This window comes from Hypomesus transpacificus, chromosome 10 (assembly GCF_021917145.1).
Source record: "Hypomesus transpacificus isolate Combined female chromosome 10, fHypTra1, whole genome shotgun sequence".
NCBI lineage: Eukaryota > Metazoa > Chordata > Actinopteri > Osmeriformes > Osmeridae > Hypomesus > Hypomesus transpacificus.
The window spans coordinates 8,009,533-8,110,903 of record NC_061069.1 but is presented as its reverse complement, the minus strand read 5'-3'; the positions used below and the strand labels follow the sequence as shown (position 1 = coordinate 8,110,903).

General features: G+C 47.8%; 5 protein-coding genes across 6 annotated transcripts; 2 read left to right on the top strand and 3 right to left on the bottom strand.

Moving 5' to 3' along the window:
• Window positions 1-21,314: 21,314 nt before the first annotated feature.
• Window positions 21,315-51,502, top strand: dnah9l (dynein, axonemal, heavy polypeptide 9 like). Its single transcript, XM_047027104.1, has 92 exons — window positions 21,315-21,593; window positions 21,967-22,110; window positions 22,200-22,390; window positions 24,892-25,087; window positions 25,205-25,304; window positions 25,439-25,650; window positions 25,758-25,991; window positions 26,159-26,326; window positions 26,483-26,599; window positions 26,831-26,968; window positions 27,148-27,272; window positions 27,362-27,557; window positions 27,737-27,841; window positions 27,969-28,160; window positions 28,259-28,459; window positions 28,584-28,919; window positions 29,014-29,091; window positions 29,182-29,237; window positions 29,331-29,451; window positions 29,655-29,824; window positions 30,016-30,238; window positions 30,327-30,443; window positions 30,713-30,799; window positions 30,976-31,134; window positions 31,288-31,371; window positions 31,466-31,624; window positions 31,709-31,831; window positions 31,927-32,049; window positions 32,260-32,484; window positions 32,701-32,792; window positions 33,107-33,233; window positions 33,326-33,505; window positions 33,612-33,737; window positions 33,841-33,948; window positions 34,072-34,203; window positions 34,293-34,453; window positions 34,590-34,746; window positions 34,897-35,042; window positions 35,187-35,303; window positions 35,404-35,542; window positions 35,638-35,730; window positions 35,879-36,073; window positions 36,158-36,235; window positions 36,317-36,449; window positions 36,573-36,700; window positions 36,958-37,106; window positions 37,243-37,393; window positions 37,511-37,642; window positions 37,814-37,987; window positions 38,106-38,310; window positions 38,471-38,636; window positions 38,749-38,851; window positions 39,016-39,153; window positions 39,717-39,818; window positions 39,975-40,136; window positions 40,239-40,322; window positions 40,439-40,548; window positions 40,640-40,802; window positions 40,920-41,043; window positions 41,287-41,429; window positions 41,539-41,700; window positions 41,902-41,961; window positions 42,056-42,229; window positions 42,743-42,889; window positions 43,230-43,343; window positions 43,486-43,629; window positions 43,786-43,968; window positions 44,286-44,387; window positions 44,477-44,611; window positions 44,731-44,904; window positions 45,047-45,179; window positions 45,299-45,401; window positions 45,538-45,660; window positions 45,799-46,003; window positions 46,102-46,266; window positions 46,623-46,763; window positions 46,861-47,031; window positions 47,117-47,239; window positions 47,389-47,582; window positions 47,833-47,981; window positions 48,098-48,225; window positions 48,379-48,516; window positions 48,670-48,759; window positions 48,880-49,071; window positions 49,166-49,285; window positions 49,516-49,575; window positions 49,651-49,833; window positions 49,914-50,096; window positions 50,271-50,386; window positions 50,521-50,633; window positions 50,803-50,943; window positions 51,231-51,502. Exons 1-92 carry the CDS (start codon window positions 21,315-21,317, stop codon window positions 51,476-51,478), a joined length of 13,491 nt encoding a protein of 4,496 aa, XP_046883060.1. The 3' UTR covers window positions 51,479-51,502.
• Window positions 51,503-51,553: 51 nt separating this feature from the next.
• Window positions 51,554-59,425, bottom strand: LOC124472823 (mitogen-activated protein kinase kinase kinase 20-like). Its single transcript, XM_047027913.1, has 11 exons — window positions 59,037-59,425; window positions 57,330-57,417; window positions 56,683-56,784; window positions 56,493-56,558; window positions 56,357-56,385; window positions 56,127-56,264; window positions 55,862-55,948; window positions 54,847-54,921; window positions 54,531-54,637; window positions 53,153-53,291; window positions 51,554-52,926 (listed from the first exon to the last, which is right to left on the bottom strand). Exons 1-11 carry the CDS (start codon window positions 59,193-59,195, stop codon window positions 52,018-52,020), a joined length of 1,899 nt encoding a protein of 632 aa, XP_046883869.1. The 5' UTR covers window positions 59,196-59,425; the 3' UTR covers window positions 51,554-52,017.
• Window positions 59,426-60,113: 688 nt separating this feature from the next.
• On the bottom strand, window positions 60,114-75,054 carry LOC124472827 (rap guanine nucleotide exchange factor 4-like). Its single transcript, XM_047027919.1, has 30 exons — window positions 74,987-75,054; window positions 71,889-72,031; window positions 71,616-71,704; window positions 70,328-70,474; window positions 67,873-67,945; window positions 67,613-67,674; window positions 66,800-66,906; window positions 66,562-66,683; window positions 66,263-66,446; window positions 66,067-66,151; window positions 65,872-65,932; window positions 65,713-65,789; window positions 65,215-65,361; window positions 64,988-65,082; window positions 64,757-64,842; window positions 64,326-64,404; window positions 63,939-64,089; window positions 63,669-63,757; window positions 63,544-63,574; window positions 63,351-63,429; window positions 63,085-63,231; window positions 62,882-62,979; window positions 62,650-62,775; window positions 62,346-62,524; window positions 62,155-62,245; window positions 61,969-62,019; window positions 61,790-61,877; window positions 61,611-61,675; window positions 61,455-61,509; window positions 60,114-61,296 (listed from the first exon to the last, which is right to left on the bottom strand). The coding sequence occupies exons 1-30, from the start codon at window positions 75,052-75,054 to the stop codon at window positions 61,169-61,171; spliced, it is 3,003 nt and encodes a 1,000-aa protein (XP_046883875.1). The 3' UTR covers window positions 60,114-61,168.
• A 2,904-nt stretch (window positions 75,055-77,958) lies between these two features.
• On the top strand, window positions 77,959-88,023 carry LOC124472855. The gene is made up of 19 exons (XM_047027980.1): window positions 77,959-78,021; window positions 79,226-81,623; window positions 82,333-82,465; window positions 82,569-82,689; window positions 82,780-82,884; window positions 82,999-83,089; window positions 83,170-83,346; window positions 83,453-83,506; window positions 84,022-84,122; window positions 84,251-84,379; window positions 84,563-84,659; window positions 84,746-84,815; window positions 84,903-85,033; window positions 85,115-85,353; window positions 85,442-85,513; window positions 85,634-85,844; window positions 85,927-86,031; window positions 86,181-86,369; window positions 86,690-88,023. Exons 2-19 carry the CDS (start codon window positions 79,638-79,640, stop codon window positions 86,900-86,902), a joined length of 4,224 nt encoding a protein of 1,407 aa, XP_046883936.1. The 5' UTR covers window positions 77,959-78,021; window positions 79,226-79,637; the 3' UTR covers window positions 86,903-88,023.
• Window positions 87,360-101,044, bottom strand: itga6b (integrin, alpha 6b). Of its 2 annotated transcripts, XM_047027896.1 has the most exons (26): window positions 100,739-101,044; window positions 97,105-97,229; window positions 96,894-96,973; window positions 96,550-96,805; window positions 95,962-96,093; window positions 94,696-94,909; window positions 94,374-94,567; window positions 94,153-94,247; window positions 93,889-94,013; window positions 93,712-93,801; window positions 93,195-93,256; window positions 92,863-93,032; window positions 92,632-92,769; window positions 92,314-92,429; window positions 92,073-92,226; window positions 91,834-91,917; window positions 91,628-91,707; window positions 91,448-91,525; window positions 91,099-91,201; window positions 90,778-90,963; window positions 90,513-90,611; window positions 90,262-90,372; window positions 89,951-90,049; window positions 89,434-89,559; window positions 89,202-89,301; window positions 87,360-88,506 (listed from the first exon to the last, which is right to left on the bottom strand). In XM_047027896.1, the coding sequence occupies exons 1-25, from the start codon at window positions 100,918-100,920 to the stop codon at window positions 89,227-89,229; spliced, it is 3,174 nt and encodes a 1,057-aa protein (XP_046883852.1). In that variant the 5' UTR covers window positions 100,921-101,044; the 3' UTR covers window positions 87,360-88,506; window positions 89,202-89,226. The 2 variants fall into 2 exon arrangements, with proteins under 2 accessions (XP_046883852.1, XP_046883853.1); XM_047027897.1 differs by lacking the exon at window positions 89,202-89,301.
• Between the last annotated feature and the right edge of the window lie 327 nt (window positions 101,045-101,371).

The window sequence follows — 101,371 nt, the reverse complement described above, 5'->3', positions numbered from 1 at the left end:
CAGAAAGTGGACGGATGCCATTTGACAGACCTTAACAGAATAAAGAATAATCTTGAAGGCATTAACTGCTAGAACGTCAACAGTGTCTTCAAAATCCAGAACCTGTTTAGATTTGAATCCCAGTTTGCAGTGGAAAGGTTTTCTCCCTGCATACCCAAGTCTCTCTCCAAGGCTCTGTGGCAGAGAGAGACCAGCCAGTAGGGCACAGCAGTCTTCCTCTGGCTTCACAGCGACGAACTCGCTGTCCACCCAGTCTCTTTATTCGGCGCTAATGGCCTCTCTCACTATTAGGGTTGACTCAGTATTCCCTGCTACATTACCTATCGTTCTACTGCCGTCCCTCACCACACTCATGAATAGACTCTTAATTACTGCTGCTGAAAGACTATTTCCCTTTAGGGGTCTATGTGTGCGTGTGTGTGTTATGCCTTTGACACCATGACATAAAACAGTGGGTCAAACAGCTGCCTGAGTTTAGATTACCATGCAGGTCATGTGTGCCCCCCCCCCTCCCTCCAGAGAGGGAGAGAGGAAAGGAAGGAGGGAGGGAGAATGGGAAGGAGGGAGGCGAAGAAAGGGTCTGTAGCAGGGTTCAGCCTACACCTTCATTATCACATCACCTCCGGCAGGAAAAGACAGGAAAGAAAAACAGGAAAATTGAAGAAAAGACAGACTGCGAGACTGAAATTCAACTTGCATCGAAAAGGTGACAACCAAGTTCAGGGTCGGTTATTAACCCTGAACCAGAGTCAGAGAGGACGGGAAGAGGAGGAGTAGAGTGGACCATAGAGAGATGAAGAGGAGGGAACACAGCTGGATGAGGGGAAGGAGAAAGACCAAAGGTCTAAACTAGACGAGTGATTAGCAAGCTAAACACAAGCTTCGGAACACACATACACCCACACACACTCAGCTACTCAGTAGGCAAGACACACAACCTCGATATCACATCTTAATTTATATTTCATAGATTGTCTGCTGCAGGTAAAGAGAGTACACAGAGTAGAAAAGGAAAGTGTGTTTGTGTTCATGTGTGTGTATGTGCCCATGGTGTGTGTGTGTCTGAAAAAGAACATTTATTTCCTTACAATATACTAGGTACATGTTAAGGACATGGATCAATGAACTGATATCGTGCCTGAGTTGTAGCAAATGATGTCTGAGACCTATAGACTTGACCTTCACAGTATACTGGTGGAGCAAGCACCTTTCTATGCATCATTGTCTTGAAATGTCTGATAGGTTTTGGACCATTTCTCTGCAAATCCAATTTCCCAGCTGGAGTCCATAGTTCTTTTTTTCCACACATAGGTGCATTTGAACACACGCACATGCACAGGCCTACACTGACGATGGTTGTGCCATTAGGCCCCGGGCATTCTGTTCCACAGAAAGTGCTGTGTAAGAACTGTAAATCAGACCACTAACCAGCAACACAGCGATTATCATGTTGAGGCTAAACTGTTAGCGCAGTCCCACAGCCCTCACCGGGCCTTTGTAGAGGAGGCCGTCTCCTGTGGCTCCCCAGCAGCCAGTTTCCTCCTGCTGCTTTCACTGGAGATTGACACGGTGTAAACTGGCAGACTAGCGCGGGGTCTCAAGAGCACCGACTTCAATGGGAACCCTTGAAGCAATCCTCCATTTTGGTGCAGGGTGGGATTGTATGGGAGGGAAACGGTTATTACCATAACGTTAACAAAACAAATGGTAATCTCAAACATGGTGGAGACAAAAGGCAGAATTGGTGTTTCCCCCCTGGAAAAGCAGCACGTTCACGAATGCACACATACACCAACACACGCAAACACATGCAATGGTAGTCAGCCAGCCATGTAATGGTATTGTTCTTTAGAAAGGTTAATTCATCCCACTCTGCATGAAGAGGGAGAAGAGAGGAAGGAGAAAGGAGGGAGGATGGAAAGAGCAAAGACAGGGAAGGAGGGTGGAGGAGAGGAAGTGAGAGGTGGAGAGGAGAAGGGAGGTAGAGGAGAGGAGGTAGAGAGGAGGGATGAGAAGGAAAGGAGGGTGGGAGGGAGAAGTGGAGAGGAGGAGGGAGGAGAAGAGGGAGAGAGGAGGGAGGTGGAGGACAGCAGGAAGGGAGGGTGGAGGAGAGGAGGGAGGGAGGGTGGATGAGAGGAGGGTGGTGGGTGCCGCAAGGCCCATAGGTGTCAGGGGAAAGGAGACTGGCATCTGAAAATGAGAGGAGCCTGACGGGATGAATAGAAATACAGACAGATGGGGAATGAGTGCAGAAATGATTGGGGGAAGTGAGGAAAAAAGTGATAAAAGAGATGAGGAGAAGGACGACACCTCGAGTGAAATGTCATTCAGCATTAACAGAAAGAGAAGTTAAGAAAGGATGGAGGGGAGAACGCAAAGTAAGAGTGAAAAGAGAAGAAAGAGGACAGGAGAAATACAGAGATTCTGGGGTTGAAGGAAAAAAAGAAATGGAACGGTGTAAGAACAGAGAGAGAGAGAGAGAGAGAGAGAGAGAGAGAGAGAGAGAGAGAGAGAGAGAGAGAGAGAGAGAGAGAGAGAGAGAGAGAGAGAGAACTAGGGAGTGCAGCCCATCGATTGCACTGTGACGAGAAATCAAATGAGCGTTCCTTAATTAGAATTCAGCTCTGTTGTCATGTTTTGGTGCTTTCCCCCCCACTCTCCAGCGACTGCAGCATATGGCCACGCTTAATCAAGCTAACGATCTCACCCGCCCTCCTCCAAATATACCCTCATTCATTTAGTTCTCCAGGAGAGTCTCCACAAGGTTGCCAGAAAACACCAACAAACAAACCTTGATCCAAACCAACAGAGCACATCATGACGGAAAATTCTCTGACATTTAATGAGCTAACTCAGCTGGAAGATAATCCACCCTGCACAAGGAATAAGACTTCAGAGAGAACAGATGGTCTGTCTCTACACTGCGAGCCCCCTTAACCTTAAACCACTCTCCGTTCCAGTCACATCTGTTCCCGTCTCCTGGTGTATTGGACTGATTCTGCTCGGGTCTGAGGTCTGTAGCAGAAGTCTCTTCTGAAGAACATGGTCAAGACTGAGAACCAGGAGAAACTGGCTCCCGTCCATGCATGGTTTACCTCATAGAAGATCCCCGTCTTCCGATTGTGTTGCCACACTCTCTCAGGATTAGGTATGTCCTAACAAGGCGAGACCAGGCTCTCCTGTCAGCTGTTTCACGCAGACACAACGCAGCATGCCAGGAACCTTTCAGGAGAAATGAGTCATGGAGGGAAAAAGGAGGAGAAAACTGGCTTTTTCCTCGCACCGTCAGACACAGAGGAAGAGGGGGAAGCGGGGGGAACGAGGCAGAGATTAGATAGAAATGCGTTGGTCAGGGTGGAGAGGGGAGGCTGGCGCATACTTAAGAGAGAGGAAATTAATTTAGCCAGAGTGGGCTGTCAGAAGTAGCGATTATAGCAGGAGGTGAGATGATGATAGCCTTGATGTTGAAATTCTCGCTGTGCCTGCTTGCTCATGCACTTAGACACACAGGTTCACACACACATACACGCACACACAAACAATTTTCCTTGTATGTCTGTTGGAAAATAGGATTTGCCTCCCTTTGCCAGTTTCCCTGATGCGTTGTCCAGAGACAGATAGACACCGTAAACAATTGTATTTGTACTTCTGCACTGTGTCAGTAACACAGTCTTGGAGTCCCCAGTGAGGAAGACAATATTATCATGTAGGCGTCAAACCAAGATATGGATTTAAAGCTGAAACACTGGTCTATGAGGACTATACTTGGCAGTTATGCTCAACACACACAGAGACACCTGTGTGACTGAAGAGTCCATCCAGACTGTTCTCTCCTCACATCCCTCAAGGTCATGTGAGCGCCCCAAACATCTCCCACCCTCAAACCACACAAACCGCTTCATTTCCTTTCCCTCCATTTTTCTTGAAATTCTCTCGTTTTTTTCTCTCCTTTTCCATGGTATGAACGAGTGAGTGATGGTGAGGAGATGGTGTCTAGTTTTCCAGCCCATTAGTAGACAGCATGGTGTGGTGTAATGTGGCGTCTCTAATGCCCATACCCAGTCATGTTCACTAATGATGTTGAATTACCTCCAGACTGCTGCTGCTGCCAACCACAATGATGATGTTTGCTCTGGGCACCGTTAAAGACAGACACTTACTACATAATTACTGCCCCGCCGGGGTAACTAGTCTGGGTGGAGAGCCTCGAGCTGCCCCTGCTACTCACCCTGCAACTTCTCCTCTCTCCTACCGTCATCCTACACCATGTCCTACACCCTCTCCTCTCTCCTACACCCTCTCCGCTCTCCTACCTTCACCCTACACCCTCTCCTACATTCGATCCCTTATCTCGTTTACCTTCTCTCTCTATTCTCGCCTACCTTCCCCATATCTTCTCTTGCCTTCTCCTCTCCTACCTTTTCTCCCTCCTCTCTCCTACCTTCTCTCCTACCTTCTCTCCCTCCTCTCTCCTACCTTCCTCTACTGCCCCCATTTCCTTTCCCTCGCTGACCAATCGTCCGCAGATCTTTTTTTAATTGTTTCATAACTGTCTCTTTTCTCACGTTCATACTATTTGTCCCATTTCTTTTCTTCCAGCTCCGTCCATATCCTTGATTCATTTTCTCTTCTAGCTTCAAGAGCTTCCAGCTCTTCTCAGCTCCAGCCTTATATCAATCCTGTCCTCCTCCTTCCCTCCTATCCCTGCGTAGGCTTGTACCCTCTCTTCCTCTCATCTTCCCCTCCATCCAGCCCATTACCATCCCTCCATCCAGCCCCCTCTCAGCTCCAGCCTCCTATCATTTCACTTTCGTTCTTCTCTTTTACGAGCCAGCCATTTCAGAGCCAAAGAGAACTCTGGCGGCTTTGAAGTGACAATGGTCTGGGTTCTGGGAGGAATTCCTATTCCAAAATATTGCTGTTCAAAGTCTGACTTTCATGCTAGTTGAATAAAAGTGGCTTTTATGTTTCAGCCAGAAAAATCTTAATAAACTTTTGGTCAAATCTCCCAGTCCCATGTCTTTTTTTTTACCAGGGAACGAAATAGATTTTAGGATTCATTTTTTCAACACGTTATAGGCTCTGAATGGGTTAACGCTGCTGACACAGCAACCCCAAAACCTGTTAATATGAGTGTATACTTATTACTGCACATAGAGCCATATCTTTATATGATTGAAATATTTTAAGAGGTACAGCAGAAAGGACAAAACAAAAAAATGTACAGTGTATTTCCACTTTGATACATTTTAAGAGCCGTTTCCAATAACTTGGCCTCACTTTTTATAGAGAAACATATTTTTATTGTTTGGGTTATTGTTTCCAGTAAAATGACTTTGGCTTTCTTTCAGCCTCTCCCAGTTTTTATCCCTTTTTAAAAGTGCCAATTACCCTTTAAAGGTCAAACAGCCAATCACAAAGCTTCCTCTCGTTTGCACTATTTAATGACCTGGCAGTAGTGCGTGTTAATGACACGGCAACTGTGAAATGACTGGAAGAAATCCTGAGATCCAATTCAAACTCTCCCTTCCAATCCTGCACATTTGTTCTTCCCCAGAGACATATCCAGCCCCGTACCAAAACATTAACATTTTCTAGCTGCATAACATTTGCCGAATTTATTAAACCACCATGAGACTAGTTAAAACTAGGTAAACTTAGATGTTTTTTTGTCCAATCTATATTGGACGAAATACTCATCCATAAGTTATTAGTATTTAAAGAGCAACAGAGGGGGAAACTGATGTTGTTTTCTTTGATTGGAATTCCAAACTCCCAACATTTTTCTTGAGATTGTTGTATATCAAAAACCAGGATATGTTTGCTACCCTGGAGTATGACACCGTAATTGTCTCCTGTCTGTGCTCAGGGCCTACAGATGGAGGAGAAGCTGACAGCCACACTCACACTGCAATCACAATCAGAGTCTGCACTAACACACACACACACACACATACATACACACAGACACACACACATACATACGGACACACACACACACCCATGCACGCACACACACACACACCCTCTCCAATCACGCAGCTTGTCAAACGGAGGGAAAGACAGCTCTCTAATCAGCGAGCGATAGCAGGACCCCCGGAGGAGAGAGGAACGAGGGGGCAGGAGGAGGAGGGCAGGACTTGGTGTCACATGACCCTTCAGAACCCCAGGGGGCGCCAGATCCTGATTGCAGCGTGGGCACTGCTTGTCTGCACCCAGGTCATGGTGGCACATAGACGTAGATGGCAATGCCAGGTGCACACTTGACTGTGTCACCACTAAGATGTGTGAAAACACCCACTCTGAAGCACACACACACACAGATGGACGCACGCACACACATACTGATGTGCACACACACACATATGGATGAACACACAAACCCACACACTTTACTTCCTTTCAGTGAACCCTGTATCATCTCCAACATTTCTAGCAGCCATGCCTTCCCATAGCCCCCTCCCGGGGTAACACCTCTCTCATTAGCCTCTCTTTCACTCACACACAATTAGCCCCAGTCAGATTGGGCAGCTTCCTGAAATGCAACACGAATGAGACGAGGGTACACACACATGACCGTGATGGATTGGCAAGGGCAGTGGTATCAGATGGGGGGCTGTGGTGTAAGACTGCAGGAAATCAGCGTGATAACGAGAGTTATTAACCAGATACTGCAGCTGCCTTTTACTATGCTTTCCACACTCTCTCCCACACACACACACACACACACACACACACACACACACACACACACACAGGGGTTGCGCAGTGTAGACAGAAAAGTAACTAGTTGATGTTTATCAGTATTGACAAGTGAATCTCTGATCAGCTTCTCTTTTCTGCACACTTCAACCTGACCAGAGCTAGAACTATGCCTGGAGATCCACACATATATACACACACACATCTCATCTCTCACACACACACTGCAGCGTGACACTGAAGATTGTGGGTAATTTCAAAGTACTCACTGTGTATGTGTGTGTGTGTGTGTGCATGAGGGGCTATGTAATTGATTGTGGCTGGACAGGAGGCAGGCTGGCAGGCGTGTGGTTGAGCCCATGGGGGAGGACAGTGCTGAGAGAGCAATACTTCACTTGACCCTCCCCACACACACTCTCACTCTCTCTCACACACACACACACACAGACAGCCATTAACAATTACTGTACGTCACACAGGTCATTGATCTTGAATAGAGGAACAAAGAGAAAGAGTGAGCAATGGAAAGAGAGAGACAGAGACAGAGAGAGGTGAAGTGGAACACACACACACAGATGAAGGATAGAGAGAAAGAGAGAGAGAAAGAGGGAGGGAGAGAGAGATAAAGAGAGAGGAGAGGACGTGGGAGAGAAAGAGAGAGAGAACAAATGACAGGGAGAGAGAAGGAGAGAGGGAGAGAAGAGAGAGAAGAGAGAGTAGAGCGGGAGAGAACTCTGGTATATGAGGGGCTGAAGGCTTGTGTACACACAGCACTCAAACAATCACATTAAATTAAATTTGCCCAAAAGATAATGTCATGCAAATTTAAAGCCTACCTCAGTTTAATTAGAACTGATATGAACAAATAGACTTTAGCTGACATTGAAAGTGTGTAGATATTAGTTTGACATTGAGAGAGCACAGTGCCCCTACAAATCATATAAATGCTCTAAAACCATTTATAAGCTGCATCTATAAAGTACATCTCACATGACTTATAGGCAGTGACTGTCGCAATACCGAGAAAGTGTGAGCTAGAGAGAAAGAGATCGAGGAACCAGAGAGAGAGTACATGCTCTGGAAAGAGCCAGAGGGAGAGAGAGAGAGACAGAGAGAGAGAGAGAGAGAGAGAGAGAGAGAGAGAGGAGAGAGAGAGAGAGAGAGAGAGAGATGCGGGTACATCTCATATCGCATACCACACTCTGTGTAGGATTGATTAAGGTGAGTCTAAAGCAGTGTGTCGTCCTTTGGAGATGAAAACATTCATTTTCTGGAGATATTATCCCATGCAAAATACATCTCTTATGGCAAAGAGGAGAAGGCTGTGTGTGTGTGTGTGTGCGTGTGTGTGTGTGTGTGTGTGTGTGTGTGTGTGTGTGTGTGTGTGTGTGTGTGTGTGTGTGTGTGTGTGTGTGTGTGTGTGTCAGTGGCGATAGGCAGACATGGAAAGTGAAAATATGTACTGGCTACTGTGGTACCACTGAACAGTATTTTGATTGTGATCAAAAATATGATCTTCAATATAATTATGATTAACATTAGGAAGTATGTTACTTTCAGAACCTAAAGGGACAGCTCTTCCAGTTTTAGGACAGTTACACATTAGCTAAGGTTATTTGAACCATAACTGTATTTAAATGGAGCAAGTGTCATTTGCCTTTCCTTATAAGTGTGGATAAAGAGAAAATATACTATCATTGATAATGATTCTACTGCTTCAGAGACAGATAGAAAGAGAGAGAGAGAGAGAGATGGGAAGCAAGACAGAGAGATAGATCCGGTAGAGGTGAGGATAGAGAATCTATTAAGCTAAGTTGCTTGTGAAGACATAGAGGCTCTGTGTAAATGTCACCTTCATCCTGCCTTAATGAACAGCGGGGTTAAAACAGTCCCTCCACACACACACAGAGACACACACACACACTCACACATACAACCACTGGGCATAACTGGGGTGAGCCACACACAACTTATAAATTGATGACACGGACAAGAGGCAGATTTAAGCCAGAGCGTTTCTCGAAAAATAGAACTAAACAAAAGCGCCGAAACTTGAAATAAGATTAGTCTTTAGCGGAGGCGATTTCTTGCGAGGCTTTCACCTGTCCTTCCACCAGCTGTTTCTGCCGGGATGTTCCACAACAACACTGCACTTTGGCTGTTGGCACACGGCACTTCTCCCCTGCCTGAGTCTGTCTCTCACCCATCACACTTCCTGCTCCCCTTCCTGGGGTCTCTGGTGCCCTTCATCCCTCACTTCCTCCCTGTCAGCTGCTGGGCTGCAGCTGGGTCTCCTGTCAGCTGACTGGGAGGCAGGAAAGGGAAACATCGACCTCCAGTATGACCCTCCTCAGTGGCTGTCTGGGCCGCTGTCCGTGGTGCTGGAGACTTTTTCCAGCAAACACAGGATCTGGGGTCGCCACAACACACATGCACACACATCGGATAAGACAGTTGTACAGTTGCTCTTCTGACTGGTGCAGTGCTGTAGTCATCTACTGTTGCTGTTTTTAATAAGCAACCCTTCATCTGAAGTGGTTACACTGGCACAATACACAACCTTCCACTTTCACAGCCACTTCCTTTCACAGCCACTTACGTACAAACACGCCCACACAAACCCCTACACACATCTACACTAACCTCAGTACTTGACGCCTGACAGAGTCTTAAAGGCAGTTTGATGCACATTAGAATGAGCCATAAACAAGCACAGCAGAGTGCTGCATAGATCTGAGAAAGAATCACTATGCAAAGTGAATATGGTGTTCCCAGCCGAGCCTGGGGAGGGGGTTTTAATGTGACGCATGTCTGACCCCAGTTTATGAAAACATCCGTTTCTCAAACACACAGCGCAGACCAGATGTACACACATGCACACAGACTAAACAACACACACACACAAACACCACACGCATAGTGCGGCATTAAAACAATAAACACATTGATTTATCGGAGGTTGAGATGGGAGGTAGAAAAAGAGGGGGAGATGGTGGGAAGGAGGGAAGAGGGGGATTCAGACTGAATGCTTTTAACAGGGAAAAACACAAGACTAAGTTAGAGTGAGAGAGAGAGAGAGACAGAGGGAGAGGGAAGAGAGAGAGAGAGAGAGAGAGAGAGAGAGAGAGAGAGAGAGAGAGAGAGAGAGAGAGAGAGAGAGAGAGAGAGAGAGAGAGAGAGAGAGAGAGAGAGAGAGAGAGGAAAAGAGGGATGGAGGTATGGAGGTGACTGCAAGCACAGGGAGCTACATTCTCAATTTAACACCAATTCCTTTCACCTCCATCAAGTCATTCTGTCTTCGTTTTCCCCCAGTTTTAAAGAAAGCTTCCCCCTCCATCTCTAATCCCCCCCATCCTTCTTCCTATCTTGCCAAAGTGCAAACATCTTTTCATCAATGTGTTATCAAGGATAAGAGCCCGCCTAACCCACACTCTCTCCCTCTCCTCTCCATTCTCCAGCCAGAAAGCCTGCAGGTCAATCACTCCAGGTTTAGCATAAGCTATTTGTGAGACACGTAGCTCTCTCTGAGGCCTGAGTCTTACACTGTTCTCTCTGGACAGCAGAAGAACAATGGCAGAACCTGAAGGACAAGGGAATCCCACAGTAGCATGCCGTTTCAACACACACACTCTCCTGCCAGTTCAGTATATGAGAGGTCAATGCATTCATAATGCCAGTGTGTCTGCCAGTGTGGGTGTGTGGGCTGATATATGGGATGTTTATTCCATGGCCTAGCCTCTTCAAGCAGCCTGCGCTGCGTCTAGGACCACAGTGAGGATGCGGAGGAAGATGAGGAGGATTCTCCTGTGTGGCCGGAGATGTAAAAGGCTCCCACAGTGTTGAACGGGGTCAATTAAATCTCACCTCTCATCCTGTCGTGTTCAGACCGCCAAGCCAGAGGGGGGTAAAATTGCGAGAGACGATCATAGAGAGGGAGAATCAGGAAGAGGAAATGAGAGAGCGATGGAGAGGACAGGGCGAAGGAGGCTCTCTTGGCGTAAATCAAGGCTGACAGAGTGACCTTTGATAGCCTGACAGAAAAGGTTACATGAGAAGAGAGAAAATGGGTCTATCAGTCACTTACAGATGAGCATTAAAGTCCTTGTGCATGTGCGTGTGTGTGTGTGAGTGTGTAAGATTGGAATTGTGAACACGTTCGGTTGTGTGTGCGCACCGTACGTGAGCGCATGTGCGTAAATGTGCGCGTACATGTGTGTCTGAGGTGAAACAAACAAAGCAAATATCTGTATCTATCACTCCCAGGTAGAGTATAGAGAGCAGGCCCATACCCAGAGCTCTATATTACTCGGGAGCCTCCATCTATCAAGGCTGACGTGATATTGAAACTGCCCTCCACTGCTCTCCAGCTCCCCAGAAGCTGGGCTGTGCACATGTGTTCCTTTTGACCATGATGTTTCACTGGGGCTTCACACCCACACATCCCTCAAGCTGTCCCCTTTTTCTCTCCCTCCTCTTTTCATTTTTTTTCCTGTATTCTCTCTCTCTCTCTCTCTCTCTCTCTCTTTCTCTCTCTCGCGACTGGAAGCTTCCAGCCTCATTGACCCCCAGCGTGTAATAAAGAGATAATGAAGGAAACACAACCTCCTCATTAGAAGCGGAGAAGAGAGGAGAGGACAGGAAAGCTGAGCAGAGCAGAGGAGAGGAGAGGAAAGGAGAAAGCAAAAAGCACACACACACACACACACACACACACACACACACTTTCTAAGTAAACACAGAAGAATGGAGATTCAAATGAGCGGCTGGTCACAAAGCAGCGTGATTGACAGGAGGGGTAGGGGGTTGATGGAAGGCTCTGGAAGGGACTGATAACAGCTGTCTGCTTCACTCACTGGGCCTCCACACACACACACAATTTCAAACATTGATTGAATGGTGAAATATAGATAGACAAATGAACTCAGGACCCCCAAAAAGTTTGTTGAACTTGAACACTGTTTTGCTTGCCCAGTTATTGTATACACACACAGACCTTCTACTCAAGTTGTTTCATAAAAAATGTTCAGTTCTCAAACAAATCACTGGAGCCTGACAACCCTCAATGCACCTAATCACACACACCCACCCCAAGAGATACATACACACACACACACACCCCAAGAGATACATACACATACTTATTAAACATTCATCAGTGTGAATCTTCCGTAATGAACGAGAGTCAACAATGAATTATGGATCATATTCTAATGGTTGACTTTCCTCTCTCATTACTGCAATGTAAATGTGATTGGGAAACAAATGATTATCTTTAATTAGACTGAGAGTTAACTGTGGCGAGGCCATGCCTGGAGCTGGCAGACCCGGCACTCCACGGCTCCACATGCACCCCTGCTTCATCAAACCTACTGTGTCACTGCACCATCAACACTACCGTGGTCTGTATATGGGCACCATGTAAGGTCATCACATGCGCACACACACATACACTTGAACGGTACTGATGTGTGCAATCACACGCCCACCGATCAAAACAGTGGGCAAGGGGAGGAGACCTCCTTCCACCCTTCTCTGAGCTTGTGTGCTCTGGTGAGAGATTTATGCGTGTGTGTGTGTGCGTGCGTGCGTGTGTGTGCGTACAGTATTGTGTGTGGGTGTGTCAGCTAAGTGGCTGTCTAGTCTAGCAGTGTTGATTGTCTTTATTTATCTCCCTTCCCCCTCTCTCCCAACCCCACACACCCCTCCTGCTAAAAAGCTTATCTTTTTCTTTTTTTTACTAATGAAGGTATTGGGTTTCTGCAGGCTTTTAAAGGAGAGTGATGGATGGAGGGAAGGATGGATGGATGGACGGAGAGGGGGAAGAAGGACGAGTGCAAGGAGGAAGAGGTGTCAATAAGCACATCAACCTGATCCCTTTTAGACAAGAGCGTGAGCTCCTACTAATGTATACACACGCCACTACACACAACACATACACACACACCTGGAGGAACACTTGGATTTGTCAGTAAGGAGAGCAAAAGGCAAAGAAAATAAAAACGTTGATGTTTGGCTGCATGAGTAAGAAAGAGAGATGCTCATAGGCCGAAGGGCCGAAATAGAACCAGGTTCCAGATTACTTCTCTGGAAAACCACTTGCTTTTCCCATTCTTACTGGGGGAAATGCATCACGTTCAGACACACACACACAAACACTGGCTAAGCACAGAGTGATTTGAAAGACCAGCCATCAACTGTGACAAAAAAAAAGAAATTCCCCCTGGGACTGGAGAATAGGACCATTCACTTATCAGGCACAGACACCCTCACACACCCACACCCCACTGATTACAATTATTCCCCAAGAGAATGGGTCTTTAACAGTGACAAAGCAACCACCCAATCACTTATCTTCTTTTCTCAATCCCCTTTCTGTTTACAAACCAATTCTGCACGACGAGATTATTGGTGGGATACCTACACACACACACACACACGCACACTGACATACACACATAATATCCATCAACTTTTGGGACTGGTGAAAATCCATATTTCATCTGTGATGTCAAGGTGTTTGTGAGCATGCTGACTGTTTGTCATTAGGCCTAACCCCTGTGGTTCACCTAATCAGGTTGATGTGAGTGTGTGCCTGTATGTGTGGACGTGTGTGTGGATGTGTGTGTGTATGTGTAGACGTGTGTGTGAGTGTGTGTGTGTGTGTGTGTGTGTGTGTGTGTGTGTGTGTGTGTGTGTGTGTGGACGTGTTTGGGGTGTGTGTTTTTGTGGATGGTGGAGGTACAGGGGCACGGAGAGGGCAACAGTCTCTGGCGAGGAGCGTGCAAACACACACTTGGGGATGAATTACAGGTATCGATCCGAAGGCTCCCACACAAAAGTGACAGATCGCAGTGTGTATGTCTGCGTGTGTGTCTCTGTATGTGTGTGTGTGTGTCTGCATGTGTGTATGTTTGTGTGTGGTTGTGTCATATTTCTTGCTTCCTTAATAAATATCATGGCACTGAGTCAGTTTAAAAACCTTTGCTTGTCTCTAACTGGCTGACACCAGTATCAGGAGATCATCATCAGCCTCCCAGCCCCAGCAACCAATGACGTCACAGATGTGATGTCCCAGCTATTACCAGCGAGCCATCTAAAGGCAAGGTCACCTGCCTCTAGTTGAACTCCACCACAGATGAATGATCCCCTGTATGTATCCAGGGGTGTTACCTTCCACCAATGGGAGAAGAGACTGAACCAATCACTATAGAATTCAACTCATACCTCTTGGATGTAACAGACTCTGATTGGCTGTGGCGACAACCTCAATCAAGGAGCTGAAGAAGGCGGGAATGGAGAGATCTGAGATATGGAAAGAGGGAGGAAAGGAAGGAAAGGGGAAGAAGGAAAGAGAGAGATAATTGCAACACAATTTGTAACTGTCACAATCTAAGGGACAAAATAGTATATAACAGTGATATGCTTGCATTCACATATGCATATACATGGCATGCCACATAAAACATTCATGCTAAATGTACAGTATGTTGTCCTATTAATAATTGATCTCTAATCTCTATAGCATACTTAACAGTGAACACTATCTACAGTATGTATGTATTGTTGACTGATTGTCTGATTATTATAAATTATTAATTTATAAATTATTTATTTAATAGGAATATTATGTATTATGTATTATATCATTACATTTTATTGTGTCATTGTTTACACCTGATTCATTCGGCAGTTTAGACTGTTTACTTATATATATTTAATGCAATTCAAAGGTTTGTCCATGCCAGTAGTAACACTGTGACATTGTGAAACTGTGACAGATGGAGAAAGAGAACTGGAAAGAGAGAGAAAGTGTGAGAAGGAGAACTTCTGACATAATTTTCTGTCTCAGGCAGTTAGAACAGTCATAAGAGCACTACTCTATTCTTTCTATGCATTCTCCACACCTCATTTAGTTAAAACCCTCCAAGTGCAGAAGATTACAGATTACAGACAAATTAGCCCAATCTGTAGGAACGCTGCTAGCGGAGCATGGGGGGTATAGAGGATAAATGAGCCAGAGAATCTTGCGGTGCAGAAACAGAATTACAGGAACAGTTGCTAAAAGCAAAACCAAAACCACATCTTCAGTGAGAAGGGACAAAAAGAAGTTGAAAGCAGCTCTATCAGAACCATGTGTCTCTGCCTGCCATGCTCTCTCTCAGCACAAACATGGCTCCTGGTAGGCAGCTATCTTTAACAAGGCGCGTGGGTGTGTGTGTGTGTCTGTGTGTGTGTGTGTGTGTCTGTGTGTGTGTGTGTTCAGTGAGCCAGCGGGAGCTAATACCATACTATACACTGCCAATACCAGTCAGAATCCCACAAGATCTCTGATAAGTGTTTATGAGGAAGGAGATATGGGGTGGGGTGGTTAGTTTAGTATAAAAGACAGTGTAGCCTCTGGCCTGATAGAGAAACAGCATCTCCTACTGGAGGTACAGTGTAACTGCAGCTCTCCTAAAGAAGAGTTCTCAGTAGGTCGCTCTCCTCCACCTCGTGACTAATCTCTAGAGGCTGTCCGTCTGGCTGAGACAGCTCTGAAACAGCAAGGCCAGGTGAACGCGCTGTAAGAGGAAGCTGTCCATGCTTTCACAGCACAGTACAAGGCTGCAGGCTTTCGTTTGAGTAGAAAGACCCAACTTGCAAATGTGAATACACCTCTGCCAGTGAAATAAAGGTGTTCTCTTACAAACCTACATCCAGGAAGCGGTCAGCAGGAACTCAGCGATTTCGGGGCGCACATGCACAGAAACACACACACACACACTGGTGAGTGGCCCTGCTCTTTTACCCCTTCCTGTGCTCTCAAATATCCCTGACTCCAGACTGAGCAGAAACCTTTCCCAGAACAAAAGGACTGGTTTGATAAGGAACAGCTTACAGTGACTTTTCTGCCATTGTTTCCCTCTGCAAAGATAGACACTCCTCTGTGTCTAACGTGTCCCATCTCTCGACCCCCCGGAGGACAGAAAGACCGACACAAAAGATACAGTAGAGGGGTAAAGGGGAAGTGAGGGAACATTTCAGAAAGGACATATCATTTAGATTGACAATACATGAAAAGAGATAGTGACAGAGAGAAATAGAAAGAGACAGCTAGGCAGAGAGAGGAAGAAGAGACTGGGCTTTGTGTATGTGTGTGAGTGAGAGAGAGAGAGAGAGAGAGAGAGAGAGAGAGAGAGAGAGAGAGAGAGAGAGAGAGAGAGAGAGAGAGAGAGAGAGAGAGAGAGAGAGAGAGAGAGAGAGAGAGAGAGAGAGAGAGAGAGGGGAAGAGTGGAGGTATGGAGAGGCATGGTGAGAAAGGCAGGCAGGAGGACAGATGTGTGTGTCGGTCATTACTGTAATCGCCTCATTTACTCTGCTCACTAAGGGAAGGACGGCTGGTCAGCACCATCTGGACACACACACACACACACACAGACACGCACACAGTTACAGCCACCATTCATGCCAGGGTTACTCAGCCAGCAACAGGAGGGAACGTGATTGCTCTGTGCGTCAGTATCCATCAAGTGCCTGCTCTCCTTCTCCAACCTCAATAATGCCTTGTGTCCATTTCCTTCTTTCTCTCTCTCTCCCCATCTCTCCCTCTGGCGTTGTATCCTCTCCTTCCCTGTCCATCCCTCCCCAGAGTGCTTTCTTTCCCTCTTCTCTCTGGGGTCTGAGAGAGCTGCCATGAAAACGGAGAGAAGAAGAGATAGAGTGAGATTGTGTGTCTGGGCGAGCGAAACAGCAGTGTGGTGTGGAAGGAAGAACAGGAGACGGAGAGAAATAGGAAGATGAGGGAAGAGCGGAAAGTAGGGAATATGAGGCAGCGTCAAACTCATCTACATGTTCATTCCTTTCAAGAAGGAAAGAAGGAGAGTAGGAAAGGACAGGGAAGAGGAGAGGAAGAGAAGCAATGAAGGGAGAGGAGAAAAGGAGGAGTGAGATTCCTTTTTCGACAAAGAAGAGGAGAAGAGGGGTAGAGGAGATGAAGCAAGGAGGGGAAAAGGAGAAGGAGGAAGGTCTGGTGGAGGACATGGAGTGAGCAGAGGAGCGGGAGAGGGAGAGGAGGAGTGTGCCTAAGACTGTTGCGCAGGACCGAAAAGGAGCAGTGCATACACGAAGCACCATGTAGCCATGGAAACGGAAAGAGAGATAGCGCATGAATGGGAAAGGAGAGACTGAAAAAGAAAGGGATACACAAACTGCCACAGGATAGGATAAAAGATGGAACCTCCATCGTCTTTGTAGCGGATACATCCGTCCTTTACTGTTACCTTGTCCTTTTACGTCTCCAACAGTCAACGAAGCCTTCCAACCACACGCTGAATGTTCTTTCCTCTTTCCTCAAGGCCCCCCCCCACCCCACCCCCACAGTCCTCGTCTCTCATCTGTATGCTGAGAGATAGCTTGCTCTCTTTCTGTCCGTCCACCCCCCGCCCCTCGGGTCCTGGTGGAGCAGCAGTGACATTGGGCGAGAGGTCAGAGAGATGGGCAGCCCTGCTCCTGCTGTCAGCACACTCAAATGGGTTTAGCCACAGTATGTAGGCCCAGGGGACACACACACACACACTGCTGTGCTTCGCTTTCTCCGGCCAGAGAGAGAGAAGGGCATGGAATGATAATTCAGTGAAAGGACACACACCATGGATGATCTGATGGTATATCCAATAACAAACGATAGCGCTTGTGGGTTTTGTTAGCGTGTGACTGTGAGCATGGGCCGTGCTATAGGAAGCCTCAGGAACAGGTGGCTCGTAGATGGCATGACCTTTCTTGTTTTGTTTTGAATTCAGCCTCTCAGAGCTGACAGACCAAGCTGGTTCCAAAATGGAGGTGTTGGAGCACTCTCTGATGAGGAGAGTCTGAGGGGATTTTACACACACAGGGCCACGCTGGTAGACAAGAAGGAGAAGCTAAATATAGACATAGTTAAGAATAAAAAGGACAAATTCAGACTCAAATGCCAACAATCCCTGATGGCCTAATCTCTATCTGGCCCCACATCCTATTAGAACATTATTACATCTATACTTGATACTTGAGAGTTAGAAGGCCAGTGCTGAGATTCTCAGAAAGGGCAATTGTAGCTGTGGTATTCTAAGTAACACAGTTACAAAAATGACCCATTTTTCCACGTTTTTACATGAATGCCGTATCACATGTAATAGGATGACATGGATAGGGTCACTTTGGATTAGAGTTGAAGTATCAGCTTGCAACCACTGTGCCACACTGCCCTCGAGTGGATGAAATATGAACTGCAGTGTGTGGCCAAAACAGACAATATGGATTCAAAACTAATCTGCACCAACCATTAATGTCTGTTTGACCATCTAATTTTATGTTAACTAGGGGTGGGCGGATCGATCAAATCAAATCAAATTTATTTGTATAGCCCTTTTTACACGCAAGCATGTCACAGAGGGCTTCACATGCGCCCATAGAACTGCCCCTCAACCAACCTAAACCCTCAAGGAAGACAAGGAAAAACTCCCAGAAAAACTCCAACCGGGAGATACAATGGAAGAAACCTTGGGAGGAGCAATTCAGAGAGGGATCCCCTCCTCCAGAGACGGTTGGTAAGAGAGAGGAGCAGAACACAAGCTAAACATAGTCATACAGTGTCAATGGGTTTTGAAACACCAAAATCCATTGTTCGGCTTTATAGACGTTGGATGGGACCGGGAAACTCGCTGTTGGCCGTCATGGAGACTGGATTCCGGGTGACGACCTGGTTCAGCGTTGGCAGACCGACGACCAAGCAGGTCCTGACAGCTCAAACCCCCCACACCACAGGGAATGTGTGGGGGGGGGACAGAGAGGAGAGCAGGGATTAGAGAATGCCAGGAGCAGCTAACAGTTACAGTCAAAATAGAATGAGATCCCCACCGGTCAAGTGTGGACTAGTGCAGCAATTTAACAGAGCAAAAAGGGTATTTGATGCAGCCCCACACACCAAAACAACGACAGCCCCCCTCAGTTGGAACATGAAATCTGTTCCAGGGGAAAGAACTCTAAAGTAGGTTATACTTATACGAATAAGGATGAAAACAGCCAGTCCCCCGTTGTCTCCAACTAGTAATAAAAACTATAACAGTAACAATATACAGCAACGGAACTATAATAATAATAATACTAACAATATACAGTAATCGATCTAAAGTATTGATAGTATCGATGCCAACGTTAGTTCCGTGTAGATCGATACTCGCGTGAGGAGATCGATACTTAAGTTTCAATTTCTCTTCTAAAATAGAGACGTGGAAGACTCAACAGGGATTTCCATAGTAACACAGGACTCATTTATTTCCATAAATACATTTATTTGTGGAGATGTCTGCTCTTTTTTAGGAAAAGTAACAGAGTTTTTCACCTGATATAACGTGTAACCCTCCCCTAACAGGGAAAAGATCTGTCCTGCCATAATGTGTGTTATCTTCTGTGTTATTTTGGTCAACCTGAGATAATGTAGAGATGTATGCTCTTTTCTAGCAAAAGTTACAAAGGGGATACACATTCAATCAGGTGAAAAGGTCGTCTCTGTTACTCATATTGTAGCAATCGGAAATCGTGACCTCTGTGCAACTGGCTCACGGACGACTCCAAATCAGAAAAAAACGCTCCATATTAGTGTGAATGGATAACATAACTACCCCAAACCATTATTTGAAGTTTTGGGAAGCATTTACATTGGGTTCACACAATTTGAATCTATAATTTAACAGCCGTTAGAAATGGTGACCTTTGTTGTATTGGCTCTGAGATGGCTCCAAATCAGAAAATATGGTTCCAGATTGGATGATATAACTACCCCAAACCATTGTTTGAAGTTTTGGGAAGCATTTACCTTGAGTTCACACAATTTGAATCTATTATGTTTTTTTTTTTTTTTTTTTTTAGGGTCACACATTCTGACGGCCGTCAGAAATGGTGACCTTTGTTGTATTGGCTCTGTGATGGCTCCAAATCAGAAAATATGGTTCCAGATTAGTGTGAAGGGATGATATGACTACTCCAAACCATTGTTTGAAGGTTTAACTCCTTTGGGAAGCAGTTACGGTGGGGTCTCAATTTTTTTGGAGGGATTTCTTTGGGTCACACATTCTGACAGCCGTCAGAAATAATGACCTTTGTTGTATTGGCTCTGAGATGGCTCCAAATCAGAAAATATGGTTCCAGATTGGATGATATAACTACCCCAAACCATTGTTTGAAGTTTTGGGAAGCATTTACCTTGAGTTCACACAATTTGAAACTATTATTTTATTTTTATTTTTTAGGGTCACACATTCTGACGGCTGTCAGAAATGGTGACAAGTGTGGTATTGGCTCTGTGATGGCTCCAAATCAGAAAATATGGTTCCAGATTAGTGTGAAGGGATGATATGACTACCCCAAACCATTGTTTGAAGGTTTAACTCCTTTGGGAAGCAGTTACGGTGGGGTCTCAATTTTTTTGGAGGGATTTCTTTGGGTCACACATTCTGACAGCCGTCAGAAATGGTGACCTCTGTGGTATTCGCTCTGTGATGGCTCCAAATCAGAAAATATGGTTCCAGATTAGTGTGAAGGGATGATAAGACTACACCAAACCATTATATCAAGTTTTGGGAAGCATTTACGGCGGGGTCACACACAATTGCAATGTATTTTTATTTTATCTAATTTTTTTTGGTCACACTTTCTGACGGCTGTCAGAAATGGTGACATCTGTTATATTGGCTCTGTGATGGCTCCAAATCAGAAAATATGTTTCCAGATTAGTGTGAAGGGATGATATAACTACCCCAAAGCATTGTTTGAAGTTTTAACTCCTTTCGGAAGCAGTTACGGTGGGGTTACACATTATAATATATATATCTTTTTTTTGGGTCACACATTCTGACGGCCGTCAGAAATGGTTACATGATATAATGTGTATCCCCTATACAACTTTTGCTAGAAAAGAACAGACATCTTCATATGATTTCAGGTTGTTCTTTTGGACCAAAAGTAAAATAAACCCACATGATGGCATGACAGATTCTTTGCATGTTAGGGGAGGGGATACACATTATATCAGGCAATTATTTCACCTGATATAATGTGTATCCCTTCTGTAACTTTTGCTAGAAAAGGGTTAGGGTTAGGGTATAGGATATCTTTAATATACTAACAGTAATTTAGACAAAATTCTTCGTCCTGTGTTTTATTATGATCATAGTCATGATCAAGGAATCACAAAATCATTAAATGATCATGAAAATTCAAATTAGTATATTCAGGTGTTGCTGGGGTTCCAGTAACTTCAGACACAAGGGGGAGGGGGGTCGCCAGGGGCAACAGCGCCAGCCCATTAGGGGTTGACAGGGTGTCTGGTGACATTTCTGCTCAGACAGGTATCAGCTTCCCAGCTGATGGCCCTCAGAGCCAGAGCACTGACATCTCCAGTCTCTCACTGCTCAGCACTGAGAAGTCATCGCTACAGCGTATCACATCAGTCCTGTTTGAGCGGGTTAGGACTTCACCTTTATCTCAGAGTTGCAATGTGGTGAGTATTTAGACAGTTGAGCGTCTGTGCTGACTCACTTGTGTCAGCGCTTTCTTCTTCTCCCCCTTTGTTTTCCTCCTTCTCTACAGTCACGTCCATGGCTGAAGGTAGCGGCAGGACCAGTGTGGGAGGAGGAGGGGTGCGTGTTCTCCAGGACCCCTCTCAGAAGGTGGGATCAGCTCTGGCAGACGAGAGGGTGGACTTCCTGCGGGAGCAGGCCGTCTGCGTGCTCCGTGTGAAGACAGACAAGTGGAACCGCTTCATCGGAGCGGAGGAGAACCAGAGAGTCCTGCTGGAGTTCCTGGACCACACCTGGACAGACAGGCTGCTGCTGTTCACAGGGCCAGGAGGGACGCTGCACGCTGGGGACGCCCAGGTGAGACACACACACGTACAATTCAGAATAACACACAAGCAGAACCACAGACCAAAAGACACGTGCATAAATAAGCACACACAGACATACAGATTAATACAGAAAGAATACTACATAAAAACACACAGTGAGAAAGCAGACATGCCAGCCAGTCAGGACTGGATTTAGAAACGTTTTTGCTGGAATTCTTTTAGCACAACTAACATCTTTCTTTGCACTAAATATAATCTACCTTAGACAGCAGACCTTTCTAATCTCCTTGCCACGTGGTAACGTACAGTCCATCTAACGTGTCACTTGTCGAAATAAGTTGCCACTTATTTCTAGTGCTTTCACCACTGAAAGCATTCCGATTGTATTTGCCTCTGTGAAGACCTCCGCCCCCTGGAGGACCAAGCTACTGTGTCTGCGGAAGAGAAAGGTTCTGAGGATCACCATCCCAGGATTCAGGACCCAGCTCTGGCTGGGCGAGGTGTCTGGGAACCCCATGGAGCACCTACCTGTCCTCATCTCTGAGGTGAGTTTGTGTGTGTGTGTGTGTGTGTCAGGTGATTTCTGTTCTAGGTGTTCCCTAACTCCTGGAACTGCGCATTTATGTGTGTGTAGGTGCTGGTGTCGGTCCTGTCTAACAGTCTGAACCAGAGGGGTTGGCCCAGGGTGGTGTCGGAGGACATCCACAAACACCTGGAGCAGCTGAGGAGCAGAGTGGTCACACTGAGGGGCAGGGCAGAGGGACGCACTCTGCTGCCCCTCCCACTGTGTGTAGAGAGAGCTCAACCACAGGACATAATGCTCAGGTCAGTGCGTGTGTGTCCTATAGGTTACTTACTATGGGCAATACTGGGTGTTTTGTGACAGTTCAAAGTGGGTAGTTATAGTGGGCCTGCTGTATGTGACAAGGCATATCAAGTACGGTCAAAATGCAGAATGAAGTTCAGTGGGCAATATAAACATTGGGAATGCAAACGGATGAGCTACTTTCTTGTAGTATACTAAAATATAGATAGTACACTTTTAGTTCACTTTTGATATACTTTTAAGAAGTATGCTTAGAAAATAGTTCACTTTTGATATACTTTTAAGAAGTATCCTTAGGAAATTCTTCACTTTTGATATACTTTTAAGAAGTATGCTTAGACACAGAAAAATTGTACATTTCTTCTGGAGTAGGATGTACGTTTTCTATTATTATACAGCAAAAATAGTCAAAATACTTTTAAAGTACATTACAGGTTACATTTTTTAGGTAAATAGTGTTAAAATTTGCTGATAAGAAGTTTGCCGTTTGTTCGAAATACAAATGTAACTTCATGAATTTAGTTTTTTAAATGTATCTGCTTACAATGTAGTGTTTTGTTGGGTGGTAATTGTCATTGTTGTGCTGGTTTACCATTGTAACCATGAGTTAAATGACTTAAATTTGATCAAATGAGCTGGATTATTACCACATTAGTGTAGACACAGTAAATAGCTTTTTTTCAGCTAAAAAGTAAGTGGACATTTATCCATTTTATTTCTTGAAGCACTTACATGAATTGAAAGTGCACTTGAAAGTATTGGAAAGAATACTTTGAGGGACTTTAGGAAGTATACACTTTACAGTGTTCAAAAGTAATCCATAAATACACTATACAGTGGGGATCGAAGGTTTGGGCTTCCCAGGTCAATTTGTATTAATGTGCATAAAGAAGCCAAGAAAAGATTGAAAATCTCCAAAAGGCATCAAATTACAGATTAGACATTCTTATAATATGTCAAAAAGAGTTGGATTTTATTTCCATAATTTACACTTTCAAAATAACATAAAACAAAAAAATGGCGTCTGCAAATGTTTGGGCACCCTGCAGAGTTAATACCTTGTATTGCCCCCTTTGGCAAGTATCACAGGTTGTAAACGCTTTTTGTAGCCAGCCAAGAGTCTTTCAATTCTTGTTCGAGTTATCTTCGCCCATTCGTCTTTACAAAAGTCTTCCAGTTCTTTGAGATTTCTGGGCTGTCTGTCGCACACTGCTCTTTTAAGGTCTATCCATAGATTTTCAATTATTTTGAGGTCAGAAGATTGTGAAGGCCATGGAAAAACCTTAGTTTACACCTCTGGATGTAATCCACTGTGGATTTTGAGGTGTGTTTAGAATCATTGTTCATTTGTAGAAGCAAGCCTATCTAACTTCAGCTTTTTCACAGATGGCATCAAGTTAGCATCCAAAATTTGCTGAAAGGTTATTGAATAAATGTTTCCTTCTACTTGTGAAATGTTCCCTGTGCAAGTATCTCTTTATAGTGGAATAGTGTACCTTAACTCTAGTGTCTGCCAGATCTTTCTGGAGGGATCGTGCAGTCAAACGTGGGTTTTGACTTGCTTTTCTCACAATCCTGCGAGCTGTTTTGTCTGATATTTTTTCTTCCAGATCTTGCTTTAACTTCCACTATTCCTGATGACTGCCATTTCTTAATTACATTCCGAACAGAGGATATTGGCATCTGAAAACGCTTTGCTCTCTTCTTATAGCCTTCTCCTGCTTTGTGAGCGTCAACTATTTTCAGTTTCAGTTTTCTAGACAACTGCTTAGAACAACCCATGGTGCTGATTGTTGGGGAAAGGTCAGATGAGTCTGGGCATTTAAAACCTTTGAGATTAACATCACCTGGTCTTTCCAGACGATGATTGAGAACAATCCATGACACTGTCAGGTCTCAGCTTTCCAAAGGGGGCGGTGCATGCTATAAACTCTGAAGGGTTCCCAAACTTTTGCAGACGCCATTTTTTAGTTTTCTGTTATTTTGAAAGTGTAAATGATGGAAATAAAATCCAACTTTTTTTGACATAATATAAGAATGTCAAATTTTGACCTGGGGTGCCCAAACTTTCGATCCCCGCTGTAAGTGTAATTTAAAGAGTACCAAAATAACTAAAAAGTGAGCCAATTCAATTTAGTTAGTACAAAAATAGTTTATAAATAAGTAAGTATAAGTATAATTTGATATAATTATTCAATCACCGATTTAGACAAAAATCCTTACCTACATTTGAAAAATGTTATCGTCAGGCTCAATTCATCTATTCCTCTGGTCGCAGAGATCGTCTTTAGCAACTATGTAGCTTTCACCTGTATGAAGTTTCTCTTTTTTGTTTACCAACTGTGCGCTTACTTTGTATTGTGACGAACCTCTCTTTCTGCACAAGAGTTCATTTAAGAAGCGGTTCGATTTTGTTTACTTTTAGCTATCCTTTCATTTGGGTATCTAAACTGAACTTGGTTTTACCCCTTTCTCCTCTGTGCGCATCCCTGTCCCCTAGCCCCACTGGCTGGCCTTTGGACCATGGCCTGCTGTACTCCATAGAGACCCTAGTGGTCCAGTGGTCTGGTCAGATATGGTCAGTCCTAAAGAGGGACTCCAGCACGGTGTTGCAGCAGAGGGACCACCCAGGCCCCGGGGCTGAACTGCACTTCTGGACTACTCAGAGAGACAACCTGCTAGGCATCCAGGAACAGGTGTGGCAGTCAGTTGATAGGCCACCGTGTATGTAAGCAAGAAGGTTCCATGGTGGTCTCTGAGATCTGTGAGGTGAAGGTTCTGTTGTGGCGTTAGTTTGTGTTTTGTGGTTACAGATCCAGAGCCCGAAGGTGGAACAGATCAAGGAGATTCTGAGGAGGGTCAAAAGCAGCTACTATCCTTCCTTCTGCGACATCTGCCTCAAAGTCAACCATGGTAGAGAGAGTGTCTCACAACACGAATGATAACAGTCTGTCCTCCCCTGTATTTGATCCCTCATCTCTAGTCTATCATTCGGTAGGGCCTATATCACTGTGTGTGTGTGTATATGTGCGCGTGCGTTCTTCTAGCTGTGCTGGAGGCAGAGGACATCGACCTGTATCTGCGCCCTCTCCGAAGACTCATCTGCAGTTTTGAGGAAAAGAGCTTCTTCCAGGTCGAGAGCCTGCTGCCTCCTCTGTTCCACACGCTGTGTCTGATCTGGAGTCAGTCCCACTACTACTGCTCCCCTGCTCGCATGGTGGTCCTGCTGCAGGAGTTCTGCAACCTGCTTATAGACAAGGTGTGTGTGTGTTTGTTTGTTTGTTTTGTGCATGGTCCATCTTACTGTGGTCACATTGTTCTCCTATTGTGTTGTAACTGTGTGTGTCCGTGTGTGTGTGTGTCCAGGCCTTTGTGTACCTTCTCCCAGAGGAGCTGTTTAAGATGGAGCTGGAAGAGGGGGTGGAGAGGGTTCAGATAACCATCTCGGTGCTGCAGAGCTTCAAACAGCTCTTCCACTCCCACCGTCAGAGCATCCCCCAGTACTACCGCCCAGGCGAGACCATCAAGCCCTGGGACTTCCCTGCTGCCCTGGTCTTCAGCCGCACAGACCGCGTACTGGAGAGGCTGCATATGATAGAGGTCTGTGTGTAGGTGTGTTAAGGTGTGTCTGTGTGTGTGTGTGTGTAGCAGACGCCAAGGTGGAATGAATTGAACCGTTAGCTCCCTTGATGTTCTTTCCTTCACTGTACAGTTTTTCTTCTTGACTTCATCTCACCCCTGAGCCATCTCTATTCTCTGACATCCAGGAGCTGTTTGGGTCAGCCCTAGACTTCCTCAAACTGGAGAAGGTGGAACTGGGAGGATCTCGAGGGAAGATCCTCAGTGAGATGGTGTTCAGCATGAATGAAGAGTTCCACGATAGTTGGAGAACATTGAGAGAGAGCAAATACGATCCTTTAAACTACACCAAAGACGTGAGATGCTAAACTCAACGAGTACCCACTGTACATCTCTGTTTTACTGTACAACACTAAGCATGGTGATTTGAAGGGAGTAGAACGGTGTCGATTCTGTTTAGAGCAAGAAGTATGTGCAGTGTGTTGTGTCATGTTGTGCTGTGGTGCATGTAGGACTTCCTGAAAGACTACTGGCGTTTCATGGAGCAGAATAAAGACTTTGACCAGAGACTTGGAACAGTCCTCAACCTAGCCTTCCAACACTCCAAGGGCCTGGAGTCCACCTTTAAGGTGACCACGGCAACCATGACCTCAACCTAACCCTTTACTCATCCCCCATAACCCCATAAGAATTCTATTGTTTAGCTATAAATTATGTAAATGATTGAAAATAACCAATTGGGTGCATTATGTTCTAGGGAAGGGTATAGCTTAGTGGGAGAGCATTTAACTGCAGATTAAGATAGATTCCTTATGTATGTTGTGTGTTTTTGTGTGTTTCTGCTCGTCTCCTGCATGCAGTTGCTGCAGATGTTTGGGAGCCTGCTGGAGAGGCCCAGGATCAGTGAGCTGTTCGCTCCCAACTACACCCTTCTGCTGTCCATGTTCAACCAGGAGGTGGAGCACTGCCAGTTCATCCTGGAGCAGCACAGGGAGGCGGTAAGGGAAGCAGAAAGGCAGAGGGACTGACGTCGAAACAGACTAGAGAGAAGGTGTCGAGGAGCGGTGTGAATACAGGATTTAGGAAGCCTGTGTGTGATGGTTCGCTGAGATTGAGCACACTGGGAAAAGGTCATGTGGTCGTCTCCGTTGAACTGCGTTCGGGTCGTGTTTTCTAGCTGCGTTCGGGCTGCGCGGTCCTCAGTAAGAACATGCCTGCGGTCGCTGGCAACTTGAAGTGGGCTCAGGAGCTACGAGATCGCATCCTGACCAATCGCAGCAACCTCAACCAACTCACACACATGTATGTAACATACATGTACACACTCATACACTGTGATCAAGACAAACACATCCTATGGGGTGAATAGGATATCTTTCTCTCTCATCCAGGCCTCTGAATTCAGCGGAGGCAGAGGATGTTCTCCAGAGGTGTGAACATGTTCTGGAGGTATTGGACCAGCACGATGAGGAACTGTTTTCTCTGTGGACCGAGGGCCTGGAGGAACTCTGTAACACTCACCTCCAGGAACCACTACTGACCCTGGACTCAGAGACGGGCCTGTTCCAGGTCAACTTCAGCCCTGCTGTGAGACTCTCCCCTTAACGCCCAAGCTTATATACTGTCATGTTGCTCATGGAGACCAGGAAGGAGCTATGTAACTTTTTCCAACATATAAGCCCCTCCCTCTTTCTCTTTTTGTCTCTCTCTCCCTCCCTCTTTCACTTTCTTTCTTGCTCTCTCTCTCCGATCCCTTTCCCTCCCAGTTGACCTCAGTGTTGAGGGAGGTGAAATATCTGGGAATGCTGAAGAACCACTCCATACCTAATGCTGCTCTGCAGCTCTACTCCAAACGAGAGCAGCTCCACATGGTGGGTCAGGCTTTGCCCTCAGCAGAGCAGAACTCACTACAACATTGCCCAGATATATGAAGTTCAATTCAAACTAAAATGCTGTTTTGAAAGTATAAATCTGACTTTTGGTGTGGATTTGTTGTAGTACACCCAGACGTTGTCTCTCGTGACCCAGTGGTATAATAGGCTCCACAGCACCATACTGGCTGTGGAGCTGGGATTGGTCAAGGAGGAGATGGACAGGACCAGACGGCAGCTAAACCCCGCCCTCCGGGAACTAACCTGGGCTCACAATGACCTGTGGGACTACATACAGACCACACGAGACCTGGTCAAGGTACGCACACACATTCACTCACACATACACACGTCACGGATGAGCACCCGTAATGATCCCTTTGTTTATCCTTCCATGCGCGTCCCGTCTCGTCCCAGGGTGTGTCCACCCGTGTCCACAGCAGCAAGGCCAACGTGGAGGCCATCCAGGGGCTGATGGGGAAGTTCAGCCATCAGGCCTTCATCACCAGGAAGAGCAAAGGGTCCACCCTCCTCATCCTCAGTGACATGGAGGACAGTGTACACAAGCAATACACACTCATTACCAAGACTGGGCAACAGATACACACTCTTCTACAGGTACTCTCACTCACATACACACAAACACACACACATAGTAGATGCTTACATAAACTCTCTCTATCTCCCTTTATATCTCTCTCGACCAATCGGTTTGATCTATCTATCTCTCCCCATCCCCCAGGAGAACCAGTCACTGCTGGGGGTGTCCGACCCAGACAGTGCAGAGTGGCAGGCCTACACAGACTACATAGATAGGATGGTTCTAGGAGGGTTCTCCAGCGCCGTCCGCTGTTCTCTACTGTACCTGATGGAGAACACTGACCCTTCGCTCCGCATCTCGCCACTCTTCGAGGTGCAGCTGGTCCTGAAAGCCAACGAGATGACCTTCGAACCCTCGTTGGACCCCAGTCACCATGGCAACTTCTATGACATCATTGACAAGATGGTGGGTAATATAACCAACATGACGGCTTTCATACCCCGGGTGGCAAAGCACAAACAACTGGACAACTATCAGGTAATGTAGAGAAAATCACGGAAGCACACATACGTGCATACTACACAAACACACATAACTGTCACATGACACCCTCCGCTCTGTTTGTCCACAGGCTGACGTGGACGGGATGGCAGACCTGTCGGAGCTGTGTCAGGTCATCAGGGCTCGCGCCCGCACCGCCATCGCTAAGGTAACGCTTCTGTCTCTCAGCTCTGAGCACGCTCAATAAGCTTCCTGGCCAGTTGAATGTCAGTAAATCTGATCTGGTCTTCATCTTCAGGTCAGGGAATACCAGGGGTCGTTCGCAAGCTACCGCTACCTTTGGAGGGATGACAGGTATGTCTGTGTATGTGTATTTGTGTCTGTATTTGTGAGCGTGTATGCAGTGTGTTGCTGTTTTTTCATACAACTGTGTATGTGTGTGTGTAGGTCAGAGTTTATGAGGCAGTTCCTGCTTTATGGTCATGTTCTGAGTACAGAGGAGGCGGAGCTGTATGCAGACTATGAGCTGAAGAAGAACCCGCCCACCCTGGACAACTTCAAAGAACAGGTGACAGGAGAGGCGGGCTGCCCACTCTAGCTCCTCCCCAGCCTGTTTTATTGGCTGAGTGCAGGCTTTTCCAGATCCCTAAACCAATCACTTTAGAGAACCCCTTGCCTGATTGGCTGATTCTCTTTTTCAACCTGGTAACCAACCAGTTATCTTGTAAGTTGAAGCATGTTCAGTTGACGCATGTGTGTACTTTGTTCCAGATCAACCTGTTTGAGTCTCTGTACGTGAGGGTGAGCAAGATGGAGGACCAGAGGCTGTTCTGTGGCTGGCTGCAGATGGACGTCAGTCCTTTCAAACACACCCTCATGAATGTCATCAAGAAGTGGAGCTGGATGTTCAAGGAGCACTTGCTCAACCACGTCAACCAGAGGTGAGCTGGGGACACACGGCCGTGGGGGGGCAAGGTGTAATATGGAGAACTGTTTGGGTTTGATTGATCATCCGCCCCGTGTGTGAGAAGAACTTGAACACTCTCTCTATATATATATCTCTCTGTGTCTCTCTCTCTGTCTCTTTCTCTCCCTGTCTCTCTCTCTCTGTCTCTCTCTCTCTCTGTCTCAGTGTGAGGGACCTGGCCTCGTTCGTCCAGGACACAGCCCGGGGCTTGTCTAACAAAGTGACAGATGGAGACTACGCTGGCCTGGTGGACATCATGGGTCACCTGATGGCCATACGGGACAGACAGATCAGCAACGATCAGCACTTCAAACCTCTCAAGTCCACCGCTGAGCTCCTTAAGACCTATGGCCAGCAGCTTCCTGAGAGCGTCTACACACAGCTGGAGGTACACACACACACACACGGATACTTTCACTTGCTCGCTCAAACACACACACACACCCTCACTGATCTTGTAACGGATGTGTGTGCAGGAACTGCCTGAGAAGTGGAAGACGGTGAAGAAGATAGCTTTCACAGTGAAGCACGAGGTGGCCCCACTGCAGTCCAACGAGGTGTCTGTCATACGCAGGAAGTGTGTTCGCTTTGAGGTGAGTTTGTGCGTGGCAGCATACGGGCTCTTCTTTGTGGAGAGGTGAGGCTGTGTGTGAATGGGGTCATGTGACAGCATCCATTACAGAGGTCACTTTGTGTGCGTGTGTGTGTCTTGCATCATTGATGTGGAAGTCACCTGACCGACCTGGCCAGCCTGTTGTCCCTCATCAGAGCTTATAAACCCGATCCTAATAACTCTAATATGCCTGGTGATTCAGTACTGGCCAGTGGGGCACACTCATGGTAAACACACTGCATCTCCCAGGTCAAGCAGCATGAGTTCAGAGAGCAGTTTCGTAATGAGGTCATCTTCAGAATCAACGTGGACGAGCCTTACAAGCTCATGGACAAGGTGGGTAGCAAGGCTTCAGTCAGCTCACATCAGTCATGGTTGGATGTGAAGACCCTTGTGGAATCTGACGTTTTAGAAACAGTCTTTATCACCCTTTCTCTGTTTCCATTTTCTGGATATTACACACACCTACACCCCCCCACACACACAAACACACACACGCTCTCTCTGTGTAGTCAAACCGCACGGTGGCGTTGTTGGAAACAGAGATGCAGAAGCTGCAGGACACAGCTGACCTGTTTGAGGTCAACTTCCCTGACTACAAACAGCTGCGCCAGTGTCGCTCCGACATCATACTGGTCAAAGCTGTCTGGGACATGGTCATCTTCGTCAAGGTAAACAAACATACACACACTTGCCCACTTATTCACGTCTTAGCCAGAAATATCTTTGTTAAATTAAGACCTTTGACATTGATGATGAAGTCCCTGTTTGTCTCTCTCTCTTACCTATTCTTTTTGTCTTTCCTTTGTCTCCCTCCATTTCAGACTAGTATAGAAGACTGGACCAAGACTCCATGGAAGGAGATCAATGTGGAGCTGATGGACATGGAGCTGAGACGCTTCGCCAAGGTAACACAGTGGTGGTGTTCACGACTCCTCTTTGCTCTCACAGGATTATCTCACAGTTCAGATAACATCTTCTGTTGTGTGTGTGTGTGTGCAGGAGATGAAGACCCTGGATAAGGAGGTGCGTGTGTGGGGCGTGTACATGGGTCTGGAGTCAACGGTCAAGAACCTGCTGACCTCTCTGCGGGCAGTCAACGAGCTTCAGAACTCTGCGGTCCGAGAGAGGCACTGGCAGCAGCTGATGAATACCACAGGGGTAGGACACACACTCACCTCTGACCTCTGCCTGACCATGTCACTACTGACCTCTACCTGACCAGGATGTAACCTCTGACCCCAGGTGCGCTTTGTGATGTGGGAGGGCACCACCCTTGGGGACCTGCTGGAGCTGCAGCTGCACCGTGTCGAGGACGAGGTCAAAAACATAGTGGACAAATCCGTCAAAGAGATGGCCATCGAGAAGGTGTGTGTGCTTCCGTGTGTGTGTGTGTTTGTTTCCACCAATCCCATGCATGCGGTGTACTCAACAGCCCACCCCCCTTACTATCTACATCTCAGGTGCTGGCAGAGATTACCCAGACGTGGAGTGTGATGGTTCTGTCCTATGAGACCCACGCCAGCACAGGAACCCCTCTCCTCAAGTCTGATGAGAACCTCATAGAAACCCTGGAGGACAACCAGGTGGGGGGCTCACTAATCACAGACACAGAGGAGAAGGAACCCACACACATGTACTCCCATCCACACAATCACACAAGCGTTGAAAATCAATCCTGTGTGGCATGTTCACCCTCTAGTCTAGAGTCCTACCTATGTGGTTGTAGGTTCACTAGCACAACGTCATACCTCCATGAGTGTCATCTTCTCTGGTGGTTCCTGCTGGATCCTTAGGTCCAGCTGCAGAACATCCTGATGAGTAAGTACGTGGAGTACTTCCAGGCAGAGGTGAGCGGCTGGCAGCGCAGGCTGATGGTGGCAGACCTGGTCATCTCCTCTTGGATGTCGGTGCAGAGAACCTGGGCCCACCTCAACAGCATCTTCACCAACAGCCACGACATCCGCTCCCAGCTGGCCAACGACGCGCAGCGCTTCCAGGGCATACACACAGACTTCCAGGTATCTCACACACAGTACAGTTCACGCACACACACACACACGCACAATGTACAGTGTAATACGCACATTAACGCAATGTGAAGTAACCACGCTCACACACACTGACTCTCACACAAACCCACGCCTCATACATACTGTATACACGCACACAAACAGTTTGTGTTTTTGATCCACACATCATATCCGTGTGTCATCCATGTGTGTGTGTTCCCTCAGAACCTGATGACTGAGGTGGTCAAGTCAAGCAACGTGGTGGAGGTCACCAACCAGCCTGGCTACCTGGAGCAGCTGGAGGCTCTGCAGCAGAGGTCCCTACCCTCACACTGCCTGGAGGATGGGAGAGAGAGAGAGACATAGACAGAGGCATAGACAGAGAGAAAGAGAGAGAGAGAGAGACATAGAAAAAGAGAAAGAGACATAGGGAAAGAGAGAGAGAGAGAGAGAGAGAGAGAGAGAGAGAGAGAGAGAGAGAGAGAGAGAGAGAGAGAAAGAGAGAAAGAGAGAGACATAGAGAAAGAGAGAAAGAGAGACATAGGGAAAGAGAGACATAGAGAAAGAGAGACATAGAGAAAGAGAGAGAGAGAGAGACATAGAGAGTAACAGTGTGTGTGTGTGTTCCCAGGCTGTCTGTGTGTGAGAAGGCCCTAGCTGAGTATCTGGAGACCAAGAGGCTGACGTTCCCTCGCTTCTACTTCGTCTCTGCTACAGACCTGCTGGAGATCGTCTCCAAGGGAACGCAGCCCAAACAGGTACCCACAGGACGGACGGCGAGAAGCAGAAATAGGACTCATGATACCAGTCTCCATGATGATCACAATCTATCATTTGTGTGTGTCCTCAGGTCACCAGACACCTGCTGAAGCTGTTTGACAACATAGCAGACCTCTGCTTCCAGGACACAGAGCCAGGGCGGGAGTCTGGGGGGAGAGAGGGGGAGGAGGGGGAGGCGGTTGCCGTGGGGATGTACAGCCGGGAGGGGGAGTATGTACCCTTCTCTGACCCCTGTCTCTGCCAGGGACAGGTAGGTTGACACACTGTGTTGGCTGTCTGGACTACAGTATACACACACTGCAGACTGTGTTCTCAGGGGTGTGTATGTGTGTGTGTGTGTGTGTGTGTGTGCTCAGGCGGAGTGCTGGCTGAGTGAGCTAGAGAGCACCATGCGCTGCACTGTCCGGAGAGAGATACAGGAGGCAGTGGCTGCATATGAAGACAAACCCCGAGACCAGTGGCTGTTTGACTACCCTGCCCAGGTGTGTGTGTGTGTGTGTGTGTATGTGGGGGGGGGGGGGGTTGTGTGGTGTGTTATGTCTGTGGGTGAGTGTGTGTGACAGCATATGTGTGGTGTGTGGCCAGGTGGGTCTGACAGGCAGTCAGGTGTGGTGGGCCACAGACGTGGGCATAGCCTTTGAGAGGGTGGAGGAGGGCTTCGAGACAGCCCTGAAAGACTACAACAAGAAACAGGTACACACACACACAAACACACATACACTGTTCATTTGTGCTGGTGGTTGAGGATGGAGTACATGTAAATGTTGATTGATGGTTGTGTTGTGGTCATGCCGTGGTTGTGTTGTGGTCGTGCAGATCACCCAGCTGAACTCCCTGATCCACATGCTGCTGGGGGAGCTGACCCCTGGAGACAGACAGAAGATCATGACCTTGTGCACCATCGACGTGCACGCTCGGGACGTGGTGGCCAAACTCATCACACAGAAGGTCATCTAGGGGTCATCACACCGACCTAGCCAGTAGCTATCTTTATCTCCAACAATAGCCTCTCTAATGTGTGTGTGTGTGTTCCCTAGGTAACCACAGGCCAGGAGTTTGCGTGGCTGTCCCAGCTGCGTCATCGCTGGGATGAACAGACCAGACACTGCTACATCAACATCTGTGACGCCCAGTTCCAGTTCAGCTATGAGTACCTGGGGAACACCAACAGACTGGTCATCACACCACTGACTGACCGGTACACACACACAGGCACACACACACACAGGCACACACACACACACAGGCCATTGCACACAACTATACAGGCACACACACACAGGCACACACACCTCCACATAGACAATCTCAAGCTCTGCCTCTCCTCTCCACAGGTGTTACATCACACTGACTCAGTCGCTCCACCTGACTATGAGTGGCGCCCCCTCTGGCCCGGCGGGAACAGGGAAGACTGAGACCACCAAGGACCTAGGCCGCTCGATAGGCATCATGGTCTATGTATTCAACTGCTCAGAGCAGATGGACTACAAGGTGTTTACTATAGCAGTTCTTAACAAGAGGATGAGGCAATGGATATGGGAATTTTTACCCAGTCGTCTCTCTCTCTCTCTTGCGTGCTCTCTCTCTTTCTATGTCTCTCTCTCTCTCTCTCTCTCTCTCTCTCTCTCTCTCTCTCTATAGTCCATAGGGAACATCTATAAGGGTCTTGCTCTGACTGGAGTGTGGGGTTGCTTTGATGAGTTCAACAGGATCTCTGTGGAGGTGCTGTCAGTGGTCGCTGTTCAGGTCAAAACCATCCAGGACGCCATCCGCAACAAGAAACAGAGGTCGCACACTTTCCATGACGCATGGCAATTCTGTTTCATCTACATTTATAAGGCCATATACAGCAGTTATTTTGCCATCCATCCATCTATCCACCCACCCATCCATCCTTCCAGCTATATAACCATCCAACGGTGTGTGTGCAGGTTTCACTTCCTGGGAGAGGAGATTGAGCTGAGGCCATCTGTAGGCATCTTCATCACTCTGAACCCGGGCTACGCAGGGAGGGCGGAGCTACCTGAGAACCTCAAGGCCCTCTTCAGGTCACACACACACACTGAGAGTTCCAGCAATATACCACTGTAAATTCAGTCCATTGTGTAATATGAAATCCATACTGGACGTGTGTGTGTGTGACCTCAGGCCCTGTGCGATGGTGATCCCTGACTACGAGTTGATCTGTGAGATCATGCTGGTGGCGGAGGGCTTCATCGACGCTCGTCTGCTCGCTCGCAAGTTCATCAGCCTGTACACGCTCTGCAAGGAGCTGCTGTCCAAGCAGGTAGTGTTCCACAGAACCCTGTCTGGAGGTCTTACCCTGATCTGATCTGAACCGTGATCTCTCCCCCCATTACGATTCTGTCTCTCCCCCTCTAGGACCACTACGACTGGGGGCTGAGGGCAATCAAGTCAGTGCTGGTGGTGGCGGGGTCCCTAAAGAGAGAAGACAGGAGCAGGCCAGAGGAACAGGTACACATACTCACTCCTTATCTTACAGTAATACTCTTGTCTTCTTACAGTAGTCTCCTACTGTGTACTGTAGGCCCCGAAGAGTGGTTTTAAGACCCCTGTCGGACTCCCTCACTCTGACCCTCCCATTCCTCCCCCTTTTCACCAGGTGCTGATGCGAGCGCTGAGGGACTTCAACCTTCCCAAGATAGTGACCAGTGATGTGCCCATCTTCCTGGGCCTCATCAGTGACCTGTTCCCCCTCCTGGACGTGGCCCGCAAGAGAGACCCTCAGCTGGAGACGGCCGTGCGGCTGTCTGTCAGCGAGCTGCACCTGCAGCCGGAGGAGAACTTCATCCTCAAGGTGGGGTGTGTGTGTGTGTGTGGGTGCATGTGTGCGTATGTGTGTGTGTTTCTAATATGAAGCCCTCCATGCTTGTGTTGCTAGGTGACTCAGCTGGAGGAGCTCCTGGCTGTAAGACACTCTGTGTTTGTCGTTGGAGGACCTGGAACAGGGAAGAGCCAGGTACACACATATTCTCACACACACACACACACACACACCACTGGATGTTGTTGTTAATGTGGGCTGGTGCTTGTGCCTCAGATCTTGAAGACTCTCCACAGGACCCATGCTAATCTGAAGATGAAGCCAGTGTGGACAGACATGAACCCCAAGGCTGTGACCACAGACGAGCTGTTTGGCTTCCTGCACCCTGCCACCCGGGAATGGAAGGATGGTGAGAGCAGTTGTACCAGGAGCCTGGAGGGACTCTACTGTTACTCTCTATTATTTATGTTCTCTATTGAGGTGCTACCGGGTTATAACTGTGTGTGTGTGTTTGTGTGTGTGTGTGTGTCAGGCCTGTTCTCCTCCACCATGAGGGAGCTGACCTCTGTCAGCCATGATGGACCCAAGTGGATTGTCCTGGACGGGGACATTGACCCCATGTGGATAGAGTCCCTCAACACTGTCATGGACGACAACAAGGTGGGGGGGGGGGGTGTGTATGGGGGGGTGTGTATGGGGGGGTGTGTGTGTAGAGGGGTGTGTGTGGGGAGGAGGGTGTGTAGGGGGCACCAGCTTTCCCTCTGTCTTTATTTCTCATCCTTTCGTTGTCCTTACAGTATATGCACCAATGGTATCTGCTTCATAAAGTTTCTCACTTGTTCACCCTCTCTCTCTCATTCTCCCTTCCTCCTTCCCTCTTTCTCCTTCTCACCCTTCTCTATCCTCCCTCTCCCCAGGTGCTGACCCTGGCCAGTAACGAGCGCATCAGCCTCTCCTCCTCCATGCGTCTGCTGTTTGAGATCTCCCACCTGAGGGCTGCTACTCCTGCCACCGTGTCCCGTGCCGGCATTCTCTACGTCAACCCCCAGGACCTGGGCTGGAGCTCGTGAGTGTCTCTCTTTCTCACACACGCACACACACATACATACACACTCACATGCACATAGATACACACTGACATACACACTCACGCACACGGATTTAGACTCACACAATGATTATTTTTTGGTTCCTCCCCACAGGTATGTAACAAGCTGGATTGACACACGACAGGCCCAATCAGAGCGGGCCAACCTGACCATTCTGTTTGATAAATACGTCCCATACTGTCTGGAGCAGGTCCGCTGTAACCTCAAAACTATCACTCCCATCCCTGAGAACAGCATGGTGCAGGTGGGCACACACACACACTTGTGAAGTTCTGATTGAGTATTGAATGATTGATTGATTATACTGCTCTGTGGTAGCATATTCACATGTTCTGCTCCATGTTGTGTGCTGTCCAATCAGACTCTGTGTTCTCTGCTGGACTGCCTGCTGACGGAGAAGACCACGCCCACTGACTCCCCCAGAGAGCTGTACGAGATCTACTTTGTCTTCGCCTGTGTCTGGGCGTTCGGAGGGGCACTTTTCCAGGACCACGTGAGTCTGTGTGTGTTCATGTTGTATAACATCCGTAGATATACTTGTATTTGTATCTTGAAACAAGCCATGAAAGTGACATCCCATAACCCTGACTTTTCTCCCTCCCTGGCTATCTTTCTACCTGGTTACCTTCCAGTCTGTCTTATAACCTGTCTGTATGTCTCCTAGTTGCTAGACTACCGAGCAGAGTTCAGTCGCTGGTGGTCTAAGGAGATGAGGGCAGTCAAGTTCCCCTCCCAGGGCACTGTGTTTGACTACTTCATAGACTCAGACACCAAGAAGTTCACTCCCTGGAGCGAGAGAATGCTCCCATTCGAGCTGGAGCCAGATGTACCACTACAGGTATAGAGCTGATCCAAATACGTGTGTTTGTGTGTGTGTAAATTCCACATCAGAAATAATCAAGTTCAGTGTATATGTACCTACTGTGTGTGTGTGTTTTTTTGTGTGTGTGTTTCAGACGGTGCTGGTTCAAACAGCAGAGACCACCTGTCTGACCTACTTCATAGACCTGCTGCTCCAGAGAGGCAAGCCGGTGATGCTGGTGGGGAACGCCGGCGTGGGGAAGACCATTCTGGTGTCGGACAAAGTGGCCAAGCTGAAGGAAGACTACGTGGTGGCTAAGGTCCCCTTTAACTATTGCACCACCTCGGCCATGCTGCAACGTGAGCCACCCATCACTACTACACCTTAATACACCACCTTCGTGTCATTACTTACACTGAGTCAAGTACTTGGTACAGATGGGCGGTTTGTGGATGGCTTGAAGAATTTTCTGGAAAATAGATGGATGAATTGAAATAGCTAAGTGTGTGAACGTGGCAGGTGTGCTGGAGAAGCCTCTGGAGAAGAAGGCGGGCCGTAACTATGCCCCTCCCGCCACCAAGAGACTCATCTACTTCATAGACGACCTCAACATGCCTGAGGTGGACGCCTATGGAACGGTCCAGCCTCACACTCTCATACGCCAACACCTCGACTACAACCACTGGTGGGATACGCACACACAGGATCAAACTGTGTTTCTCCTTGTTCATAACCTCTAGTGAAAGCGGTGTATATGATGGGGTGAGTTAGGTGTGTGTGTGTGTGTATGTGGACAGGTATGACAGGCAGAGGCTGGTGTTGAAGGAGATCCATAACTGCCAGTACATCACCTGTATGAACCCTACAGCTGGGAGCTTCTCCGTCAACCCGCGACTGCAGGTAGCATACACACGTACGGTACACTACCGCACACACACTCATACACTTACATAATCCCAGACTATACTCAAAACAAACTGTAATCTACACATTTTCAAGTACTAGGTCATTCAATCTCTCAACCCTCCCCCCCCCCCCCTCTCTACTTCGTCCTTCTCTCTCAGAGACATTTCTCTGTCTTTGCGGTCCATTTCCCTAGCGCTGAGGCGTTAGCCACCATCTTCAGCAGCATTTTGTCGGCCCACTTCCTCCAGGGGGGCTTCAGCTACGGGGTCTCCCGCTCCGTGGGAACCCTCATTCAGGTGGCGTCCTCATCAGGACCTGTCCCTCCTCCCTCTCTCATCTCTCCTTTGTCGGTCCATCCACCTTCTCATTCTCTTCTTCTAGCTCTTCTTCTAACCAGCTACTGGTTGCTCTTTCAGTAACATTGCACTACTGTACCTCGCCACCAGGCTCCTGTTTGGTCATTGACAAAGTCACTGATCTGTAAATTTGCACTACTGCACTGTACTCCATTTAGGTTAGATTAGTTTATAGGGTTGTAACAGGTTTTTTTTTTTTTTTTTTTTTTTTGTGTATTAGGGTTAGTATAGCGTACTATTTATTGTTATCTGTAATTTAGGAAGTTTTAGTGTTAGGGTTAGTATAGTCGTTTATTTATTGCTATCTGTATATTTAGGAAGTTCACTTATCTAAGCTCAGCATAGATGTAAATTTGTTCTGTGTACTTATATGTTATGTTATGCCAAGTGCTTGCGTTGTCTTGTCTTAAGAATTTCAGTGCCCAGTCTAACCTTGTGTTGCTCTGTGCACCTGACAAATAAAAGACTTGAACTTGAACTTGAACTTCTCTTGTTTCTTCCAGGCAGCCATCTGTCTCCATCAGAAGATCAGTCAGAACTTTCTCCCCACAGCCATTCGCTTCCATTATATCTTTAACCTCCGAGACCTCTCCAACATCTTCCAGGTATAACACACGTGCCCACACATACACACTGTTCAGTGATGGATGATTCAGACATCGTATGGAGTGTATCAATCTATACATATCTATCTCTCCTTCCTCCTTCTCCCCACCCTCCCTCTCTTTCTCTCTCATTCATGCCCCACCCTCTCTCTCCAGGGTATTCTGTTTGCCCTGCCAGAGTGTGTGCGGTACCCCATAGACCTGGTCCACCTGTGGCTGCATGAGAGCTCCCGTGTCTACTCAGACAAACTGATGGAGGAGAAGGATGTGGAGCTCTTCAACAAGATCCTCCTGGACACTGGCAAGAGATACTTTGAGGTGAGGGACCACAGGAGGGACTTTGGAAAGGACTGCTTTTGTGAAACGATTGCTGTAATAGGATGTTGATTTGTTTGTGTGTGCGTGTGTGTGTGTATCTAGGGTATAGATGAGTCTATCTTCATCCACCAGCCTCTAGTGTACTGTCACTTTGCTCATGGAGTGGGAGAGCTTCGATACCATCAGGTCAGTCTCTCACTGGAGCCTGGGCTAAAGCACTGGGCTTTAGGACTGAACTCCATACAGGACACCTTTTCACCTTCATCCTCTCCCTCTCTCTCTCTCTCTCTCTCTCCCTCCAGGCGTCTGACTGGGAGAAGCTGAACAAGACCCTGACCGATGCTCTGGAACATTACAACGAGCTGCATGCCGTCATGAACCTGGTGCTGTTTGAGGAGGCCATGCAGCACGTGTGAGACACAAACACCCAACCTGGACACTGACAATGGCAATCGTTTAGGATACTGAGAACTTAGTGTGTGTGTTTGCGTGTGTGTGTCCAGGTGTCGTATCAGTCGGATCCTGGAGGCTCCCCACGGCAACGCCCTTCTGGTGGGCGTGGGGGGCAGTGGGAAGCAGAGCTTGTGTCGACTGGCAGCCTTCCTCAGCCTTCTGGAAGTCTTCCAGATCACCCTGAGGAAGGGTTATGGCATCAATGACCTCCGGGTAGGACCACACAGCATGGGCGGTCACATACAGTACGTCATAGTTCTGGTGTAGCTGAGAGGAGTTGTTGACATCTCCCACAATGCCTCTGCCCCCCCGCCCCCCTTCCCTTTCCAGAGTGACATAGCAGCGTTGTATATCAAGGTGGGAATGAAGAACATCGGTACTGTCTTCCTCCACACAGATGCCCAGATCCCTGACGAACGCTTCCTGGTGCTCATCAATGACATGCTGGCGTCAGGTGTGGGTTAGCATGCACCTGTCTGTAGCTGTTCCAGACTGCCTCCTGCCTCCTAGCCAGTGTTCTAGTCTGCTTCCTGTCTCCTAGCCAGTGTTCTAGTCTGCCTCCTGTCTCCTAGCTAGTGTTCTAGTCTGCCTCCTGTCTCCTAGCTAGTGTTCGAGACTGCTTCCTGTCTCCCAGCTAGTGTTCGAGACTGCCTCCTGTCTCCTAGCTAATGGTGTGCGTTCTGTGGCATGTCTCCAGGGGACATCCCAGACCTGTTCACTGAGGAGGAGGTGGATATGATCGTCATGTCCATCCGGATGGAGCTGAGGGGCCTGGGACTGATAGACACCAGAGACAACTGCTGGGCCTTCTTCATTGAGAGGATTCGACGACAGCTCAAGGTCTGGAGACTGCTGACTATGTTATTACACTGCACGACTGTGTTCCCGCCTTGATATCTTATAACCTTACAAAGTTAATATTGTATCCTCTCCTCCCCTCACCATGTAGGTGGTTCTGTGTTTTTCTCCGGTGGGCTTCACATTGCGGACACGTGCCCGGAAGTTTCCGGCACTGGTGAACTGTACAGCCATAAACTGGTTTCACTCCTGGCCTCAGTCAGCCTTGCAGTCAGTCAGTACCACCTTCATAGAGAAGATCCCTGATCTGGAGGTCAGGCCACTCTCTCTCTTTCTCTATTTCTCTATTTCTCTCTTTCTCTGTCTCTCTCTCTCTCTCTCTCTCTCTCTCTCTCATCCTCTTTAGTAAAATGTTGATCTGTGCCAATAGAAATAACAGTTTTAATATAGTGTACATGGCTAATAGTACAGTCTGTTGATGTTTCTGTATTCCCTATGCTTCCATGAAAATCAGCCCAACGTCCGTGCATCCATCAGTGAGTTCATCTCCTACGCACACACAAGTGTCAATGAGGTGAGGAACTACCTAACAGCAACACAATGCCAACAACTTCCTGGTCCCCTCTCTAACATCACATGCTCTATCCCACCCCTACATTACCCTCCAGGTGAGTGTGAAATACCAACAGAATGAGAAGCACTTCAACTATACCACACCAAAGAGCTTCCTGGAGTTCATGAAGCTGTACGACAACCTGCTGGGGAACAAACGTAGAGAGCTCACCCAGAAGATGGAGAGACTGGAGAACGGCCTGCAAAAACTGCAGACCACTGCCTCACAGGTCTGAGAAAAAACACACACTTCAGCTTTGGGTCAGGTTTTATGTGCATTTAGGGTTAGTATAGTGTACTATTTATTTGTATCTGTAATTTAGGAAGTTTTAGTATTAGGGTTAGTATAGTCGATTATTTATTGCTATCTGTATATTTAGGAAGTTTCACTTATTTAAGCTCAGCATAGATGTACATTATGTTCCGTGTACTTAAATGTTATGTTACGTTATGCCTGGTGCTTACGTTGTCTTGTCTTAAGAATTTCAGTGCCCAGTCTAACCCTTGTGTTGTTCTGTGTACCTGACAAATAAAAGACTTGAACTTGGGTCAGACAGACACTGGACTATCACTGTCAGAGAATTCAACCTCCGTCAGACACATGAACTCTCACAGCCTCCTCCTCTCCACCTCTCTTGCTCTGTCCCTGTCTCTCTCTCTCTCCCTCTCTCCCTCTCTCTCTCTCTCTCTCTCCCTCTCCCTCTCTCTCTCTCTCTCTCTCTCTCTCTCTCTCTCTCTGTTAGGTGGAGGACCTGAAGGCTAAGCTGGCGGTGCAGGAGGTGGAGCTGTGGCAAAGGAACACAGACACCGAGGCTCTCATCGCAAAGATCGGACAACAGTCAGACAAGCTCAACCAGGAGAGAGAAGTGGCTGATGCAGAGGAGCAGAGGGTGGGTGTCTGGGGGAATTATAAAAAAAACCTTTACAAAGTAAACCTGACACAGCCTCAAGAAGCATTGATGCAGTAGATGTGTACATGCATAAATATTTCTTTTTTTTTCAGCAATGCCGATATATATGAATCTTTATAGAGTTTATACGCCTGACCAAATCCACATTGGTCAGGTATATAAACTTGATTTAGTTGGTTAAAATACACCTGTAATTTACTTTGGATAAAAGCATCTGCTACATGAATCTGTTTTTATTATTATTATTATTATTAGATAATATAATTCATCTCTACAGGCTGAAAGTGCATATTTTTCACTGTGTGTGTGTGTGTGTCAGGTGGGAGCTATCCAGGCGGAGGTGACTAAACAGCAGCAGGAGAGTGAGGACGATCTAGCCAAGGCTGAACCTGCCCTCCAGGCGGCTAACGCTGCCCTCAATACTCTCAACAGGGTGAGGGATACAATGATGGCACATTGCTTTTAACTGGGATGTCGGCCAGACATAACAAAGTTTGATTTTCTCCACAATGTTTTGGCTTCTCCACAATATATTTTTGTGCGGTTTGTGTGTGTGTGTCTTTGTGTGTGTCCAGTTGAACATGACAGAGTTGAGGACGTTTCCTAACCCTCCTGCCATTGTGACCAATGTGTCTGCTGCTGTACTGGTCCTGCTGGCTCCTCAGGGTCGCATCCCTAAAGACCGCACTTGGAAGGCTGCCAAGGTGGTCATGAGCAAGGTGAATGTTGGGGCTTGGGGAAAAAGGAAGTACACAAGGTAGGGTCTAGGGTCAAAGGTAAGGAGAACGGGTTGGCACCAGGGCGAGGGAGATGCAGATTGGGGAGTCCTGATAGACTCACTGATCTGAAGAGTTCTCTGCCCCCACCCTGTACAGGTAGATGACTTCCTGCAGGCTCTGGTGAACTTTGACAAGGAGCACATCCCAGACGCCACAGTGAGGTGCGTGAGAGACGAGTACCTCAGCGACCCGGAGTTCAACCCAGAGTTTGTCAGGCTCAAATCCTCCGCCTCCGCTGGCCTCTGTGCCTGGGTCATCAACATCATCCGTTTCCACGAGGTACACACACACAGGAGCGCTTCTTTTTCTCTTCATTCATGACAAGTCCTCCCATGTGTGGGTGTCCGACAGTGGTGTTATGAGGGTGTTCTGTTGTGACAGGTTGTGTCATTTCTCCCCTCCTCTCCTGCTGCCTGCTCCAGATGTATGTAAGTACAGCTCGTGTCTCCTTCTCTGTATGCCCAGGCTGGACACCATTGCAGGACTGTTCATCTGGATATGACTGAATACTACCAGTAGCTGCAGTGTTGTTTTGCATGTCACGTTTGGTTGTGATCTGTGTGTGTGTGTGTGTCATGACTGTGTGTTTTCCTCAGGTGTTCTGTGAGGTGGAGGTGAAGAAGATGAGTCTGCAGCAGGCCAACGCTGACCTGGCGGAGGCTGCAGAGAAGCTGGAAGTCATCAGGAAAAAACTAGCCGTGAGTTGGACTTCCACACGCTCCAATTCTGTCTTTTTTTCTTCTCTCTGACTGTGTATGTGTGTGTTGTGTGTGTGTGTGTACTAAAGGAGTTAGATACCAGCCTGGACACTCTGACAGCTGCATTTGAGAGAGCCACTTCTGAAAAGCTGCGCTGTCAGGATGAAGTCAACCGCACCAACAATACTATAGAGCTAGCCAATCGCCTGGTCAAAGGCCTAGAGGTGAGGACACGGGCCAATAGGAGCTCTGCTTACTAAAACCTACATTTGCACTGTAACTCAAGGCTTACATTTCTCATGTGTGTGATTAATGTGCATGCGTGTGTGTGTGTGTGTTCCAGAGTGAGAACGTGCGCTGGGCCCACACTGTAGCTCAGTACCATGAACAGGAGGAGACGCTGTGTGGAGATGTTCTCTTGACAGCAGCCTTCATCTCCTATGCCGGCTCCTTCTCCAAGAAGTACCGAGCAGAGCTTCTGGACAACCTGTGGATGCCCTTCCTGCGCTGCCAGAAGGTCTCTGCACCGCTCTGTCACTGACCTGAGACAGGACACATTCCAGAACAGCTTGTTAGTAGAGATGGATGAGGGAAAGTCAACCTAAGGAGCTTCCCATTTCCTAACTTCTCCTCCCTTCATCCCTCCATCCCACTCTCAGAACCTCATCCCTATGACAGCGGGCTTAGACCCAGTGTGTATGCTGACGGATGATGCTACAGTCGCCCAATGGAACAACGAGGGGTTGCCAGGAGACAAGATGTCCACTCAGAATGCTACGATTCTCACCAACTGTGAGTGGTCATAATTCCATTCTAATATCCTGTTGGATAGATCCTGAGGGCTGGGCAAGGTTATGACACATTTGTGCATGCATGTGTGTGTGCGTGCGTGTGTGTGCCCATTCCTCCAGGTGAGCGCTGGCCACTCCTCATAGACCCACAGCTGCAGGGCATCAAGTGGATCAAGAGTCGCTATGGCAACCGCCTGAAGGTGGTGAACCTGAGTCAGAAAGGGTGAGAGGACAAGACCTCCCTCTTCTCCCTGCTTGTCACCCATTATTCTGTCCTCTCACTGATCCCTAACATGACTGTACACGTTCTCAGTACACTGCGTGGAGATAAACCAGTTGTGTGTGTGTGTGTGTGGTAGATATGTGGATGTGATAGAGCAGGCAGTGGTGATGGGCGACCCAGTTCTCATCGAGAACCTAGAAGAAACCATGGACCCTGTCATAGACCCTCTACTGGGAAGACACACCATCAAGAAGGGCAGGTAACACACACACCCTCACACACACACACACAATCACTAATACACTGGACTCTCCTGATTTGTCTTCCTATGTTTTCTTTTCTGTAATGTCGCTCACACATGTCCACTCACCTAACCATACATCTGTGTGTCTCCTAGCTGTATCAAGGTGGGGGATAAGGAGTGTTTCTTCCACCCAGCCTTCAGACTGATCCTGCACACTAAGCTGGCTAACCCCCACTACAAGCCAGAGATCCAGGCCCAGACCACCCTCATCAACTTCACTGTGACCAGGGACGGCCTGGAGGACCAGCTACTGGCCCAGGTGGTCAACCTGGAGAGGCCCGACCTGGAGCACCTTAAGGTGGGGTGAATACCTTCCCTTTCCTGTCTGGGTCTCTGTGCCTCCAGTTAGTTGTAGTTGGTCTATGCTTCTAACGTGTGTGTGTGTCTGTGTGATAGAGTGATCTGACCAAGCAGCAGAACCTGTTTAAGATTGAGCTAAAGGTCCTGGAGGATGAGCTGCTGACCCGGCTGTCTGCTGCAGAGAGCAACTTCCTGGGAGACAACGTCCTGGTGGAGAAGCTGGAGACCACCAAACACACGGCTGCCGAGATCGAGATGAAGGTCAGTTAGAGAGAGAGGGAGGGGGAGAGAGGGAGAGGAGTGGTTGTGAACATTTGTTTGCTCTGAACCTCTCCTTTCCTCCATCTACTCGTGTCCTCCCCTCTGTCTCCTCCTCTTGTTCCCCTGATGTCCTCCCTTCTGTCTCCTCCTCTTGTCCCCCTGGTGTCCTCCCTTCTGTCTCCTCCTCTTGTCCCCCTGGTGTCCTCCCCTCTGTCTCCTCCTCTTGTCCCCCTGATGTCCTCCCCTCTGTCTCCTCCTCTTGTCCCCCTGGTGTCCTCCCCTCTGTCTCCTCCTCTTGTCCCCCTGATGTCCTCCCTTCTGTCTCCTCCTCTTGTCCCCCTGGTGTCCTCCCCAAGGTCCTGGAGGCCAAGGTGAACGAGGTGAAGATCAACGTGGCCAGGGAGCACTATCGCCCTGTGGCCGTCCGAGCCTCCCTGCTCTACTTCATCATGAACGACCTCAACAAGATCAATCCCATGTACCAGTTCAGCCTCAAGGTGACGACTCAGACGTCCATGGTCAGGTCTCCTGTTCTGACCAGTTCTATTCTGACCCAGTGTAATGACACTCCCTGTCTCTGGGTTGTTTGTGGAGGCCTTCAACGTGGTGTTCCACAAGGCGGTGGAGCTGGCGGAGGGGAGTGAGGACGTGAAGAGCAGAGTGAACACACTCATCGACGGCATCACCTTCTCCACCTTCAACTACATCAGCAGAGGCCTCTTCGAGAGAGACAAGCTCACCTTCACAGCTCAGCTCGCCTTCCAGGTGTGTGCGTGCGTGCGTGTGTGCGTACGTGTGTGTGTGTGTTATGTGTGTGCACACGTGACAGTGTAGTATTTTCCTCCTCCAGCTGTTGTTGATGAGTAAAGAGATAGATGTACGAGAACTCGACTTCCTGCTACGCTTCAACATTGACCACACCTACGTCAGCCCTCTGGAGTTCCTGTCTAACACTGCCTGGAGCGCCATCAAGGTACACACACACACAAACACTCACCCACACTCATACTCACAGTGATTTGCATATCTTTAGGTCAGAGAAACATTTCACTAACTTGATGTTGATGTTGAGTGGCACATCTATGAGGCCTGTGATGCAAAGACAGTGCCTTCTCTGTTCAGACAATGAGCTTCACAGATGAGTTCCGGGGTCTGGACCGGGACATTGAGGGCTCTCCTAAACGCTGGAAGAAGGTGGTGGAGTCTGAGTGTCCTGAGAAGGAGAAGCTCCCGCAGGAGTGGAAGGGGAAGAGCTCCCTACAGAAGCTCATCATGATGAGAGCCCTCCGACCCGACAGGATGACCTACGCTGTCAAGTTACACCTCTCCTTCTCATCCCCCCTCTCTTCATTATCCTCTTCCTCCCTCCTGTCTTCCCCTCCCTTAACCCTCAGCTGTCAAGTTACACCTCTCCCTCTCATCCCTTTCTCAGTCCTCCTCTCTTCCACTCTATCAACCCCCCACCCCCACCCCCGGCCCACCCCAGTCGCCTGCACACGTCTCCAAACCTGATGAGGTAGTGGTGTTTTTTTTACTCTCCCTCCCTCCTTCTCACTGTCCCGGTAGGAACTTTGTGGAGGAGAAGTTGGGGGTTAGCTACACAGAGGGGAGGAAGACAGAGTTTGCCAAGTCCTTCAGAGAGAGTGGTCCTGCTTCGCCCGTCTTCTTCATCCTCTCACCTGGAGTGGATCCACTCAAAGACGTGGAGTCACTGGGTAGCACACACACACACACACACGTACTGTACAGCTCATTGATGGACCTATCGTAATTTAGATGGCATCCTGTTTTTGCTGACGTATGCTTCCGTCTGTGGTTTCCATGGTACCAGGCGGGAAGTTGGGCTTCACCATCGACCTGGGGAAGCTGCACAACGTGTCTCTGGGTCAGGGCCAGGAGGCTGTGGCTGAGGTTGCCATGGAGAAGGCAGCTAAGGAGGGCCACTGGGTCATACTGCAGGTCAGCTTTTCTCTCTCTCTCTCTCTCTCTCTCTCTCTCTCTCTCTCTCTCTCTCTCTCTCGCTCTCGCTCTCGCTCTCTCTCTCAGCCATCTCAGCTGGGCAGACACAGTGCTCGGGTGTTACTCTGTGTGTGTGTGTGTTGTCTCCTGTAGAACATTCACCTGGTGGCTCGCTGGCTGGGTACCCTGGAGCAGCTGCTGGAGCGTTGCTGTGAGAACAGTCACCCTGACTACAGGGTGTTCATGAGTGCTGAGCCTGTACCCACAGCTCAGGAACACATCATACCCCAGGTACACTCACACTCACACTCACACTCACACTCACACTCACACTCACACTCACACTCACACTCACACTCACACTCACACTCACACTCACACACACACACATCAATACACATACTTGTGAATGCACCTTGAAAGAGTGAGCCTTTCCTCATGCAGGGTATCCTGGAGAACGCTATCAAGATCACCAACGAGCCTCCCACTGGCATGCATGCCAACCTGCACGCTGCCCTCGACAACTTTGACCAGGTGTGTGTGTGTGTGTATAATGAGTAATGACACAACCTCAGGTCAAACCAGGCTGTTTAGATCCCACTGGTTCCATCCCCCATTACAGTCATGCTGTGTCTGTGTTGTCGCCCTCTGTAGGACATCCTGGACCAGTGCAGTCGGGAGCAGGAGTTTAAGACCATCCTCTTCTCCCTGTGTTACTTCCATGCCTGCGTGGCTGAGAGGAGGAAGTTTGGTCCTCAAGGCTGGAACAGGAAGTACCCGTTCAACACTGGGGACCTCACCATCTCTGTCAACGTGCTCTACAATTACCTGGAGGCCAACTCACAGGCAGGCCTGTGTGTGTGTGTGTGTCAAGATAAAAGAGAAAAAGGGGGAAAGGCTAATGATGATGATGATGATGATGATGATGATGATGATGAAGGTGCCGTGGGAGGACTTGCGCTACCTGTTTGGGGAGATCATGTACGGAGGTCACATCACTGATGACTGGGACAGGAGACTCTGTAGAACCTACCTGGAGGAATACATGCAGCCCAACCAGGTCTGTGAGAGAGAGAGAGAGAGAGAGAGAGAGAGAGAGAGAGAGAGAGAGAGAGAGAGAGAGAGAGAGAGAGAGAGAGAGAGAGAGAGAGAGAGGAAAAGAGGGATGGAGGTATGGAGGTGACTGCAAGCACAGGGAGCTACATTCTCAATTTAACACCAATTCCGGAGAGAGAGACTTATTCTGTGATTGACTGTGATTGCTCTCATGTCCAATCATGTTCTCCCTAGTTTGATAGGAAGTTGGCTCTGGCTCCAGGCTTCGTGGTTCCTTCTAACTTGGACTACCAGGTAACAACAGCAATTCATGTGCAAATCCATGCAGCAACATAGCACAAAAAGTAAAGTACTTAATTCGTTCATCAGGGTTACCATGGGTACATAGACGAGATGCTGCCCCATGAGAGCCCAGTGCATTATGGGTTACACCCCAACGCAGAGATCGAGTTCCTGACGGTGACGTCAGACAACGTGTTCCACACCCTGCTGGAGCTGCAGTCACCTGACGCCGTCATGGGGGAGGGGGTCTCTCAGACCATAGAGGAGAAGGTGTGTGGACAACACACACACACACATATATACAGATACACCAGGTGAATCTATGCCTCTGTTTTGTCCCGATCTCCCAGGTGAAGACCATTCTGGACGAAGTGCTGGAGAAGCTTCCAGAAGAATACAACATGTCGGACATCACGTCCAAGACAGCAGAGAGGTCTCCCTATATCCTGGTCTGCTTCCAGGAGTGTGAGCGCATGAACATGCTCATCTACGAGATACGACGCTCACTCAAGGAGCTCGACCTGGGCCTCAAGGTGCCTCACTTGGTTTCTGGGTCTCCTATGACCACAAAACCTATTTAGTATTTTTGATATCACTATAATACTATACTGTAAATACACAGAGATGGTTTTAGTCATGTTTGTATTAGTCATAATGTCTGAACAGTATAGTTAGCTGATGTGTGTGTGTGTGTGTGTGTGTCTCAGGGAGAGCTGGCTATCTCCTCCGAGATGGAGCAGATCCAGACATGTCTGTTCTTTGCCAACGTTCCAGACACCTGGACCAGGCTGGCCTACCCCTCCACCTACAGCCTGGCACTGTGGTCCGTGCATGTTTGTGGGTGTGCTAACATTGAATCGACAGTGCATATTGTGAGATTGGAAACTCTTAACTTGAGTGAGTGGTCTCTCTTTGTGTGTGTGTGTGTGTGTGTGTGTGCGTGTGTGTGTGAGTTAGGTATAATGATGTGTTGCTGCGCTGCAGAGAGCTGGACAGCTGGACTCAGGACCTGTCCTTGCCGAGTGTGGTTTGGCTGTCTGGCCTCTTCAACCCCCAGTCCTTTCTCACAGGTAAACACACACACACTGTCACTGGAAGTCAAACATAAACACACACCCATGTTTTCTTCATGCAGAAGGTAACACGGACGAACGGACACCAGACTGTCGTGCAAACACACACACACATGCACACACACATGCACCCGCTATACAAACCCCTCGTTATCCCTCTCTCCAGCGGTGATGCAGTCTCTGGCTCGCAAGAACGAGTGGCCCCTGGACAAGATGAATCTGACCGTGGACGTGACCAAGAAGTTCAAGGAGGAGTTCAACCAGCCAGCCAGGGAGGGAGCCTACGTGTATGGACTATACATGGAGGGTACAGAGAGAACGCACACCTCTCATGTTATATATGGACTAGAGAGAGAGACAGGGGAGAGACAATTAAGTCGTAAATGTAAAACAACAAAAGGACCTATTAACATGATGGAAATGTTGAAGAACCATTTATGGACGATCTGCCTCTGTGTCCCTGTTTCTGTCTCTCTGTCACGCTGCCATATGTCTCCCTCTCACCATCTGTCTCTCTCTCTCTATTTCCGTCACTCACACATCCCCTGCCTCATCTTGTCCTCTTGTCTGTGCTGCCCCCCTTCCCCCCTCCAGGTGCGAGATGGGACACCCAGAGTGGGGTGATCAGCGAGGCCCGCCTGAAGGAGCTAACCCCCTCCATGCCCGTCATCTCGGTGCGCGCCGTGCCCAACGACCGCCAGGAGACCAGAAACATCTACGAGTGCCCGCTGTACAAGACCAAGCTCCGCGGAGGCACCTACGTGTGGACCTTCAGCCTCAAGACCCGGGAGAGGCCGGCCAAGTGGGTGCTGGCCGGCGTGGCCCTGCTGCTCAGCGTGTGAGGGGGCGTATGTTCTTCATCTGTACGCCCAGCCGGACGGTCGAATCAATCAGCGTGCATCATTGAAACAAAACTGTCTTTGTCTTTCCTTTTATTGAAAAATGAAACAATATACAGAGAAAACTGCAAGGACAATTTCACACGTTTGATCACAGTAAGAACGGACAAAGTCAAAGCTTAGTGTTGGGGACAAATCAAAAGTCTAAATGATCTAAAAGCAGGAGGAACCATCTCTCTCTTGCTTCAAGTGCTATACGACCTATGTGACACTGGCATCTGTGTCTATTAGTTACATTGGCACAGCAGGTACACCTTATTAAAGGCTAGTCACTGGGACTACAATGACCAGAAAACCAGCGGTCAGAACCACACTTCCCATAATACATTAGTATAATTGCCTACAACTTGAAACAGAAGGATCTTTATACATTTTGCAATGATATAAAAGGTATGGCTGAACAAAAAAGTGTTTGTAAATACCCAACTTTTTGTGTCCCAAATCTTGCCCAATCAGTGTGTGTGTGTGTGTGTCAAGATATCCTAGTCACTGTCATCAGACCAGCCCAGCTCTATCATGTCCATAGCAGTGGCGGCCATGTTGATTTTACTTCCCTGTCGAACACTGCAGCTTGTAGACGAGTTCTGATTGGATGAGGAGCGCATGCTCACCTGCACCCCCGAGTGACCTATGACCCCTATCTCCCCCCTGATCTTCTGGCTCACCCCCAGGTCGCTGCGCTGACCTCTGACCCCCTGACCTCTGACTCCTACCAGCTCCCCCAGATTCATGTTGATGTCCATGTCTTTTAGCCCCTCCATTTCCCCCATATCCTCCATGTCCAGAGACATCATGTCTTCCAGCCGTCCCATCCCCCCCGTAAAGCCCTTCAGCATGGTCTGGAGCCTCCCTCCCTCCACCCCTCTCTCCTCCTGCCTCTGCTCCACTATCTCCACTTCCCCCCATCCTCCCTCCTTTTCCTTCTCTGGCTCTCCTCCAAACCCGCCCTGAAAGCCCCGGAGCATCGTGGTCAGCCTCCCACTCCTCTCCAGCCCTCCGCCCCTCTCTCTCTCCCCCCATCCCCTCTCCTCCCTCTCGACTAGTCCTCCAGGAAAGCCCCTCAGCACCACCTGAACCCTCCCCCCCTCCATGCTACCGCCCTCCTCCTCTCGCTCCCTCTCCACCCATACTTTCTCCTGCAGCCCCCCCTCGCCCTCCACCTCCCCCAGCGCGCCCTGGAACCCCCTGAGCATGGCCTGCAGCCGGCCCCCCTCCAGGCTCCCCGTGCCCCTCTCGGTCCCTCCGTCGAGGGTCCTCTCCCTGTCTCCGTTGCTCAGGGTCCTGATGAGGCAGCTCAGGCCTGCCGTGGCACAGTTGGACTCCTGGGACTGGGACCTGAAGAACGACTCGGACCCCAGGCCCCGAGGCAGCACCGGTATGGGGGAGAAGAACTGACAGAGACGAAGGGTGAAGGGAGAGGTTTGAGGGAGAGAGGGGAGAGATGGGGGAGAGAGGTAGAGGATGAGGAAAGAGACAAAGGGGAGAAAATGTAGGGAGAGACAAATACCTCGTCAATATAAAACACATGAGGACCTATTAACATGATGGAGATGTTGAAGAACCATTCTCTGAGTTTTGCATCCTGTCAGAAAACCATTACTGAGGTTTTCCACTCACTGGAGTGACATTGGACCGCTCCATGAGTCTCTCCTCCCACAGACGCAGTCTCTGCTCTCTCTCCTCCAGCTCCTTCTCCTTGGAGCTCAGGTCTCTCTCCAGCTTACGCAGCCTCTCCAGAGTCGACTCAATCTCACACCTGCCAAAACACAAACATACACACACACCTATCAAGACACAAACACACACACACACCTGTCAAGACACGCACACTTTACTGACTTCATATTCAGATCTAGCTGCTGCCCAGCTCCTGCCTTTCTCTTCCAATGTTTCACTGTTTTCCCCTAGGTGTCACTGTAAGGCTACTAATCTGTAGATGCCATAGACAGAGCCCCACACACATAAACATCATCAACTCTCACAGCATCTAAATATAGACTGACATCTGACTCAGAACCATCGCTCTCTCCGTCTTTCCCCTCTCTCTCCAACCCAAATCCCCCCCCCCCTTCACTCCACCCCTTAACCCCCTTGCCCCAGTTCTATCTCCTCTTCGCCCACGCTCTCTCTCCCTTCTTCTCCCCCCCATCCAGGTCTGTACACCACCCATGCTACAAACGTCCCTCATAATTGATTGCCTTACAGCATACTTCTTCTTATTATTATGCTGCATTATTGCATACTCTTGTCAAACTCGCACAGAATCTCTCGCCCCTCCCCCACCCTCTCTCCCTCTTATCCCTCCCCCTCTTCTTCTACCTTCCCCTTGTCCCTCTCTCCTTGTCCGCTGTTCAGCTTTTCATACTTCACATATATTCTCCAGATTTCTGCCCACTCTCATGCCACCCCCTTTGTTTCCTACACTTGACTTCTAGTTGGCCCCCTCAGAAACCTCTTGTGCTACCTCTTCCTCGCCTCATTGTTATCCTCCCTCTCTCTTTGTCCCCCCACATTCTCTCCCTACCACACTCTCTCTGACTCTCTCTCTCTCTCTCTCTCTCTCTCTCTCTGTCTGACTCTCTCTCTCTTTCTGTCTCTCTGTGGAAACAGGCAGGGTAGTGGAGGAATCTTACATGGAGACTTTCCAGGGGGCTTATTATAGACCAAAGCAGAGTACCGGGTCACACATTTAGCTTCACTCCTGAGAGAGTTTGAGAAATGTGTGTGTGTTTGTATGTGTGCATGTGTGTGTAGGGTGAGAGAGTTAGTGAGGGACTTGGAAAGAAAAAGAGAGAGAGAAAGCCATAATCGGTACAGTAAGCAAAGTCTGAACAGCCAGAATCTATGAGACAGACACGAGAGAGTGCAGAGCTTGCTACATACACTCACAACCTTCCAGGAAACCCCTGGACACACACACACTTACAGCCTCTACAGTGTAAACCTCTGAGAAATACCCGTCTCCTTTAGAACAGGAATGTGAGTGTGTGTGTACCTCCACTTTTCCTTGTTATGTAGGAAGGAGTTACACTGGTCTGGCAGGCGACTGTCATTAGACATGGTCTCCAGGGTCCCCAGGACCTGCTTAAACATCGGGCGCTCCTAAAACACACACACACATACGGATTCAAATAACACAATGTATACTCGAGGATCATTTGATGCCATAATCAACGCAAACATTTATATACTAATAAAATCCTCTGGCGTTTCAAACCTTCCATTGTGACTCACGAGTAAGGACACCATAGGTGTGTGTGTGTGTGTGTGGTAGAAGTGTCATCCTTGACTCCTGACCTGTGCCCTCTTACCTTAGGCTCAGCCTGCCAGCATTTCTTCATGAGGTCTGCAAAGCTGGCTGGACAGCTGCTGGGAATGGTCAGTCTCTGGAACACAAACACACACACAAACGACAGACAAGACAACTGAGCATAACCTTGTACAAGAATGGAAAGAAGCTCAGATGACTTCTATGTTCCCATTTAAAGTTGGAGCCCAGAAACGGAATATTCATATCAAGGGTCTCCTTAAAATGAGGGGCTCTGGGCATGGCATCTGGAGTTTTCTCTTGGGATTACCACTTTAAATATCTCAGACAGAGAGAGTGGGGAAAGATAAAGCGAGAGAGGGTAGAGGGAGGTAAAAGGATAGGGGAACAGAGGAGTAGAGGGGATAGAAGGAGAGATGGATTGAGGGATAAAGGAGGTAAAGGGAGAGGGGGATAAAAGGATAGAGGGGATAGAAGGAGAGGTGTAGAGTGGGAGAAGGGGCAGTAGGAGAGGGGGATAGAGTGAAAGAGACTGTGGGTTATTTAGGGAAAGCAATTGGACTGGAGCCAACATCCTTCCCACAGTACCCAGGACTCATGTTCTCTGATCTGTGTGTTAGTTCAGGAGAGAGCGTAGTTTGTTGCTGCCCTGAGAGAAAGAGAAGAAAGAGAGAGTGGTGTGTTTGTATGTCATCCCGAGGGAGAAAGCCTGTTGTGTGTGTCTGTGCGAGGGAAGGAGAGACTGCTGTGTGTGTGTGTTATGGGAAGGGTTCCATTGGATAAGTCAATTACTGGAAAGCATACCAATACATAGTGCAACCCCTCCACCCCCAATATTGCTCTGGTTCTTTTTATCCCCACACACACAAACTCTCACACACACACAGTAAAAAATCTCCCGGCAGAGAATCTGGCACAGCTCCACAGTAGTGTATCCCGGCCTTACAAGAGCAGCGGGTTGACATCAACCCTAAAAATACCCCTCCCCACCTCACAGTGGAAACCATGAGAGCATCACATTGTTGTTGTGTGTGTGTGCGTGTGTTGGATGTGTGTACCTCTTGTTTCTCCACCACCAGCCAGGCTACCTGCAGTCCTTCAAAACCTTTGAATGGGACCTCTCGAGTCAGCATCTCCCACAGCACCTGACAGGACAGTTCCGAATGCAGGAAGAAGTTTAGAGATACACAAAGTCATACATACACTCAGCCATCCACTAACCACACTCACACAATAATCTCTTATAGGGCTTCTTGAAAATCAGACCTCTGACGTAAAGCACCGTCTGTACATTCTAACACACACACACACACACAGCCTCACCACGCCATAGGAGTAGGTGTCACAGGTCTCGGAGACAGGGAGACTCTGGATGACCTCAGGGGCCATCCAGGGGAAGGTGCCCACCACGGTCATGTGAGTGGTGTGGGTCAGGAACTTAGACGCTCCAAAGTCACAGATCTAGAATCCAACACACACAGAGCGTTCAGCGCGACAACTCACCCCTCAGTAAACACACACAGACACACATACATGTGCTTGAGGTACCATACCTTTAGCACTTTGTCTGCTGTCACCACCACTGTAAAAGAGATACAGGTGCATGGAGTCAGTTGACACATTCATCAAGGATTGACAGTTCAGCCATTAGGTGAGTGTGGATGAGTGTGTATCTCATCAGTGCATTACCGTTGCGTGACTTGAGGTCTCTGTGAATGACTTTGACAGGAGCTTCTGCATGGAGGTAATGTATTCCTGTTGGAGGGCAATAACAAACACCTGATCAAACAGCAGCCTCTTTTCCTCCAAACATCCTGGAATGATCTGGAAAGAAAGAAGTGTGCATGTGTTTGGCATGTGTTTTTACAGCAGTATGTACCTTTGGCAATGTGCATGGCCCAGGTCATGATCTGCTCCATGTCCATCTCCTCACTCTGCTCACTGGATAGGTACTCATACAGGGAACCCCCACTGGCATACTCTGGAGAACCCAACATAGACACACACACACATACCCTGTTGACCTTGGGCCACTGTAGAGCAGACACATGTAGACAGACATTCACACACACATGCAGGCAGACTGTCCAGACCTGTCAATTACTCCCTGGACTCATTTATCACAGGGTGTTGAGAAACGTCAGACCCAGATTAACACCTCAGAAACACACGGTGGCACACACACGTACACACACACGTGCACACACACATGCACACACACATGTGCACACACTGATACATGCACATCTAGTAGGTATAAACAGTCTACTGTAACATATAAGTCTGGTGTTCAGACATAGACTTGTTTTAAGACCATGGAAAATAACCCTGTGGAGGATAGAATAGGTCAGATGGTGTTGCAGGAAGCCAGGTTATTGGAGGTTGTCAGAGTTTTATTTGAACCACATGACCACAAAAAGACACATCAAAACAGCATGGCTTGAATTTCAAATGTTCTGCCAGTAAACTCACACACGTGCACTCACAGACAGGAAAACAAACTTGTTATTTCGACAGCAGTCTGACCTGTGACAATGCCGTAGTTTGGGGCTTCCAGAACAGCTCCATAGAACTGAATGATGTTCTTATGGCTGAGGACACTCAGAATCTCAGCCTGAAGATAGAGATAGAGAGAGAGACAGAGAGAGAGAGAGAGAGAGAGAGAGAGAGACAGAGAGAGAGAGAGAGAGAGAGAGAGAGAGAGAGAGAGAGAGAGAGAGAGAGAGAGAGAGAGAGAGAGAGAGAGAGGACGATTGAAAACGGAAAGAAAAAAAAGAGATTGAGAGAGAGCGATGAGCTCGAGATATAGTACCGGGCACAACAATTTACAACTCACGGGAATATAGACACCACTGATTCTGTTTGTGTGCGAGGGCCGAGGAGTCTTTGTTAAGCCTTGACCAAAGCACATGCTCTCTGATTGCTCTTGGCAGGTCTGCTCTAGTAACCAGTGTTTGTGGCAGCATCTGTGTACAGTCTCAACCCTTCACACTGGGCTCTGACTCTGGCTGGCCAGAGACACCACACCAACATGGTAACTACGCCATCAATCATCTGACCTGACAAAGGCTACAGGTCATATTGCATGTGAAGCAACAACAACTCATTACTGCCTGCCAATGTAGCATGTATCCACTTCACTGAGTCATGGAAGAATTTATGATCATACATTATCAGTACACTGTTATAGACTGATACAAGCTCTCTTTCGTTTGAAAGAGTTGCTCTATTTTGGGGGGGGGTTCTGTTTTTTTTATATCCTCGTTTACAAGGAGTTCCTTGTCTCCTCCTTGTACATGACTGCTCCTTCAAGGGGTTTGAATTAGAAGAGGCACATTTTCAAAAACGTAGTTTGAGTGTGTGTGAGTAATGGCAGGTGTGTTGGCTTGTGCTGGCTTTTGTTGGCAGTGCCCGTGGCTTTCACCTTCTCTACCAGTGTAAACAGGCCATGGCAACAGACCTCTGGTGATCATCACCCCCCAGACGGAAGCTTCCAACTTAACCCACTGGCTGCTCCCTCAAGCCTGCCGGACACCAGCAACCCCCCCAACTCTGGGCCTGTCACCCTGTCCAACACCCATTGAGTCTGGGCTTCAATTTGTGGCAGGATCCCCTCTGTGGAGATCCCTGGATCTCTGCTGCAAGACTCCCATAGTCACAGAACCAGAGCTGTCCTACACTCCCAACCCTCCCACACACACACTTGTATAAGCGCACATAAACACACACACACACATACATATTGTACAGACAGGACAGTTAAGTACTGTCTCGTGCACACTAGCTCAACTAAACCCACACAAAAAGAGGAACGGGGGAGCAGTCATCAACGACTACTTAATAAACAATACAAGGGGGAAGCAGGGCGAGGGAGAGAAGAGGAATGGGGAGGTATGTTCAAGATAAACACCACACTTCCATTTGGAAGACAACAGAATGGGGAGGGAGGGAGGATGGGAGAGAGAGAGGGAGGTAGCTGTGTATAACCATTCACCCCTGAAACTATCATAGGCATGGGAGAAGCCATTATGGCACTGAGCTCTGGCACACCAGTATGTCAGTACGAAATACACACACTGTCACAGATACAACACATGAATGGACTCAATATGGCTGTATTAGGAATGCCTAGAAGCCCTCAGTTCACTTGTATTAGCCTGTGTGGTTAGGGTTAGTGGTTGTGGTTTGTGTATGTACCTTTGTGTGTGTATACTGTGTCTGTTTCTTTCTTACCTCTGTCTCGATCTGCAGTAGTTTTTTCACAGCCACCTCCTTGTCCTGAGATATCCAGTGGGCTCTGTAAACACTGCCGAAGCTTCCTCCGCCACAGTTCTCATGGAAGCGCAGGTCCTCATGCTGTATCTGCACGAACGACGCTCCAAGGGACGACATGGCATACTGACAAACACACACTACCACCGCTGCCGACGCTCAGAACACACACACTCAGAGAACCGAGCGGAGAGGGAGAGATTTACGAGAACCACCGGGGAATCGTAGCTGAGAGAGGACAAACTTCGGATAACACGAGAGAGAAAAGGGAGAGAGAAGTTTGCTCTTGGTCAGAGTCAGCAAGTTATGGCTCCCTCCTAGACTCAGACAAGGCACCACACTGCCTTACTGTGGTCAGACCCTGTAACTGCACCTCGCACACGTGCAAACACACACACACACACAGATTTCCTCCTTCACACACACATAGGACTAAGATTTAGGGAGAGGGAGACAGTGTGTGAGTGTCAATAGTGTGTGTTGTTTGTGATTTATGGTCTGCCCTCGTTAGTGAGTGCATTGGGTCGTCCAGTGCCAGACTCTCTGTTCAAATATGGTCGCTGGCATCCAGGGCACGCCTCCTGCCTGGGCTGGGAGGACTGCTTCTATAAAAAGCACAGAACACCGTGCTTTACCAATAACACACACCATCACTCGAGTCTACTGGGTCAGGATTCTCGTAACACCCAGCTACTCTAGTTCCTGACCCTGGTCTCTCACTCTGCGTCTAAAACCCCTCCAGCAGCACATCCACCCGGCACAGTCACAGTGACCCAACCACACAGGAATGACGATGCGACATCATTAGCCACAGGCAGGCAGGATGACATCACCTGGCTTAGAGGTTGAATGGCTGGAACACTTCTCACTTACAGGAGATAAACTACGAGAGAAACCGGTTATGAACAAGAAGCTTGATACACAAGAAGCTCTATGTATTTAAAAAGATTCCACTTATTTGACTTCTTCCACATAATTCCTCAACTCCACATTGACTCATAGACTGTGTTGAAATTGATCTCACATGACTCGTGCTTGTTATATTGGCCGTTTTTATTTACAGGGCACACAGGCAGACTACACACATACACACTCACGGAACAGAGTGCCTCCACACAATGACATCATGAGCTCCTGTGGTCCAATCAGAAACCTGAAGCTTAGCCAGGCTGTTGCCACATGCCTACTCACACAGAACGCAACCTGACACAACTGAGAGATAGGGCAGGACTAGAACAAGCTCATGTATTCAAAATCAAACCTTTGCCATTAGGTAGAGAAATACAGTGCTGATCACGGATCAGTCTCTAAGGAGTAGCTTCATCTGACACTAGAATTTGTGCTTTGATGAAAGAATGAACTAGGACGTGAACAAAGACATCTGAAACACTGTTAAAGCTGTCTGCCTCTACAAAATACTGTATAGGACTAGTATATTCAGAACACCAGATGTGTACTTTCTGCTTGTATAGTATGAATAGGAAGGGACACTGATAATTACTCAAAACAGGCTAAAATCATAACGATTTGCCATTTTAAAATCAGACACACAGGTAAAAGTAGATTTCAATCACTACATACTCTCTTTACTCTTCTATCTACATGTATCTGTATATTCAACACAGAGCAACAGAGACTGATCTACTTTAATCACATCGGTTCTGTAAAGGTACCGTCAAAGTGTGTACCGATGAGGTAAGCTGTGCTGTGGGAACCAGTACTGTTTCTACATAATCCTATGATTACTGAATGGAGAGATAATCGTACACAGTATATTACTCGTTGTAATGCATGCGGGATACTGGATTATGTTCAATCTGTAAATTAGTTCTATCTGCAGTTTATTGAATAGTTGGTTGAAGCCATTGGTTATGTCATGTTGGGGGTGGGGGGGAAGGATGAAGAGAAGAGACTCAGTCAGCATGGTATGAGTCCTTGATTGACAGCCCATGATCGTTGAATGGGAGTGGCTACGGTACAGTTGCTGTGTCCCGAGTGGGATGCGGAGGACTCTGAGTGATGTCACAGAGAGTGATGTCACAGAGAGTGATGTCACAGAGAGTGATGTCACAGAGAAGGCAGAAGCGGTGGGCTCAGGTCCTGCGGGGCTCCAGCCTATAGGAGAGCTGCGTCAGCGTCCTCTGGTTGTCAATCACACACAGCTTCCTGACGTAGCCACGCACCTCGGCGTGGGTCTTGTTGGGCTGACACACATCAGGGTCTGGTGGAGAGAGGGGGGGAGGAGAGAGAGGGAAGGATGGAAGGAAGGTGGGAGAGAGACAAAGGGAGGGAAGTGAGAGGGAACGCTCGCTGACGATCGAGGACCTGACAGGCTGATGATAAACAACAGATGCTGCCAGTTGATGAGAAGTGACTTACTGAACGGCTGGCTTTTGCAATGTCTTACTGCCCTGATCGTGTTAGCTATGATGCGCTGATAAGACAAAACACACACAGAGGACATCAGCACTTAGTCTTAAATGGTATCACATGAGGCAGAGCAGATAATAAATCAGATCAATGGACTAGACTCACCATCTTCTCAAAGTTCACCATGTTGTCTACGAATGTCTTGTTGCCCTCGTGAGTGAAAGTCATGTCTGTAGAGAACAGAATGGAGGATGTTCAGTCCTAATGTCAACACGATTGTAGAGGTAACCATGGGAACCCTATGGTCCCCCTCTAGTGTGTTGCATCTCTACGTCCTGACTCACCTTTGAGGAGGAGGGGCATGAAGGGGATGATTGGCGGCTCCAGTTTGGTCACAGTCAGACGGTAGGCTCGGTGGTTTCTGGATGGGTCCTGGAATCACACACACACACAACACACAGGTGATTAAAAAGTTATAATCACAATCATCCTCAAGCATCACTAAGAAATATAAATGACTTACCATCATACTCTCAAACTCAGCATAGAACTTCTTAAACTTGCTGGGGAGTTTCTACCAATAAGAGAGAGAAAGGAGAGTTAACAGAAATATACTTTTAGACGTTCAATTCAAGTAATGCATGGTACACTTGTCATTCTATATGACCTGGTAGTGGTCTAGTAGTGGTATTGATGTGGTCTAGCTTACCTCCCAGGTCTGACTCAAACGACTAACCGCAGGGTTGCTCATGCCCATAATGATGGCAAAGAAAGAGTTCAGGTTCTTAAACTCCCGACAGCTACAAACAACAACAAATAAACAAGTTAGACAACAACATCCAGTCAAGAAAGGTTTCCACCATTGTAGAATGGTTCAGTCCAGGATCCTGAAGGACTTACTGGGCGGCGATCTTGATGAACTTCTTGAGCAGTTGGACCCGCTTGCTCAGCTGGCCACACAGACACACCTCGGTGACCACCCACAGCTGCACCTGGTTGAACCTGCGCAGGAACAGGTCCAGGTTGGCCGTGGTCCTCCTGAAGCTCTGCCGTCCAAACGTGTGGTAGAGCAGCTCGTGCTGGGGGGGGGGGGGGGGGGGAGGTCGAGACACAGAGATCATGATTGAGGATCCTCATCTGATTCATCTGTTGTTGTTGTTGTTGTATATGGAGAAGGTTCAGGCGCTGTGTGTGTGGTCAGTACCTCGTGTACACAGCTGAAGAGCTCCCAGTCATACAGAGTCATCTGGTAGGCCAGGTCCTTGGAGCTCATCAGCTCAAAACTGGACATGGAGCCTGCCGAAGGACCCTCCTGGTCAGGTAGTGGGGTCTGGAGCACACACATACACACACACACACACACATACATGAACCGATCCGTCCAACCCTTTCCACAGCTATGGAGCCAAGTGGAACCAGACCTGCTGTTATCTCACCAGAGCATTGAGCTGGTCCCTGGGGCAGGCGAACAGACGTCCGTTGATGCCCAGGGTAGAGAACGCTGATACATCATTGGGCTTTAGCATCTGCTTTTCTGTGATGAAACACACACAAACATGCAGAAACACACACACTCCTCTGTTAGAAGCTGGCATACACGGCACTGAATGTCAGCATGTGAATGGGATTGGTTGCTCACCACCGGCAGAGCTGAGATGCACCAATAGCAGCTCGTCGCTGGTACCCAATTTGTCGGCCACAGCGCTAGTCACCTCCCTCCCTGTGGCTGCCACGGCAACCCGGATGGTGGTGTAGGTGTGGTCACTGCAGTAGACCTTCAGCAGGACTACACAACACACACGGAGACATGCACTTGAAATCCAGGAAACTCACTTAAATGTCAGCAGATGATTTATCTACTGAAGCATTAAGAGGATTTTCTTTTTACCACACACACACACTTACTGTCATCTTGGTTTCTGATAGGTTGTTTCTTGGCTAATCTCTCGTCTCCATTACTGAACTGTCTGAGAAGCATCTTCTGCTGGGACAGGCAGACAACATGAGGCGTCAGCTTGAGCACAAGCACACACATACAGGCACACACACAAGCATCCATCAAACGGCAGACTCTACATGGAGAACCATCTGTCCATACCTTCTTCTGTGCGGTCTTGGCCTCCTCTGAGCTGCATCACAGGGATAAAATAACAAGTTCCTGTCATCAGATTCAGGCTCAGGTGACGGAAGTGAAAGGTTAGAGGTCAGGGATAGGATACTTACTGTAGTTTAATGACCTTCTCCAGGTCGGGAACAAAGTTATTCAGAGCTCTGAGCACCCGTGAGTCATTCGACACACTTCCGTATAACTCCTACAGAGAGGGGAAACGAAACTGACTCACGCATACCTGTGCGTAATTGTGTCCATGGTGGTGTGTGTGAGTGTGAGAGAAACAGAGACAGACAGACAGAGAGAGAGAGAGAGAGAGAGAGAGAGAGAGAGAGAGAGAGAGAGAGAGAGAGAGAGAGAGAGAGAGAGAGTTTCTACGCTACCTCCAGGAAGGTGAGAGCAGCCTGGTCCTCCTGCAGGAGGTATGAGTGTGCTGCGGCCCAGCGGAGAGCCAGGGTGAGGACGCGTCTCTTGGTGGTGACGGCGTACTCCAACCGCTCCTGCTCAGAGCCAGGGGGCGCCACAGCGTGGTAGGTACACACAGAGTTAAAGATACAACCTGAACACTGTCTCTCTGTACCACAGCGTGGTAGGTACACACAGAGTTAAAGATACAACCTGAACACTGTCTCTCTGTACCACAGCATGGTAGGTGTTGGACAAATACTGTGGCTGATGCACACATAGTAAGCAGTGAAAAAAAAAGACCTTGAAATCATTGAAAAAAAGGAAGAGAGCGAGAGAAAGAGAGAAAGAGACTGTAAGGATATTGTGCCATGAGGAGTGCGCACAGCTGGCTGCTTGGCATGAAGATACAGTGCATGAGGACAAAGTCATCCACCGCAGGGTCTGAGAGAGAGAGAGAGAGAGAGAGAGAGAGAGAGAGAGAGAGAGAGAGAGAGAGAGAGAGAGAGAGAGAGAGAGAGAGAGTGAGAGAGAGAGAGAGAGAGAGAGAGAGAGAGAGAGAGAGAGAGAGAGAGAGAGAGAGAGAGAGCGAGAGAGAGAGAGAGAGCGAGAGAGAGACAGATGGAGATATACAAACAAGATAGAAAAAGAGGGAGTCAGAGAAAAGAGAGGTAAGGTAGCCTACAACCTAGACACATGGAAAGAAGAGTGGGACTATCAGAGACAAAGAAGAAAAATAAATGAAGAGAATCCTATTATAACAGGATTTATAGCTCCATCTCTGGTGACTCCCTACCTGGTTCACTGTGGTGTGTGTCCATCCTCATGGTCTCCAGAAAATGTTCTAGAATCTTCTCTGGGGTTCCTGATATCACAGTGTACCTGAAGAGGACAGGTGGGACATGGGTTGATACACACATTACACTGAGATGCGGATAATAAGCAGTTGTGCTTAGGTTTGGTGAGCTTAGCTCATCAAGCACACACATACACACACACACACACACACACACACAGGAGTACATACTTGATGTTCCCTAGGGTCGAAGCTCGAGGGCTCTTCTCCAGTACCAGCACAGGCTGCTCATGTTCTTTCAGACGCACAGTATTGGCCTCCACATCCTTGTCACACACACATTTACAAACACACAGATTTAGCTTTCTACACAAACGTCACAACAAAATACATGTCTGCTGCAGTACTGCCTCTCGGCCAGTAGGGGGAAAACAAACACTTGTGCAGTGGCGCTCTACCCTGAGTATCCTGTTGAAGTCCTCCTTGTCCACTCGGAGGAAGTGACAGTTGTCTTCTCTGAGCACGATGGAGGCGGCACGAGGAGAGTCTGTCACCAGCGCCAGCTTCCCAAAGTCATCGCCCTCGTGGAGAGTACACACAACTCCCTAGGACACACACGCCAACAGGCACACGCACACCACACATACGCACTCTCTTAATGAATCACAGCCTGTCACCCAGTCATAACCTTAAGTCAGAGTCAGACAGCGTTCACGTGGATAAGGATTGCGATGAATCATCTGTGTGTGTGTGTGTGTGCGTGTCCCTGGAGCATGTTTGTGCCAGTGATGACAGTGTGTGATGAGCTAAGCCTGTGTGAGCACCAGGGTCTCCAGGGGTGAACCAGTCTGCAGCAGGATGCCCTGCTGGAACACAGCTATCTACTCCTAGCAGACTGGAGGCTTAGACATGTGACTGACATTTCCATACCAGACAAACACACACAGGTAGGGTACCTTGCCGTAGATGACTACATTGACTGAACCTTTCTGGATGATGTACCATGATGTGCCCTCCTCTCCTTGGTTAAATACTGAAAGAGAAAAGAGAGAGAGTCACACACACACGTACACACACACGTACACACAACATGTCTCCAGTCCAGCCAGACTTACACACGGTGCCTGCTTTGGCGTGGGATTCGAAGATCAAAACGCTGGCCAACTCCCTCTTCACCTGCAGATCCACTAAACAGTATTAGCATCAACACAGACACACCCAGAGAGAGAGAGAGAGAGAGAGAGAGAGAGAGAGAGAGAGAGAGAGAGAGAGAGAGAGAGAGAGAGAGAGAGAGAGACCACAGCACTCACTGTGTTGGAGAGGTGGGACAGGGCCTTGATGTGGAGCAGCTCATCATAGATGATCTCCAGGTCATCTGAAGTCCTCTGACCAGGCCTGAGGCACACACACACACACACGCAGGGAATCAAACCCCCATTCCCCTGAGTTGCAGATCGGGGAAACATCGGCTTGGTAGAAGTGTGTGTGAGTGTGTATGCTACTGACGGTTTCCTGAGGATCATGCGGAGCAAGGCGTCAGGGCCGATCTGGGCCAGGAAGAGGATCGTCTCAGGCAGCTCCTCCTCGCTCTCCCTCTTCTCCTCCTCGCTAGGCAACGGCGTGTCCTCGTCCTCGTCGTCAAGGAAACGGTAGAACAGGTACTTGTCCTGGAACCCCAGCTCCTGGTCCACTGGAGGACACGTACACACACACACACACACACACACAGTGTCAGAGTTTCCCATTCATACATCACTCATCACGTCAGTGTCATAGGTGCTTCTGAGTGTGAGAGTGGGTGTTACCATGGGTGAGTCCTCCCTCCTCCAGCAGTGCCTGCCACATGCCCACTGCATGGGAGCGGGTGTGTACACACGCACTCTGCTGTACCAGCCAGTCCACCAGCTCTGTACCCACACAGCACTGCCTGGAACACACATACACGTTCCACAGTATAGGACTGTAAGCATATAACCACTTGCTGTACACACGTCCATGCACAAGCGCACACATCCTCACACACACACACACACACACACTAACCTGTATGTCTTTAGGTGGTATTTCCTGTCTCGTATCATGTGAGGTGCTCTGGAGAGGATGGCGTTACGGAGAACCTTGCCCCCTCTCTGCAGCTTCTCTGACGGAACCTGAAGAAGGCACAGAAACACAAGGTAGAACCCTGACGTTGCAGCACCCTCGGACACAGGTCGTGGAGCCATGTGTTCAGGAATGGTCCTTTGCGTCTCCACACCTGGCCCGGCTGCACTGTCACAGCACACACCATCACTTGCTGTTACTAGCATCGCTACCGGTCCTGTAATTCGCAGTTGTCATGGAAACCACACCGCTGCCAACAGTGATGGTGGAGAAATGAATGGGAGGAGGTAGAGACGTATTCACACACCTGCAGGTCTCTATCACACTCACCGCACACACACACACACACACACACACACACACACACACACACACACACACACACAGCTGCAGATGCTCGGTTCTACAAAGGAGGCCTGGATAATTGGGGCAGATGGTGCCTTTCTTGTATGTGCATGTATTAAGTACCATTAGCATTTCTACAGAGGCAGTGTGTGTGTGTGAGTATATACATAGGTGTGTGGGTGTGTGTCCATGTGTGTTCTTGCCGCTACTATCTTTATGAGTCATCACCACTATAGTAGCCTCTTACTGCCTACACACACAAACCCAATATTTGTGCACACGCTTCATTCGCCCGACGAGCAGAGATTAAAAGGGAGTGTAACCATCATTCTCATTCTATTAGGATCAGCCCAGTTCAGCTCACGGCATATACATGTGTCCCAGCAGAGGCTTCTGGGAGAAAGTACCAACCTTGTGAGTCTTGGACATGATGCTGAGAGGGTCAGAGTTCATGCTGTCCTTATCTGTCAACCCTGGAGGGAGGAAGAGAAGGAGAGAGAAAGGGAGAGGGGGAGGAAGAGAGAATAAATGAAAGGGGAAAAATAGCATCATCTGCGAGTTTGTTGTATAATATGCAATATTTGAAAAACAACCGTTTATGTCAACAAACAGACAAATGTAAAAAGTGTATGTGTGTGTGTGTTGGTGTAATACTGTGAATGTCTACTCACGATCATTGTTGGACGCACTCTCCATCGCTCCATAAGGAGGGGCTAGCAGGCCGGCCATACACTGACGATACTTCTGGAATACAACACAACACAACATGATCCTGCAGCCATCAATCCTACAGCATAGCTGTTCAAACCAACTACTACAGCATCATCCAATAGGCTGGTCTGGCCAGGGCCTGAGTGCACTGCTCAAAACAGGTCTGTAGCCTTTTACATCCTCTCTCTGAATGACCATGCATTACACGCAGACACACACACACAGACAGACTCTCACACACACACACACACACACAAAGTGTTTCCGACGAAAGCCCACAACAAGCCCCTCTCGATACAAAGCCCTTTGTACACCCCGGATCATTTACATATGGAACATCTCACATTACGTAAGACACACACACACACACAGGATGCTGCATTTGAATAAGGGTCAATGAGTGTAGAAGGACAAGAGCAATGTCTCTGTGCTTTCTTCTTTACCACAGTATGTTGCGACTCTTTTTCCCTAAGTTGACCACACACACACACAAACACAAACACGCACACACAACCACACCGACACATACAGATGCATCTTCCAATGGGAAGCTTTCAGTAGCAGTTTTCATCCAGGATTATGTAATTGTACGCTCCATCCGTCTGCTCTTAGGTCATTACCAGGCAGCCCCATGCCACAGGGAGTCAACCAGCAGACACACACACACTTGATCTCCCTGTGATTCTCTCTCTCCCTTCATCTTGCTCCAATGTACATACACACAGACACAAACACAGGAAGACTGTTCCCCATCAAAAGCTTTGTTTCCAAACCCTCCACAAACATCCCCTTCTTTCTGCTCCTCCTCCCACTGTCTTACACATGCAAAGAAACAACAATTAGCCTCGGACCAAACCCAGCAGTACAAACCTAAATGTATCACAGTGTCCACTGCGATATCCAGGCGATTGTCCAGGTAATCCATGGACCGAGGAAAACGGAGACTCACCAATCACAGCCAGCGCTGCTTGTCTAAAGCTGAAGGGTGGCTTGCGGATGGGGAAGCCCCTAGCATCTGCCCTCTGCTCCTTCACTACTCAGAACACAACAGCCACCAGCCAGCATCCTCCTCACAACCTAACCTCAGGTCTCCTCAACCCCCCCTCACACACACACACACTCCCACACACAAACACTTGCACAATGTCAAGTTCCCTCTGAAGCAGCGCTCCCCTTCCCGGCTTGTCCCTACGAGCTCGCCAAGAACACAAGCGCTCTCACACACAGGTTACCACGGTGATCAGAGCCTTTCACTCTGACTGAGCAGCACTACTGAGGAAAGAGAGGGATGGTTGGAGAGGAAAGGGGGAGGGAGAGAGGAAGAGGAAGAGGGGGGGGGGGGAATAGGAGGAGGGGTGGAGTGAGAGAGTAAAAGAAGGGAAGAGACCGAGAGAAAGGGGATTACGAGAGGAGGGTACAGGAAGACAGAGAAAAAACTTCCTGAGTGGGGCAGAGCAGAGTATACAGACGTAGGTAAACAAGGATGAAAGAGCGAGAACAAACCAGGACCCAAGAAGACTGGAAGTGTTAGACTGCATTCACCACAAACTGTCGAGCCCTCTCACAGCTTTACAGGGTGTTACTACTGCATTTCATTATCTTCCTTACAAATCATAATTGGAGACCAGCTTTTAGTTCCATCTTTTTAGCAACTGATAAGATGACACACACACAAAGACGTGCGTCCTTTCTCTCCTTTCTTAGCACCAGACCCAGAGCACACTTAGACACACACAGCCAGTGCATTACTGTCCTTGTTAACGCCTAGTCTGCCTGGTCATTTAACTAGCCCATTAGTCCCTACACTATTCACTGAGGGCTCACAAAGGGGACAATAAAGGGCAGGGTGTGTTTATGACACAAACCTATCAGTGTCTAATCAGCCTTGCCATTTCAGGTACATGTAAGGTTCAGTGGCATCACAACCATCAACGCTCTGTGTATCCATTAAAGGTTGGACCATCAATAGCAAACATGAATAAAACCTTCCTGAGGGGTCATAATCACAGAACCTTTTCATCATTCTGCCACTCATCCCACTTTCTCCACACCTCATAACACCCATCCTACTCACACACGCACGCACACCACTTTAGGTTCACGACTGACTGGGTTCTAGTGTGTATCATGAACCCTGAGGGTACCGCAGACAGAGCACTTAAGCTCTACATGAATACACACACACGCACACAAGTACACTGACACACAAACAAACATACGTACATACACACAGCCCTTCCGGCGGCCTAGTCAAACAGGATGAAGCTGTTACTGGTGCATAGTAGCTGATGCTGAGTGGACAGAGGGGTTTAACTTGGGGTGGACAGCCCTCTAAAGGCCAGAGAGGTAACAACAACTGTGTCTTGAAAAAGATACATAACGTAAACACTGGGATTCACTCTCTGTCTTTCTCACCTCCCAGAGGTTCTTGAACTCTCTCTGTTCGATGCGGAGTAATTCGCTGGTCTCTCTGCTGACGATGGTGGCATGGCGAGGAGTGTTGTCAAGAATGGACTCCCCGAACGCTGTCCCAATCCCCAGGGTGCAGATAGTGACCGCATCCTTATCACACACACAATCAGACAGATACACCCACACACGGAATTAGTTAACTCAGTTCACTTGTAAATCAGTGATGTATTTGCAATATAAAACCTCCATTTTAAAAAGAAGTATAAAACCCCATTCATTGCTCAGGAACAACCTAAGCTAGCTTGAGTGTGCCAGCTCAAACTGGCACAAACAACCACAATTCTTAGAACAGCAGGAACATGAGATGTCATATATTATCATCATTTCCATGAAGAGACTCAGAGAGCTGGCTTATTACAATACTACTTAATTAATGTAATATATTCATTTATGAAGGGCTTTGGAGTGGCGTTTTGTTAAGAACTTGCTCTGGGGCGGGCAATTATTTGACCACTCAGAGACAAGGACACACACAGGCTTTGAAGACAAAAATAACCAATGAAGGACTTAGATCTCTGGAAAGAAAGAGCTTTCATGCTGCTGTGATGTGATGTGATGAGCGTCCAGAAGTGGGCCAGTGTACAGTCCTGCTGACAGCCTGTCTAACTGCCTCTGTTGTCATCCCGGCATCTCTACAGACACCCTCCTCTGTGCTCTCTAGTCTCCCTCTCCTCTCTTTATGACACAATTCTGTATCTTTGTATCTCACAAACATCACAAACACACACACACACACACACACACACACTCATTGTCTCCACCTCGTGCATGCCTTTTCCGCTAAACTGTCTGTTAAACGCAAGCACGCATACACACACGCAATATTTCCTCCTTGTGCGTCCGCTGTATGTCACCTACACACACACGTACAGTGCGCACACACACACACACAAACGCTTGCTCTAATCCACTTGTGAACCCCCTCACATTTGCAGTAACAAGCATAACCCTCAGAGGGGCTGTTACTGAGGCACAGCAGCTTTGCTGGGATCTAGCTGGCGTGCATATTTTAACACGGATACCATACCTAATGTAGCACAACCATGTTAGCATTAAGAGCTGTACATGCTGCTGTACAACAGAACACTCTGACAGCATACAAGGCTGTAGAGTAGAGTTCCAGTATAATCATGGATTGAAGCATTTTGCTTCGATTTGTTCTGGGTTCATCAGCCTAACACGAGCACAGGGCACCAGTGAGAGAGTGTAATCTTCATCACACCTGATTTACCTGGTGGTTGGCAGTCTCTGACACTTTGACGTCCAGCGAGCCAGAGAGAACAGCATACCAGCTGGTGCCTATGTCACCTTGCCGAAACACTGCACAGAGGAGTCACAACAGCTCACCATAGCGAGGAGGCATGACACACATGGGATATACTGGGTATATGTGTGTGTGTGCACGTTTGTGTGCGAAGTATGTACTTATAGACAGTACATGCAGAAGTGTGCGACTATGTGTGTGTGTCGGTGTGTGTTTGTCAGTGTGTGTATACAGACATACGTGTGATGCCCTTCTCCAGGTATTCGTAGAAGGCACAAGAGCAGATCTGCAGGAGGAGGGAAGGGTGGAACCTCTGGAAAGCTTTAACCCCTCGCAGCCTGGTCAGAATGATGTCCACATCATCTCCTGAACGCTCCGCTGGCCTGTACAGAGAAGAGACCATGTCAACAGTGTGTGTGTGTGTGTGTGTCCTGCACAGTTTCTGTGATAAAGAGCTTCAGGCATTACTTTTCTCAGCTCAGGGCCCCCTGCAGAGTGTAGATGTAAGAGCTCATTTGTACTGCTATTTCTAAGACACTTAAACACACAGACACAAACACACAGACATACATAGACACACACATATCTGATCTAATAGCTTATACACACAGGCCTGTGATATGATAATTCTCCAGGGAGTCAAAACCATTCAGGGACTCACAGAGCAGTCTGTGTGTTGGGTATTGTGCTTATCTCTCTAACCAATCCATGGTGTGTGTATGTTTATTTATTTGTGTGTGTGTGTGTGTGTGTCTCTGTGTGTATGTACTGAATGGCTAATGCACCCTGGATGTCTGCAAAGACCTAAGGCTTTTTTCAATCTCTACTTATGTTTTATTTTACCCCAGCTTTCACTGCTTTGTCTGTGTGTCTGCTTTCAACACCATCCACCCACCCATCCTTTTCCCCTCTGTCCTTTAAGACCTTCACTGCTTTCCATGAGGAAAGATGAACGACCCTTTCAGAAATACCTCTGTCTTTTGCTTTACATCACCATTTCTCTTTCTCTCCTCTCTCTATCACCTGCTTTCAGTTATCCCCTCGTCCTTCGCATGCCCTCTTACCCCACCCAAACACACATGCACACTATGAACCACGCGGGGCGGCTAGAGCAGTTGAGTGTCTTCTCGCAGTACAACCGAACACAGGCCGTGCCTAAAGGGCCAGAACAAACTAGAATGATGCCCTGAAGGCATGCTCATCTCTCTCTGTCTCTCTCTCCCTCGGCTGACTCATCTCCCTCTCCTCCACCTACTCCTTTTTTGAAGTCATCCTTCCACATCCCTCTGCCTACTGCCCTATAGGATTGCTATCTAAGTGGGGTTAATCATTTAGACAGGTAGACTCCCACATAAGATACGCACACACAAACACAGTACACACAACACACGGGTTATTAGCTAATGGTTTAAGGTTAAACGATGGCAGCAAAGCCACCATAACCTCTTATGTGTGGGGCTGTCTCCCCCTTCCTCTCTGTATCCTTTTATGCCAAGAGGAATCTGTTATCGCCAGAGGTCTGAGGCTGATATGGACTGAGAGCTGCTAACACAGCCTTTCACCTGGGTCCTATGTCAAACCCATCTACTGTTACCTTCTCCACCCCCTCTCTCATCCGTTATTCTTTAACTACCTCTTGCCCCTTCTTTCCATGTCAGAAGCAATCTCTGAGTTTAACCTTCTGTTACAGTTAAATCAACATGAAGTACATCCTAGGATGTATACACACACACACACTTAAGAGAGCAGGGCAGAGCACAGGTTCCAGAAGGTTCCTCACATTCCTAAATATCTTGACACACCCTGGCACTATGAGGTATTCATTGATGAATCTGAAAATATCACTCCTTTCAAATCCACACCAGCAGTTCATGAAAAATGCACAAGAGCTGCTCCTGTATATTCCGATCAAGGCTTGATGTGCTATTCCCAGGACTAAGCCGTGACTGGGGCACTGTCCATATCAACACTCTACCCAGATGAGCCCTTATCTCATATCATTTTCACTCCCTGTCAATAATGATCTCCTGGACACACTCACACATGAACATAAACACACATCACCTGTCAGTAGATGATGACTAGGGCGTTGTTGCTGACGTATTGATTGGATTGGAGACGTTGAGCACAGTAGTATTGAACGATCTACAGTAAGAGCATGCCCAGTGTGACCTTAGCTTAGCTAAACCCAGGCTGGGTTTGGCTCTCAGGAAACAAACCCCATTAGACAGAGGAAAAGGACGAAGAGATTGTGAAGGAATGATGAAAGATATATAGTTGATTCCCTCCGTGAAAGGCTATGTAATGTGCTCTGTGCTTTCACACCTGTATCAATAGCCATCTAACTATTGAGATACAATCCGCAATAATCTATAATTCTACTCTTGTCGTCAGAGGGAAGAGGGGGGAGCTCAGGTTGCCCATGGTTACCTGAGGATGTCTCATTAAAATGTGTATACTGTATGTGTGTGTATTCGTGTTTGTGTGCTTACATAGTCCAGGGATGTCTTGTACAGTAGATTATTTCATCTCTTTTAATTGGTCCTTTTATTAGTCCTAAATTGGTCTCTGTAGAAATATAATTCAACGCAATATTGCTTCTCTACTTCATTTTATCATAATTGATAACGTGTTTCAAGTCCAGTAGTCTACACAGTACCACAGCCAGTAAACCTCCTGTAGCAACAGACCAACAATGGATAAACATAAATATGCCAAATCACTGCTACTGGCCTATATTCAACTTGTCCAGTCAGTCTACCGTGAATGGGTGGGCAGCAGACTGCTCGCACGCTGCATTCTCTCAATAAGACCCTGCAAAAAAGGCAGACAGTTTTTTTTACGCCTTTATATTCCCAATAATTGTCTGTAATTGAATAATCCAAATAGGTGCAGGTTATACTACAATGGGTAGGTTATTCTATGTGCGTGTATAACACATCAAAAGTAAAAGATGCTTCTCATTTCGTAGCCAGCGGTTAATTCTGTCAATGTGCGGTAAAAGGAATCCCACTGCACCTCGAGCCACCAACGCCTTTCCGACCGGGTAGAAATAGAAAACGCAAAAAAATAGAAACGTGAATTGTTTGAAAGATAGTCTACCGTTATAACCATTACTGATGTTTTCAAACCATATCAAATCTAAAAGGGCGACAAGACAGCTGGAAAATGTCACTGACATCTGATATGCATTAACAAAGCGGTTCCAATCGCACACGCGCGCAGCAATCGCCGGTTACTATATCACGCTGACGCCACTGAATGAATCAAGCAAGAATTCGAAAATGAAACGAGCACGAGGAAGACATGGCCGAAAGGCGGGAATATACTATACCCACCTCTTATCCAGACAGCAGATCCATTCAGCCGATGGGGACGAGTTGGGGGACGTTTGTACCGCGACCATCTTCCTCGGGAATGAGTGTGAAACCGGGGTTGTACAGGAGGCTCTCCGGTCCTCGGTGGTCGTAATGAGCTGAGCTCGCGTCCCCTCCCCGCCTCTTTGTGATCTGTGAGAATATAGAAGTCAACATTTGAGATTCAACACAAACTGTAAAGCCTAACCTACGTTAGACTTTTGGTTCATATGCCGTTGAAGAGTAAAATGTTCAGGTAATTAAACAGGCAACGCTATGATAGATTACTTTCAACAGTATTTAGAAACAGGACCGCTCAGGTGAAAAATTGGTCCTCAGCATTCCTCTTGGCCAACAGCATCAAGAGGGTGAAGTAGAAAGATGTAGGCTAATTAAAATAATAAAAAAACAGCCAATAATGTGGGTGTAAACCAGAGGAAGGGATAATAGCCTAACTAAAGAAAGGTATACTAATCCTGGCCAGAGCAATTTGGCAAGTAAACAGTTGTAGGCCTACCATACTGCATATTATAAAGTCAGACATAATTACATTAAATAAATATTGTCATTCTGCCCTGTGTGGTCCTATGATGTGATGAAATAATCAAAAGTGGAGGGAGAGGAAGGCCAGCCATCACTAAGATGGCTTGTCAACACAATGACAGTCAGGCAACAGTGGGAGGAGGGGGAAGAGAACCAGGAAGTGTGTGAGGTCCAGCCAGTTTTATTGGCTGAAGACAGATGTGCGTGTCCGTGTGTGTGTGTGTTTGTGAGAGAGAGAGAGAGAGAGAGAGAGAGAGAGAGAGAGAGAGAGAGAGAGAGAAAGAGAGAGAAAGAGAGAGGGAGAGTACAGTAGATCAAGAGACAGAAAGATGGGTATAAGTAAAAGGAAAGGGTAAATGAATAATGGGACAAAAGAAAATGGGGTAGTGAGAAAAAGACAGAGATATTCTTCAACTAGTAGTTGCAGTCAGCTCTTGACGCGGTGGATGTTTCTGTTGATGAAGGAGAAAGATAGGACGGAGTCTGGGAAGCAAACACATTTTACCCAGAAACACTGTATTAGTTCCACTCCATCAGGTGAAATACCTGCATGTCCTGTCAGGTGTATGTGTGGGGAGGGGGGGGGGGGGGGCTGCATCTGCTCAAAATTTGCATGACTGTTGCTTAAGGGTGATACAGAAGAGCCTCTGCTTTAAGTTCAGGTAGAATAGCTTGGTGTGTGTGTGTGTGTGTGTGTGTGTGTCAGTGCCAGCTGTCTGAAGCAAGAGATCAACATTTATTAATGTGCCCTCTCTACAGTCTCGAGATATCTATCAACGTAGCGAACGTCTCGTGTGTATGGGTATGTCTGCAAGAGTGAATGTCTGTGTGATGACATGAGGGCATGTTAAGTAGGGCAGTCGTGTGTGTGTGTATGTGTGTGTGACCATCAATAGTAAAATACAAGTCTGCAGTATTAACCTGTGGACAGCAAGTGGCAGTGTTGTAGAAGAGCCTACATCCGCATGAGAGAAACACATCTGGTTCTTTTCCCCAATGAATACCTCAAGTCTAGAGAAAGTGAGTTGACTGTATTTCTGCTCCATTACTTGGTCACGTGTAACAACAATAAAGCAATCCAAAATGTTGTTTGTTTATGTATCACCCAGTGGGTGGTAAAATACTGTGTGATATTTTACGATAAGCTGATAAACTGTATAAACTGTGATTCCCCTGATGGGAGTGTGAATCTCTAAATATGGTGGACTAAATAGATCACCATCTGGGTCACGATTGTCTGCCAAACTCAGCCCACAACTAAGAACACTTTTGCAAATCTGGGAGTCAGATGGCTGAGCGGTGAGGAAGTCGGGCTAGTAATCAGAAGGTTGCCAGATCGATTCCCCGCCATGCCAAAATGACGCTGTGTCCTTGGGCAAGGCACTTCACCCTACTTGCCTCAGGGGGAATGTCCCTGTACTTACTGTAGGTCGCTCTGGATAAGAGCGTCTGCTAAATGACTAAATCTAAATACACACATATACTACAAACCCACACATATAGTCCTACACAAATATATCAAAAGATGCCCACTCTACAGTATTGTGTATGGGGTGGCACAATATAAGTGTTTTCTGTTTTGTTTTGCATTTTTTCTGTGGTTGCTTTTTTTATTTTCTGATTTATTTTGTCTTGGTGATTACAGCTCTATGATAAGGCTAAACATCTAATCTCTAAAGATAAAAACTCATCAATAGGCCTGACTATACACTTGCAATATCTGGGGCCAGTGAAGGGTGTCCTGAACAAGATGATGAACAAGATCCTGGCACGTGATCTCTTTGATGAGTTAGTCCTCATGCTGGCTCAATATAAATAAAGGCATTTATACTTCCCTTCTTCATCCATCCGTACTGCAGTGAAGGGGGGATAAGTGTTAGGATAACAATGCTCCCTTTTACCCACCACTTTCAATTAGTTCACCCACCCACCCCACCCACTTACTTCCACTCTTCTTTCTCCCCCTTATGTCTCCTGATGTTCACGTTCTCATTCCTCCTCACTCTCTCGGTTAGCCTCATTCAGTCTGTGGCTTTGTGATTGGATGATATTTATATCATATCTAGGTCCCAGTGCCACCAGGGAGAGATGGGCTCCAGAACCAGGTCAGAGGAACCACTCTGCGATGAACCAGCCCGGTCCAGTCCGTTCTGTCTTACGGGCAGCCAGCTCCACACAGGCAGGTACTGCAACACTGCTCACACCAGCAACACACACACAGGTAGACAGGCTCACACATATACTGTATATACACAAAGAGACAATGACAGAGACACATATACACATGTAGGTAGACAGACCCCATACACACAGGTTCAGGTAAGAAGACGCATTCTGGACTTGCACTTTAGCACAACTCACATAGGTAAATATGTTAACAGTCAACAGTCCAACTCACACCTCGGCACACGGGAAAAGAGAGTGAACCATCAGAGACAGAGGTCAACACTCCAATGAAATGCATTTGGTTTCAGGTAAGAACTTTTTTAGATTTTTTGTTTAGTAAAGAATTGTGTGCTGCAACACCAGCCTACCTTATTTGTGACATTAAGATTCCTACAAGTTCAACAGTTCATACTCAAGATGGTGTCAAGCTGTGTCTTGACCTGACCAGAGAGATTGATAAGCAGACCATCACGCAGGTAGGTGGACAGTGCCAATAGAGCTCATAAATATCCAGATAGATTAATGATAATTATGGCTTCGGTTCACTTTTGAAATCTGTATTATGCGTTGCCCTCCAAACGGTCTCAAATCTGCACTGGTCTTTAACAGATATAACCGTGTGGGTGTGTGTGGCTCTTCTCATTTTCCTGTTTTGGGATTAACCAAAAAGGTTTTATGATTACATTTGGACAAGCATATAACTTTTAGCCTACAGTCCCCAGTTTTTCCCATTGGCTAACTAGGCTTATGAGTATTGAAGGCTAGTTAAACGCTTTACCTCATTCGCCACATTATGCCAATGGGCAGACGTTACTCTCCCCCTGTGATTCTCACTGACTGAGGTAGTTTACATAGGATTACGTGGGATAATCCACACCCAGTATTTAGTGACATGAATCGCCATCTGTCCGCTGTTAGCGCTGTGAGAACAGAGCTGTTCCAGTATTAAGATTGAGACGGAGACACACCGTCCGGATGGTTGGTATTGTATCGGGACTAAATTAATCAATGATTTCCATTTGAAACGGAGACTGATATTAACACTGTTTGCTTAACGGTAGTGCGCATCTGATTCTTTGTCAGAAGAGTTGACGCGAGGACAACGTGAAGGTGCGCGGAGCAAGGTGACTCAATTAATTAGGCTTTATACTTGGTGAGGGTGCACGCTGGCAAGTAGGCTGTTAAGAATTAGTGTTTTTAAACGTGAGTCAGATTCAACTGAAAAGTTGAATATCATGATACATTTGCCGTATTTAACGGTATGTAAAACTGGGGTTTGAGTGCCTGCCGTTAGTATCTGAATGTCTCGCGTCTCCATTTGTCACACGTCATGCTTGGTTCACGCTTATCCTGCACATTATGCTACTTTAGGTAATTTAATACTAATACAAGCGCGAGGGTCAATAAGTACAAGGATATTTGTTCGTCATCTTGGTTTAAAGTTATTTGAGTCCTTCGCAACCATTGTTTGTTCTCCTTGTCTGAAGTTGTGATTTATTTACTCTTTTCAAGGGAGCTGGGTGCCGTGTGAACTCATGGTGAACTCATGCTGACTGCATGGAGACTCAGATAGAAACAGGACATCTTCAAGGAATTGGGGAAGAGTGTGTTTGTTGCTCTCTCCTGGACAGCCCCAGTATTGCCAGTGTCTACTCCAGCATTATACAGAACATTCTTTAGTTCTGCTCAGATCACTCCAAACCCACAGCAGATACATTCCAACTCTACACCAGCTAACGTCCAGGGATCCAGCTGTACCCTGAAACATCAGCTGTGGTCTATTTCTACTCCATCTGTACTACTGTACAGCACAACCAGCTATGCTGTAGGATCTTACACCAGCACAGCTCATCCTTCAGGTAGCTCGCCACTATACCAGCTACTATATAACCACAACTATACCTCAACCAGCCTCCAGCCCCAAATGATGCGGACAGACAGTAAAGGCAGAAGTGCCTCTCCTCACAGGAACACCTACAAGACAGACTTCCACACCATCAAATGCTCCCTCGACACGTCGGCCATGACTCCACAACCTGAGGCAGGGAGTAAGCCTTCACTTAACACTCCTGTGGACCCACCTACCCCTTCCTCCATCCAATCAGACCCCACAATGTCACACGTGAACACCAGCGGCACAGGAGGTGGGGGCAGGGTCCACTGCAGCAGGGGCAGCAAGATCAGAGACAACATCTTCCTCCAAATGGACAGCCAGCAGCAGCACCACAAACCAGACGGACGAGCGAGCACGTGTAAAACCACTCCCCTCCTCTCTCCTCACCCTCCTCGCCTCCCGTCTCTACCCTCTCCGCTGCCACCCAGACATGGACCCAGCTCCCCCGGTGCCTACAGCAGTGTAGCCAGCCTGTCCAGCCTAGACTCCTGCACACCAGAGAAGATGTCCCGGACCGAGGAGATAGGAGAGATAGACAGAGCAACTCTTGCACAAAAGTTCTCTGTGGCCCGCAAGCTGTTTGAGACGAAGGTCATGGAGATAGGTTCCAAAGTAATCTCTGTGAGGGCGAGCAGGGGGTCTGTGGATGAGAGAAGGGGGGAGGAAGAGGAGGATGAAGAGGATGGGGAAGCATCCGTAAGGCAGTCAGAGAAGGAAGAGGAGTCAAAAACACCAGCAACCAGTGGGAAGGAAATGGGAGAGTCGTCTGACCGCCTTAACAGACACACCTCCCTAACTGCCCATCCACCAACGGATTCCATGCTGACTTCGTCTCAAGACTGCATTAGTCCTGCCACTCGTACAGTGAAACATGTCGACTCTTCACCCCCCCCTTCGCCCAACAGCCCTAGTTCAGCACACATCATCACCCCCCATTCTTTCACCCCCTCTGGTGACCCAAATTCTCCCTTTTGCTCCGAGTCTGACACATCAGCAACCATAGGAGAGGAAACTGAAACTCGAGGAGACATGACTTTGGACCTAGACTTGAGCCATGGGGAAAGGTCAAGGGTGAGGACTGTGAGGGCGGAGCTGGTGAATATAAAGAACGAGTCATCAGAGAGCGATGGGGAAAAAGAGAGTGAAGGTAGCAAGGGAGAGGAGAGGCAGGGGGAGGAGCAGATTACCAGTGAAGAAGAGGGACAGTTGGAGCAGAGAGAACCGGAGGAGGAGGGGTTTCTTGTGGAGGATGTGTTTGAGGAACCCAGCATAGAACCAACAGCAGCATTTGAACCTGATATGGTAGAACAGAGAAGTGGAGAACCATGTGTTGTTGAGAACTGCGCAGTGGAACCTTGTGGAGAATGTCTGGAGCAGTGTTCTGCCAGTCTGCCTTATGATGGAGTAGAAAGAGAACAGGGGCCAGACAAGTTCCAACAGGTGACTGAACGGGGGGAGGGAACCATGGAGGAAGAAAAGGGACGGCTCAGCTCAGGAACAGAGGAGTATATCAAGAGGGAGGCAGGCCAGAGAGAGACAGAGGAAGACAGGGAGGACAAAGGTCATGAAAGAAGACAGATGGATGAGGTTGAAGTTGAAGACGAGGCCAGTATGTTTAATCAAATAAAAGGGAGTGAGGATGGAAGAAAGGAGGGAGTAGATGGAGAGGAAGACGTCAACATGCTCAAGGAGGGAGCTGATGTGGAGGAGAGGGAGCAAGTTGAAAGAAAGTGCAGTGAGACCATGAATGGAGAGGAGAGAGGCGAGGAGGAGGAGGAATCTGTTGTCCTCTGTGGGATTGAGAACAAGGCCTTTGTAGGTGACCGGGAAAGGGACGCAGAATGTGGTCACAGGGAGTGCGAATGTCATGGAGAGGCCCAGGAATGTTGCTGTGATCCTGGACAACCTCCATGTATGGAATACAAGGAGATGCCCGGTCTTCTCAAACTCTCGGATGAAGAAGAGGAAGATGCCGGTCAGACGAGGAAGATCACGTTCTCCACAGCACGCATCAAAGTAAGTCAACATCTGTTCACACACACACACAGTGTGAGACAATATGGCCACCCTACACTCCTGTTGGCCCAAACCTAATGTATATGATACAGGATCCCACACGCTCTACTCGGTCAAAGTTGTTGTGAGGCAACAACCCAGGAACATTCCTCTCCCGCGTGTGTGTGTGTGTGCGCGTGCGCGTGTGTGCACAAGCATGCATACATGTTTGGTTACATAATTGACATAAGCCGTCCTCTCCTCGTGCACTGCAGGAAGTCAGTAGCAGATTTTCTTTGCAAAGCTTGGGAGAAAAGGAAGAACATTTATTCTGAGACCGAGCTGGAAAAGAACCTGTCATTTTGACGACACGAAATGACATGTTTGACCAGTGTAACTCTACTTTCTCTCCAGGACTCCCTCTGAATAAGCTAGAGCAGAACTGTGTGCGCGTGTCTGCATGTGCGTTCCTGTTTCCAGTCCCTCCTCACAGCCTAGTCTCACTACGAGATCTGCCAGTGTAAACATGGGGCTGTAGTGTCAGTAGCTACAGATGGCAACGCCTTCTCAGTCAGCTGCTAACAGAATGGCGCGCACACGCATACACCCCCCCCCACACACACACACACACACACACACATATGCTCTTAATACTGACTAGACTTCCCTCTAACTTCATTCCCAACCATTTTGGCTTCATACAAATATTGTCCTTCTTGCTTTGTGTAAGGTGTTCAGTACCTACTCCAATGAGGAGTACGACCGCAGGAATGAGGAGGTGGACCCAGTGTCAGCCTCGGCTGAGTACGAACTGGAGAAGAGAGTGGACAAGATGGACGTCTTCCCTGTGGAGATAGAAAAGGGTTTGTCTTTGCCTTTACCGTTAACACGGTACTCCTCTTTGAAGGAGACAATGTCAAATTTTTCACTCTTTCTGTGTTTCTCTTTCTTGGTCTCTCTCCCCAGGAGAGGAAGGGCTGGGCATCAGTATCATAGGTATGGGTGTGGGGGCTGACCAGGGCCTGGAGAAGCTGGGGATCTTTGTTAAGACCATCACAGAGGGAGGACCCACAGCCCTGGACGGACGGTAAGACCTGCAGGTGGAGGTTTGTTTCCGCCAGGCTCACCCCCATGTGGTTGTTCCAAAAATAAGTGTGTGTGTGCGTGTGTGTCTCAGTATCCAGGTGAATGACCAGATAGTGGAGGTTGATGCGATCAGTTTAGTAGGAGTCACTCAGCTGTTTGCTGCCACAGTACTAAAGAACACATCAGGCATCGTCAAGTACGTACCGCATTTCTTTCAGTAGTCCGATTGGTCAATGCTTCTTTAACAAGATTGCGATTGGTTCCCAGTCCTAGCTGCTCTGTACGTAATTGGGCGTTGTGTTCTTTTCAGGTTTTCCATTGGTCGAGAGAAGGTGGGGGTGGAGAGTGAGGTGGCGCGGTTGATCAGTGAAAGTTTTGAGCAGGACAGATCGACTACACAGGTGTGTGTGTGTTTGTGTTTTGGTAGGAACAGAGGTGTGTATGGTTTGGGTTCGATAGATGCATGTTAATGTGTTTTCAGTGCATGTGCTGGACAGATCACCTTGTTTCTCAGGTGGGGAGAGTACAGGAGGGAAGTGAGGAGGACGATGCCTATATGATGAAGAAAGAGGAGGAGGAGGAGGAGGAGGAGGAGGAAGAGGATGTGTCTGTGCTCTCCAACCTAAACACCCATCAACTCTGCCTCAGATACCAGCAGGTGTGCAATCCACCCATCAAGCATGGTTAACCTTTGATTCCTGAGTGCAGTCACCAGTTACAGGTGTGGCACCGTTAGTGTGTGTTGTTGCTTTCTGTCTCCCTAGCTCCAGTCAAAGCTACAAAGCAGAACAGCCCAACTCTGCCAAGCTAGGGAGAAGGTAGGTCACCACCAGCTAGTCTGGTGTCACACACACACACTAATACACACATTCCCCCAACCCCCATAGAACAGTCTGACCCATTTATTTCTTCATGAAATGTCTGAGCCATTTGGATAGAGGCCCTGTTCCAAAACTCTTAATCACCTTCCCTCCTTCCTTTCCTGCTTTCTACTGGCCTCTGTCAGGTGATCACGGCTGTGACACAGCTGGCTGGGCTGGGAGCCATGCTTCAGGAGCGCATGCTTCACCCAGACCTGTCTGTTTGACATCTGTCATCACCTCACGGGGGGAGGGCAGTGTCTGCTTTGGTTGTGATGAATTTGTGCAAACTTCATAGAGCATGAAAAATGAAAAAAAGGAACCCCTCGTTCTTGTGCTCCGTTCTGGTCATCTCTACTGATGATCATATCGGAAGTAACGACGGGATATGGTCCAGTATGTCTAGTCTTTCCAGAGTGTGGGTGGTGATAGTGATTGGCGGTAGACGTGTTGCTGCCCTGTGTGTGCTCCAGGTGAAGGTGTGGGTGGAGCGACAGGCCTCCTGGGTGACTGAGAAGGCTGAGCTGGAGCAGAGAGCCGAGGACGGAGAGGAGAAGGCCCAGAAATTAGACAAGTACACTTGAATAAGTATTCAAGCAATGTAGCAACCCATGTGTCACAACATTGTGCAATACAGGATACTGTGAGAGTGAGGAGGAGGAGGATGATTATGATATTATGAGTGGCCCCGCCCCCCCTCAGGTATTGGCAGGAGGCACAGACTCTGTGCAGGGTTGTGAGCCAGCGATTGTCTGATGCTCAGGGCCAAGCGGACGCCCTGGAGGTGAAGTACACCAAGGCCAAGAGGCTGCTGAGAGAATACCAGAGCAGGTGAGCCCCCCGCAGCCTCAGGGTGACCCCCGCGGCCTCCAGCAGCCTCAGGGTGACCCCCGCGGCCCCCCGCAGCCTCAGGGTGACCCCCGCGGCCTCCAGCAGCCTCAGGGCCCACCAGCGTCAGAGCTTCGTCTCAGCTGTTCGGTGTCTAACTCGACCTCTCCATCTGTCCCCGTGCAGACAGAGGGAAAGCGACGGGAGAGAGGCTGATCTGAGGCAGGAGATGGAGGAGAGTGAAAAGACACACCGAGAGACGGTGGAGAGACTACAGAGACAGGTGTGTGTGTGTGTGTGTGTGTGTGAGAGATGTATAGCTGCGCCTTCATAGCCAGTATAAGTTGTCAATGTGGTTCCTCTGCTCAGGTAGCCCAGCTGGAGCGAGGGGAAGCCATGTCCGATGGGAACAAGCATTCACCAGACACCCCACCCACAGGTACGTCTCTATGCAGCCACCCTGTCAGCTGTCCTTAGCTTCATCCCTGCCCATCTAAAGGTGCGTGTGTGTGTGTGTGTGGTCCAGACTGGAGTATGGCCGTGCCAGACACAGGCCGTCTAGACTCCAGTGCTCACAGAGCCAGAGCTCAGCTGGCCCAGAAAGCTAAACGGCACCCACCCTCTCGAGACAAACTCCGAGAGAGTTTCAAAAGACAGGTCAGCAACACACACACATCCAGTCTCACAAATGTAACTTGTTAGGTTGCGGTGTGTGTGAATAATCTTTCTCTTTTGTAGGAGGTGGAAATGCAAAACTTAGAGGACGGGAGGCCAGACAGCCTATCCCTGCCTGTTCCTACACTAGGAGGGGCGGGGCTTAGAGGGAGTAGGAGTGACCACTCCAGCACCTCCTCCCTCTCAGCCCTCTCCTCCCAGACCCCCTCATTCCTCCTGACCCCCCAGCAGAACGACCAGGACGTCATCACCCCTTCGTCCCCGACGACGAGGAAATCGAAGAAGAAGTTTCCCGATTTCAGGTAGGGTCCTGTCCACCTGCAGATGTTGTAGAGGAGGTAAGGGTCTCTCATCCCGTCTCCCAACCAACTCTGCTCCCGTGCCCCCTAGTGGCCTGCGCAAGTCACTCAGCCGAAGAAAGAAGAGTGAGAAGGAGAACACGAGAAGGTCCCAGAGCAGCACGTAGGCCACTGTGCTTAAAACACACACCAAGACTATCCCCCTGGATACATTTTGTGTAATTCTGTCCCTTAATCTATTTTTCTTCTTCCTCTTCTTCTGCTGTGTCTTGTCTGTCTCCAGGGGTTCATGTGGAGACCTGGTGGATGAGACCAGCAGTGGAGTGTCTCCCTCCCTCTCCAACACCTCCATGCCCTCCTGCCTGCACTTCCCCTGGTTCGGGGAGCGAGGGAGGGAGAGGGCGCGAGAGAAAGGAAGAGGGGAGGAGAGGGAGAAGCTTCGCTCGGTGTCCAGCAGCAGCTTACCGTACATGACCACCGCAGGCAGAGATCACGTGAGTGGAGATGTGAGATGAGCGCACACACACACACACACAACACACGTTGTTATAGACAGGCTGTCTATACTTTTTTCAGAGTGTGGGATCACCTCTGCGCAGCTCTAGTTCTGGTGTGGTGGGGCTTCTGTCTGATCTCCCTCTCTCAGGGCACTCTCAAACTCTTACCTTTTCCTCCACTGAGGTGAGTCTCTCTCTCTCTCTCAGTACTTTTACTGCTGGATCTTATCTTACTCGGGTTTGACCTTTCTGTCTGTCTCACTCTGACATCCTGACAGTGTTAAGCATAAAGTACTTTCATCTACAACCCCTCCCCCCTCTCTCTCTCTCCAGACTCTGGACGATGACCCAATCCATGCACACAACAACAACCAATGGCAAAACCGCCCCCTTATGGAATGGACCAATCAGCAAGTTTGTCTGTGGTTGATGGGTATTAACATGGACCAATACACCGCCGAGTTCACCGCTAGAGGCGTGGACGGGCCACAGCTTCTCAGTCTAGACAGTGAAAAACTCAAGGTTGGTTATCCTGGAAGACAGTAACTTTTACCTTTAGTCATTTAGCAGACACTCTTATCCAGAGCGACTTGCAGTAAGTACAGGGACATTCTCCCCCGAAGCAAGTAGGGTGAAGTGCCTCGCCCAAGGACACAACATCATTTGGCATGGCTGGGAATCAAACCAGCAACCTTCTGATTTAATAGCCCGATTTCCTAACCGCTCAGCCATCTGACTCCCTGGTGACGGGGCGTGACTCAGCAGTTACTGAGATATTAGACAAACAGGCCGGTGCAGCGTCATCAGAGCCATGCTGATGATTCGTCTCTCTGTGTCTCCAGGCTCTTGGAGTGTGCAGCATGAGCGACCGCTCGGCTCTGAAGAGGAGGCTGAAAGACCTGAAGAGGAGGGAGGAGAAAGACAAGGAGAGGGAGAAGCAAGGGAAGGAAAGGGAGGTGAAGGAGAAGGCTGTGGAAAAGGAGAGAGAGAAGAGGGGAAAGGAGGAAAAAGGCAAGGGCAGTGGGAAAAAAGTCAGGACAGAGTCTCTCTGCTGAGTCCCCGACCTCACCCATCTGATGGAAGACCTCCGAGTCATCACACACACACACACATTCCAAACCTGTGGTCTTCTAGACCTAGCTTTCTGCTTCAGAGTGGTTCTTTGTGGACCTATGGTTGTTAGTACCAGGTGTGTCCCTACAAGGCTGTAGCCAGAGTCGTATCACTCCAGGACTCAAACTAGATGTGCCCTTTCAGCACCATCAGATATATGCTGCAGGAAACAGGAGTTTGAAATGCATTTTGACCCTACCAATGCTTGTGTCTTTTTAGTATTGTCAAATAGGAATATCATGCCTATTCAAGCACTGGTTCGTCATATGAGCTGTAAATGCTTTAAATGTATAAATAAATAACGTTTTAATTATACGCCACTGTCGTCTTTCTGCAGCAACACGCTGTTCAACCCTCATGTCCAAATGAACTGCTTATACAACGACGAACATGACTTGAAACGGTATGTAAAAACATTTATTTTAGAAAGCGTGGCATATTTTAAACATTTCATTCATACCCATATCAAAACAACTTTATTCTCCTCAGTATTTACAAACGGAGTGCAGCATGGGGGCTGTTTGAGAGTCCATACGTTTAAAGGATCTCCAGCCTTGTTCAGTCTATCCTATCTTACTTCCCAGAGTTAGTCTGTGGGAAAGGAAACTGTCAATGGTGAGAATACTTGTTTTCAATAGTCTTTGAAGGATATTGAGTTAACACTGCGCAGCCCCTCTAAGCTCTGCTCTCACACGGCCCCTCAGCATGAAAACCAACGGAAGCAAGAACACAACATTCATTCTGTCAGTGCTGATCTGCCTGATCAAGAGTGTATCAAGACAGTCACTAATAAAAGCTGGATTGTGGGATGGCAACTGTTAGTTTTTTATGCAGATCACCCAGACTGAAAGTCTATAAAATGAGTTTAAAACTGTTAAAGCCTGCCCTGTCCTTGGGGCTGATTATGAAGGTGGTGGAACCATTCAATCTAACAAATTCAAAACATCCTTAAAATTATGAAGATGCATTGTGAAAATAATCTACTTAAAGGGCTCTTAGGCCAGTAGAGTAACAGGGCACACTCATACATCAAGAACAATAAATACACACATTTCAGTAAAAAGGAAAATATACAAAAACACTTTAAAACCCCCATAAAAAAACTGAGGCCACAGGTCCAAAACAATGTCCAAAGTCCCGACTGACAGTAGTTGTGCAAAAGAATCTCAAACTCTTCCGGTGGTCCAATTGAAGATTATTATCAACGTCAAATAAAACTACAAAGCATTGAACCTCAAAGAGAGATATTCTAATCAAGCTTTCTTACATTCATTTTTTTTCTGTTTTCAACTGTGCAAATACTGTATAAGGAGTCCTAGGAAGTCATAAAAGGGGTGTGTTCAATTGGAATTCTTTTGGAAGGTTCAGGGGTTGGTGATCATCAGGAGTAGCTGTGGTTCTCCTTCCAGTTGGTCACCCATGGCTTCTTCTCCAGGCGGCCATGTTTGTTCTTTGCTGGTTTTACATGCCTCTCCTCCTTCGCGATCCGCACGGCATTGTAACTGGGAACACTGTGGTCGTATTTGGAATGCTTAAAAAAGCCACACTGTGAAAAAGAAATGAAATAAGTTAAGGAAGTTAAGCTTGGTTTGAATGTGGTGATTGTTTGTTTGTTTTTGTGGTCACTATAATGTTTGTCAGACTTTGTATCGAACACAACTGTAGGATAAATAAGAAACAGAATGGACGGTAGAGAAAAGAGGGAAGCGGTTGTAGATGAAAGCTAGTAGGAGTCTTCTGTGTTCCTCCATGCAGAAAGCAGGAAAGTCTGCTCATTGTGAGGCCTGTAGCCAGGCTCACAGCACAGGTACCTACAGACAGGAAAGAAGGGATTTTTCCAGGAAAAGGAAGTGAAAGAGAGAGGCTGTTGTGACAACCACAGGCACAGACTCGCCCCAGGCCACAAACATCCAACCCAAGGTGTTCATCAGACTCACAAGCTGTTCCTTCATCGCCCACAACAAGCTCCACCTCCCCAGCCATGCATTCAGACCATTATGAACTCCCCAGCAACATGATGCACAGAAGATCTCAAGCACACATTTTCCCCAGCGACCTGTGAGCTCATCACATTTACAGCATCATTACAGCAGCCGCCACTGTATCAACAGATGCCCCAGTCCATAGTTTCCCCGAGTCAAGCATTGGAAGAAAGCATTGCCTGTCCAGCAAGAGAGAATTAGGCTGCCCCTGTCCCAGCGGCCCCTCTGAATGGACGGCACGGTAGACGGGTTTACCCACTGAATGAGACTGTCTCTTTTTCTCTCTATGCATCTGACGTCAGTTTCTCTTTGTCTGAGGGGGGGACATCATCTTTGTTTTTGTTCCCGAAGAAACCACACTGAGGAGAGGGAACGCATTAGAGTGTGTGTGTGTGTGTGTGTGTGCGTGTTTACGCACGTGTGCGTGTGTGCCCATGTGAGAGATTAATGTAAAGTACTTGAGACTGTGTGTGTGTGTGTGCGTTCCTTACCTTCCAGAGCAGGAAGACCAGCAGGCCCAGCAGGAGCAGGCCCAGCAGGATGGCCACCAGGATGATCCACCAAGGCAGGCCTCCCAGCTGGGCCGCACGGCGCTCTGGGAACACCGTCAGCCTCACCTAGGGGACGGACACACAGACGGACACACAGACGGACACACAGACAAACACACAGACGGACACACAGACAAACACAGTCAACCATGAGGAAACATCTTGTCTTGATTAATACTATTCCAACATGAAAAAACAGCTGTGGGCAGACACAGAAACACAAAAGAACTACAGTATAGATACACAGGCAGTGCATGTAGAGAAGGGCTGCCCAATCAAAGTTGGTTCTGTCCTATATGTTTTCCTTTCAACCCTGATGTAGCACACCTGATTCTAATAATTAGCTGGTTTACGAGTCATTTGTTGCTTGTTTGACTAGAGTACTGAAGGATCTCCAGGAGGGTAGATTTCCAGAAGCAGGGTTGGACAGTGTATGATGGTGTCTATGATACGGTACCTGAGAATCTGAGTTTTTCAGGACAATGTTCTGGGCCGTGCCTTCAATATGGAGGGTAGCCTTCACCAGCAAATCCAAATAGTTTAACTTGGAAAAATCCTGAAGAATAGATTACAGTTGAATCAAACATACAAATTTAAACTTTAAATCGAATTTAAATCGAAATTTAAATCGACTAGTGTCGATATTTGAAATATCGACACTATTGACAGCTATATTTGATATGTGCTGCACCTCTGATACAGCAGTGTTCCCATGGGGGGAGAAACTAAAACCACTAGGTTGCAGCTGCGGTGGTGCTGATCCCTCACCTCCAGGAAGGTGCTGTTCCACAGGCGAGAGTGGAGAGTGAGGTGTGCATTACTGTCAAAGTCCTGCAGGGGGCAGCGAAGCTCCACACACTTTGCGCCGCTGCCGCATGACTACAACAAGACAGCAAGAGCGAACTCAGATCAATCCTAAAAGATTCTTATTGACTTCAGAAGCCGAGATGAATATGCTTGAGCTGTGGAAGACATTTGCGTGCATGCACAGGGATGGGAGAGCAGGAAAGCAGGAGTACCAGAGTTGCGTATTTCCTCTGGTCAGTCAGCAGTGCTATGGATCCCTCTTGGTTTGTGTCCTCTATGGCACGCCTCTTCCTTACGGTGGTGCTTGGCTCCTAAACACACCCGAGATTCACACACACACACACACACACACACACACACACATGTTAACCTAAGTTACTTTTGTTTACCAATCCACTCGTTTATATACAATTCATTGGGCAATATACAGCATTGTTGTTTCAATAGTTTCTTTGGGAAGTCGAGCATAGGCCTGACCTCTTTGACTCTTTGGGGGTTGATGTCTGTCTGCGGAGAGCAGTTGATTTGACCTGTGGACTTTTGGACTGATGACTCCACCTTCATCAGGTACAAGAGCCACTTCCCATCAGTCGTCTCCTTTGGCCATTGGATGATGAGGGATGCTGTGCCAAAAGATTTCAAAGGCTTCCCTAGGTTGGATACCTGTTGGTTAAAGTCAAAGATAATATTAACAAAAACTAATGTCAAGTGTTTATTTAGCAGACACTTTTCTAACTAATGAAGGGAGATAAACAGAGCAGACTTGAATTTGGAGTCAAATGAATCCATCAGACTAACCTTGAACTGGAACCTGATGGCGCTGCCGATGTCACTCTCTGTCTTCATGTCACTTTCACCTTTCACATCTCCACTGAAGGATACCTGGGAGGGCTGGGCATGCCTGGAGCACAAGCACAAACACACTGCTGACACTGCTTCTGGTTGTGGTGTGTGTGTGTGTGTGTGTGTGTGTGTGTGTGTGTGTGTGTGTGTGTGTGTGTGTGTGTGTGTTTGTGTGTGTGTGTGTGTGTGTGTGTGTGTGTGTGTGTGTGTGTGTGTGTGTGGGTGTGTGTGTGTGTGTGGGAGTGGTGTGTGTGTGTGTGTGTGTGTGTGGTAAGTACCAGCAGTGAATGGAACCCTGTCTTACCCTGCGATCGACAGCAGCAGCTCAATCTGCACCTTGGCCTTGGCTTTGACCATCTCCATTTTCTGCTGCTCACTTGTCCTATAGGATCAGGGGGTCAGCACAGGTCAAAGTCAAACCCAAACTAAGAGCTAGCCTACTGTACTCACTGTATGCTATACAAACCAGGACTACTGTCCTCACGTTTTCAGTTTCAGGTCGATCTCGAGCTCTGTGACATCGAGAGAGATGCCTCCTGTACTTAGGATAATGTAGAAGGTCACCTGGACACACAATACACACACACACAGATTAGTCCTAGTTTGTATCTTAAAAGCATGACAGAGCAACATGACAGGGGAGCAGATGAGCTGGTCTTATTCAGCAATTCTGTCTGCTCTTGCTCTCACCTCAGAGTCTTTCTTGAATGGGTTCCCCAGGTCACAGTCCGTCTGGGAGCCATTCGTATTGGCCACGCAGGACACCTGACGCTCCTGCAACCCGCAACAACAGCCAATCAGAGCGGAGTGCACAATTGAATTAGCACAAAGAGAATTGTCCTAATTGTGTGCGTGTGCTTCCATGTGTTAGAGAGAGAGAGAGAGAGAGAGAGAGAGAGAGAGAGAGAGAGAGAGAGAGAGAGACTTACAGCAGTGGAGCGGGAGGCGGAGTAGGACAGGGAGGGGGGGAAGGAGGCAATCAGAGCAGCCTCGTAGGCATCATCTCCATTCTTATTGGTCACAGTGATCTCTAGGGCGATATCCTTCGGGTCACTAAGGGAGACCACTGGAACTCCATCCTCACTGTTGACACACACAAACACATGAGAACTTGGTAACTTGGTCTAATTGCTTGTCTTAACCCCAAAAAAGCTGGCAAGGTTTACTTACAAAGGTAGTGGCATGAAGACATCTTTGTTGTGTTCTTTAGAACAGAAACGGTACTCCATCTTTAAGTTACTCTGACACACATTATCACTGCCACAGCCCTCCTTCAGGAAATTCACCTACACACACACACACACACCAGAGAAATCCAGATTGAATGGAAACACTTTCTACCATCTACTTCATAGTCAAACCTGCTGGTATTCCCCCCCCCCCCCCCCCCCCCCCCCCCCCCATATGAGTGTGTGGGGTTATTGTGGGGTTACTGTGGGGTTACTGTGGGGTTACTGTGGGGTTACTGTCGGGTTACTGTCGGGTTACCTTAGCGGTGACGGGATCGTTGGAGTCCAGGACGGGCGGCAGCTGAGGGAGGGAGCTCTGCCTCCGTCTCCGTGTGGTCTTCTGGATCTTCACGGAAACGTCAATCGGGATTCCCCTCACCTTGTCCTTGATGTTGTCCTGGAGAACAAACGACAACGACAGTTGTGATTGCAGGCGTGCAAATGAGAGGACACAGGTACGAGAGAGAGGCGTGATGGGAGAGTCCAGTACCTGCAGAGTGAGTTTCTGAATGATGCACTCCTCCTTGCCCTGGACACCAAGACTGAGCTGTCCGGTGGATTCATAACCAGGGTCAGTATTAGACTGTGTGGAGAAGGTGACTCTAGAAGGAAGACCTTGCTTCTTCCGCTCACCCTCCACTGCAAAGGAATACTCCACCACTGGTGGGAGAGAAGGAGGGATGGAAGTAGGGAGGGAAGAAGGTACATTCATTAAGGGAGATATCAGATGGTTGAGAGAAAGAGTGAGACATCCTGACAGACTTCCTCTTCCATGGGAGGTTTGAGACTTAGTGTTGTTGTGTAAAAGTACTGTGGTCTTACCTAGTCCAGGGTTGTAGTTCTTGGGGTTGGCTGTGTAGGAAAAGCAAGCCGTCACCTTCAGACTGAAACACACAACTTCAGGGTCACACATTTACATTTATTCATTTAGCAGACACTTTTATCCAAAGCAACTTCCAAGAGAGAGCTTTACAAAGTGCATAGGTCACTGATAATAACAACAAGATAGCCCCACAGCATTGCGGGTAGTCAAAAACAAGAAGTACATATTGTGAACAACCAAAAAAATAGTGCTAAAGGGAAGAAACCATAAGAGCATGTAGTTAAACAAGTTAAAATTACACAACATTAATCTCTAAGTGCAAGTGTACCTGTAGGAAAGCAATAAAAATAGGATTAACTAAAATAGAATACAACAGTTTAAATCAGCTACCACTAACCAACAAGAGCAACAGTCTAAGCAAGAGTCATTGTGATCCTTGAGGAAACTAGACACATGGTTTTGAGGCAGCTTTACACTTAACATCACACATGAGCACACACAAACAAGCAAACTGACCAGATTTTGTCACCACAGTTCTTCTTAGTCAGGTCAAGCTCCTTTGGCTCGATTGTGACAACCTTTTCTATGTTAATGACTGGTCGAGCCCTGAGATGAAAGACAAAATATCACTTTAAGGTCCAACATGGGAGGAGTCAGACAAATCACTTGTTGACATGTTGTTATTATGGTTACCTGTAGACCAGCACAGAGTCGGAGAGCGAACCAACAGCCAGGTCTGGGTAGGAGTTTAAGTCGAGGTCCATGTTCCCTGCCAGGGAGTAGCCAAACAGTTTCATATCCGGCTGTCCTGCAAGAATCTAGGATATGCACACACACACAAACATACAGATATCACACAGCTGTGTAAAATGTTAATGATTTCAAACAATAGAAGAGGCATTAGAGCTAGATTATTCCAGCATTGAGGTCAAGGGGTCAGGGGTCAGGACTTGGTACCTGTGTTGGCTTGGTGTTGATCCCCTTAGCAGTGCCATGGTAGATATAGACATTTCCTATCCCGCCATTGTCGTAGGGAGCCCCAACAGCTATGTCTGTGAGACAGATAGACAGATGTTCAAACACTGTGTCACCTTTTCAGAACTATGGTTCAACCATCACCTTCATAACTGTAGACAAACAAATTGTGTTTTTTTCTGACTAACACACTCTCTGCTCACCCTGGAAGCCGTCTAGGTTTAAGTCTCCAATGTTTTCTACAGCCAGTCCAAACATGGAATCCCGAGGCCCGTCGATCCTGGTAGGCTTTATCTTATCCCAAACTCCTCCCTTGTTGACGTACGCATAAACGGCTCCGCCCACCTCTCCGTCCTTCTCAAAGTACTGAGGGGCTCCCACCACAATGTCCTCCCAACTAGAGGCAACAGGGTCACACAAACTCCCATGAATACGGTGCATAGGTGCGTTTGTGTGTGCCTGTCGTGCGTTTGTGTGTGCCTGTCGTGCGTTTGTGTGTGCAGCCGTGGGCGTGTTTTGTCGTACCCGTCTCCGTTCAGGTCCACCACGGTGAGATCGTAACCAAACGAGGACGCTAGCCCCTCCCCCTCCAGGAAGTACTCAGGCACCAGCATGTTGCGCTGAGTCAAATCTATCTTTAGCAACAACACTGACCCACTGTGATAGGCTCTCGGTGCCCCAGCAACAATGGTCAGCTGACCTTTCTTGGTTAGGCTCTTCCCTGAGTCCAGAGAGAAACCTGGTGGGATAAACATACAGTACATTTTACATCACTCGCTGTCATCAGTTGCTTAGTTCGTCAGCCAGACAGAATGTCAGACAGTGAGACAGTCAGTCAGCCAGACAGAATGTCAGACAGTGAGACAGTCAGTCAGCCAGACAGAATGTCAGACAGTGAGAGAGTCAGTCAGCCAGACAGAATGTCAGACAGTGAGACAGTCAGTCAGCCAGACAGAATGTCAGACAGTGAGACAGTCAGTCAGCCAGACAGAATGTCAGACAGTGAGACAGTCAGTCAGCCAGACAGAATGTCAGACAGTGAGACAGTCAGTCAGCCAGACAGAATGTCAGACAGTGAGACAGTCAGTCAGCCAGACAGAATGTCAGACAGTGAGACAGTCAGTCAGCCAGACAGAATGTCAGACAGTGAGACAGTCAGTCAGCCAGACAGAATGTCAGACAGTGAGATAGTTGGTGTGAGCACATGCTCTAGGTGAGGCTGTGTTGTCAATGTTGGATGCACTCATCATGGATGTACATGAATCAACCTACAATATTCAAACGTGCATGAAACTTACCTGAAACAAAGGAAAAAAACGAACACACACACACAAGCGGAGCCTTTAATGGTCAATACAAACCAATGTATCACTGATGATGACGTGCCGTGACGTATGACCAATGATGACGTGCAACAACGATTAAGATTGGTGTAATAAACCTTCAACTCAAACAAACCTAAAAAGCTATTAGATGTTACATCTGTCACCATAGAAACCTGAGGAGGTAGTGACTGGTATACAAACTGATCAGGGATGGAGCTGGATACACTGGTCATGAAGACCACACCTGAACACACACAGATACACACCTGAACACACACACACTGCTTCTGCATATACACACAGAGACACATCAAGCAGGCTGTATTTTCAGATAACAGCTACAGAGTATCTTCTATCACCTTCCCTACTCTAATCCTGAACAACATCAGCTTTCAGAGCACCAGAGATGGAGGGATGAAGCTGGAGAGAAGGAGAGGAAGAGGAGGAGGCAAAGGTGGAGACGTACCCAGGTAGCTGCTGGATGGGACAGGGACCTGTTCAGGATTTTGACTGTTCTCACCCCCCACCTCATAGGGTCCGTCGTCATAGATACCCATCTCAAATAGAGTATTGTTTTTCTGCTCAATACGCACCATACCTGGGAGGGGAGAGGAGAGGAGAGGAGAGGAGAGGAGAGGAGAGGAGAGGAGAGGAGAGGAGAGGAGAGGAGAGGAGAGGACAGGACAGGACAGGACAGGACAGGACAGGACAGGACAGGAGAGGAGAGGAGAGGAGAGGAGAGGAGAGGAGAAGAGAAGAGGATGGAATGAAATTAAATGGAATGGAATGGAATGGAATGGAAATGCCAGGAGTATGAGGAAAACCTCAACACAATAATGGAAAATGTAATGTACCTAATCAGATTACAAAAACAATGTGACTGGAAAAGAATCCAATTGGGAAATCAAATGATAACCATGCGATAAAAATGTTACAAATCAGTCATGTTTTAAGATGTACCATAGTAGTCATTAGTTTCTAACCCTAATCTTATTGCCTACACACATATACATGTGTTACATTCCCGTGCACACCCCCCCCCCCCCCTGTATACCTTTCCAGTTGTATACTCCAGGAGCCCCAAAGATGAGGTAGTGGTAGTCTTTGGTGAAAGCGGCAGACATGCCCTGCTGACAGTAGCCATACAGCTCATGCCCGCGCCCCCGACCCTCACAGAAGCGCCAGCTCTGTTTGTCTTCGGGTGAGGAAACGGTCAGGTCCTGACTCAACACGTAGCAGTGCCCAGTGATGTCACGAGACTCCAGGGACGTTTTCACGAAGCGACGCTGTTCGTATCGATGGGCGCAGGTCTAGGGAAGAAGACAGAGATCGGTTCACACACACTTTAGGTGGTATGGTCTAGAAATGATACACACACACACACACACACACACTTACCACAATCTTTCCCCCTGGTCCTTGACTGTTCACTGTCACGCCCATCCACTGATTCTCCTTACTTTCTTTAGTAGGATCCTCTGAACACACCAACACACAAAAGCACACACAGACCAGGAAGCATGGTGTTATGTCTATTGATGTTATCTTGGGACACAGGCCATACATGTTGATACATGTAAAGTACTGTTGGTGTCAAAGGAGAGCTCACCTGTATTGTCAAACTCCAACCTCTTGCAGGAGGAAGAGGACGTGATGTCACAGTTGTATAGCCCTCCAGTCACCTTTGATATTTGACCCTTTAGGGCCTTGGCCGTCGGTGCTCCAACAAGCAACCTGGAACACACACACACACAGACACACCCACACAGTCAGTGGCTGAGGGTTAACATCTTACACAGTGCTATTGCCTACCTGATACATAAGATGCAATTGCTTAGAGTGTTATGATACTGAAAGAAGGAAGTTTATTCCCCAGGTAGACCTTGCAGGTTTATAGATCTGTCCCAGTCTAAGTCCCAAAACCTGTACCATGATGGCTTGTTGTACATCAACAACCACATCAACCTTATTCACTGTCAGACTACCTCACCCAGGTCTTCCTGCTGGTTAACCCACACAGAACCAGTATGACATGGCTAAACACACATACTCGCTCACACACACAGTTAAACAGGCCGCTTTTCCGTACCATTCTTAGTTTAAAAAAACCTTTCAATTGCTTGGTTGAACAGAGCTCAGACCCACATAACATCCACACAGGACACACAACCACCTACTAAGACACTTAAGACACTTAGAAACCCACAGACGTTCACACTCTGGTGAACACACACACACACAGGCTCTCTGTGAAGCGAGGACGGGAGATGATGCCCTGCATCTCCTGGGGCTCTACAGTTCCCCTCAGCGTGTCACAGTCACACAAGCCAATCACTGACCTGCTTCAAGCTGCATCAACTGATGCATTGTGGGATGTTATAGAGAGACCAGCACTAAACATGCAAGCCCATCAATGCCCCTGTGTTCAACACATGCATATACCTACTACTAGTCCTGTGCATCACACTGATTCACGTGAAGGTGAGGTGATGAACTCTATGCTTCCATAACTAATTTAATAACATGACAAACCTGACAAAGGAGCCCACAGAATCTCACCCATTAAAGTGTTTGCGTTAGAAGCCATACTATATCCCACGGTTTAAATGTTTTATGACAATAAAGAGAAACACAATACTTCATGGGACCAGAGTAAGGGACAAGATATCATCTATCTCTTTCAATATCTCATCATGGCCTTGACCATATTGAAATATGCATGGCCTCTGTAATCTTTCTTATACCAGGCCACTTCTTTGATGTTCTTCATTTGGAGTAAGACTCCAGTCCAGGTAAGGAGAATATTCTGGCAGCCTTAAAGACACAGGAAGTCAAGAGAATAGCAGGAAGGAACCCTGCCACACCATACTGCACTCTGGAAAACATAAGCCAAGAAGTGCAGTTCTTTTTTTCCACTTGATCATTACTTATAATACTTATCGGGCTGAACTAAGCATAGCTTATATTTCGAAAACACAGCAGCTGAACAGATCCATTGTATTGTACTTTGTGGGAATCATTCATCTCCTAACTGTTTGATCCTGTTCTGGAGTCCGACTGAGAACCGTGTAGCCCAGTGGGCCTCTGACAATGATACCGCTGTTTATCTAATCACTCTGCAACTGTACAGGAAGCATCAGCAGGCTGCCCACATGTACAGGAAGGTGCAAGACAAACATGCAGTGTGTGTGTGTGTGCGTGCGTGCGTGCGTGTGTGCGTGTGTGTGTGTGCGTGTGTGCGTGTGTGTGTGTGTGCGTGTGTGCGTGCGTGTGTGTGTGCGCGTCTGTTTTTAGGGACAAAGGAATGAAACACCCAAACACAGAGACAGCACTGAAAACATAACCACGCAGAAGAGCAGGAACACATCCCATTGAGGGCCTGTTTTTGTTCAGCAGCTCCCTGGCTGCCTTCAACACCCTAGCATGTTGCCTGGTGACAGCGGATCCACATCAACTGGAGATTCCACATCCAAATGGGTTGCAGAGCCACCCCAGAGTGGTTGGATCGTCACAGGATTCTGAACCCTCCCAGAACACTGTGACTGCCAGGGTGTGTCTGGTTCTCAGGCAGGGCTCACGCAAACCCCAGAGCCTGCTGTGGTTGGCTAACAGAGGAGTGCAGGCACAGATGTTACCTTGATTTATAGCTCCCCACATTCTTTCTGCCATAACCTCTCTCCCCTCCTTTTCACTCTCTCTCTCGCACTCTCTCTCTCCCTCGGCTTTGATGTTGTCTAACCTGAGCTAACCTGGCTTAGGCCAGGGCAGAGAGGGAGGGAAGGAAGGGGGGAGCGAGGGAGGGAGGGAGGGAAATGGGCTGGCCTAGCTCACTACCCAATCCTTTACCAGATTAGACGGTGCACATTCAGTACTGTGTGTCGTGTAAAGGTTTTTATTCAGTGTAGTTTGTTTCCACAGGTCTTCGACTCACTTCTGAATTCCGACCCCTGAGACACCTTGCTCAAGCCCTGGGCTCAAGCCCAAACCCTCAACTAGAGGCCCAGGAAAGTTGAGGGAATCTCGGTTTTATAACCTCATACACACAGAACCCATATTATCTTTAAATCATGTATCATGCCTACTCTCACTCAAGCATGTGTGTCTCAGACACAAACACACTGTAGCCAACTCCCCCTCCTACTGCAGGTACTTCAAATACGCACCTGTGGGGCATGGATGTGTAACAGACTCAAGTTGACACACCTTGGGTGTGGCACAGGGGCATGACTAACCTTTCACACACAGACGACGAGACACACACTTCAGACACACACACTCCTAAAGGTAACCACAGAGGTGAAACCCAACCCTAACCCTCACTGACTCAAGAAAGGATTCATTGTTAATTGCATAAACTATATTACAGTGAGATGAAAAGTCATCTGCACAGTGAAGCAGATCAGGGTGGAGAATATTGAGTTAACATGGGAGCTGGGCAGAACACAGGAAGGATTCAGCACTGCACACCACTGTGTTTAGTACCTCCAACAATGTACTGTCTAACACACAGTTACAAAAGACTTGCCTCAGTGCTCTTTACATACACGCAATCTATCTACACACTGCACGCATCATTTACCTCATTACAGTAACACCAGACACTCTCACACACTTTCAGCTTTACTTGAAACAGTATGTTCTGTTAACTCGCAGAACACTAATACTGTTTATTTCAGTCTCTTTCTCTGGCATTTCACTCTAGAATTCTTTCTACACAAACCCCATGCTAATACCCACGTGTCTTTCATTTGGACAAAGTATAAAACTGGAACAGAAAATGCCAGTGTGTGTGTGTGTGTGTGTGTGTGTGTGTGTGTACATGTGTGTTAGATCTAGTAATGGCATACAAATTACCAATATCAGCAAATGTTAGACTTGAAACTTGGTAATATGTTTAACTCCAATGCCATACAGATTAAGCAGTAACGGGCAAAGTTCACTGCAATGATACAATTCGTGTTGATTTTGGGCTCCAGAAACGCATTAAAACATCTGGATACAGATAAGATTGTTATTGAGGTAGGTTACAATTTGTAATCAGTTAAATTGAACTGTGAGGGACGCACAGAGGCGTGCGCGAGCTTGCACCCTTCTGAGCAAGTATAATAAAATCTAAGAATAATTAACCTGTGAAGGAAAAACACGGCGCACGAATAATAATCAACAAAGGTTCATGGACACTACACAGAAACAAGAACTTCACAAATGCTGAGTTACACCACGAAGCTCATACTGTCACTTACATTCTCTTATCAACCGGCTTCAACTGCCTGTGCATTGCGAGAGAAAACCCGAAAAGGCTCCCGGGGTCTCCAGTCTTTTTGATGACATTCGCAGTGTCCAGGTTGAATGCTGACAATCGACTCCATTCCAGGATAAAAACAAACGTCAGAGAGTATATGTACAGTATCCACCTCAACTCCATGATGGCAACAGTAATGGTTATACTAATTGAACACTTTATAGTAAATGACTCCACCGTCTTCTCCGTGACTATGGGCTGGTACTGTACACGCGCCTACTGGGAGATGTTCTATCAGCTGGGTGGTGGCTTATGGCCCACTTGAAGGTTGTGCAGCGCTCCTCCCACAACCCCCGTCTCTCAAAAACCACTCCACCTACTTACCTGGGGGCGCACAAAATCATCAACATAGTCATCGGCTAACCCAACGGCACACCTTGAAAAGCCTGCGAAATACTTGTATTTAAGAATGCGGGAACATAACATATAAACATCTTGTTTTGTGTTGCCATTGGATGTGGACTAGTTAAATGAGATGTCTGTGGAACTGTGTTTCTTGATGGAGGAATGAACATAACAAAAAAGCGAGTTCAGGTTATGAGATTGAAAAAAGGATGTTAGAGAATGTCAAAGA

Coding starts and splice junctions, on each gene's coding strand:
- dnah9l (XM_047027104.1), top strand. CDS start 21,315: ATGGCTGAAGGTAGCGGCAGGACCAGTGTGGGAGGAGGAGGGGTGCGT. Junction 31,372..31,465: donor AGCTGAGACGCTTCGCCAAG/GTAACACAGTGG, acceptor GTGTGTGTGCAG/GAGATGAAGACCCTGGATAA. Junction 48,760..48,879: donor CCCTCGACAACTTTGACCAG/GTGTGTGTGTGT, acceptor CGCCCTCTGTAG/GACATCCTGGACCAGTGCAG.
- LOC124472823 (XM_047027913.1), bottom strand. CDS start 59,195: ATGTCGTCCCTTGGAGCGTCGTTCGTGCAGATACAGCATGAGGACCTG. Junction 56,386..56,492: donor AGACCTCAAGTCACGCAACG/GTAATGCACTGA, acceptor TCTCTTTTACAG/TGGTGGTGACAGCAGACAAA. Junction 52,927..53,152: donor AGCGGTCCAATGTCACTCCA/GTGAGTGGAAAA, acceptor CGTCTCTGTCAG/TTCTTCTCCCCCATACCGGT.
- LOC124472827 (XM_047027919.1), bottom strand. CDS start 75,054: ATGGTCGCGGTACAAACGTCCCCCAACTCGTCCCCATCGGCTGAATGG. Junction 67,946..70,327: donor AGTTCAAGAACCTCTGGGAG/GTGAGAAAGACA, acceptor GTTGTATTCCAG/AAGTATCGTCAGTGTATGGC. Junction 66,684..66,799: donor TACCACCTAAAGACATACAG/GTTAGTGTGTGT, acceptor TGTGTGTTCCAG/GCAGTGCTGTGTGGGTACAG.
- LOC124472855 (XM_047027980.1), top strand. CDS start 79,638: ATGATGCGGACAGACAGTAAAGGCAGAAGTGCCTCTCCTCACAGGAAC. Junction 83,347..83,452: donor TCTGCCTCAGATACCAGCAG/GTGTGCAATCCA, acceptor CTGTCTCCCTAG/CTCCAGTCAAAGCTACAAAG. Junction 85,845..85,926: donor CCACCGCAGGCAGAGATCAC/GTGAGTGGAGAT, acceptor TACTTTTTTCAG/AGTGTGGGATCACCTCTGCG.
- itga6b (XM_047027897.1), bottom strand. CDS start 100,920: ATGGAGTTGAGGTGGATACTGTACATATACTCTCTGACGTTTGTTTTT. Junction 89,560..89,950: donor TGAAAAACTCAGATTCTCAG/GTACCGTATCAT, acceptor TCCGTCCCCTAG/GTGAGGCTGACGGTGTTCCC. Junction 88,507..89,433: donor TGGTCTTCCTGCTCTGGAAG/GTAAGGAACGCA, acceptor TCTTTTTCACAG/TGTGGCTTTTTTAAGCATTC.